The 124,271-nt window shown below is 39.2% G+C and overlaps 5 protein-coding genes across 12 annotated transcripts in view; 3 read left to right on the top strand and 2 right to left on the bottom strand.

Annotated features, from left to right (window-relative positions):
• LOC122999353 (potassium channel subfamily K member 2-like) overlaps positions 1-19,471 on the bottom strand; it is a 31,416-nt gene extending 11,945 nt beyond the window's left edge. The window contains exons 1-4 of the mRNA XM_044376200.1: positions 19,064-19,471; positions 17,289-17,602; positions 7,939-8,056; positions 2,643-2,803 (exon numbers count right to left, since the gene is read on the bottom strand). Coding sequence (XP_044232135.1) covers positions 2,643-2,803; positions 7,939-8,056; positions 17,289-17,602; position 19,064 — 594 coding nt within the window. The 5' untranslated portion in view covers positions 19,065-19,471. The remainder of the gene's footprint in view (positions 1-2,642; positions 2,804-7,938; positions 8,057-17,288; positions 17,603-19,063) is intronic.
• A 19,796-nt stretch (positions 19,472-39,267) lies between these two features.
• si:ch211-203k16.3 (techylectin-5B) lies at positions 39,268-68,742 on the top strand. 3 transcript variants are annotated; one of them, XM_044376570.1, is made up of 17 exons: positions 39,268-39,292; positions 39,513-39,569; positions 44,571-44,669; positions 47,715-47,900; positions 47,984-48,028; positions 58,873-59,132; positions 59,217-59,434; positions 59,607-60,947; positions 61,417-61,635; positions 62,150-62,390; positions 63,561-63,776; positions 64,961-65,080; positions 65,191-65,305; positions 65,418-65,555; positions 65,725-65,941; positions 66,060-66,255; positions 66,329-68,742. In XM_044376570.1, the coding sequence occupies exons 10-17, from the start codon at positions 62,241-62,243 to the stop codon at positions 66,473-66,475; spliced, it is 1,299 nt and encodes a 432-aa protein (XP_044232505.1). In that variant the 5' UTR covers positions 39,268-39,292; positions 39,513-39,569; positions 44,571-44,669; positions 47,715-47,900; positions 47,984-48,028; positions 58,873-59,132; positions 59,217-59,434; positions 59,607-60,947; positions 61,417-61,635; positions 62,150-62,240; the 3' UTR covers positions 66,476-68,742. The 3 variants fall into 3 exon arrangements, with proteins under 3 accessions (XP_044232505.1, XP_044232504.1, XP_044232503.1); XM_044376569.1 differs by having other exon boundaries at positions 58,873-59,434; positions 59,607-59,804; XM_044376568.1 differs by lacking the exon at positions 44,571-44,669 and having other exon boundaries at positions 39,280-39,292; positions 58,873-59,434.
• Positions 68,491-83,849, bottom strand: snx9b (sorting nexin 9b). 5 transcript variants are annotated; one of them, XM_044376563.1, is made up of 21 exons: positions 83,726-83,849; positions 83,517-83,621; positions 81,671-81,757; positions 80,354-80,428; positions 79,177-79,311; positions 78,412-78,489; positions 77,105-77,270; positions 75,844-75,879; positions 74,380-74,518; positions 73,886-73,970; positions 73,449-73,574; positions 73,118-73,235; positions 72,879-73,009; positions 72,547-72,650; positions 72,296-72,399; positions 72,031-72,108; positions 71,656-71,732; positions 70,394-70,483; positions 69,779-69,893; positions 69,595-69,686; positions 68,491-69,422 (listed from the first exon to the last, which is right to left on the bottom strand). In XM_044376563.1, the coding sequence occupies exons 2-21, from the start codon at positions 83,526-83,528 to the stop codon at positions 69,375-69,377; spliced, it is 1,896 nt and encodes a 631-aa protein (XP_044232498.1). In that variant the 5' UTR covers positions 83,529-83,621; positions 83,726-83,849; the 3' UTR covers positions 68,491-69,374. The 5 variants fall into 5 exon arrangements, with proteins under 5 accessions (XP_044232498.1, XP_044232497.1, XP_044232499.1 ...); XM_044376562.1 differs by having other exon boundaries at positions 83,517-83,849; XM_044376564.1 differs by lacking the exon at positions 75,844-75,879 and having other exon boundaries at positions 83,517-83,848.
• Positions 83,850-86,689: 2,840 nt separating this feature from the next.
• Positions 86,690-92,856, top strand: moxd1l (monooxygenase, DBH-like 1, like). The gene is made up of 13 exons (XM_044377500.1): positions 86,690-87,194; positions 87,380-87,526; positions 88,305-88,457; positions 88,651-88,734; positions 89,040-89,195; positions 89,347-89,449; positions 89,936-90,108; positions 90,230-90,318; positions 90,456-90,552; positions 90,946-91,005; positions 91,508-91,629; positions 91,746-91,809; positions 92,439-92,856. The coding sequence occupies exons 1-13, from the start codon at positions 86,925-86,927 to the stop codon at positions 92,595-92,597; spliced, it is 1,677 nt and encodes a 558-aa protein (XP_044233435.1). The 5' UTR covers positions 86,690-86,924; the 3' UTR covers positions 92,598-92,856.
• Positions 92,857-93,257: 401 nt separating this feature from the next.
• rps6kc1 (ribosomal protein S6 kinase polypeptide 1) lies at positions 93,258-116,336 on the top strand. Of its 2 annotated transcripts, XM_044376984.1 has the most exons (16): positions 93,259-93,444; positions 94,510-94,545; positions 95,468-95,588; positions 96,200-96,315; positions 96,399-96,492; positions 96,596-96,649; positions 96,763-97,170; positions 97,964-98,088; positions 98,527-98,625; positions 100,914-100,961; positions 101,581-101,713; positions 103,894-105,546; positions 106,655-106,744; positions 112,031-112,113; positions 113,869-113,964; positions 114,660-116,336. In XM_044376984.1, the coding sequence occupies exons 1-16, from the start codon at positions 93,343-93,345 to the stop codon at positions 114,759-114,761; spliced, it is 3,360 nt and encodes a 1,119-aa protein (XP_044232919.1). In that variant the 5' UTR covers positions 93,259-93,342; the 3' UTR covers positions 114,762-116,336. The 2 variants fall into 2 exon arrangements, with proteins under 2 accessions (XP_044232920.1, XP_044232919.1); XM_044376985.1 differs by lacking the exons at positions 112,031-112,113; positions 113,869-113,964; positions 114,660-116,336 and adding an exon at positions 107,208-108,806 and having other exon boundaries at positions 93,258-93,444.
• The last annotated feature ends 7,935 nt before the right edge of the window (positions 116,337-124,271 follow it).

Genomic DNA, 124,271 nt, shown 5'->3' with positions numbered 1-124,271 from the left:
GTTAAAACGTGATTTAACTCACAACTCTGTCCTCACACTGGAGCGGAGAGTAAGCTGTCAGTGTGCTCACATGGACTATTTCTTAGAGAGAATTTACCCTCTTCTGTAAACACCTGACCAATGCAAGTCAGGTTCACTCGACAGGTGCTGGTAGATGTCAAAAGCAACTCATCTCTTATTTTGAACCTGTTCACAGTCATAAAGAAAAAGGATATGTTACTGCTACCATGAGTGCTTTTTTGTTCATCATAAAGCCTAATAATTTTGTATTCTTACATCTTTGAATACCATGATGTGTTATTGAAACTCAGGTGCTGATTTTAATGGCTATGCTGCAGATTACACCAATTAACACTTTTCAACAGATCTCTGTGTTCTACTGACTCTACTCCTCAGGACTACAGCCTATTGAATGTGTATTTTTCTTAAACCTGTAACAGAAAATAAACAGATTTTCATTTTGCCACTAGCTAGGATCTTATGTTTAATATTAGTCACAATTTCTATTCATTTATTATTTTAACAACTCTTACTGTTTTTTAAAATTTTCAGATTTTAACTCACTTGTTTTTTTTAATACCTCCACTCAGACCTTTTTCTAAGCCTATTTTTTAATGTTTTGTGAAGCACATTGTATTATATCCATCTGAATGATAAACTCACTATTATCCCTCCAGATAGAGTCACCAATTAGCTGCACAATCCATTTGATAAATTATGCATTTCAAAAAAAGCAGAGGTGGTTCTGGTAAAGGGCCAAAAACAAACATCAGATACTAATTTTTACACTGTGAAAATAAAATCTACCAGTTTGGTGCATTTAACCTGCTGTGAGTGTGTAAACTCATTTACAGTCAATGGGCCTCATTCACTCATATGTGTGTAGAAAATGTTCGTGCGTAGACAAAATTACCGTCACACTGCAGACTACTACGACCCCATTTCTCTACATAAGGAAAGCTCTGTTGGAGCGGTGCAGCAGTGGAGAGAACTGTCACTCATTGCAAAGAGGACCATGATAGTAAAAATGTAGAAAAACTTTACTGTTAGTGAAATGCAAACAATAGTTTCAGAAGTAGAAGCCAGAAAAGGCGGATTTGGTAGGTAAACGTGTCATTGGCACAACCGAATGGAGCCCAATTGTAAATCCTGTATACAGCCTGCATACCTGTTGCACCACTACCACGTAGTACATCTGTAACAAAATAAAAAGTAGGTAAATGTGTAGATCTGTGAAACTGATCTAAATAAATCTCTACTGCTGCGCCAGGTGTGTGTCGTATTTTGACTCTGTCCACAACAGGCCGTGATGTACTAAAAGCAGAACGTCACTCCCTGTGCCACTACTGAACTGTCAGGCTGTGCGGAAACTGAACAGGCTGCTGGTTAACCAGCTGCATATATCACGGCCAGATTTGACGGGGAAATGAATCACTGTCACATTCCAATATGGAAATTCTGATATAAAAGCTACTGTCGTCTAAAAGTGGAAACAGGACCATTTTCATCCATTAATAATTTCATTACATTTATGATGATGATTTATGGATTACAATGTCTTAGCTATTCATTTTATAAATATTAAATAAATTGTGTATTATTATATTACATTACTATTATTATTATTATTATTCACACTTTTAAATTTTGCATATTCAGGCCCAATCATTTTTTAAATATTTGTGGTTCTAATATACTATTTACATTGAATAAATATTGACTGTATCATATTTTGAGACCTGGGATGTTTATGATGTGTGCGTATGCATGATCTAAGGCAGTTCTAAATTTGTTCCCAGAGTAAGAACAAATTCAGTTAAGAAAATATTGATGATCCTGGATTTGTGCTTAAAACGTTCCTATGCACGGTTCAAACACAGATGTGCATACTCGCTGTTTGTGAATGAGGCCCATTGTTCCTGTCAGATATCATCCTCATTGATTTGTGCATTGAGCTGCTGTTTGACTGCTTTGGTTTTTCAAGGCAGCCATTTGAGTTTCCAGGAGAAACTTAATGACTAACCATAAACCAGACCCATTTATATTCTCTGTGTCTAACATGATTAATGGTGCCTCCTTACTGCTCTTGCAAACTGTAGCAGTTGTGATGGGTAGCCTGTGCATTTATGAACAGAAGGCTGAACAAGCCTATGTGTGACTTGCACTGCGGTAAAGGTATACCTACCATCATTATTTCAGAGTGACGTTTCGATCTATGTGTGCTGCTAGCTTATTTCACTGCCATAAACAAATAAACTAACTAATAAAATAATATTCATTTGAAAACAGCTGTAATTTTCAGATCTGAGCTTTCAGTACTAAAACAAACTACATTTTAGATTGGTGTCAAGGAGTCTGTTGACATGGCAACTCAAAAACTGCATCCACTTCTTCCACACAGGCTGGAGAGGAGGCAAAAACACATCTTGTACTTGTGAATATAAATCTTCTACTGTAGTATTTAAGATTGTTTACATATTGTAGTGCTTTATAAGAACAGCTCTGCAATTTCATTTTTATAGCTGCTGGATAATTAAGTCGCCAAGTGTGACTATGTCATCTACAAAACAGCTCATTGCACAAAAGTGCAAATGATTCACAGACAATTCACAAACATCCTCGTGTGAATAAAACAAACTCACCACAATCATCTTCTCTACTTTGGCGATGCCCTTCCCAAAAATGGTCCCCAGCTGGTCCCCGACACCAGCCAATAAGAATCCAAACAGAGGAATCCCCAGCAGAGCATATATGATGCAGAAGATCCGCCCACCTTCTGTATGAGGAGAGATGTTCCCAAATCCTGACAGAGAGGAGACACAGACAATATCTATTAGTTCAGGAAGCCATAAATTAGTTGGGACATAATAAGGAAGTTACTTACTGTCAATGTATATTAACTTTTATTTGTTGTACATACTGTAGCTAATAAATGCACATCATATCTGCATTAAAGCTGGAAGAAGATGCAAAATGAGTTTAAACTGAACTTGATAGACAAGAAAACTTCTCACAAAGCTTGACTGTGCTATAAGCATCACTGCAGACAGGTGATGCTTTGAGATTTGAGGAGTTGCAGCTGTGAGAAATAGAAGTGAGAATAGGCACTGACTCACAAGTAGAGTTTATAATTCACACCCTCTGTCCTGAAGCAACTCTCACATAAATGAAAAATGAGAAAAATTAAATGAATGCTAGAAAAAAAACACAGTTAAAGTGTGTTGTACATCTCTGTATGTGCGTGCAAACACACAGAAACACGCACACAGATGTGAGTCTTTCACCGGTTCACCGCCTTTCATCTTCTCTACAAACCCATCATCACATGCAGCTAGAAAAGCAGATGGGGCTTGCACAGTAGGAGTCCGTATTTGTTGCTTTTAAGATAACTTAAACCCGAATCCATGCATTCAACAATATATGAGTTTCATTATTTGACATTTCATGAAAGGGGTCTGTGTAATGAACTACAGCCACTTTTCTTTATTAATGCAGTCATCTGTCTCAGGATAGGAGCTGCAGGGTGTCTTCTAATTACTTTCAAGCCTCACTTGGGAGTAGGTTGACACTTAATGTGAGAAAAATTGTCAATCAGGCTTCGTTAATTTCATGATTAGTTCAAAGGGGGACAGGATGCTAGATTGGTTTTTAACACCTCTGGGTGCCCCTGCAGAACATAAGAGAAACAGCAGCTCTCTAATTTGAAGCTGCACTCACTTCTTCTTTTTTTTTTTTTTTTTACTGAATTAAACAGATTCATTCTTGTTTATATTCTCAGCTCATATTCATATCATAATGTCAGACATGAAAAGCAAGTTAAGATCAGGATTACTCAGAGGGTATTAGTGTCATGTGCTGGGATAAAACAGTGGAAATTTTGTCACCTTGTTGTAATTAGTCACATTTGATAAATGGTCAATTCAGTTTAAAGAGACCTTGGATTCAAACTGCATATAAATAATACTGCAAAAAATATTTTTATAAACATATGTAAACTTGCTTAAACAGACCCACACTTGAGAGCTGTCATCACTCAAAAGAATATGTGGGTTTATATATAAGTATTAAAAAAATGTATTCTATTATGTATATATATGCTTTTTCTAAGAAGTTTCAAGTTTCAGCTTTAAAACACATTCTGTCCTTCACTTTTCCAAGACACTTAAGGTTAAACATCAGTCAAATACCAACAAGTCATTCAGTTAAGTTCCACACTTGACTGCAGCATTGCCTGCATGAATAATGCATTCGTTTTTCCACTTTATTTCCACTTTATAATGAGTCACTGCAATCACCTCACTGCAGTCACCTCATTCATGACATTACTGAATGGTACCACGCCAGGTTACACAATGATCACATGAAGTAACATGTCAGGCTTTGTGCTGCAGTATCTCTCTTGAAGGAATTAATCGTTACAGCTGACAATAAAAGTTTAATGACTTTCTTCTAAACTCATTGTGATGCTGGGAGAGAGAGCAAGTGAGCAACTTCATTAGGTTTTATTAAAGATAAAGCCTTGGTTTGTTTCTTTTCATTTATTTTTTTCAATTTTTTGGATCATTTAATAGCAGAACTGCAATGAAATCCAGTCATAATGGGTTTAGGTAGTGGTAATGGTAGGTGGTAGGGGACACATTATCTCATTTTTATTATTATGGTATTCACGTGTAGATAATAATTCTGCACTTTTACCCGAGTACATTTTTGAATGCTGGACTTTCCCTTCTAGCAGAATATTTTTAATATTATTACATAAATGATCTGAATGCCACCACTGAGAGAAAGTCAGATTTTCACAGTATATTCCCAACAAAACTAAACAGACACGTATACATTTTTGTTATAAAGGAAAAGGGCCCCTGTGCTCTGATGGAAACAGCGCCGAGTCCAAAGGTACCCAGGTTGTCAAAAAGAATAATAATAATTTTCTTTAAGACACATAGCATGATTCACTGGAGGTTTGCTTTGATCTATACGCTATAAGAAATGTGATTTTCAGCAGGAACATAACAGTTGGAGAGACTTGACTGAAGGGGAAATAATACATCTCATCTACTCCCATGAGAGGAAAGGAAAGAGGTGGGAGAGGCAACAAGGATAAGAGTTGTTTCACTACATTTTCTGGATACAGTACGAACAGTAGATGAAAACAAGTGCAGAAAAGATGCTTTGCCTCAAAACTGCAAATCTAATTAAATGATGAACAAATCAATCTGTGGATCCAAATTCCTGCTCCACCCCTAGCTGAATCAAGTAAAGCCAGGAGAATACAAATAAACTGTAATGTCTTTCATGCCTGCGGTATCGTTTTCTGTTCTGGACATTACTGTAATACTGTTAATAATAACCTTGATAGGTTGGCTACTGACACAATATGTTTCTCTGAAATTATTTCTTTGCATAGCAGCATGGTTACAGATGTATTGTACCAAATAGGCAAAATTATGATGATTTCTGACAGACAGAATAGCAATTATGTGCTGGTTACACTCACAAGCACCAAAGGTAATACGGTAAACACAAAACACCATCCGGGAGTGAATTTCTGCAAAACAATCAAAGCAATAAAAACTGATATGAGCTGAAAAAAGACCCCTTTTTTTCATTTCCGTGCACCTTCACCTTGCAATCTCTTTCTAGATGTTTGAATTTTCCAAAAAGCAAACAAGACAAATCTGTGTACTCAAAACAAAATTAAATCCATCGAGCTTTCCTTTTCTCTGCCTCAGCAATCAATCATGGCTCATTTGCAGAGATAAACACTTGTATATCTTCGAGTCAAACTTCAGTAAACTCTCCTTTTATAAAAAGCAATCTCGACTTTACTGCACTTTGCTGGAGTGAAAAACATCAACATACTATATCTCAGGTGAGTAAAGGGAAAACCTACAGCGCAGCTTTTATTCTCTCTCTACACACGGTCACCTTTAATCTGATACAAAAGTGCACATATTTTCCAACCAGAGGGCAAAGTAAAGTCATTTCAAAGATGTAACATTTTATGTTGTTAGGAGGAATGAGTTCTAACCAGATCCTAGAGATGTGAAATGGAGCCCAAAACAGACAAGCTGATATTTTAAGGTCTGCTTGGATGAGCCAGATAAGATCAATGTCTGTATGTGTGCTGTTGCTGTGGTAATAAGAGCTACAGGCACAAGCCTGGTGCAGTGCAGGAAATTTTAGAAAAGGGGCTGGAGCAGATTTTGGGTTAGTGCAATTTCATGACAAAATGTTTAACATCCTACACATTATGGCCATTAATCTAGAAAAGCTCACTTATTTTAAAAAAAAAAGCCAAATAAAGTTATTAAAACTTAAATTCTTATTACATTTTCTGCCGGAGAATGAGCTCTGACAGGATACTAGAGTGAAATGGAGTCCAGCAGCCCACTGAATAGATGCACTGATCTGTCAACGTCCACCAGATGAGCTGTCAGACTAGCTATGCGTGTGTGTGTGTGAGAGCTGCTCCTTTTTTTCTGATTAGTAAGCTCTTACAGCTGGAGGTGACAGAGAGAGAGAGTGATGGTGTAAAAAATGATGGAAGAGGAAGCACGTCAGAGTCTCAGGCTGTGTGAATGTGCTACAGCCTGAGACAGATGACAGCTCCTTGATGATACAGCAGTAACTAAGTGATCAGACAATAGCAAATGAGCATGAGCCCTTAAAAACCATACTCCTCTTATTTCTTATCAGACCTCTTTGCAGTTCCTGGTTTTTAAAGAAAAACACATCATAGTGCTACAAAATCTCTGAAGCAGAAAAACACCAGGGCAGATAAAATTATTCCAAGCAGTGCAGCAACATTAACTCTCTCTCTCTCTCTCTCTCTCTCTCTCTCTCTCTCTCTAAATATATATATGTATATGTATATATATGTGTGTGTGTGTGTATGTATATATGTATATATATATATGTGTGTGTGTGTGTGTGTGTGTGTGTGTGTGTGTGTGTGTATATATCATCTGAGATATTCCCCAACACATGCACTAACTGATATATCACAACATGCCATTATTATTTTGTTAGTTGCAGACTTGATTTCTGTTGTTGTGAATTAATAGGAGATTAAGTGTATTGGTGTATTGCAGAGGATAGTACCTGACCTAGGAGACACTGCAAAAGTTGTGAGGCACAAACTTATTTTAACATAGACACAGATTACACAACTCTTATGGACCAATGCAGATTCAAGAGTTCAAACAAATGCATATTAAACCACCTGTTTAAGCCCTATTAAGCAATGGTCTTGGCTTCCTGGTTTCCCTGAGCCAGTATGTCTTTGGTTCTGAGTTTTGATGGGTACTTTGACCCTGATATACAATACCAGTCAAAAGTTTGGACACACTTTCTCTTTCAAGTGAATGGGAAAATGTGTCCAAACTTTTGACTGGTACTGTACCTGCATGTAGGTCTGGTTATTTTGTAAGTCGTGGACCTAATTTCTGCTGTTGTGAATTGATAGCAAAAAGTTTTTGTTTTGTTGCTGATGAATATAATGCACTCTGTTCACTTGAAAAGTGGGAGCAAGTGTAAGTGCAAGTGCAAGCTTGCGGGCAAAACAAATTTTTGCAGCTATGATAACCAGTTGTACTAGTGCAATCCTGGTGCAATGAAGCACAATCTGGAAAAGGTGCTGATGGAGGATTTGGTTTATCAAGTGTAATTTTGCTGTGCCAGTGCAATTTCATGCCAAAATGGTCATCAAAATTGCATTGTGTCTCTGCTGGCTTTGTGCATGCAGAAACATGGTAAATGGATTGTGCTTATAAAGCATTTTTCTGCATTCAAGCAAAAATGTTTTGTTATTTTAAGTGTCTTGAAAATGTCTTCACATTTTGTATTTTGTAGTGTGACATCTTGATGTCAGAGGCCTCAACAAAAAGAAAGGAATGCTGACTGAATTGCTAAAGAATAAAAAACTACTCTTCTTACCGATGGTGGTGATGACAGTTCCAGCAAAGAAAAAGGAGGAACTGAAGTCCCAGAGGCTCGTCTGATTGGATGTATTTCCTGATGGGTTCACACCTGCTCGGACTGCTGAAACCACTTGCTAGAGCAGAAAGTGAAAAAAAAAAAGTTAATAATGCACTCTCTCAAATGGAGTCTGAGGAACATGGGAAAATTAGCAGTGTGCATCAACTTTCTTAGGGAATAGATGACAGCTGAGGTAAACATCCAACCAAAACCAATTAAGAGCTGTGAAAAACAATGAGCATCTGTCACCTCCGTGAAATAAGAAATACATGAGAACGGTTGGGATTTTAAATTCCTGTACTCTTCACAGAAGAGCAAAACCTCTCATGATTTTAATCATATGGGCTAAATGTTGTGTTGGGCAAGTTGGTTAAGAAATGTAATCAGTTACTCATTGCATATTGAAAAACTAATTAGGTTACATTGCTTTACTAATTATTCAACTCCAAAAGTAATTGGTCACATTACTCTTTATTACTTTCATAGCCGAGCCCCATCACAAGTGCCTTTAAACTATTTCAAAGCTTCCACACCGTCAACTAAAATACTGTGTAATTAATATGTGTAGAAATAGAAAACAAGACATAATTAGTTGCAATAACAGTTATAACAAAGCAGAGCACTGACCTATGAGGCTCTGTTTTTCATAGTATGAAAAACCAGAGATATGAATTTTTCCTGATAACAAAATACTCTCTTTTTGACCGACCCCTGTGTAAACAGCTGGGTCTGCATTGCACCGATTAGTCTTGCCCAAGTGACCAGTTGACTGAACAGAAAGTGCGACTGCGCGTGTGTGTCTGTTGGGGGAGAGGCATTAGGTGTGACACGAGTCTAACAGTCTCAGCCAAGTGTGTGACAAGCCTTTTAGACACCAGCCGGCTGCACAGGAAACAGAACAGCAACGTGTCTTTGTACTCATGGCTTTACTCTTATGACAGGAGACAAGAGGGGAGTGAAGCCAGCAGCTGGGGGGAAAATAAATCTCTGTGCAACACACACATAACATAACAGGCAGAAGGAGCTGTGAGGCTCAGAGCCACACATTGAAAGATGTAGATCTATGCTATGGATATAATGGGTGTGTACTTTAACATCTAATACATGCTTATTGACTAATGGACTGGTCTCCTGACTGAATTGACTGATCAATAAACCGTTTGATTTCTCTACATGCTGCAGTGGTGCACATGGGGCTCTTACAGAAGAAATACTAAACCCTGACATGCTGTTCATATTCTGACACTTCACAGTATTCCCTTATAGTCTCTATACCACATTTCTGAACCACAAATCTATTTTTATTCATATAAACGTCATCAGTCATCAATAAATGGGTGATTAAGCTTTCAGAGAGCAGAGAGGTTGTATTCTTTTTATGAAGAAAAAACTTTCACAATCACACTATATTATGGTCCTATGTTACCTAAAACAGGAGAACGTAACCATTATTGTGATTTCAATTAATGGGAAGAACATTTTTGAGTGGGGAATTTAGAATTTTTGAATAAATAAGGATCCAATTTCACCCAAAGCATCCTCTATGTACAAAAATGTACATCAGCTGCACCAAAAAATTTAAATATTTTTGTGTATTCTGTGTTTTTCATTGCTCTCAAACATAAAATTGGTCAAAATTGACCTGAACAGTTAAAAGGGTTAAAGAGTTTTAAGACTTTTTCAGACCACTGTCTGAAATCCCATTTTTTTAAAAAATGACAAAGCATTTAGGGTGGTAACGTTAAATCTGCCCCCGTTATCACTGTTTATGTGCTGTGCTAGAATGGGAAACTTGACAGGCATAGCAACCATAACTATGGTGCGCGGGGTTTAGCAAACAGTCATTTCCTCTATGAATGCTGGATTGACCTGACTGACCAGGTTTTTTTTAAAACTGACTCTGGCTAACACAGAACAGTTCACTGCAGTAAAACAAAAAGTTTCTTGGCCCAAGGGGCTTCTCAAGATACAGAATCATTACTGAGACAAATGAAAGAGAAAAGCTTTGAGACCTCAGGGGCACAGTCGGTACTGCTACACAGAGCTGATGCTAATAAATTGCACAGAAATACTTCACTGGGCTAAAGCTTTTATTCCCTTATGTGTATGTAAGGCTTCTTTTCCAATTGAGAGCAATAGAAATGATTAAAAAACTATATTACATTCTTGTGTTACACCTTTAATGAATATGAGGACTTGTATAAGCGGGGAAGCAGCTCTTTTTGAGGATCTCCATTATTTGTATTAAATATCAATAAACCTCCAGGAACAGAGCTGTAATGCTAAACTAATGATGTACTACCCACAGTCCTCCTGAACTAGCACTGTCAGCTTTTTCTGAGTCTGCACACGCACACAGTTTAAGGTCACTGCAATGTCAGGATGTTGTCTGCTACAATTCATCATCCTTAAAGAAACTGAGAAAGCTTTCATTAACCCACGCCTGTTGTGTTTGATAAGGCAGTAAAGACTGAGTGTATGAACGCTTTAATGGATGAGTGTTCGGAAATGTAGGGAACAGCCGTTAATATTACGACACAATGTTGACATGACATGATAGGTCAGAAGGTGGAGTGAAGGTCGGCTGATGGTGTTGAATGTTGTTGTAATATAGCTATAATTTTTACAAGGAATTGTGTGTCACTTATCCACTCAAGCTGACATACAGAATTCACATTGTATTATTTTGCACCTCACAGTTTGTCAATGTTCAGATCCACTGCAGTAAGTTGTGTGTACTTTGTGTAGTGAGGTTGAATGTAAGCGTGAGGAGGTTGGGGTGGTGGAAGGACGTGTCGCAAATCTTAACTTTCATGTACAAGACGGGAGTTTGCCTCTAGTCACAGTCCTTTCTATTAACTGTAACAATGATCTTTCCCTCATCATAACCAAGTATTTTACTTGCCTAACCCTCACCATTGTTTTGGTTTTATGGTTCACAAATTTATTGTTTTGGTTCAGTCCCACAGCTCTCATCAACCTTGTTTCTAGCAAAAACTGGCACGGCTATTTACTGAAGAAATCAATCATTTGACACAAAATAATGATTTAAAAATGATTTTATTGCTTCCGCTAAAAAAAATAGTCTGTTAGATTCTGTGGTTGGAACTGCGTCCATAGCAACGTAAACCCTGTAGCCTTCTCCAGATTAGCCTACTTAGCGTTATTATTCACGTTAAACTGAACATTTCCATTGATGGTGAAGCGAGGCAATGTGAATGGGACTTCTTTGGGAATATTGATGCTGACGTTTTTGTCATTCATCTCTACGGAAACACAAACAAAGTTAGCGACTAGCTGGTGAACAGAGAAGCATTTAGCAGAAGACAGATATTTTTTCAAGAGTTGGTTGGGACCAAAACAGAGCTAAAAGCAGAGAGAATATTGAACTTAAACTCACAAAGTGACTAGGCACATGACTCATGGATGTGAAAATGGTCAATTGTTTGCTAAAATGTTTGCTTTACAATAGCTTTATAATGTGACAGGTTACATTTTAACATTTTGTTTACAGTTGCACCTCTCCCAAGTGGCAAAAAAGGAGAATCAATGAATGCTGTTTTAGATCAAACTTTTGTGGCCAGTATATCCATTAGCTTAACAGTCTACCCACAATGAATCGAGCAGAAAGATAAAACTGATTAGATTATACACATGCAAAGAATACAAATGTACAAACATAATGTACAAAGGTGAACCCATGAATAGTTCAGTGCCTTATCTGTTGTTGTTTTTTACAACAGATAAAACACAAATTACAACAAAGGAGAGGGTTCAAAGATAAAATCCTGAAACCCATATATCCACTGTGCCTCTAAAAACATTATTTAGCAAACCACACAATCAGGCAGGTTTGGCTCAGTCAGCCCCTTTGTTTCACGGCCAAAGCGGCTATATTAATTCACTGTTTTGGCACTCTGTTGTATGCAAACTAACCATGGCCATGGGAAATGATAAGACAAGATAAAGTGGAGACCACACTGGCAGTGTCCGAGCTGAGCCAAACAGCTGAGACAGATTGAATGGTCTGAGCTTTTTGACGTCTCTCACTTTTTTAATTGCTCCCTTTGAGAGCACATCTCTCCCCGATCCTCTGCTGACTGGCTTTTGATCAGTGGGAGCCTATAAAGGTGTGTGTGTGTTTGTGTGCGTGTTTGTGTGTTTGTATACATAATTAATTACTGTAAAAGTGAATGGGGGGGGGGGGGGGGGGTACACCTGTGTTTGAGCTGTGTATCAATAAATCATTGTTGCCTAAAGGGCTGCCAAACTCACTGAGGTAACTATCTGATAGATGATTGGCAGAGCTGTCGTCTGTTGCGTGGTAAAAGACAGTGAGCAAGATTTTACTTCTGTATACAGAAACTGGCTCACAATAGGCGAATTGCACAGTTTTCTGGAGTTGGCTAATTAATTAAATCAGCACCTTTTACAGCTTTTCTCTGATGTCCATCACTAAAACACACAAAACTAAACTGTAAACTGTTCATGTCTGCATCCAAAGCATAATGAGCACAGATTGACTCAGTACAAAGGTCCGTGATGTACAGAGTCGAGTACTACTCCCTGAAAACAAACATTCAATTGGCTGATAAGACATTTTATAGGACAGGGGTGTAACTTAATCTCAATTAACTTTTTTCTTTAATAAGAAAGAAGCTTCTTGGCCATCCGACAAGCACTTCTATTGAAGTATACTGGCAGCTTTAGGCTAATACTAAATGGCGTATCATACTTTTGTTCATTAATTTTACATCAAGTGATGTCCTAATTTTGAAAAATAAAGAATAAATATAAGACTCAACTGTTGCTTACAATATTTCGAATGTCACCAACCTAATTGATCTCTATCAATGTTTGTTCCACTGTCAAAAGCAGCAGCAACAATCACAGTCTCTGCTTCAAAATGCCAATTTAGTGTTGCCAAGAGTAAAGACAAATGATAATCATAATGAAAATTAGGAGAACGATGGCCAACATTAACACATGTTGAACAACATGACATACTTGAAAAATCATTTGTTTTTCTTTTTTCTTTTTTTTTGTCAGAGGAAGGCAGCTTCAGTGTTGTTATCACAGTACACGTTGAAGTTAAAATTTGGATTCCTGCTGCTTCCTTTTGTTCAGGGACTCAAATTCATTAACTACACCCTTGAGACGTTATCTATCAGTATTTAATCTCAGGACAGAAGGTATCATCACCATCTTTGAACACTGACTCTACATCTCAAATAACCGTCATCTGTTATCAGACCCTCTTATATAAAATGATCTCATTTACATGGGTGGGCACTGCTCGTTAGACTGAACTCAATAATAAATCCTTGTCAGCTTGGGTTGATTTTATATAATCAAAGGCTTCATGTAAATTTCATTGAATACCAACATAGTGAAGAAAATGTCCTGGTAAAAGAGCTTTCAATAAAAAAAAAGTATCAAATCACAATTCATGAGTGTTTCAGTAAGTCAAAATGTTTTTGTAGTGTCTATCTTCATTTTCAAATCAAATACTGCGGTAAACCAAAGTCATTCATACTATATTTCACATTCAGCCCAACCAACAACTAAATATTGCACTTCTATCCTCCTTTGCTGTCTCAAGCCACTGTAACTGTAATATAAAGCCCACACGACTGACAAGTTGGTAAAAGATTTATAAATTATATCAGATACTTCACACATGGTTAGTATGATTTAAACATGGTTTGAAATATCCAATTAAACCTGCAATATTTACATTTTGTTCATAAAGGTGAACATGCATGAGCTACACTAACAAGTTCCAGTGCTGTGAAATGTGTCATACATACAGAACTGCAACCCAGAGACACAAGTGAGAAAAAAAGACTAAAAGTTTGTAACCTAAAATACAGCCCAAATGCTAATGTCAGTATGCTAATATAATCACAGTGGCAAAGCTAGTATGTTGATCTTTAGCAGGTACCGTCTTAGCTAGCACTAAACATGAAGTAGTGTAAAAGTAAGTTTGATGATGATGTGAGACAAAAAGTCCAGATTCATCCTCTGGAGACCATGAATGTCTGCAGACAATTTCATGACAGTCCATCCAGTCATTATCTGGACCAAACTGGTGACTGACATTGCCCTCCCTATAGCCATGCCGCTGGGATGGCTAAAAATAATTCATACGGCATCTCATCATGTCAGGAAAGTTTACTCATTACAACCAGAAGGCATGTATCATTAACCCTTACATAATGTTCATATTCTGACCCTCCATAGTATGGAGCTGGTCATTTTTGGCTTCAAACAAACAAAACTGCAAAAAACAGTACTTTTTCATTCCTTTTCTATTGTTCAGAAGTTGCATCTCCCTCTCTTTTGTCCCCTTGTGATAACTGACTGTAGGACTGCAGACTGTTCAGGGCAAAGTCCGGACTACTGTGCTGCTGCGGCTGCTGTGGCTGGTGTGTGGGGAAGGTGGCATCACCTTTGCATGAGAGAAGTCAGAAGGATCTTTCCTCCAGTTTCTCTGTTGTCCTCATCTTCTAATACTTTATCTTCAACTCACTGTCTCCTTTTTCATCTTGGATTAATGGATCCACCAAATCACTCCTTCCACTCCACTAAATCAGTGAAATAGGGGCTCAGGTACTTTTTATAGTCCTATGAAAGCTGCCCTCCACTACAGGGAGGACTATGTTGGGCAACCACTATGTTGGTTGCCTGGTAATAAATGGGTTTGATTTGTTACTGTGTATAGGCTTGTTTGCAGATGCAGATGCTCATCTGGGTGGGAACACTGGCAAGTGTAGCAATATGGTGGGAACATGGACAGTTCTCGTGACAGTGTCAAGGTCCACCTTGAGCTCTGTCCCCACTGTCCCAATGACAGAAATACACAGAGATGGCAATGATTTGACCCCCTCCAGTGACTTTAAAATCCCCTGGAACATCCTCTATGTACAAATATTTATACCGGCTGCACAAAAAGAAATAATTTTGAAATATTTCCATTTTTGTATATTCTGGGCCACTTTAGGAAAAGTCATATAATTTCAAGCTAAAGAATGCTTTCAAATGTCAAAATGGATCAAATTTGACCCAAACAGTAGTAAGGGTTAAAACAACATGGCTTGCTCATTTTTCTCATCATGATACAACATCTTTACTGTAAATGTGGTTAAAATGGTTCAACTGGAGAGAACTTTCTGTGAGACATGATAAAATCTCACCTCTATTCTCACTATTGAAAGTTTCATGTTATGCTATATTGCCAAACATCAATTTCATTGTGTGTTTTTAGGCCTAAAATTATTTTAAGGATGCAGTCACTCTGCTTATTTCATAGGTTCATTTAAACTAAACTACTGGCAGCACTAACTGTAGTCTTAAACTTGAGGTTTTTCTTGTTATCATGGGAACAATATTTTGTTATGACGAGATCTTTCTCATCTTGTTTATGTTAACTATATGACACTTCTTTCCATTATTATGAGAGGCTTTGTGGTAATAACAAGATACCTTGTTATAAAGACCGGCACTGCAATGATGCACATACAGTAGGGAAGCTACAAAAAAAGTCTTATATCACTGTTTATCAAAAAACGGGAACACAGAGATTGTTGATTTACAGGTAAAGTAAGATGTGGAAGTAGAAAAACAGATAAAGAAACTGCAAAATTGCAAACAAATTTCATTAATGCTGCTTCATTAATCAAATGGTTTCCAGCTGTTGAATATGAAGAATATGAAGATGCATATTTTTTATATATATTTAGAGTCAGTCACTAAGCCTTCTGACCATATAGATTACAAACAAGTGTTCGACTTACATGCTCTATAAAAAGAAAGCATTATATACATTTAATTTCCTACGTGTGTATTTAGTGAGCTGGGAGGAAGTTTGGAAGGATTTTGGTGCTATATGACAAAATCAGGGAAATGATTCAGGGGCCAAAATTAGCAGTGGTAGACAAATCGGTTTCCCCTGGGATCGAAAGACCTTTCAGTTCTGGCACATTAGAGGAGTAATCTTCATCCACAAGTCCAATTGCCAGCCTGATTCCCCAAGAGGAAATGCTTTTCATCAACCCTGTCAAGTTTGGTTGGTGGTTGTGAGATCCACTAATCCATAAGGGAAGAGGCATAAAGTCACAACAGACAGACACAATATTGATATACTGCAGTTTTAATGTGATATTTGTCTTCTTATGATCTAGTTTGTGCTTTAATTTATCGCTTAAATTCAGTGTGAGATTTCCAGGCTTAATCTGTGGTAACATCTTTCAATTTGTATTGCTGGATTACCAGATAAGCCGACCATGCACAGGCCAAGGGTCCAGAGGGGTCAGGGGGCCCCTAAACCAGAGCATCTGTCTGACAACTGTAAAATTTCTTGTTGAACTCTGATCTCATATTTATTTGTAATTCTTTTATACATTACAACTTAACAGTGCATATCTTGGCGACAGTAATTCTACATTTAAAGTCAAGAAATTTAAATATTTGACATCTGAGTAGCACCTCTTTAAAGCAGCTATAAATCATTACTTTTATAATAACAATGTGTAATGTCAGAGTGATGAACCTACAGAGAATTATCACTCTGATGCTCCACTCTGCTTTACAGAGCTTTATAGCGAGTTTCAGCTCATCTGACTGCAACTTTACTGTTTTGGTTCACTCTCACAAATCTCATAGTATCATTTTCAGCCACAGCAGGCAGCTGTTTTCAGAGAAAATGCTCTAAACACCTGCTGTACACTACCTGCCCAACAGCAAACAGCAAACAGACACAGTTAGCAACTTCAGGTTCAGGTGAAGTTTTCAACCAACAGCAGGACTTAACAGTTATGCAAAATGTGAAATGAAAGAGAAAATGCACAGAGGGGAGGTGGCGTGCTGCCATGTAGAAGGGGTGGGGGGGGCTTTTGTGTCTCTGTGCTCAGGGCCTCAATGTCTCATAATCCGTTTCCAGTAAAATCTAACACCCAATATGGAAATCTCTTTAAAAAAGCCTTCAGGGACTACAGACTAAATGTGTATAAACAAACTGGTTTTTCAGTTGCTTAACAGACTGAATTAAATACCCATGGGTTACAGCTTCTCTGTGTTTACTTACAGTTATTGTGTCCATAGCAAGAAACAATCCTCAAGGCCCAGTGTTAGACAATGTAAAGCAATACATGTAACCTCAGCATGGAATATTTAAATCACAGTCATAAAAAATCTGCACACACACACAAGCACACCATGTGGAATATTTGAATAAAATTTGTCAGTCATCAGGTCCTGTGGGAGAGAAATCATTTGAATATAATTATTAGTATGGTGCTTCCACCCACCTTGACCAGATCTTCAAGCTCAGAAGAGTTTACGCAGGCATGCATGGCCAAAAATTCCAGTTTTTCTGCAAGGATGGCCAGTTTCTGGGAACTCTCATGAGGCTGCTCCAGCGCTTTGAACACAGTCGCCCCGATGATAAGGTAAAGCACCACCAAGAAAAAGATGGCTGACACTGTTTTCCACCTCATGACAGTAGTCCGGGTGTCACACTCATCCTCTGGAGAATTCAGCACCACTGGTTTGGCCGAGAACGACAGGCGAGGTTTGGAGTTGTGGGCGGCAGACCTCGGGTCCAGAAGGTCAGGTGCGGCCACTGCAGGGATGGAACTGATTAATGTGGATCTGTCTATCTATCTATCTATCTATCTATCTATCTATCTATCTATCTATCTATCTATCTATCTATCTATCTATCTATAACCAAGTTGTGCAGTATGATATTTAAAGTGAAGAAACTTGCTGCTCAGCAGATCTGAGGGTTTTTTTTTTTACTATCAATTGCTATTATGATTCTTTATTGTCAATAAATTATTGTTATTAGTCTGATACAAATTGTTCCAGAACAGATTTATATCTGAACACTATTGAAAAATATTCTTCATACTAGCACTTATTATGTCCTCACCTTTAAAATGCAAATGAATTGCAGGTTTTCAGTCATTTACTTCAGAAATACTTGACACGGGGAACTTAATGTACCTGTTCTGTGTCATTACTGTGCAGCCAGCTTCTCTAATAATACTCTTTTATTTCTTCCAAAGAGAAAGCAGTAAAACAGCGCCACTGTACAACCTTTAATGATCTACTGCTGCAGATAGAACAGTTTTCATTCACAGAGCTTTCACAGCACTGTCTTATATGGTTGGTCTGCAACATTCTTCATGCCACCGCTAATTCTCCAACACCAACGTTTACAGTGAAATTGAAACTTAGATTTCCATGTCATGTGTATGTCCTCTTCTGATGTGGATTTGATAAGGATAATTGTTATCTTTTGACCCATTAAGGATCCAACTCAGTAAGGTTTTTTTTATACAAGTGTAACGACAATGGAGCAGGTTACAGATATTTCTCCTCTACAGCTCTGTAACTAAAATACTTTAATGTTTTTTTTGTTGCTTTTGGCTTCCACAGTACAAATAAAAACAACGACTTGAATGGAGGCTCATTAAAAATTAAACACTCGCTGTCACAATCCCGTTTTCCAAACAGCTTGCTACAGCAGCAATTGCATAACCACCCTATGAGGTTCAGATAGCCTGAACATATCTTTTACAGTAAACAACTTATGGAGAAGCTCTTTAAACAGTGAGCTGCACCCATGTGAAATAACCCCATGAAAACAGATCATTAATTCCTCGTAGGTTTTATTACTATAATGCTGGTAGTATTACATAAATGTGATGAGCGTTTTCTTCATTTCTGTCGGGTTAAATAGGTTGTCCGAATGAAAATAAAGCCCCGTATGCATGCAAAATATATATATATATATTATAATAAAAGCTACAATTAAAGTATAATAAAGAGATAAGTTCACATATAAATAATATCATGATACCAATAGGTAAAAAAGAGATGCCATACATTACTAAGCTATCACTAGAAACTCACAATTAAATAGCGCAGAAACATAATTCATATTTATGTTAATTTTTTCTTTACAGCATCACTCATAGGAGCACATTGACAGCAGGTTCATACAAGTCACTCAGAATATTTATAATATTTTTTATCAGTGCAATGTTGAATTTCAACTGGTTGTTTATGCACTTACTTCTCTATCATCTCTTCTCTCTTTGTGTCCTCATCGACGGATCTCTTCTCCAAGAAAGTACAAATCAGTCTTTCTTATAAGAGTCGCTTTTTGCCTCCGGTGCTCCCACCGAGGGATGTGGCAGCTCTCCACATGGTTTCAGCGAGTTACGCTGCCCTCTGCTTTACAATCTCCCGGAGAAAATACATCCAGGACATCGCGTTCCCACCAACAGATGCGCTAAGATCGAGCGTAAAAGGAACAAGAGGAACAAATCGCTTCCATGAAATCCATCCAGGTGTTTGGAGACATTGTGCCCTGCGTGGTGCCTTTATGGAGGGACGCAGAGATCTGTATTGGTCGGGTCAGGGGAGGTACTTCACCAGCCTGGATGCGCTGCGCTCCTTCTGCTCTGGTGTGGACAGTGTGCGCTCTCGCTGGGAAAGAGAGAGAATGAAGCTGCTTGATGTTCACACGTTTCACACATTGCGAAATTTCACATAAAAATGGATGGACTTAATATTTAAGGTGAAACTGTCTCAGTTGAAATGTGGGTTGTGCAAACAAGGACTGAAGCTCAGAATCAAGGTGTCTAATTTGTATAGTATGCTTATACATTATAAAAGACCACTTTTCTTCCTATAGAATCATCCAACAGCACATTTCAGCTGCACAATCACACCAGAAACCTGCAATCTATGTCAACTACTGCCTTCCTCTGAGCAGCCATGTAGAGGTGAAGTGCCTTGCTCAAGAGCACACAGACAGATGCTGAAAGGAGCAGAACACACATAAAAACCAAAAACTAAAATTGGCATATGTTTGTCATTTTTTCAACTTAAAGGAACCCTCTTCTACATCACCTGGGGTTGTCCACTACTGCCTAATACTTTTTGTTCCTTGTCTTTCTCAGGGGCCGCTTGAGAGAGAAAAGGGAGTGTTTTCCTCCAGTGATTTAAACTGGTGAAGTCCCAGTCACAGCCCACATCCAGGCAACAGTCGTCTTATCAGTTAGTACAAGCAGACTTCAGGAGCTGCATGACCTCAGGGACAGCCGTCAGGAGTGAGTGCGTTAATTAAATTCATGTGAATTAGTGAAGCAGTGTTTATGGTTTATGTCCCTGCTGTGTCTGATTATTCACATTGGCATGCAGGTGTGACCACGACCCGAACGAAGAAAACAAGGCTGACATGGATTTTTCTGTAATTTGATTGTTAGTTGAGGTTCATCTCCTTTTTCTGTGCTCATGAGAGTGTGTGTTTGTGAGTGTGTGTGTGTGTGTGATATTGATCGCATTTGCATGATTGAATTGAGAGACTTCCGCAGCTGTGCTGTTTGTCTTTGGTGCTCTGACACACACGCACACATGCGCACACACACACTGAAAGGCAGTGTCAATGAAGCTGTGAGGGAGTTGGCTAAAAAACTAATCATTCTTCATCTAAGTGCAAAATGAAAGATAATAGTAAGAATAACTTATTAGCCCCACTTCTGCTGATGTTTCAGTCTCACAGCAGCTGAGTTCGTTGAGGAGAGAATGCCTCCTATGCAAAAGAAAGAAGAAATGTTTCAGGAAAAACTGAAAAAAAGTGCAGTATGCAGTATGAAGGTAATGAAACCATAAATAGATTTCACACATGCACTGTGCTCCAGCACTCAGACAGCTTTCAATGGGTTGTGTCCAGATTTCAATAACCATTTGCTCCTTCTTTGTTCCCATTCTCTTCTTTTTCTGTCCTTCTCTTCATGTCTCCTTGAAATTGCTTTGAATCAGTGAAACACCCGATCTGCACTTACATGCTCAGAGAATATCTGAGTCTTACATATTAAGAAGAAATGTTTTCATTTTCCATCCTCCGAGTCCTCAATAGATGTGTACAGTACAGTAAAGGTTTGTTTGATGACTGGACAACCTGTTCCAGCTTAAAATATAATAATGTTTGGGGCTTTTGTTGCTTTCCATGTGATGCAATAGTTACATTAACAATGCTAAATTATTTCTGTGGTTACCTGTTTCAAAATTCTCTTTATTGTTTTTATAGACACCTTGTAAACACAATGGGGGTTTTTGTTGCATCTTCAGTGCTGATCTTTTACATCGGATTCATAATTTGGCTTCTGTTTCACATCCAATAATATTACAATGCATTCAATAAATCCAGTAGGTAGCCTTTAAATGTGCGATACAAATTTTAATTTCATCCAGAGAGCTAAAGACGTTTTATAAATGGTTTGAGTATGGATTTACTTATGTTCCTATGGTTACTGTTTTCGCTATAATTGCAGCAATGGGTGCTATAGCTACACATGTTTTAATGCAAGGCTTTTTTGCTGTCATAGTATAACCTGTATGTGAGATTATAATAACATATACATACATATTTCTTGTTAATTGAATGTCTCCAGCAGAAGTATCTAATAAAAAGGATGTAAGACAGGGAATCCCTCTGGAGGCAGTTATTTTGCAGCAATAACCAGTTTGCTGTAGATTACCCCTCAGAGGGCAGTGTGTTATGAGTGCAGTGGGCCACGGTGCCAATGGACAGATGGAGAGTGAGTGAAAAATGGAAATGCCTCTGAGCAGCAGATAATCATGCTCAACCAGGCACAGGCTTTGAGGTTGTACCACTCATTTTACACTGTGGTCAACAAGTGTTCACTGAAATTGAATTTTCTTCCTGCCTGTCCTCCACAAGGTCAGAGGTCAAGTCAAACCAGGCAAGAGCAGGATTCATGTTCATTTCAGCAGTGTGGATGCATTTAATGTGGCCTCTGTTGCTGAGATATACTTCAGAGAAAGGGCAGATTTATGCTGTCATGTTTTGCCAGAAGAACTACAACACTTCAGCCCTGCTGGTGCTATGAGACACTGACACTCGTAAATCTTTTGTCACAGTGGCTTTGCTTTAGGGCTGCGTCCTCAGTGAGCTCCTTTCATCTGTTTTTGTCACTCTTCGTAGTGGAGTTTTTTTTTTAACTGTCTGAATACAGAGTAGTGGAGAACAATCCAAAAAAACCCTCTCCATTTCTTGCTCTTCAGATTCTATCAAAGTCTTGATGGAGTTTTCATTCAGACAAAACAATTATATTTCACATCAAGGTCAAATGAGGAAAAATCCCATTTGAAAGCTTTTACCACTATTTGAGAATCTATTACTACCCGACTCACATACAGTATATAATGACTTTATCTCTAAATTGCCTGCCAGCTCATATTTGTTTGCTATCTGTTATTACAATCTGTGGTGAAATTACGCTGAAAGGAGCTGGGTGTAATTGCAATCATAACCATAGGTTAAATGACTTGAATTTCCATTGACTTTGAAAACGTCTTATCTGTGGATGCAATGTAGCTGTGCAAAATTAAATTAGAGTTACTTAACACGGCCACTCTAAAGAAATGAAGGATGAAGCAGCGGTCTGGCTGAGCCTGTCTCAGTACTCTGATGCAGTTACAGTGATGTTGTTGTTAGCTTTATGTGACATAAACTCGCTATCACACAGATCCATGTGGGTATTTTTGGACAGAAAACAGTCTGATGAATGCATTCGACTCCTTCTTATCTCATTAATAGTCTCCTCATGAAGTATAACATCATGATTCTGCATCTCTTGTCCTAATTTGCTGACTGTTTACCTCCAACAGGACAGCACCTGTAGAGGGAATCTATGGCTTCTGTTACATGACAGTAATCTTATTATCGATGACATTGCTGCATTAATGGACCCTATTACCATAGTAATCTCTCCCCATGTCACAACAAAATGCCAGACACAGGTGCAATAAGCCATTTCAGTGTTCACCTGTGACCTAGTTGACACAAGGGGCTTACAAAGTGGCTTCTCACAGATAGTTGATGTCAATTTGAATTTAAATTTCTGACCTTTGTGGAGTTGACTAAGAATACATTAATGTCAAAGATCCTTCAGTGTAAAGGTTTTGCATGATATTACTGTGGATAATTTGTGGTATACAACATTCAGTGGATATTTTTTCCCAAGTGGGTAGCAATACAAAGTACAAAATGCAGTATATACTGTATCTTATAAACAGATGGCTGGAAGTCAATTAAGGAATGCTATTATTCTCAGTCCAACCCCCTCATGTTTACAGATGCAGGCCATGCAGGAAACATTTGTGGTCAAAGTCTGATAGCAACAGCCTTGGAAAAGTAAGGAAATGGATGATCAGCAAGATCAGCGAATGCTGAGAGTTTAATGAGTTTACAACGACTACACATATATTTTATACTGTTTCCTGTAAGCCTGCATTGTAAAAACGATTTAAAGACTTGAACAAATAAATTACATCTCAACCCCAAATCCTGCTCAATCTACCTGTAATGTTTCTGCTGAGGTTGCAGTTTCCTCATCCTACAGAGAATTATCAGCTGTACTATCAGCAGCAAACCCCTTTAATGAATATATAATGACTGCCTTTAGATGACTCTATCATCTGTCATTTAATTGACACATACAGTGTGACAGTGTTGTACAGTTCTACACAGATATAGACTCTGAATGTGAAAATTAAAAAGATTCCTGTGGGGAAAGACTAACCTACTAAATTTAAAGTTAGTGAGTGAGGCCATAAATATAAAAAGTCTCTCTAAAACAGCTAATAATAAAGAGAATTATTCAACTTTTATTAGGCAAAGCTTTAATCAGAAAGAAAACCTTCATCCTTCAGGATCCCATGAATCTATCAGTCCAGTTAATTGCAGTCTTTTTCTGACTGTGATTTCTGTTTTTATATAGATCAGTGACTCTGATTGGGATGAGGGGTGAGAACAGATAATCCATAGTTTCATACACAGTTAGCACTCATGTGGAAACTCAGTTTGTCTGACTGATGTTGGTCTCAAGCTTCTCCCTTATTAAACTACGTTTAACACAGCATTGCACGTTCAGCGTCAGGTCTGGTTGTTTCAGTCTCTAGCTTCTGAGAGACAACAGAGCTCAAATTCTATAAAAATCTATAAATTATTCTGGTTTCACATAGTAATTCATCTCCTGCTTAGTCAACCACAAAAATCAATCATCATGAACAACTGAGCGAAATAAACATGAACTCGAGAGCGATGTGTTTGTACACACGAAACACCTGCGAATACGTACACAAGCATGCCTATCAAAGTAACACACAGAATACAAAGTCACACTGGTGCCTGCAGTGCTTTGAAGTATGAAAGCCTGGAGAGCAGTGGAAAAAGAAGTCTGCAAGCAGTTTGGGCTGCTACAATAATTACTCGACAGGCTTGAATAGCTATTCATCAGGCACTCAAGGGCACCCATTGCAGATTATAGGCTATCAAAAAAACTGAAGGAGTTGAAGCGAGTAAAGTTTACAGTAGTTCCCTCATTTCAGATTACTGAAAATTGCTGTTTGCATATCAACTCCGGACAAACGCTGACAATTTATTGCTCAGTCCTGCGCCGCTGAGACAGTTCAAGATTCAATGCTTTTACTCAGTTACAACTCTGTGACACCAGGTTATGTTGCACTTAATATGTGAGCTCAGTTAGACTTGTATGGACCTACTGGATGTAGCTGAGGTTAAATCAGTGTTTGTGTAAATCAGTTTTTGGTTCAATAACACGATGCTACAGACGTTAAAGGTAGAATAACAAAGATGAATGAACAATGTAAAGATTTTTTCAACGTCAAATTTAACACTGTGTATTTTTCCACAGTATAATATTTCAAATTAACTCCCACACACAGCACTCTTGTATAACTGGTGAAAATAGTCATTTCATTGTCATCTCTTTCAGCATTGTTCCTTACAATGGCGGTGAAGAGGCAAAACTAAACTTAAGGCAGAGAGCGAGGCAATGATTTCTTCACAACAATGAAACTACTTATGTTACATTTGTGTTTTGTGTCTGCCAAGGATGCTGTTTGTGTCTTTTCTTGAATCACTAAAAGTGAGACAGAGTAGAAGATTCTGGCTGAAAAAAACATAAGTGGGTTTAGATTGTATGGATGTCTTAGTTGTTGCTGTAAATAATTCTTACAGTAGATTTCTTTTGTCTGAAATGTGCTTGAAGGTTTTCCTTGGCAGTGACCCTCAGTTTTACTCTCCACTTCATTTGTTACAGCAGAATTCAGACTTTGATGTACAGTTAAAAAAAAGCACATTTTCTGTCACTGTGCTCTTCACCACCCACTGAGATGTCACTGTCACCTATCCCACAATGCTCTGTCACACCACTACACCTTGGCAACGGGGGGTTAATGAAGATTAATGGGGGCTGACAAGGGTATTGCTGACTGAGCTGACACATATACTCACACAAACACTTTATCACACAAGGTGGTAAAAGGAGATAACCGCCGGGTAGTGAGTCCACACAGAATTCAGTGATATGTATCTGTGAGAGTATAATTAAGTATAGCAGTAAAGCTAAAACGTTGATGTTATACTCATGGGGCCTCTGCAGTGAAACAGATAAGAAACTTCTTGCTGCCTTTCTGCTGAAAGAGGTAAGTGTTTATCACAAGAAAAGGCATAAAAGGGCCATGAATTAAAGAATCCACTTATTGTGTCTGTGCAACAAGTGTGAAGATCATCTCCGTTCATTTAATGTCAACACAGAAATACCTTTCAGATTGCAATTTTCTTTGGTGGTGTGATGTGTTTATGTTTCTAAGGCTGTCGTAAAATAACAGTCAGATGCCCAATTGAACATTGAAACAGGTTTTGCTTGCTGTAATCATTCCTCCTGTTCATACTGGCCATTAGAAGATCCCCTCCAAATGTATTTACAGTGTAAGTAATGGGAGATAAAATCCACAGTCTTTGTTTCAAGCAAAAATATAAGTTTACTTGAAGATAATATGAGGCTTCAGTAGTCAAATTAAATGGATATCTGCCACAGTTGGAGTCTTTTTAGTGAAAAATTCCCTGTCTTGATGGACAATGTTTTCCTGTTTAGCCTCAGTGGAAAGATCCTAACAAAAAGAGGGAATTTGGCACTAAAAGGACTTGATTTGACTAATTGGATGGCTAAAGCTTCATATTAGCTTCAAATAAACTTTTAAATACCTTTTTACACTGAAGGAGGGCTGTGGATTTTGTCCCCTATCACTTGCAGTCAAAGTGCTTTATCAAGGGATCTTCTAATGGCCAGCATGAACAGGAGGAATGATTATGGCAAGAAAAACACGTGTCGGTGTTCATTTGGGCACCTGGCTATTGTTTTAGGACAGACTTGAAAAATTGTAAACCTATCCTTTAAGAGGAGTCAGCTGGACACCGCAGTGGAAAATAGAAACATGAGAAGATCAGCCTGACACAGAGTTCCTTTCCAGATAATAAATAAAGCAGTCAGAATAAACTACATGTTCATCACAATGAAGGAATATTAGTGCAAAAGTTTGGCTTATTTATATGAAGGATTATGGACTTCTATGCCATGGAGGCGGAAGCTATATGAGGCTGTGGCTACATACTGTAGACAATATACAGAAATTGCACTTCAGCAAGAATACACAAACATTTCTGCAGATCTGTGCAGATTTGAATGTTATAGTTAACCGTATGCTGTAGAGGAAGACAGAGGAGTCAATGTACAGATCATTCAAATATCAGCAATCCGTTGTGTGGTCTTGCACACAAGGAAGCTAGTGAGTTCATTCAGTTCGTTTAGATCTATCATGGTCTTGACAAAAGGAATTTCTCCAGACTCAGCAGCACGACAACCTTCTTGTGTTGCTGGTTTTTTCATCATCCTCCTCTCTCAGCTTCTCTCTCTGACAGGATCATACAGTAGTAGATGTTCTGGTGTTCTTGACATTTTGCAACTAATCAATAGGAGATCGACAACCATGTGACCGTAACAATAATAATAATAAAAGGATAAACTAAAGGTGGCATGTATTAAATTGAATCTCAGTTAGCTGATGATAAAAAGCTGCAGGTGGTGTGGATGAAGCTATAAGAATAATGCTCTATTCATGGAGATAATAGACACCAAAGGCTCTTCTTTTCTTTTTCTTTTTTTTTTTTTTTTTTTTTTACCAATGACTCTGCTCTTTACACCCTTTTCTTCCTCCTGCAGGATCCAAGATTATTATGGGATCAGCACTGCTTCCTGTCATGAATAAAATAAGAAACTTTTCCCTTGGGGTTGTGTGTCTGACAGAAAAGTTTGCAGAGTGTGCAAGCACACGTGTGCACATGCAGACACGCAGTAACAGCAACAAATAACACAAGATGTGAGCTTTCTAAAGAACTGCAGTCTGTGCTGAAATTATAGGCACTATTCATAAAACGGACAGAATTACGTCTTTCTGTAATGATTCTAATTTCACTCTTGACATTAGATTGATTCATTAATTAAGGAGATGTCTTTGGAGCAGAAAAGTGATGGGTTTAATAATTGTTTGAATATCTACAGATTGTGTTCCTTCTCAGCCACAATCTGTCACTCTTGTTCTCTGCCTGTTTGTGGATAAATGCACAATCTCACACACACACACCCACACACACACAGTTGTGTTTCCATCACTTCAGAGGACATTACATTGACTTACATTCATTTCCTGGAGACTTATCCTAACCTTAACCATAACTACCACATGCCTAACCCCAACTTTAACATAACCCTAAACATACCTTAACTTTGATCAAGTCTACACCCTAAAATTAATGATTTACATTAAGGGGACTTGCTTTTTGTTCCCATAAGGGAGGCAGATCCCCACAACATGAGGAACACCTCGATCACACACACACACACACACACACACATATACACTCGGGAATCTTCTCTTTGTTTTTAGTGCACTTACCTGAGTGAGCACTTGCCTCTGTCTTCACAGGCGAATGACAAACAGCGGTCAGAGACAATGACAGACCAATCAATACACGTCTAAGAGCTGAAAAGGGGAATCCATACAAGTGAATCGGGCTTTCATATTTAATCTGTGTGTGGTGTTCAGGTCTCTGGGACCAGTTTCCAGTGCTTGCTGAAAGAAAAATGATGCTGAGACTCATTAGCCTTGGCTCATTTTTTTTCATGAAGAACATGTAAAACAACACATTTTCACTGAGTGCACACTGTGCCCCCCCCCCCCTACACGATTATATATATGTGGTGTTCGGGTCATAAAAGTGTGGAAATTATAGATGAAAATAAGTAAACATGGTAAAAATGAAAAAGTTTTGTTGTGTACCTTCTCTCTCTCTCTGTGTGTGTGTGAGTGAGTGAGTGAGTGAGGGAGAGAGAGAGAGGTGTAAAATTCCTGAACTAAGTGTTTTCATCACTCAGCCGGTAGCAAAAAAAGGAAGTGCTGTGATGTGTGTGGACCCAAGAAGGGCAGAAAGACACAATATACAAGAAGTATGCAAGAAATACATTTGCAACACACACACACAGTGAAACTCTGTCTCTCATGTGTTGTGTAGACTGGCATGAAAATGTGTTCAAAGGGGCTCACTTATCATTTCCATAAAATACTATATGTAATTTTTTTCCAAAAATGTGATTTACAAAAATCACATTTACAAAAATCACATTTTATCACAAAAAACATACAGCATACAATAGCATTTTTATTGATAAATGTGATGTGATTGTAAATGGCAAATATTAACCATATATGCTGTCTATATTGCTTGTAATTGAGATAAAGACAACATCTGTTAAGTATTCTTACATAAATGTTATAGCTGTATTGTTTTAAAAAACCCAATAATGTCACATCCTTCACTACAGACACGACCACTGATCAGCAACAGCAACATCACCAAACCATCAAAGATCTTTTTGATTTTCGTCAAAGAGGATGTTACTGCAAAGACAAATGTTCATTGAGAAATACTCGTGTTTTTAGATGTCAGGAAAACCTTTGAATACAAGTCTACTCAAGCATGTGTTGCATAACAAGCTTTTGCCCAAGGATATGATGTGGTGCACTTTGATAAGAAAGCACCCACAGAACTCCTCCCTCTTCTTCTATCACATCGACTTTGTGGTTATGCATTTCCCTTTGGAGCCGTCAACTCACAGCAGCCCAACAGCTCATTATCTGTTGGATAACACGCTCATCTTGGTGGCACATACTATACTTGGAAGGCAGCGTTTATATGCATGTGTGTGCCTTTGCCTCATCCAGATCATACAAGCCTGTGATTAGGTTTTGTTCTCCAGGAGAAACCCTAACAACACACTGCATCCTAAAAACCATATTTAATAAAATACCCAAACTGTAGACATACATGGATGACCATACTAAATATATCTGATGCTTACAGTACCTCACATTTAAATATGAAGAGTGCTTTACATTCTTGACTTGCACTGTAGCATAGACCAGACATTATTATTGCTGCTTTTTAAACATTAATTTCAACACTCATTGTGCTACACATCAACTTGATGAATCGTGTGGGTGTTTTAGATCTCACTGCTGCCTGCCATGTAGGTCACAGCAGATATAGCTTATTCTGTTGCTTGCAGACACATTAAATAGGGAAATGGATCAGCAGTGTTCACAGTTCATCTTCAGGTGATTTTGTTGTGTACGTTCTACTATCTCGCCATCCGCACCAGAAAACAGGCGCCATCTGGGTGGAAATAGGGAACAGATTGTTGCAAGCCAGATGTTAATTCATGGTCTTCTGTGTACCTGCAACAATTTGTATGTTACATCAATCACGGCTGCTACAGTGACACTTTCTCTCACTGGCTCAAGCAGCTGCTCATATTAAATATTACAGGAAAACTGAAAAGTCTGGTGATATTCTATATTTTCGTATGTCAACAAATCCCAACAATGAATTGATCTCACTAACGAGTACTGTCAGTTTATTCCTCTGTACCATAGACCTCCACTGTTGTCCAAAAACTATTAAAAACACATCTACCATTAAACTGGCTTACATGTCTCAAATATACTATTTACTCCCATCTGAGTGATGTTAAGTGCCCAGCTGTTTTAAGAAATTATTTACACTTATGCAAAAAGGAAAGCATATGTTTGTGACTTAGATTTACATCTTCAGTAGGAATCAATGGGCTTGGGAAACAACAGGCAGAGGAGGGAAGTCAGAAAGTACTGAGAGACAGATTTTAGTAGTTTTATTGGATTTGTTGACAAGAAAAATCTATACAGGTATCAAGTTTAGGGTAATTCACAAAACTTTATTCATGGACACATACTGGTAAACACTCTGGTTCACCCAAAAAATCCTCTTTCTTTAAAAAAAATAAAAAAAATAAACTTCATTTAACCAGGATAACCTCATCAAGATTAAGAATCTATCTCTCAAGGCCAAGATAGGCAGAAACAACGGTGAGTAAAACAATCAACATAAAGCAAATAGCGCAAAATATGTCTAAAAATACAATGTCAGAGTGAAATGCTGCAGTTATAAATCAGTTCATAATACAATCATTTAAAATATTACATCCTAAAGCCAACTTAGGACTTTTAAAACAGCCCAACAGACTGTTGATTTGTGTTACAGCCCAAAGCCACACACATCTGGAATATAGATATTACTGGGGCTTATATTCCACTTTTTGTTGTGTTTTGTATGAACAATTTGTTCTAATCATACATTCGCTGTTAAACTGGTGTTTAAAAATACATTAGTTGTACTGTTGTGGAAATTTTCTTTCAGAAAGAGGCACATGGAAACATAGAGAAAGCATTAAACATTGTTACTTATTGAAGCAGTTGTAGACACTGTACTATCCATCACATCATCAGTAACAATTATACAAATGTCCACACAAAAACAAAAATACAATCATCTTGTATTTTTGGAGAGAAAGCATGTTGTTCAGCTGGCCCTTTCCCTAAAGATTGTGAACCCAAACTAGACAGCTTTATACCTCTCCAGAAGCAAAGCTAAAAACAGTCTGGTCCCTAAATGGACACTTCCACAAACCGTTACACCTTCTTACAAACAAGTATGGTCTCTTAAACAGTAGGCTTAAGACAAAGATATCTCTAGCTAACCCCAGATGTCAGCAAGCAATCCTCAGATAGAAACAGGTTCAAGAGTTCGACTAGCCTAGGAGTAGGATTTCTTCACCAACATGTATCCCCAAAATGACAATGACATTACATCACATTCAGTTGATAACAAACATTGACTCCTTAGTTTGAAAACATTTGTAACATATATAAAAAAGATTTATCAAATGATAACCTACTATTCAATTTTCTTTCACAGTACTCACACAAAAGTAGCATCAGTATCCCTGTCTCTATTTTTCTCCTAAAAGCTCATCATTCTTTTCAAGTGGATCATTGTTTGTTACAATCCAGCAATTAATTGCAATCTGCTCTGCTCCTGTGGCTCTGTATCTCGCCGCTCGCATCGTCTCTCAGTAATTTCTCTGTGGTCACTAAACCTCAAATGTTGCGTGCAGATAGTCTGAAAAGAGCAATAGTGAAACTGAGGTCATTGTATTTAAGTGATTTAAGAGTGGGGTGGTTTCATGTTCAAGCTTAGTCAGACAAAAGAAAAAGAGATCAGCTTCAGCAATGGGATTGTTTTGGACATTAGGTGTGGTGTAGAGTGCTGCAGAATACTGCATTGGCAACATCATAGTGCATCCAACACCATGATGCTGTATTTTGCAGAAAAATCTAAGTTGTTGCTGTCTGGCAATGAAGTGAATGCACAAATAGAACTGTTAGAGGTAAAAAAAATCCCAGCTAGGGTGTGAAGCTAGAATTTCACAACAAACACTGAACAAAGAACACACATGACTTGTAGAATATGATTTTCTCATATGCTTTTCAATACGATGCCTCTTAAAGAGCACGAGAAGGGGAGATTAAATGTTCGAACTCTGACTGAGTGACCTGTATTTGCTCCCCGATGCTTGTGACAGTCATGATAGCAAAATGAAAGCAATATCAGCAGTTTGTGTTGCTGGGCAACTGAATAGAAAACCCCCATCTTGCGTTCATACAACACATACACACTCATAATAGTTACTTACTGTAGAGGACTCACCACAGTGCACCTGGTATGCACTTTTCAAAAGCTATCTCCTCCTTTTTGACTCACGGTAATACCCACAGTATCCACTTGAGAAAAGGACTGAATATTGGCCCCAAGCCTTTTTCAGTGTCATATGGTGAGGACACAATAACCCTTTCACATTTTGATAAGGTAGCTGAGAAAGAGGAGTTAGTAGTGCACAAAATTTTTAGATTCAATAGTCACTGAATGAAAATGGGTATGATGGGTTCAAGGTGCTGAGATCCAAACTTTACTCAACCTAAAGCATTTTTATTTTTTTTCCTGCGCCAAGAAGAATAACACAACATGTACTGAAAACATCGTCATCCTGAAGCTACAGTTTCTTTCTGACTTCTGTAGTTCAAAGAATGAAAAATACATGTTTTTCTGACGAGCACTGCATGCAGCGAGGATGAGCCGCTCGCTCCCACAATCTCTACTAACTGCTGAGAGAAACAAGTGCTGTGGGCTGTTTATGCTTTTCAAGTGTAACTGTCAACCCGAGGAGCAGCCTGCAACAAAATGGCTATCCAACAGATGTTTCAGGACCAGTATAACTTGGTAATTCTCACAAGTGTTTCCTCTTCATACCTCAAGTGTTGCGTGATGAGGTGTTGGACATGACATTTTCCCACAGCAAGAGTCAGATGTTGTTTACAGCTCTGCAACTAATGTAGCTAGTTGCCTAAGTCAATTTCCAGGAGCGAATGTGTTATGAACTGTAATTGTGAATGTTTTTGCAGACACCGAAGGCATCTCAAGCTCCATTAGCTGAGACAGGGTGTAATGTGAGATTGAAGAGCAACAAGGTGCAGCACTCTAAGTGAGCTACAAGGCTCCTGACTCGCTTGTAAATTAGACATTATTTTAATGAATCTATACACCTGCTGTTATCTATCAACGCTCACTGAATACAAATCAGAAAGTTATGTCAAATTCATTGTGCTTGTGTGAGTTTGTCATTATTTTCTAATTCATTTTTTATAGACCTTTTTTTTTTTTTTTAGATATACAGTAGTTACATGTGATGTTGCTATAACTATGTAACTATGCAAAAATGCAATATGTGATTTTATTGTGTCATCTGTTCACACAATCAGTACAATGTCAGTGATGTCAGTCGGTGTAGGTGCATTTAATTGTAGAAATTTGATGCATGCCAAGAATAACATTTTAACTTATAAAAAATGTTTGCTTTTTAAATAAATTAAATGAGGGAGGATGGATTCAGCTGTAGGTCACCTTTCACCTTGATTCTCTTTCTACACGCATCATCTCATGTAAAATTCAAACTCCGTACCATTTATAAGATGAAATCTTATATGGGGTTTGGTAATCCAGATCCCTGGCCTTATAGATTCCCTGGTGATGTGCACAAATTTTTGACTCAGAGACCTTGAATACCCCGGATTGTCCAATGCAAAAATGAATCAAATTAATCTATAATTCATACATGTATGCAACATCTCTCTCGTGATTATTTGTGGAGCATGAAAATACTGAAAAATGAAAACAGTGAGAGAAAAATCACATCTTTCTACTATTTCATTGGAGCAAATTGTCAGCCACTGATGCACCACAAAGAACAGGAGTGCTTTTGGTAGCAGGATACTGGTGTTCAGCAGTTTTTAAATTAGACAAACTGATATGTAAAATTCATGTTTAAAGTATGAAATGTATCAGCTGAAAAGAGGGTATTGAAAACTGGGATTAAACACACATCCTGTAGTACACGTGCACACACACTTCATATGAAACAACATGCTGAGGCAGCACTAAAAAATGCAACATCTCACAAAGCGTGTTTCACAATCTTCTCCCTGTACGCACACTGTTCTCGCTACAGCCAGTGTGAAAAAGAGGAAGTATTTCACAATGACAGTAAAAACAAAGATATGTTTTATCACGTTTAAAAAGCTGCCTTAACCTGCTATCCCTCATTAAAATGACGTTCAGGGCGCTTGTAATTCTTTTATCTTTTATTTGGCCGTCTGTCATGCTGGCAAACACATGAAAGCAGGTTTGAGTCTGCAGAGAGATGAGTGACTTGTGCTGATTGAGGCTCCTGTATTTGTTACCACGAATGACCCCTGAATTTGGAGAAATCAAATTACCCTTCTCATCTGGCTGAAATACAATCCTTGATTTAATTCAAGAATGCAATTTTCATTATCTTTGTCTCATGCCTGTAAGCAGCAGCACAGGTCTTGGGCTCTCAGACAAGGAGGGACACTCACAGTCTTATAAAATTTGGGGAAAGTGAAATGAGCATGAAGCGAAATTGAAACTGACTGACAGCACGAATTATGTGAATCCTTGCCTCCTCAGTGACCTTTGACCTTCTCTCCCATCCTGACTGCAGACTAGACATCCAATGCTGCTGCTGTTGCGAGAAATTAAACATTTTCCTGCTTGAATGTGAAAAAAATAAAGTGACAATACCACAAAGTGGATCTTTTTGGCAACTATATAATCGTCTGGGACACATGTAACCCCCAAGTAATTTCATATACATGATTTGTCTCCCTTAAAAGGTATTTTTCTCTACAGATATTTTGACTGGTCATAGTGGGAAATGCACAGCTGTTACTAATAACATTAACAATGGCTCTGTTCTACTCGAGTGTCCCAGGAAACTGTGACAGTGTGACAGTGAGCCAGCATGCATAATACCAGGACCCTGAAACTGAAGCAGCTAAATTCAGCCATCATAATTTTATTATCCCCATCTGTGCTTTTCCTGTGACGTTGTCAAAATGTTCTGTGGAAAAAGGCCTATTAACTTTATCAAGTGTTCATCATCATCATCCATTTTCCCCCACCAAGAACAAATAGAGAGAACCCATCATGCCCCAAATGAATTAACAGCCTTGATAGGAACCACTCATCAGCCTGGTAATTTAATCTGTTCAGTTGCACTTGCTGAAATGTATTACAAATACCTAGTTAACATTTTCTAACGTTAACTTGCAGCTAAGGTTAGCACTGTTAATGGCTGATGCTAAAGGGGATGTTTCATGCATATTTACAGGTTCATATTTTTATTCCGGGGCTCTACTGGAATATCTTTGCACAATGATACAGTTAAAAAAAAAAAGATTTAACTTATACTGGCTCGTTATGCAGCCCCTCAGTTCAGCTTCTGTCTGAAACAGGCTGTTTTAGCTCCTGATGAACTTGTTCTCAACTCAAAATGGTTTATGGGCGTGTGTGACAAGCTGACATCATCTCGTTTTGGAAGTTTGACCATGTTTAACATGGACCTCCAACATCATAATATACAGTAAATGACAGAAAATCACAAAAAGTGTAATATATCCCCTTTAATCTTAATAATCTGGCAGTCATGATCCTGTAAATGGTGTTTATGCTAACTAGTTAACAGAAAACCTAGCGTCAGTTGTGACCACAGCATTTCTGCATTTCTGCAATATCAGCAGAATGGGAAGAACAAGAAAACCTCCCGTTATTCCCACGTGGGACTGTTCATACATTATTCCAAGATGGTTAACCCACTGCTAGGAGGGTTACACCAGATAAATAGCCTTAATAAGCTATTTTGCTGTGCTTTGAGTGTTTTGTGCCATCTGGTTTTGAGTTGGTTTTATCCAATTAAATGAGTGAAGCAGGATGCAAAACCAGATCTCAAATCATAGTGGTTTTCTCTCCTTTTAAACAACACTTAAATACTTTCTAGCAGTAATCTATCTTTGACTTCATATATGATTTATACATGGAAGACAGCAGAAATTGTTGAATAAAAAAATACCTTGAGGAACTTTAATTGCATAGCAACCCACTGCTGGATAACAGAGCAAAAAATTGCGTTTTGTGGTTTGTGGAGGGAATGCTGAATGCATTTCAGGTCAGGTTGTTAAATTAGATTGGTTACATATAGAGTATAGCAGCAGTGTATTATATCCAATTAAAAACACACTGCTCACTAAAGTTGCAGTGGCTAGAGCAGTTCCCAGTAGATGTCTCCCCCCAAAGCTGAAATGAATATTACGAATGTGCTGGTCTGTGCAGTTAACAGAAATCGAGCTATTAAAAGCTTCATTAAGATCAAGTGATCTTAACCTCTCCCTCTTCCTCTCTATTGTTTATCATGTAAATTATCTGCAGGTCTGTCTCTCCACCTCTCTTCCCACCTATTTAAAAGTAACAGATAGTGTATTGTGGAAAACTCTGCAAGAATAAACCATTTTAGTTTATCTATGGAAATTACTTTCCAAATTGTTGTAGTACACCTGATTTATTCAGAATGTGTAAAATATTGTTAGCTATCATTTTATTTAGTTGAGAATAATGTCGCCATTACTTTTGGAGACTCTTTATTGCGTCTGTAAAATGGGTCACTGTGATTTTTTATTAAGCCACACGCAGATGTGTTTCCATATAAATGAATTATTTAGGGACTGAAGCCTTTACCTACAGATGGGTGAGAGTTTTAATGAAAAACCTGCATAAATGAGTGGAGAAACATAAGTAATCCACATGCTTCCACAGAGGGCACGAGAGGTCACTGAATGATTTGATGAGTATGAACATGATGTGAATTATATGCAGTGCACCAAATCTTAGCCCAGTGGAAGGGAATATCATTTTTTCTTTTTTCTTCACACATATTCTTCTTCTTGTATCTCAGTAAAAACAGTGAGATAAAGTGCATGAGGAGGAAAGTGTGTCATTGGGCTGATTAGAGTTAACTCATCATTTCACGCACATTAAGAAGCTTAAGTTACATATTAAGTGTATGTAATTGTACTAAGTGTAACAAGTGTATTACACTTCTCACCTTATATGCTCCAATTCTGAGAAAATAATAGTACATGTTCCTCAACAAGCTCTCTTGACAAGGTGCCAGTTTTTCCCCAGTCTGGAATTGGACCACAGCAGAAGATATTCAACCTGATGAATAAGAAGTGAAAATAATTACCACTGGGTAGACTGAGCAAGCGTGACTAGACGTAAAGGTTCTCTATACAGACTGAGCTCTGACTTTAGGATTAAATGAAAACAATTTGGAGTTAATGTCATCGAGTAAGACAGAATTAATATCAGACTTTAAACTCATGGATTCGAGAGAACTTGATGACTCAACTCTCTTTGAAATGACAGATTAGCATAATTTGGCAGTGGATGTGCTGAGTAAAAAATAAGTGATCCTAGCTGAGCATTCATAAGAGCATCTGTGACAAAGTTTTTTTTTCCTATTGAAGCTGCTCTAATCCATATTTTTATGTTAGCAATCGCTCAGATTGATATGTGTAATGTGAAACTGTTGTCTCTCAGAGACAAACCCACAGAGAATTATCAACTGACTCAACTCCACAGAGCTTTATAACATCCGTCATTCATTGTTTTGGTTTTACGACCCACAGCATTACAGCTTTGGTTTCACTCTCACCGCTCTCATCTGCACTGTTTGTGATAAACCCACTGCACCCTACCTGACCAGCACCAAACAGTAGACAGAAAAGATTTGCAACTAGCTGGTGAACATACAGTAGTTGAGATATTCCTTGGTGGAAACCAAAAAAGGTAAAAGAAGAATAAACGTTGGACTCACATTTGTCACGTGGACACAAACACGACTCTAAATGAATGCTAATGTTGCTCCATGCGTGCTGGATGTGCAACTGTTTGCTAGTTCAGTATAAAAACCTTTACTGGTGATGCTATGTTAATGTTGTGTTTACAGCTGGCTCTGCTGCCCCCTAATAGCTAAAAAAATCTATTCATGTAGGTTTAAATCTTGAGTTTACTGCAAAGCACTATATAAGTAACCTATGTGATTTATAGTAGTGGTAGTATTGAATTTGCATTCTTTAAGTGGACCTGAACCACTACGCCACACAAAGTCTTTAAAGTATTCTCCCTTTATTTCATTTTAACATCACTTCTTAACCTTTTCATGAATATTAATATTATTCATTAATTACCTGACCTTTGTTGTACAGGATAAAGCTTTTATCTGATAACCAGAGCGAGGATGATCTCATGTTTTATATTAACTTTAAAAGAATGCAATTTACATTAGCCGATGTATGAGCGATGAGTCAGAGATTCCCAGCTTTTAAGTGGGGTAATTAGTTTCTGATTGCTAGAAACGGGGATACCCAGTGAACACTCTTTAATATTCTTTACAGTCAGAGGCAGCAGAATACTTTAATTACATATTGCCAGGCTGCAGAATGGCCCAACACGCTTGTTATTATACAAATGCAAACGATAAAGAAAGCATACCACAAACAATGTGGGCAGAGAGAGCTATAAGTTAAAAGTACAGAGTGGGTGGATGGAGTTATGCTTTGACCTGCAGTCTGAGTGATTATGGAAATTCATTACTCACTGTCAGTCATAAAAGCAGAAGGCAACAGAAGCTGGTTTCTGTCCCTCATCTGCAGCCTGATGCAAATATCCATTGTTAGTCTCTCAGTTTTTTTGTTATCCCTCTATTTATTTTTCAACTTTTCATCTGAGCAAGAAGAGAGTCTTTCCCCTCCATAGATGACCATGCAGTGTTGTTGCCATGGTTACCAGGTCATGTCAGGCAAAATGTAATTTGTGGCTCAATATTGCATTTACAAACTCATGGCATATGCTGCTGACTGAAATATTTGCCAGCCTGTCTGTTAGTTTATTGTCAGCCTGTGCGGTAATTAACCACTGTCTTGTTGTTTGGTGATAGTTGTTTTATTGTCTGTTTGCACTGTATTTTATTGCTGGCCATAGCTTTTTATTTAGAGCAAATCAAATTTGGATCTTAATTATAATATGAAAGATTGAACAGAACTAAACTCAATTGGCCTGGTCTGTTGGCTGATCATATGATGTTACTTTTGCAGCCTGCAGCAAAGATTAATCAAAATGGAGAAACCCAAACAGAGATCCCATTCAAGTTATTTCTGAAAGTACTGCATCATACATACGTAAGTACAGTTGTATAAAATGCCCATTGTTTGCTCTGTATGTCAGGAAGCACTACAGAAATCTTAAGTAATATGGAGTGTTTTAGGAACATTTCAGGACATTTATATGCAGAAAGGTAACACTTTTTTACTTAACACACTTTTTTACTTCAAGGACCAGCGTGTAGGATTTAGTGGCATCTAGTGGTGAGGTTGCAGATTGCAACAAAAAACACGAAAGGCCCTCTCTGGAGCCAGTGTTCGGTTTGTCCGTTCTGGGCTACTGTAGAAACATGGCGGTGCAACATGGCGGGCTATGTAGATATAAAGGGCTCATTCTAAGGTAACAAAAACACAATGATTCTTATTTTCAGGTGATTATACACTAATTAAAACATACTTATGATTGTTATATTCCATTTCTGCCAAGTCCGTTCTGCTAGATGCCACTAAATTCTACACACTAATAACATAACATCTTTATGCCCTTTAAAAATGTATTAATTTAAATAATGTAGAGACTGCTCATGATAAATAAGTACTGTTTGTGCATGTCAATTCAGATAATATTATTGGAGGACTGAGAGCAATGGACACAACATACAACTTTGGACAAACTGGTATGTATTGCTGGTGCATTGATGCATGATGTTACTTGCTTATCTTGCTTATATATGTTAATTTGGGAAGCTATGTGTAGTACAGACAAATTACTTTTCTTGACAAATAACAGAAAACAGCAACAGAAAGACAGAACGATTAATGAAGGAGCAGAAGAAGAGCATAAATGGAAAATATCTACAGTTTGCAGTGAATGTCCACAGTAATGTGTTGAGTTATGGTTTCTGCAGTGACAAACACGTTTGCTGGAATTATATACAAAATCTGTACCTTTTGTAAAGTTTTTTGTGTTGTGTTGCCTTTTGCTTTTAAATTGCTGTCAAGTTTTAAGTCAGTATATATCCACATTTTTGATGTGTTCAGGACCACTCAAGGCCAAATTGGCCAATAAGCCTAAAATATATAGTTCAGCTACTTCTTCTAAAACAGTGTCCAATTAAAGTTTCTCCTAAAGTTATCTGAACTTCTGTGAACTTGTGAAGATATACTGATCTCTTTTCCAGATATTTAAAATGGCCAGATATAAACTTGACACTGAGGTGTTGGGTAACAAGTTAGAATATAATATTGACTCACTGTTTTCTCACTGCATTGGTATCTGACTTGTGTCAACAAGACAAGCATCTACAGTTGCATACACATATGCAACCTTTCATACACACTGCGTCCCTGCTTTTCAAAGGGAAAAGATGGCAAAACGCAGTAACTGCTCCTTAACAGTTACACACAGTTTGACAGTTACACTTAAGAAGAAGTGAATGCATTGTAAGTCCCAGGTATATTTTCAGTAATTATGACAATATCATTACTTTTCAAGGCTTTTAGGTGGGGGTGTCTGGGTTTTGTAGTTAAAAACACAGATTCAGGTTCAACCCCATAGTGTTTCTTTCTTGGCCACTACGACAAAGAACACAAATGGAAAGCCAGATCATGTACTTGTTGCTGCACTAGCAACTCGCACGTGCAGGTTAGGACATAAGTGATGCAATGTTGGCAGAACAGTACAAACTGGAAAACCTCTCATTATTTCGTCTTGGGAGTGTTCATGAATTATTCCAAGATGGTTACCTCCGCTGACAGCCTTGTAGTAATTTTAATAGCCTAAATTAGCTACTTTTGAAGTGTTAAGTTTGGTTCATTACAGCAAGTGGAACCATACTGACAGCTGAACTGATTTTGGTCTGAACAATATGACATGAACACAGCATTGGTGGATATTGTGTGAACGCACATAAGTGCTATGTGCTTTGTGTAGTAGTATGCTTTATATTAAACACTTTAAAACCTGTTAGATGAACGCCCAAATGCACACTGGTCAATCTGAATCCCTTTTAAGCCACAAAATCTGACATCTGGGAGATACAAGGTTTTTACCTTTCCACAGTGTTGTGTTAATTACCAGGATTTTCAGTGGTTTCCTCAGATAATTCACTGCAACTGAAACAGCTGCTCAAATTCAGTGTGGAAAACATTGAAGTGTGATTAAGCACATTCAGTGTGTGATTCAGCATTTTCATTCACAATACAAACAATTACTTGACACTGGATTACATAAAACTCCTCAAGTATGAGTCATCGGCATGGGCCGGCTGAAGAACATAACAAAAAGTGGACAAAGCAACCAAGTGCAGTTAATTGATTTCACTCAAGAAGCCAAATAGCAACACAAAACAAAATCAGTGAGTTCAGTGTGACATCAGAAGGAGAGCAGAGCACATAGAGCACATGATGACAGACCAGGTAGTCCTCTTTAAGACTTCAATTAAAACCTTTAAATACAATGAAGGACTTAATTTCATGTTTAAAATGCAGTATTGGACAGACAATTACACCTATTCTCAGGGTTTACCATTGCAGCTGTCTGTGAACAAGTCAGCACTTCCACGCCCTTCATCTCACCTCTCTTGCTCCACCATCAGCATCTCTTTATGTGCTTTGCTGTGATGGAGGCAGCCTTATCTTCTCTCTATAATCAGAAGAAGCACTAGCAGGAGGAAGAACAGTCAGTATGGGTAATGCAACTGATGGAAAACTACGGTCCCGTTTTACGTCATCAGCAGGGAGAGAGGAGGGACATACAGAGGAGAGGAGAGACTCCACATTCATAAAATATTCATTCAGCATTTCATTCTGCTGGAGAGTAGCCACCTGCTGTGAATGTGGATTTTACCCTATATGCTACCGTAATACTTTACAACACAGTATGCACAATTGAGGAATGAGTGAGGAATGAATCAGTAACAACCTGAAAATTAATTGTTAACAAGTAGTTCCTCACTTAACCCTGAATTGAGCACTATATCGTAGATAATGGTGCATTACTAGACAGAGAGATACTTTATAATGAACCATTGGGTAATGGTTTGTTCATAAGTATCTGTGAATTGATAGACTGACCACTTTCTTCATGATTTGTTCCTAATTAACTCTGAAGCAGACACTGAGCAGCACAGAACTAGTAATGGCTCATTCATTACTGATTAATTAAACATAAGTTACTCTATTTGTGCTCCTCAAGTAAAGTGGTAATCCCTCATTTCTTCATGAGTCCATTACATCATTACTTACTCTTTTCGTGCTCAAGTACAGTAAAATAAAGCATCATCCTACAAAAAATAACCAGGAGCTACTGAGTTCTTACTGGGGAATTTATATTTAGTCGCGTGATAACAAACCAGAGACAGCAGGATTGTCAACAAGTTTTTAATCATCATAAGACCACGTACAGTTTAGCCAGCAGGGAAGATACAAAGCATCTGCTGATGTCTATGGGTTGAACACTTCGGGCAGTCATTGACTGCAAAGGATCCACAACATCTTAAATACAATGTTTATCACACAGTTCCTTCTATATTAATGCAAACCTACTCAAAAAAGCTAAAAGAGAGACTTGGCACTTTAATGTTATATCAATTTCAAACTGAATGTACTGAAGCACAGAGCCTAAAGAACCAAAAAATGTGTACCATGTCACATACTATACAGTTACACCAGATGTTAATCAGCTATCTTGTAAGGACATGATGTATTCATGTGATAACATCACATGCATTTCTTATTTATAGTTGGTTAAGAACATTCAAAAAAGCTTACATTCATATCAGTGATACCATTGGGAGCTGCAGGCTGGTGTCCTCACTGAGCTTGGCTTTGGTTTTGGTTCATTTAGGTTAACAAATAGACAGACACTGAAATAAACCAAATACTTCAGGGATGAGGGTTATCATTCATTTTCCATCATGGTCTCAATCTGCAGCACTCCACTCTCATGCATTTCTAGTTAACTTGAGTGCTTGTGGATGACACTGAAAAGCAAAAGCATTTCACAGCAACAGGTCACTTATGTGCTGTGAGTCACCAGTTACAACCTTAAGGAGCCTGAGGTCTAACATAACCTTTACAATTATTAAATCAACATTATTATGTCTTTGTTATCCAGGTCAAACTGTATAAAGTGTGTGTAAACTGTGTTTCTAAGTCACTTGTAGCAGATGTTGTGGGTTTTTGTGTGCGTGGTGTTGCTCTTTTCTTGTCATTAGATCTTTGAGGATCCCCATGTTACAGCTGGCCAGAGGGCATATAGACACAAGGGCATCGGCTGGGGACAAAAACAGCAATCATTTCATTCAGTTAGTTGCCTTCATCAAATTTTGGATGTTAAAAATAGCCAGAGTTAAAAAATAGTCAATTTCTAAGAATCAGAAACCAAAGTGTGGTTGTACTCATACTGTAGCTGTATTGCTTTTCCATTTGCTTCTTTGAGCTGCCTTCTACTATTGTGTTGTGTTATATCTCGTCCTCTCTTGCTTTTGATTTACACCTCATCCAGTGGACTTCCAAGAAAGAACAAAACAACTTACTGGGGGTATTTTTTTGTAGCAGAGGCAACTACTGAACAAAATAAGATATGTCAGCCTCAAAAGTCATATATTTTTAATGTTTTATGGCATGAGAGAACAAAATGCAATGCTGCACAGACACAACATTATGAACATCTGGAATACAAGTGAAAAAACATCTGGAGGACTGCTCCTATCTCGTAAAACTCAAGCTTTCTGATTCCCTGAGCACATTAGGATGAAAGGGTTTTTAGTGAATACATGTACAAAAATTAGCTTTCATGAGGAAAAATGGATTAAAGTTTAATTGTTCCAGAAGTCCACACTACTCCCTGTTCTTAATAAATTTCCATCTTCATTTGCTATGTAGAACTTATTTTCAAAACGCAATCTACTAGACACAATGAAATTCTCTCATTTGTATGCTTAACAAGTCACAGGGAAAATGTCTTAATCTTCTGTAATAGATTATAACAATAATTAACAAGGATCAGACACTTAATATAGTCATTGTCTCCATTGAAATCAATTTATCTTATCAGGAATGTGGGGGGGGGTTCTGTTGTTTCTTTTCTCCTCACAGAGAATTTCAAATGGACTTTTCAAAGTAGCCACAAAAATATTGACTTCATGGCTAACGATAACACTCCATCAACCTTGAGGACCAATTTATTATTTAAGGGTATTATTATTTAATTGTATTTGATTCTCCCGTTACATGCTGAATGGATTGGCTTTGACTGGTATCTCTCTCTTATAAATAGATTATTTCCATTCAGTATTCATCAACGGATTATGTCTGCACAGAATTTCACCCATGTTTTTCTGCAATCAGCGCTCTCAATCACTCTGAGGGCCTGAAACATGATCTCTACACTATAATAAGGCATGTTTTAGCAAAAGTGTTTTTGATACTGTAAGGGTGAGTGTAATCATAGATATGATGACATAAAGTCAGCGTAATGCACAATTGGACAAGCCTGCTTTTCTCAGTTTCATGGTCCCACTCATGCTTTGGTACATCTCTATCTTGTGCAGCACACACACAAAGATACACACACGCACACACACACACACACACACACACACACTCCTCTTGATCTGTCAGTTCAGGGGAGGCATTTCTGTACGTGTGAAATGTGTTTCTGTCCTGTCAAGCAGAGGTCGAGCCTGGTGAGTACTCAGGAGATAAAAACAGCACACTGGAGAGATGAGTGGAAGGAAGGTTGAAGCAGGATGGAGCCCTGCTGGGTTTGTGAGGTATCTGTCTGCATGACGTATAACACAACAGATGAACTTTAACCCTGAGATGTCTGGCTGACACACAACTGTAAGGTTTTGCATTGAAATGTGCACTTTAAAGGCAGTTTTTCTCATTTTGAAACTCAAATGTTCAAAGCTGCTCTTCAATATGTTTTATGTACAGTATATATGTGTGAGTAGGTGCTCATGGTAACAAACCCCAAAAGGAATTAAAACCTGTATCTAAAGTTCCCCTCAGCTTAATGGAATGTAGCATCTTTAAGCTAATTGTTTTGGTGCCTGGAACTTTACTGATTGGATTCACTCTCATCACTCTCATCAGTGTCATTTTCTGTAGCAACATGCACCTTTTATCAGCAAAAAAAAAGCTCTGATAAACTCACTGTCTGCTACCTGTCTAGCACCAAACAACAGAAAGACTAAGTCAGCAACTAGCTGGTGAACATAGTGGAGCATTTAGCTGCTAAAGAGCCAAATATCTTCCTCAGGAGTTGGTGGAGACCAAACCAGAGTTAAAAGTGAATATTGGATTTACATTCATCACACAAACATGACTCCAAATAAATACTAATTTTGCTTTGTATCTGCTGGAGGTGGAAATAAGAATCTGTTTGCTAGCAAGTTTGCCCATAAGGTGATAATATGTCAATGTTGTGTTTACAGCTGGTTTCCACTGCAGCCAAAGTGGCCAAATGAATTTGCAGGATGGCTGACACAATTCTTAAGAATGTGACCCACAAAACAGGTTGATGATGGAAGTTATCATGAATAATCACAGGAATATGGCAGGAAACAGGAACTATATTGTATTATATCATTTTGACCAATGTACATGTCCATTCTGATTAAGCTACCTGTTTGAAACTAATTAGAAGACACGAGTTATCCACACTGCAGTGTGGAAGAGTAGGTTAAGTCCACCCTTAGGCAAAGTAAAGTGACAGAGGAAGTGATATGTTTGATGACTCGCAAATGAGATCAGGTGATTTTTCTGAAGTGAGCTGTAATCAGTGCCTGCTGCAGAGGAAGGAAAAGCCCTCAGGTTTATCTAATAAATCGTTCAAAGAGGCACTGGAGGATAATATAATGTTGAAAAGAATTCCCTGTTACATTTAATTTATCTCTATTATCTGTAAAATTGAAATGACATCTCTACATAGGTGAAGACAGATGTTGCGTTTAAGGTCGGTTAGAAAAATGGCAGATTAGGATTTATAGCTCTAGCTCTACACACAAAAACATGGTGGTCCTTAAGTAGTTCTTCAGTGGTTCTTTGATGTGGTTGAGGTGCTATATGGCACTACTGACGTACAAAGAACCTTTTAAGCCCAGTATGGTTCTTCAGCGGTTCTTCAGTGGTTCTTTGGGGTGGTTGAGGTGCTATATAGCTCCACTGCTGTCCAAAGAACCTGTTAAGCCCTTGTATGGTTCTTTAGAGGTTCTTTAGAGGTTCTTCAGCTTAGTTTAGTTTAGTTGGAGAAAGAATAAAAAAATACATTAAAATACAGAGTATTTCCTGAGGATAACACATTATAGCAGTGGTTATCAACCTTTTTGCCCCCAAGGCCCCTCATGCCTAAGGAAATATTCCAGGGCCACCAAAGGAGACCCCCCTCCCCTTACTATTTGGTGGTGGGATTTGGTGGGATGCAACAAGACAGCTTGGATGCTGAGAACTGTCAGTTGCAGTTTAAATTCTGTGGGAGGAGGAATACAATTGGAGGATGAGATAAAGGTAAGACTGTAGGCCATGAATGAATGTAAGCTGATAGGAGGCTGGACAGTAGGAGGTGTTTAGAAAGTCAGTTGAATACTCAAGCTCTTCTCCCCAAAATTATGTCACAAACTTCAATAAAAAGGCTATCATTATATTCATATATTAACTGTACATTCCCATTTTGGAAGTTTTGAAAAATATTCTCAAAAGAGATGATGTTTTTCATTATGTTGTGGAGGACACAGTTTTTGACGAAGAAACACTTCAAGACTTCACAGATGGATTAATTTTTAACAGCATGCCTTATTTAATGGCTCTGAGACACAGTTGAGGCTATATACTGATGAATTTGAAATTGTAAATTGTTTGGGATCCAAAAAGCAAAAAGCAAGTGTCAACTTTGTTCTCGGAAATATTCCTCTGAAGTATCGTTCCAGTCTTCAAAATATACATGTGGCTGTACTTGTCAGAAACCGATGGCTTCAGAAGTATGGTTATGAGTCAATTTTACATCCTCTTCTTCATGACCTTTGTGAACTTCAGTGCCGTGGTGTATCAGTTGACTTTGAAGACCAGTCCCATGTTCTCAAAGGCTCTGTGATTTCCATTTGTGCTGATAATTTATCAGTCCATTCTTTGGCCGGCTTCAATACTTTTTATACGTTTTAGTCGGGGACGGATCTGCCGTTACTGTCTGTGCCACCACAGTGACATTGGTAACAAAACTGACGAAAGTGAGTGTATTTTCCGGACTCCTGACACACACCATATACATTTACAAGTGCCAGATGGTAGATCTTTGTATGGTGTTACTGGACGCTGCCCTTTTGATAAACTGCGTCATTTTGAGGTTACTTGCCAAAGCTTAGCCATGAAAGACTGGTAACACTGCAACAGTTTAATGACCAGCTACAACAGTTCCCCTTTGGACAAAACAATGTCACTCACAGGCCTGTTTTGCTGAAGCCATCTGCTCTCCAGCAAGGTGTCATCCCAGGAAAAGCAGTTGAAAAACTGACCCAAACACTTACTGGGGTCTCTATTTGCCATTTAGATCTATATGTTACACAGTTCTTGCACCTGTGGTCAAAACAAGTTGGCTGAGTCCACTGTCTGCTCTCATCACAGAATTTCTGAAGAGTTTTCAGAAGTTTTTCCCTGACAATTTCACTCCGAAGATTCACTTTCTGGTTCACTATCCTCGATTAATCAAACAGCATGGTCCACTGAGAGCACAATTTTATTTTTATGCCATTCTGAGGTCAGTTTTGATGGTCATCTCTCTATTGACTTTCTCTTTTCTTCTTCCCATTTTTCCTCTCTAGAGAACCCCCTCCAATAAGCAGCGATCACTCCAGCCAAGCACAGTCCAGTCCAGATACCTCTTTGATGATTCCAGCAGTGCTGATGACCATAGAAAGAAAAAATCCTGATCTGAAGAGTGCAAGCAAAACAAAACTACGAACCCTTTTGATCCAGACTCTTTTTGACCACCTCGGTAATAAAACAATGTAAGTTGCTACTACTTACGCCTTGCTGGCTTGATTAATTGTCGTGGCACTGCACCCAATCAATTTATAATGATTCTTCCTAGAAGTATCCACGTCACATGACCAAGATGGATCATATATAACAAAAAGTGAGTGGTTTTCAGCAATCTTATACAATTTCCTGAGATGCGTGTTTTGTCCGTCATTGAATAGAACAGCCGCATCTCAGGCAGTAAGTGCATCACATTACGTTATCATCAACTTACTTGTTAAAAACTTAATTGTAGCTATGTGTGCGTTCAGTTTTTCTTGTTGTGGAACACAGTTGGCCAAAATCTCTAGTTATAAAAGATTAAGTGCTATGAACAGGTTTTCGAAGACAGTATTGGCTATGACTAGACAGCAAATGCTAGACTAAACTGCACTCCAACCTACTATGGTTTGCCAGTGTTCTTCTCTGATCCCACGTCTCAAGCCTCAAATACATAAAACATTAGCCTCTACAGACTTGGTGTTTCTTGCATAAAGAAAACACTGTACTTCCTCAATCAGTTCTTTATTAAGCCATGCATTGCAGCTCTTGCATAGCAAACACCCAGAGACTTTCTACTAATGCTGTGTATTCTTCTACAGTTGAATGAAGTTACTGGAGGGTGTACAAAACAACAATAGGGGCAACTCAATGCAAGACTATTATGAATAATACTAGTTAGAATATTTTCTAACACAATACTCACAGGTAATGTAGTACAGCCTTGTTAGACGGTTGATTACATGCATTAGACAGACACAATCTTTTTTTTTTTGAAAATGTGCATTTAATATAACAATGGCACACCAACAATAAATAATAATAAATAAATAAATACATTAATTCATGGTCAATAGATATAAAAAACACGTAGTCATCATAAAATTAAGTGACGCTGCACTAACAATAATGAACATTAACAGTTTATCTACAACTTCCTACAACAATTTCTCTATCCACAACAATGTATCAAAAATGTATCAACAATCATCAACAATTTATTAATAGTGTTTCGCTTTGTGTGTTTGTGTGTGTAGATAACTGCATATGAGTGACTGAGTGTGTGTGTATTGTGTTTCCTAGTGTTTCAGGTTGTCATAAAAGCTGTGGAGGTCTTTTGGTATGACCTCCTTGAGGTCTTTGAGGTGTTTGTATTTCATCTCCTTGATCTTCTGGCTCTCTGTGTAGAGTGGTGTGACTGCAAGTGTGTCTAAGGTGCTGTGTCAGAGCTGGTGCTTTGGAAATGGAGTCCAGTTGTTGGATATTGAAGTCCATCATCCCATTGAGGTTGTACCTAATAACATACAAAAAGAAAAAGTGACAGAGTTTGAACACCACCGTTTGCACAACATCATCAGTTTATATACAGTACAATGTATAATATCACATAACAGATTGAACAGCAAGTAAATGTGCAACATCATGACTTTTGACCTGGACTGGTGAGTGAGACGTGGTTTTAGTTTGATAGATACCTGATGGCTCGGACATCACAGACAGGGGGTCACCGGGTTTGATCCCTGGGCGGATAGACTTGCAGAGCCTCAGTTTGGTGAAGTCTTGGAGGTGTTTATGGTCCACATATCTGACTTGATACAGGCTGGGCTTGGACCACACGCTCTCCATCAGGGCAGCGTATTCAGCTGGGACATAGATTTCCTGGTTTCTGAGACACTTCTCAATGACACTGTGCACTGAGTCACACTTCATCTGTGTGTGCCCTTTCTCCAGGAACTTCTGGGTGACTACCTTCTTCATCTCTGTGGAAAACGTCAAAAGAGCTTACTAAGCACAGAATCGCAGTTTTGGTACCCATAACCATCACTCCACAAAATGTACTCCTCATGCTCCTTATGCTCAGAGAGGAAATTGGTGACACAGGATGCAAACTCACTGGCAGACAGAGCTCCCTCACCTTCATGCCAGACATAGCAAGTGGTGTTGTGTGTAGACATGTCATAAATTGTGAAATTGTGGACAACGAGTTTTGTCTTGTAGTACAGAGCTGACACTTTCATTCTCGGGCAGACGAGAAGGGCTTGCAGATCCATACAGATAACACGTTATATTAGCATCATGTTGAAGCAAAAAGTTTGTTATCTAGCAAACTAGACAACACATCTGTCATCTGTACTATACAACGTTGATGTTACATAACGTTACATCTACTGATGACAATCTTAAGTAGCAATTGATCAATGAACGATAGGCTGTAACATTAATCATATAATATTAGCTTGCTATGTAGACTCAGCAAGCTAGTGGCTAACTTACTTCATTTATCATTGCCGTTTCAACAGTGGACAGAGTTTTACCTGAGTTTTCTAATAAGTGTTAAGAGCTAAATTTGATTAACAGGTACACTGCATAGTTTTAACTGAGTTTAAAACAACCTAGGGCTAACCAGTTCTTTATTAAGCCGTGCATTGCAGCTCTTGCATAGCAAACACCCAGAGACTTTCTACTAATGCTGCGTATTCTTCTACAGTTGAATGAAGTTACTGGAGGGTGTACAAAACAGCAATAGGGCTAACTCAATGCAAGACTATGCAAGTGTAGATAACTGCATGTGAGTGACTGAGTGTGTGTGTATTGTGTTTCCTTGTGTTTCAGGTTGTCATAAAAGCTGTGGAGGTCTTTTGGTATGACACCCAATCTTACTAATTTTACTAATTTCTTGATTATCACCCTACACATTTTCATTTTATCAAGTTTTCGCAAAAATCGGATGCCCTTTTCATTTTACCCATTTTTCGAGTAGCACTCCCCCCTTACTTACTTTACCCATTTTTTGATTAACACCCAACCTTACTAATTTTACTTACATCTCAATTAACACCAACCCCATATCGATGGCCGAAGAGCAAAATCTCCTATCTGAAAAATGCACTTTTTTGAGAAAACTAAAAAAACTTTTTTTCTTCATTAAGGATACTCAGTACATAATTTATTATTTGTTAACAATACCGACTAGGTCCTAGTGTCTTGCAAAGTGCAAATAGGAGGTTTTTTCCTCACTTTTACTGGATCATCTTGCAGATAGGGGCTTTTGCACTCGGTGCAAGTTCAAAGAGGTTCTACAAAATGATGCTCTAAATTAAGTTAATAATTAAAATTAAATTAAAAATAAATTTAAGTTTGTTTTCAGGTAAAAAGATGGGCCAGTGTAGTAAATGTAATAGTTACTACATTGTAGTATACTAGGGTCAGAATTCAGCTCGGTCTGGTGCTGATGCAGATAGGAGGGTTTGTGCCTCAACATGTTCCCACCAAACCTGATAGGGGGTTTTCGCCAGGTGACTTTTCTGTCACAACGAAGGGCGGGATTATCTTGCAGACAGACTGAATATGAGCAGCCTTCCTTGTTCTCATCATCCGAAGTGAAATCCACCAATCAGAAACTTCTGCAGATAGGAAGTTTTGCGCTTTGGCCAAAGATATGGTACCTCTAATGGTTCTTTGTAGCACCATTTGACAAAGGTGCTATATAGCACCAAAAAAGGTTTCCATATGATTACGAGACATAGAACCACTTTTGGGTACTATTTAGCACCATTTTTGTTGAAGCAATATAGTGCTATATGGCACCGCTAATGATTCTATGTAGCACCATTTGGCAAAAGTGCTTTATAGCACCTTTAAAGATAGGAGCTATATCGCACCAAAAACGGTTCCCCTATGATTACGAGCGAAAGAACCACTTTTAGTGCTATTCAGCACCATTTTTTTTAGTGTGTATGTGACCCACTTCAGTTTAAGGAGATGATCTCTGAAGCTGTTATCATCAAAGACAGTAACCAAGCTGTGTTATCCTGAACTACCTCTTCTGGCTGTGTCTGCCTTTTACTTTAGTAATCTGTAAATCCTGCACCTGTAGTGCATTCAGATTATAAAGTTGACATGATAAATGAGGTACATAGTGATGAATAGAACAGATTTATTCCAGTGTCTCCTCAAATTTATTGCAGCTGATAAGCTTTAAGCTAGACCTTGAAATCTATGGCTGTTAGTGTGTGTGTGTGTGTGTGTGTGTGTGTGTGTGTGTGTGTGTGTGTGTGTGTGTGTGTGTGTGTGTGTACAGAAAGAGAGAGACCAAAAGAGACTGAAATCTGATGGATATGGTTGCATTATGATGAGTAACTGCTTGGTGTAATGGCATATGCTACATATACTCTAGATAAATATCCATCCAGAGAATAAGTGATGCATACTGGTTGATATTGATTGATTGACTGATTGATATTCAGAGACTCTCATTGCATTCAGAGCAGCACAAACCGATGACAGGACTTGTGATTTGTGTTGAAGGGGAGCTGTGGCTAAATTATCTTATTGGAAATCAGTAGGTTAAGTGTGCAGGTCACAGCACTGATGGGTCATTGAAGCAATTCATAACATTCATCTTGTTTTCTGTATTTGTAAATAGATATGATGCATTTTTAAATTAACGGCATTCAAGTGCTGATGCTAAAAGCAAATCTGCCCTGTAAAATGTATGTCCTGTATATTCAGTACTTTTGAATTACTATGGTGTATAATTGACAAAGGCACCTTCTCTCTACATTGCTCTTAACCAAAGCTCTGAACCCTGACTGCATTATTCACATCCGTCAGTGTAGAGTAAACCAGCAGTTTATTTCTGTAATGAAACTGTCCAGAAGAGGTGTGAATCATACTGTATGACTTATTTATATTTTTATGCAGAATTCCCTTGGGTTTGACTGTTAATTTATCATTTTAGACATCAGGTATCATAGTTTGATGAGCTCTTGAATTAGTGCACCTGCAAATTGAACTTTCCATCTAGAGGACATGTGGTGCATGCAAAATTACATGAATTTTTGGTCATTTTACAGGTTTGTATTTCCTAATTATTTGCTAAGACATTTCTTGGAAAGAATTATGTATTTTGTACTAATTATAAGGAAAATAGAGACAATATCCAATCAAAATGCTTCCAATCAATTTATTCCTATTAACTGCTAACGTAACCAAAGAGTCCTTTAGTCAGTGTAAAGCAGGTCAGCTTAGAAAGTAAAAATGTGAAATATCTTTACAGTTCAACACATGGAGAATAAAGCTTCTAAAAGTAAGTGGATGATTACTTATGTGTGCCAATTACATAGTTCTTTCCAAGAACTTAATTGGGAATTATTGTGAAATTATATACCCATAAAGTTAGTTTTTTTTTAGCTTTATGCGCCACTGAACTTTTTAAACTGGTCAATTCTTCTTTTGTGAAAGCAACATAGACCATGAATTGGAACTATGTAAAGACTGACTGCAACTAAATGAATTTTGTGGAGATACTTACACGTGCAGATTAATGAAAAATTAAAAGAAAAAACAAGATAAGAATCCTTAATAAGATGTTAGGCCACAAAGAATGAACAGCAGGTTCAATGCTGTAGCAAGTCTCAGAAACTCAAGGCATGAAATGCATTCTGTCAGTTTCCAGATTCATCCACCTTGATGATCGCGGTGGAAAAGAATGTTTAACACTTTGCTCCACATCTCCCATGTTTGGTGAGATAGAGATCTGATGACTGCAAGAGCCATAGGATATGATTCACATCATTTTCATACTCCATTCACAACCATTCACCTCATGACCCCTCATTCCAATTACTGACAGCATATACACGTTTCTTCACTGTGCCGTTCTGTTTCCATAAAGTTAATATTCCGTTCACTGCAGTTATTGAAGTTCTACATGTTTTACATAGTGAGAAGTGTTTGTGTAACTCCTCTTTTCACTCAGAACATACAAAGCAAGCTGTGTCAGATCAAAGGAGTAACATGCTGTGTGTGATTTTAGACAGTTCACGGGGTTTGTGTGATTACACTATGTAACACAATATTTCTCTCTGAGTAGTAAGTGTTATTTCCTAATTGCTTATGCCTAAAAAAGTATAGTAAATGGCTATTATTCCCTTCAAACTTTGCTTTTGTGACCTCGACAATGATATTTTGAAAATTACCTATGTATTTCCAATGGGAACGGGCGAATTTGCACATTTTCATTCACATAAAGTCAGAAAAACAACATATAAATCAAATTTATGCTAAAGTTATATAGAAGTGACCACAAAAGATTTAGAAGTTAGTAGTTTTTCGGATTTACAATTATACTGTAAATCACCTTCACGAATCAGCCCCTAAATATAGTCTCCCATCATCATATCCGGTGATTCATATGTTGTTTTGTTTGAATTTATGTGAATGAAAATCCAGGTCCAGGTCCAGGTCACAAAACTTTAGCATAAATTTGATTTATATGTTGTTTTTTTGAAGGAAATAATAGCCATTTTCCATACTTTATTAGGCATAAGCAACTGGGAATTAACACTTACTACCCAGGAACAAAAAACAAGTAAAAATTTATTACACAGTGTTATTCTCTCTCTCTTTCTATCTCAACTACACCAGGAACCAGATATATTCTCTTCTGAGTCTCACTAACTACAAAATCCTCATCCCTGTGGAGCGACAGCTGCTTTACCCTTAGCAACAGTTATTTCACCCCGAGTGATGGACATTTGGCCCTTAGTTACACATGATTGATCTCTAAGTACAATGTGGGCCGGTTAGCCTTTCAACAAAAGGTCTTGTATTGTTAGTCAGAGGAAGAGAGCTGGATAAATCAATTCAAACTCTATTTTTTGTATGTGAACTCTTCCACTGTGCTCCACACACACACGTCATGTTCCCAACAGAAGAAGTGAAATACCTCCTACCCTGAGCCCCTCTCCTGTCACTTCCTTCTTTAACCATCACCACCTTTCCTCCATCCTGTCAAACTGCCACATCACTCAGCCTCAGCTTTCAGCTGTCAACATGCTGAGAAAAACTACTTCTCATGACAAATGTTTACCTGATTTTTTTTGTATCATGAATAATTCATCAAGAGGATTCATTTAAAATGCAAAGTATCAAAGTAAACAGTGTTTCATTGTGTTGTTGGTGACATGTAGTCATCTGAAAAGGTTATCAGAAGTGGTAAATAAGATAAAAATTATTAATTTACCTTTGGAGCAGCAGGCTTAAAATTTGAGTAAAACGTCTGTAAATAACAGGACTAAAACAAGACAGAGGCCAGACTGACTAAATCGTACCCTTCACATATGTCCTTAAAGCATGACTATGTAACTTTTGAAAGAAGAAACAACACAATCTTCCTCTTACAAATGTGAAGTTGAATTCATAAGCAGTAAAAGGCACCCTTATTCATTTCAATACTCTCAGGAGTTTTGCTGGTACAGTTTTCTTGGTTTGGTATGACCAAGCCCCCAGGAACAGCACTAGGCTTTGAAGCCAATTTCACATAGTGGCCAAACTGTGTCACTACAATGTCACGTGACACTATTGGGCTGAAAAAGACTTTTTCCCATAGACTTACATCATGAAAGAGACATCTGTAAATCAGGGGATACATTTTTTTGAGCGTCACAACCCAAGCAAAATGATTCATCTCACTATCAGAATTTGATCCATTTGGTCTGATCACATTTCTAAAGTCTAGAAGAGCCACACGATTTATCCCCATTCAAGTTAACCGGAGGGCTAAACCAGAAGTTAGTGGTCTTGGCTGGCAGAAGTCTCTACTGAGCATGTTCCATGGATGCATTGGGCCCATAGAGAATACGCAGTATGTTTTCATCTGGGTAATTTCTTTACAGCAGGAAATGGCTTTTTTGGTTTCATGTGCCACTCAGCAACTTTCATATGAATAAACTGGGCCCTGCATCCGACGCTGTATCCATGGGTATGACCAGTAGTTTATGCTGGCTAATGTGAGATAATGATAGCATTATGTAGATGCTAGGTAAGTAAAATTAATGATTAAGTTTGCTGACTTCATGGCTCTTGTCTACATGTGCTCCTATTGTATTTTAGCATGTTACAGATAAACATGATGATGTATTTAAAGCAACAGAATCCAGATAATCTGTTGAATTGAAGGCAAATTACCGTAAATGTGGTATTATCCTATAATTGCCAGTTGTGGCCACAGTGGCTGCTTTCCAGCAAAAGTTATGTAGTTTTACTTTAAAGGATAAGTTCACAATGTTTCAAGTTTTTCTTAAAACAATAGTACTCTGTATGTACATATGAACATTGAAACAGGTTTTGCTTGCTGTAATAAGTCCTTCTGTTCATACTGGCCATTTAAAGATCCCCTGCTATGGACGTGATGGGGGACAAAATCCACAGTCTTCTTTGTGTGCAAAAATATACCTAAACCTTTATCTAAAGATAATGTGAGGCTTCAGCAGTCTGAGTTGTGAAGATGTTCCAAAAATGTTTGTGTTTCGCTAGACAGTGTTTACTTTTTGAACTGTGGTGGAGAGATTGAAACAAAAATAGTGAATTTCATGCTAAAATGTCCACTTGATTTGACTAACTCAGTCTACTAAGGCCACATATTGGCTTCAGATAAACTTTGGAATGTATTTTTACACAGAACAAGGACTGTGGATTTTGTCCCCCATCACTTACAATGGAGGTGCATTAGGAAGGGATCTCTTTTTGGCTGGCATCAGAATGATTATGTCAAGCAAAACTGTTTCTGTGTTGATATGGGCACCTGAGCAGTTATTGATCCTGCAGCAAATGTCTGTTGGTCTTTTTGTTTCTGCGTCTGAATTTGTTGCTGGAGAGAAAGTACACCATCAAAAGTAAAAGCAGTCTATGAAACACTACATCCTGAAAATCAGTGAGTATACCTAAATAATGAATTAAGTGCTTTATGCTTTATGGTGAAAAGCTGTAATATGAAGTCAAATTGGTCATTATGTCTTATTCAGAAAATGACTGAAAGCCCATATTGTCCAATTAATTATTTCCACGACACTTGTGGTCCTCCATACACTAGCATTATACTTTGTATATGTAGTTTTCTATTGATGCTCAGTGAGAATTTAATTAATGATGTATACTGCTGAAACAAGGAAGAAAGAATATACCTTTACTCATCAACCTGATAATGAATGACAAGTTAAATATTACTGAAATAACGTCATCTTTATATGCAAAATATACCTGAACTGGCTAAATTTTAGTTTATTTTCAGGTTTGAAGACCTTTCTGAATTAATTCTGCTCTTTATGTACAGCCCCCAACTATTTTCCAGCAGAAAATTCTTTCCCTTCTCTTATAATTCTGCTTGCTTATTTGTAGTTCATATAGTTACTCTGAGGCACCTCAGCAGGGAAGCTTACCATCACTAAAGTCAAGGCTATTAGGTAATTAAGTTGTTACATGGTGCCACCATGTGGCCTTACACACATGGTTACTCTTTTCCTGCCTACAGCAGAAATACCGGCCGGCACAACAACAGGGGCCAATTAAGATTTTTTTTTTTACATTTCTGAGAGATTCTATGTAAATCTCAGTTAATATGTACTAACTTTACAATGTAATTGCAAAGTTAAACGCTGCACTGTTTCTGTGTGGTGCAATGAACCCTAAACCTATTTGACAGTTTTTTTCTGCAGGGCCTCTTTAAAACGTTTGTCACTGTGACATTTGGGAACCCCAACCATCCCATTGTAAAGTGTGCCAAATGTCAGAGTATGAGTGTCAAATTTCTTACATTCTGACATATGACACACTTTTGAATGAGGCGTTTGGAGTTCCCAAATGTCAAACATTTTTTCAAGTGTCACTATGGGACTTGCCAGCCTATGTACTTCCTAATAGACACCTGCAAAAAAAGTATGCGGTTTGGCATGGAGAAATATCAGTTATTGCTGGTCAGAATCAACCCGCTGGGAAAAGAAGATGCAAGCTGCAAAGACGGCCTCAGCAAGGAAAAGGCCTGCTGATTGCAGACAGGTCTTCTTTACCCAGCCGTCTACACTCTCAAGGCCCCTCCAGGAGGAGCTGATGATGAGGCAGCTCCCACTGTATATAGTTCACCTTGTTCATCACAAGGCTTTGTAAATAGTTCCATTTCATGTATGTCTTTTATTTGTTAACTTTTCTTATGTATTGTCATGAATTTCAAATAGATGAATTATTATCATGTATTGTATGTAAATGTTGTTTGTTTTCTGTTGTTTGCATATATTCTATGTATTTAGTGTATATAGTTAGTTAGTTTTTATAGTTTTGACTTGACATAGGAGTTCACTGGAGTCTCAAATGTCAGGATATAAGGGTAAACTTCTTAAATTCTGACATTAGGCACACTTTTGAATGGGGTGTTCGGGGGAACCAAATGTCAAACACCAAATAATGAAATTTCAATAGGCTGAAATAGGCTAAAATACAAGACTGAACTGGTTCCAGCATCCCAAATGTATGCAGAACCAGCCCCAGCCTATTAAAATGCATATATTTTATAATATGGAAATCCCGACCACCCCATTCAAAAGTGTGCCAAACACACACACTCAGACACACAAAGCACCCATTTATAAATAGTTTATATATTTAGTGTCCAGTGTGTAGGATTTAGTGGCATCTACTGGTGAGGTTGCAGACTGCAACCAACTGGATGATTTTTTCCTCTTTCTTATGCACACTTTTTTTACTCACCTATCTCCCTGTTTGAATGTTCAGAAAGTTTAAATACATGACATACAATGCTTGATGTGTGAAATATGTGGTATTTCTCGAGTTTAATCGGTGTTTGGCATCAAATAACATCTTACAGTCACCTGGGTTTAATTGCATGTCCCCACTCTCTCTCTCTCTCTCTGTCTCTCTGCTTCCATGCTCCACCCTGCTTCCCAATTAAAGAGTATTTAATGCTTTATTACTGTATAAAGTTTTTTCCTCTTTCTCATGTGCAGTGTCTCATTTCTCTCCTCTCTGCCTCCTCACTGCAGCGTGCGTGTCCAGTTAGGGGAAATAAATTACATTTAATGCCTTAATGCTGAAATATTAAATCAAAGTATTAAATCTAGAGTTGTTTTTGAATCAACTAAAAATGTTTCTCTTTGATTTTTCCTTCAGGAATGACTCTTCCAAAGAAGTCAAGCTGCTGCCCTGTGTGTTGCAAGATGTATTCTGCTATGTCAAATCACATTCACAGGTTGCACAGGGTGGCGAACGTCCAGGAGAGGAAGCTCCTCCTGAACCTTGCCACAAAGCGGGTCAACATCAAGGATGCAGCCTGTCCAGTCTTGGGCTGCTCGTACAAGAGCACGACACTGGACAGGCACATGATCAAAAGCCACCCTGAGCTGAGCAAGCCAGAGAAGGAGAACTATATGGTAAGGTTAGGAAGGAGAGAACTATTTCTCTCCTGGCTGCTCTGAGGCTGACTAATCTGTCTGCCTCAATGGTCACCACAATAGCCCTGGAGGGGGATGCAGTGCACATGGGTGGGACCAAGCTGGAGGAAGAGCCCATGTGTACTGACCCTGAGTGCCGGAGGCAGCTGGAAAGCCAGGTTTGGGCCAATAAAAAATTGATGCCAAAAAACAAGAGGCTGGAGAAGGAGCTTGCCATCCTGCAGGGAAGATATAAGCAACTGGCCAAAAGAAACTGCCGCCTGATAAGGGCAGCTGGAATGGTGAGCTGGCTAGCCCTAGGCCTGAGTCTTTTATTATAACACAAGCACAGAGAAAAGGACTGAGAGAATCCTGAGTTGTTTTATTGAAATGAATTTGAGACGGAGCAAGGAATATATTGACAGCATGGGTCAAAATAATTATTCTTTCTCTATTTTTGTGTTTTTTTGCCAGTCTACACTGCATGCAAGGGCAGAGGACACTGGGGCTGGAGAGGAGGTGGGTCTGAGCATGGATGGTGCAGGTAGCTGAGATTGAAGTGGCAGCAGAGGTGGAGGGTGGGAGTGAGGAGGCAGGGTCAAGCATGCCGGCTTTGCCCAAAAAAGAAAAAAAAAACATGCACCGCCTTGTGTTCTTCCACGCCACTTTCAGGTACTTGTTCAGGTTTTTTGAAGGGACCTTGTCTTTGGTGAAGAGTATAAACTTGTTTTGTTCCTTCTCTTTGACTGCATGCTAAATTGCCATCCATATCTGGAGCCAAGAGAACTCCAAGGTGTCCAGAAACAGTTCAGCCTCACCAAAAGACTTGTTTGTCTTGCGGTCACTTATCTACTATGACACAGAGAGGTAGAGAAGGGAGAGATCACAGGAAGATTTGAATAATATACAATGTTTGATTAGATCCCCCCAACCAACAACTACATTGTACCAAAGCAGACATATGTGCTAATCATATAAGCAAAATAAAATCTTAAGTGGAAATTTAATAGAACTTTGTCCATTTGAATGGTATGTGAAGTCGCTGTCCAAATGGGAGCCCAGACCACTCCACCCAAAAGTGTGCCAATTGTCAGAATATAAGGGTCAAATTCTTATATTCTGACACTTAGAATACATGAAAACCGTGAGTCTCCCAGATTTTTTGGGGCCCTGCTAGGGCGGGAAGGACTTTGTCATTTTGGGATCGTTTTTTCCCTTGAAGCTGAATGGCCAGGGTTGCCAAACGTCAGAGGGTCCCTGTTTCTAAGAAGAGGGTGTGTAACACAAAAAATGGATAAAATGAGTAAATATTCATTTTACCAAATTTGCGGGTAATACGACCACCTTATTCATTTTACCCATTTTTCGAGTATTACCCCCTCCCCTTATTCTTCAAATGAGGAATGTTAGAGAAAGAAAACTATCACATTTGTAACATTTCTTAATTAATAAATCGTTTAAATCTGAAAAAAAGAATCATTCTCTGTTGATTGATGTATGTAGCGATGCAGTTTAGTGAAGATCCTTTTTTTCTATTTTGTGTTTTAAAGACAATAAATAGTATAGTATACAGTGTAATTGCAAATAGCAGATTTGAGAAATGTTTGCAATTTATAACAGTGTATTGGATAGTATGGGGCTGTGATTGGCAATTTGATTTCTTCATAACAAGGAGACTGTGTATGTTGAAGAGTCAAAGTGGAGGGCATAAAGATGGAAAGAGCAGCTTTACCACTGTAATAGGATCAGCACCCCTCATGCTCCCACTCACTTCAGTCTTCATTACCACTAGCTTTGAGCTGGATTATTGTGCCTGTAGGTGATGCTTATTTAATGTATGTGCTGATGTATGTAGGCGTTTTGCTGACACATGTAATATATGTGCTGCATGTTCTCCAGTAATGCACTGACCACATTCCCCCTTTTCTCTGTTCTAGTTTTATAATCTGACTCTCTTAAATGAAACCGTGCCCTCTCTATTCATATATCAGAATCACTTTATTTATCCCAATATTAGTAAAATTCTCTATATCCATCAGGTACAGTTAATATATATTAACTGTCAGAAATAGTAGTTAGTAGTAGTAGTAGTAGTTAGTATATATTGTCATTTTACTAATAAAAACAGTTATGACACAGCCATTATTCAATTTTAGCCTAATATCAAGAAAGAAAGAAATATTTCTATAGAATAGAAATAACATTTACATGTTCTCTAATGTCTCACTTTTTCCCACAAATTTATTATCACTTCCCTATTTGCCTGCCTCCCTCCATCCCTCAGTCGTGAATCCTCTTAGAGGTGGATTATGGGACTAAGATGTCTACACCAAGAGAAAGAGAGAGAGAGTGACGGAAGGAGAGAGACAGAAGATGAGCATGAGGCACACAGAGTGAGAAAGAAAGCGATACAGGTAGAGCTACAGGGAAGGAGAAGAAAATGGAGAGAACCCCTCGGCCCGAAATGGGCCAGGAATGGGGTCAAAGATTGTCTGTGACTGGGGTAAGTACACCACATTTTCCACATGTGCTACAGGTGCATAGTAAAGTTTTGTGTCTTTGTTGGAACTTGATAATGCTATTTGCTGCAAAGAGCAAAACCACATTTTGTTTAAATTTATCTGTGCATGTATGTTATTGAATAAGAGAAATAAACTGTTCGGGAACTTGGAGACTATCACCTACTGTACTTCCTAATTAAGCTTAGTTGAAGTCTGAACCTCAGTTTGGCTGCATGAGCAGCATGACGTGTCTGAGCTTGTTTGTGTGTGTGTGTTTATTCAGTTACCTGAGGACAAACTACAGTAATGTGATGTGACTGAGGGATCGCCTTCCTCTTAATTAATCTCGCTTTTTTAAGTTCATGTCCTATTAGTTGTACTGAGACAAAAGCAAAGAGATGCGTGTCTGTGTGTGTGTGCTTGAGAGATAGACAGAATGAAACAGGACTTTATTGTTAGACAGCACTCTATTTTATGAACATAATAGAGACATTTTCTTTGTTTTCCTGCTTGAAGGGAGAGCCAGCAGAGCCTCTCATGGTGAAGCACCTGAGTCCCACCCCCGCTCTCACTGACAAGGCAGGGACAGACTAACACAGTGGCAGCAATGTCTCTCCTGTCCTTAACCAACCCTCCCGGCTGGAGCGTGTGCTCTGCTCTCTGTATCCTCATTGTGTTGCTCCCAGAGGCCAAAGTAGACACCACTACCAATCAGCGCAATGGTGGGGGTTCCCAGTGTGGGGAGTACAGTAACCAGGTAATTACTGTAAACATTCTGGCTATACAACAAAGTGATGCTCTCTGCCTTCTGCCTTTCAACTTTCTCATTTTACTCGAGAGATGTGTCAGCTCTCTGAAAGAGCATCATAATAAAGTTTCATTCTCAAGTCCATTTATGGCACTGAAACATTTATATCACTTCAAGTGAATTTAGAAAATAATATGAACTTCCTCAAGTGTGCAGAGACATTACACAAGAGGGGAAAGAATATAATTATGTTTAGGACTGCAACTAATTAATGCATAACTTACATATTTAATTAATCAAGGCATACAGTCTAGAAAATGTTAAGAATGAGGACAAATGACCATCAACCGATGTCTTTAAACTCTGTAGCTGTATTAGTATAACCAGCTGCTTAAAAACCAGAAGCATTCACATAATTATTGTGCAGTTGATAGTTGTGGGTGATATGAATACAGTCCTCCATCATGTAACATAATATATCCTCTATCATATAGTTTGTAACTTTATACCACAATAACAATATATAACTGATTGGATAAACTTCCTGGAAAATCAATTGTGAAACAGTTTATGGGTGAAAAACAAGACAGGGGTGTATTTGTTTTTGGCCGAAAAATCACTATATTTCATCACAGTGATGAAAAAATGCAATATTGCAATACTGATTTGCAGCTTTGCCCACAATGTCATAAATCAGGAGAAATTAAAGTGATAGCTATAGCTACAGCATAGCTATAAACTGAACAGTATGGCAAAATCCTATATTGTCTCATGATCGCCAAACCCTATTTGTAAAGGAAGAAAATCAAGCTACTGTTTGTATTTAATAAGCCCTAAGTGGAAAAAAGATTTGGTATTTTTACTTTCAGTTTAAATGATGATGATCTAAAATGAGTGATAATCAGAATTTAGGTGACTGGTCACTAATTTAGGTGAAAAATTAAGTTTTTCCTTACACCAGCAGAAACTTTTCTGTTTCTGCTGGTGTAAGGAAGGGTGGGCAGTTTTAAATGTATCTATTGCAAAACTTGATCTGGCAGATGCTGCAGTGAAGAAAATAGCTGGAAAGTTGAATTTATTCATTTGCAAGAAAAAAATTCCCAGTCCCCACTGGGCTATTTGAAAGCTGTGGTTATATTTTGTCGGTCTGCTCTTAATCAAATCTTATCCATCAAACAGGTGATGGATGATGGGATGTGTCGACTGGTGGCAACGCTGCCTCAGCTGGACGAGCAGAGATGCCCTGATATGTTTCGCTGCACAGATGAAGTGTCCTACTGGCTGCAGGAGAACGAGGAAAGAAAACAGCAGATTGCAGCTTTGAAGGAGACCATCTCTGAGCTGCAGGAGGAGCTGAGGAACCACCGGCATCGCATCAAAGTCCTCGAGCTGCAGGTGACACTTCCATACCGACTTAGCAGACCTGGGTCAACTATCAGCAACAATCCTTTCAACTGCTTTGAGCGCTTGCTTTACACCTGTCCACCTGGATACTAACTGGATGTTGTGACAATGTGAAAAGATCCTTTTTCTTAGGAAAGACATGCAACAAAACTTTTTAGCTCATTTGGAAAGTAAAGTTATTATGTTCCTCTATGTATACTGGGTGTGGTGTTGAATATGCCCTTTAAAATGCAGAAGTTTGGTTAAATATTAACAACCTTTTGGTTGAGAGGCAGTTCAGACTAGACATAAATAATTTACAAAATAAGCCTGAATGTGATTTGTTTTATATGTACTTATTTGTCTGAGAGAAAGGAGTTCTGTATACCTTGTCTTGCTGTTAAAGGTGGAAGTGTGCACTTTGTTGGAAAAATACTCTCCTATAGTGTGTTTTAGTACAGGGAACACATTGCATTTGTGGTGTTCTGCACTGTAACGTGGTGCTTGGTCATGAACTCGGCTTCCCTCCCAGCATGTCCTTGACCTTAGTCACTAACAGGATTAGCCTCCTACTCTTCCACGTGTTGCCTCATGCGTCTCAGCCAATGAGCCTATACAAACAGAGAGTCTCAGCTGTCAGCGGCCACAGGTGGATGGATGGTGGCCAAGGCTAATGTGTTGTGTGTGTGATGTACATGAGAGCACGGCAGAGGAGCGGGCTTCAGGGTTTGTGGTAATGGGAGTTAGTGTTATCCTCCCTGTCCTGGCTAGGAATAGACCACATACTGATGTGTTTGGCTTTAAGTTTTAAGAGAGGGCTCGGCCTTTTTGCCCTGGCAACACTGGCAGACGTTGCATGTTTGAGCTTTAACGTGTGCACAGAAAGAAGCTAGAAAAGTTGAGTGGTCAATTAGGCTTAGAGATTTTTTCTAAGGTAAAGTTGACAAAGAAAAAATCAAGACCTTTTGCACGATTCTTTTTGCCTATTTTCTTAAATAATGTAAGAAGAAATTGAGAGGAAATTTACAAACTTATTCAAGATACAACCTAGTTTAAATACAGGACAGAAAATGATATCAACCTTGAAAAAAAAAAGGATTTTCAATTGATTGATTTTTTGGTATACATCTCAGTTACGGCCTACACAGTGTCTTATGGGTGTTTCCATGTCTGTGTTTTAATGTGCATGGTGTCAGAGTGAGGAGAGGACCCATTTGAACATCTCCTTGGAACATCGTTTTCATGAGTTGGAGGTGCACTACACTGAAGCCACGACCCTGCTGCACCTACAGGGCACTTTGATCCTAGACCTCCAGGTATGCTGCATTGTCCCATCACAATTGAATCTGTTTCACTTTGTTTCCGGGACATGCTCTTAAACAAAACTGGATGGTTCTTGATATGTTGACTGTTTGACTATCTTTAGAACCAAGTCCATAATCTGACGCTTTTGGTGGACAAAGTAAAAAGAAGTCCTGGGTGCTTGATCAACATTGTCCGTCCCAATCCTCTAATGAGTGCTCAAGAGGCCCTCCACCCAGGTACACACTCTCAAAAATGCAATCGCAAGTGTCATGATTGTCCAGCAGAGGGTGCCAACCCCCCTTGTTGATTTCCTCCCACCCAGTCCTGTCTCACTTTTTCCTCCCTCAGAGATTCAACATATGAGGAACTGTCCCATAGACTGTGCGTCCATCTACTACAATGGAGTGAGGAGATCAGGCCTCTACACAGTGGTGCCTTCGCTCGCAGGCATGCCTGTGGAGGTCTATTGTGATATGGACACAGATGGTGAGTCACATATACTATACATATATAGGAACTTTGACACATTGCACAAGGATTCAAGCATTCACAAGTTTCAAGCACCTGCTCTGTAGCTGACCTGAGCAGAGGGAAACAAATACATCAGACGTTGTATATGCTTTCCTTCCAGTGTGATGCCTTCTTTTTGCCTCAGGTGGTGGCTGGACTGTGATCCAGCGGCGAGTTGACGGCTCAGTGAGCTTTGACCGCACCTGGAGGGACTACAGGGATGGCTTTGGTGACCTGCATTCAGAGTTCTGGCTGGGCAATGACCACATACATGAGCTGACCACCCAGGGAGACTACAACCTCCGCATCGACCTGGAGGACTGGAGCAACAAGCACAAATTTGCCCTCTACCAGAGCTTCAGGTTGGTGCCATGTACAAGTGACAAACACACAACACCAACTTGAATATTAGAACAAAACACACACAACCATCTGTATCTCTTGCATCATTTCTCACTGTTTCTCTGTGCGTGTGTGCAGTTTGGAAGATGAGGAGCATCAGTACCGTCTCCATGTGTCAGGCTTCAGTGGCACAGTTCAGGACTCTTTTAGCTGGTACCATGACAAGCTGGGTTTCAGTACGCCTGACAGTGGCAACATCTGTGCCGAGATCTCACACGGCGGGTGGTGGTACAACCAGTGTTTCTACGCCAACCTTAACGGTGTCTACTATAGGGTAAGGGTGCACATATTACCCATCACTTTATACTATTCAAGACATGAGTCTTTACTACTTCTTTATCCTGCAGGGAGGCCATTACACCCCTAAAGGCCGGGGGCCGCTGGGTCCTGACGGGATTGTTTGGTACTCCTGGAGAGATTCTGACTATTACTCCTTACGCAAAGTCACCATGATGATCCGCCCACGCACCTTCCGAACTCGTTTGTCCCCCTGAACCATTGTCACCATGACAATGGTTAGGACACAGGAACTATATCATGAGCATCTCACTGGGACACCATAGTGATAGTGACGTCCAGTGATCTTTTTGTTGTCAGGAGGAAGTGAATGTATAGCTGTCAACAACAGCTTTTTTTGTAGTGAGTACACCTACAGTACAACGTAACCTCTGGAAATGGCACCTCTCCTGCTATTTTTGAACTGTGCATGTGAAAATGTGGCTGATATGCTCAATATTCCAACTATTTTCTGCGTATTTTTGGAAACACAAACTTACTGCAGAACTGCAGAGTTCCAATTGGGACATGGACATTTTTCACTCATTTGTGAGACATTAGCTCTGGACATTTTTCATGTCTGTGTCATGGGAAGTGAGTTCTTCCTTATTTTGTACTTCTATTTTGTACCTTTAGTTTGATACTTTGACACTTCACACACTATTAGCAACTTAGCCAAAAATAAAAGGTCACATTTGTGTGATATGTTGACAGAGTGAAGGGGCTTGTGGTTTCTACCAGCCACTGAGAGGTGAGACTGCTTAATGAATGCTCTGCATATGATGTATACTTACTGCATGTACTATTTAATATTACTCCATTACCCTATTTTCATCATTTTGAATTTCAGCCCACTCTAAATTGAATTCCTTGTGTAAATTCATATTAAAATATAAAGTGTATTAATGCTGTTACTGAAGTAAGTCATGATACAAGAACACTGAACTGTATTCGATATGACCCCAAAGTGTTGTGTGAGGACTGTGTATACATACATATGTGCTGTACAATAAACACTATATATACCATGTATCACATAGGACACCATTTCATACAGAGAGAATGCACAAACTTCAACAAAAGGATATTTGTTGCAAAGTTATTTACATTCTTCACACAGGGGCTCATACAAACCTTTAACTGGCAGATGTTGACCAGAGGTGAAGTCAATAGGCCAAATGATACAGAAAACAGACCACAGCATTGCAATTGGTTGACTTTTAACTCTTACACAACCGGAAAATAAAATTACCATTGTTTTACAAGATTTTTATAGATGGTATGAGTTGTTTTTATTGCAAAAGAAAATTTAAACAGTGCAATCCACATCATGATTTGATTGAAAGTAGCGCAACTAACCCTGAACACAACAGTACAAAAACTGAAAGACATTATAGTGTTTGGTCTGTCTAGTGTTTAAGTTCTCTCCGCCTAACTACTTTATGTGGGCTACACATCCAGCTGCACCTGATGCAAGCGAGAGCTGAATGTGGGGTAAAAGGGCTCTTTCACTTCCTCCACTACAAGACTGCACAAACACACTCTTTGACCCTTCGCACAGGCTGCCGACTCATTCTCATTCCTATCCATCTCTACGCAAGAATCTGCTTAAGCGAATAAGGGCTTTACTGTGAGTGAATCAGAGAGTGCGTAGTGTGCTGTACAGTCTGAACCACACAGAGAACAAGACAAGGTTTCTTTCAAACACACACGCATGGAAACAAATAAACTCTCGATGAGTACAAATCATTGTTTAATAAATCAAAACAGAATTTTTGCTCCTCTTTCTGAGTTACACTGTATTGCAAATACTTCTATACATAAAATAGTATCTCAATGACAAGAAGCACCTGATAGGTTCAATAGAATATATATATATGTATGTATATATATATATATATATGTATCAAGTGATAAGAAAACAAAGGGTGAACAAGATTAGAGATTGATTGAAAAATGAGCGGTGAAAAGCAAAAGCAAAACTGCATACATGACATAATCCATGGCTCTTTCCCAAACACTTCTTATATAGTACAGATTCTTAAAGTTGACACCTTCATATAAAAACACCATAATCTGGTCAAAAAATGGACAAACATTCTTCAGGAGTACTGGGAGAGAGAAATTATGTTTGGAACAGACTAAACTCGATATTAAGTCGCTGACTTTTGGCTTTAACATACAATGTGTAAAATAATAAGCCCTTCTCTCCTGAAATGTAAACTGAAATGTCATGGTATGCAGGCCTGGGGGCAACTACGTTGAGCTTTTTTTTTTTTTTTCCTCAAAGGGGCAAGGCACGTGGGAAAGATAGGACAGGGGTGGGGCTTCCTGTTAGCTTTTGAGGAAGTGCAGGATGAAGGGCTAGGCACAGCCAGCAGTTGACATACAGAGGACACACACTATGCCTTTGAAAACTCATCTAAGACTTGCTTTCTTAAAAGGGATGCTCCACTGCCATTACTGACAATGTTAGGACTCTCTTGATGGTAGAAAAAATTAAAATACACTCAATATTGGCCAAGACAGTAAAGCTCTGATTCGCTGTCCATGCTGCTCAGAAATCAAACCCCCATCTGTCTTTAATGACAGAGGGGCAAATGGCTTTGTGTAGATGTGTATATCCTTTGGAATGATGTTTGAAGAATTGTAGAGTATTGCTTCAAAATAGGTAGATATAATGTGGCTACAGGCATGTTCGTGCTCATAGCTGTACAAAAATGTGTATCACATTAGAGATATCTGGGCTTTGACTCATGCAATGAGGCAATTTTGTGGATACAAACTGTTTACTTCCTGTGACACAAGCTGAGGACCTCAGACAGAGGAAGGGTTGTCTGTAAATAATGTGTTTTATTCTGCCATCACTGTTTTTTCAGCTGTCGCACATGTTCATTGGAGTTCATAAACCTCCGAGAGCAGCGGACAAAAGTAAAACTACAAGCTGGGACTGCTGGCATGAGCAGAAAGGAAGAGATGAGGTAAGAGCGAGAGAAAGAGAGAAGTGAAATTTAAATTAAAGGGAGGGAAAAGAATGCAGTATAAGCGAGAATAATTTGGATGTTGAGCTGGTTAAACTCTTCTTGTCTTGTAGTGCGAGACCGCCGGCCGTTGCTTTCACATTGTAGTGAACTGACTGTGTGCTTGTCTCAGCTTTGCAGCAATCTGTGGGTTCAGAAGAAGAAAAACTAACATAAATACAAGAGCAGAAAGTGCCATGTGATGGTTTAATATGTAAGCACTATGTAGTTTCTCCACAGGTAATAAGGCAACAAAAGGGACAGACTGTTACAGACTCCAATTTACTCTGATAGATGGTCGATAAAAATGCCTTTACCGTCTCGTAAAACTTGACTTGCTCCTCCAGGTACAACTGCATGACCCTGTTATAGTCATAGATCCGGTTGCTATGGAAGTGGTTCATCTCAGCTGAGGCAGAAGAAAAGGGGTAAACACTTAAATCAGACAAGATGATCATGATAAACTCCACCACTTTAACGTGCCCGGGCAAGTCGTGGTACCTTGCAATGCATAAGACATGGTGCTGACTCGTTTAGCCATCGTGACTTTGTCCTGAGGGGTAATTTTACTGGTGGCCACCAACTTGTCAGCCTCCTTCACCTTGTCTATGGCTGCCTGCAAGTATTTTAAATAAGCAAACAACAACACAGGAGTCTTTAGTTATATTCTGTGGAGACAGACAATCATTTCTCACATCTGCATCCAGATGTGATGAAGGAATTTAAATGAAAACCTGATATCTTAGTAAAAAAAACTACTATTACAACTAGATTTTTGCAGAATTAGTTGCCCCTTGAAAAACCCATAGGGCTACTCCAGCAATTTAGTATTACACTTCTATAAAGTTGAGGGACTCACAAGAGACAGATGTAAAGAAAAGAAAGGTCAAAATCAAACCAACAGTGGTAGAGATATTCTCATTTTAAGTCCCTAGTGATAGTAAAGCTCTAAAAACACTGGATCCCACATTGCCCAAAATGCAACTGACATCATCAAGACTTCAGAAAGTCATCAAACCCTGGCCAAACAGTACTCCTAATGATAGGTAAATAATATTGAACATTGGTATTGATAGCGCTTTCCCCCCTTTTCTCTTGGAATGAGAGCTGCTGTACCTTATGGACTCCAATGGTGTCCGGGAAGCATCCAAGCAGACCCTTATATTCATTGTTGGTCTCCATGAGGAAGTGGAGGTCTTTCCTGGGCTGGAAAGCAACACAGATAGGAAGATAAATGTAAGAAATGTAAAACAACCTGAAACTGGGACAGTAAGGATGTTGAAATTAGTCTAGTGATGACGTTAATCTAAAACAGAAATAACACATGGATCTGAAACTGATAAGACAGAACACAGGAAAAAAATATGTCACAGGAGTCACTGAAACACTAAAATAGGAAAACTCAGTGTAGTTAAAATAATAGATATTCTCAGTAAGAGACCATGGATTCAGCTGAACATCCTGTAGACAGACACTGGACAGGGAATCACTATAGGAATAATAGAAAAGGAAAAGATATTTGTCTGATTTATTAATTTATCCTGCAGTAAATCCGGCTATTTATATATTCACCTACATTCTTCCCTTATTGTTGAATTTATAAAGGGAAAGCTGCATGCAGCCTACATGGTTCAATGCAACAGATACACTGCCTTGTTTTAGACTTTTGGCTTCTGAGATGAATCCATGTCGAGTCAATTGCTTTCTCCAGCACTAAACTGTATTGCAGGAAATGCTAAACTAAAGCCAACAATTCTACAAAAAGTGTCTGGAGCAGCAAAGGCTTACCAGATGATTCCTCCCTCTGGATGCAGCTGGGACATTTAAAAAAAGGCCCGAATTTGATTTTTATTACACACCACCACACTGATAAAACTACACAGAACGGTCAAAAAAGATACATTCAAGTCATAGGTTAGAACAGGATTTATGAAATACTGGAAACCAGGTTTGCCCTTGGTCTCTTCCTTTCCAGATATAGTCTTCACCAGCAGGACGCTGGGTTAAAAGGGTCATAAAATAAGCCACGGCTAGGATGTAAACACTGCAAGCAGGAAATGTTCATAGACACATGAGATATTGTGAATTGAGAGTGAACACAAATGGTTGATAAAGGAGCCTAAAATAAACTTTAAGACCTTTGAGACACCAGAGACCTTAAAGTCCTGCTCTAATGTCTTGTTACTGCAGGAAAACAAGAACACCCCTGACAGGATCTGTGTTTAAATTCAAGACAGTAAAGGCTGTTTGGGTAAAAATAAAACAATTTCTTAGGGTCTAAATCAATTTTCACCGGACTGGATTGTGACTGCAATACCAACAGGAAGAAGTAGTTCTGTAATTTTTGCAATAGCAGTAATATTCCATTATGTACGTACCTGCTCTGCCACCATCTGAGCAATCTCCTCATATGTCTTCCCCGCTGCTGTCATTGCATCAGTCAAGGTTGACTCACCTACAGCAGAAATATGTTTAGAATACGTCATCACTGTGTTTCTTAAGAGCGTCTGTGAGCCGGTTTGTTTCCAAACAGATTTCCACATGATGACTGCACAGGAAATTACATCCACAGCACTTCAGCTGCCACTATTACGATCATTACACATGTTGATTACGGTAATCTTTCATAAGTGTGACAACAGACAGCAATGTTAGTGAAAGAGCCTGTGAGAAGACACAAATAGCTTACATCTGGGAAAACACCTAAGGCGCTAAAACAACATCTGATGTCATATTTGTATTCATTGTTGTACCTTGGTATCCGCTGCTGGTGAACACAGAGGAGAGGTTTTGGAAGGCTTTGCCGATTCTCTGGTACTCTTTTGGCAGAGCTGGTGAGGGAAAGAGATAAACCATGAAAACACACACCCACACAGTGTGAATACATTTTATTAGGTTGACAAAATATTCAACATAATGATTCATTCTTAAATATAAACAGTAATTTACAGCACAAAGTGAAGGTGTGGCCTGTGTGGGGTAAAGCATTTATTTAACTTGAGTGTAGTGTCTACGTACGGCCTGTGCATCTCTTCCAGTGCTCATTGCCCACTGTGAGGATTTCTTTCACCCCGTCATCCATGGCTTTTGTAAACCTGCTGAACTGCTCACATTTCTGTTCACTGTGGACGAGGGACACATTTCACATGCAATGAATTACATGAGCATATGCAGGTAAACATACAGTAATGTACAAAGTTAACATTGGTGCTTTTTGAGCTATGCTTTGCTTTTTGCAGAGGTTTAAAGCAAATTTTGATATAACTCACACTTCTACAGGATCCAGGTCCTGAGCTTCAGGCTCTATCGTGGTGAAGATCATCACTCCTACTGTCTCGTCTTTCTCTGCTTTTCTCTTCCCCATCTTCCAGTCCTACACCAGTCAATTATCAGCATCTTAGTTCTGCAGTCTTGAATAAATGGTCTATAGTACAGTATATGCAGCTGCTTGAAATCTAATCAATTAAATCTCATTATAAAGATTTTCCATGAAATAGTTTAAATATTCAAGCAAGGCACTTTCAATTCTTAAGTAATACAATCTCTAAGCACACATAATTTAAGATCTTGAGGGAGAACAAGTGGAGGAGGCATAGCATACCTTCTCATCCTTGTAGGTGAGGAAAAGCTGGAATACTTCACTGCCGGAAATCACCGGGTGCCTGCACATCCTGCTCATCCAGCCCTGCAACCTCTCCATACGCATCTTAATAAACTCTTCCTCAAACCGTCCTAGAATGAGAGGGATATAAAGAAAATATGTTGTCTTCAACATGTTCATATTTTCCAAACTGTAAAGTAGTGTCACATTTGTTAGTGGTTAGAGAGTGAGACACTTACCTGTTACCTGCTTGTCTGGTAAAGAGGGGATGGGGATGGCTGACCCAAATTTGTCCAAGAGCCTCTCATACAGCCAATCAAAGTGTTTGTATCTGTGATTGACTGGTCGGTTTGTGGTCTGCAAACCAGCGACAATGAATTTTGTTATGACTTATGGATACTATACCTTTGTAATCTGGGATCAAACACCATATCATTGTCTTACCCAATCATGTAATACTTGTTTGATGGGGTATAACAAAACAGTACAAAATGGAATCGTTCATTTTTTCTCAACAGATTCATGCAGATTCACATTCATAGTCTAATAAATGCTTATTTGGATACTTACGCTGGCAGTGATTTGGTACTCGATGTAGCTCTTGAGACCATACATCTTTGAGCCTTTTTTGGGATCAGCCACCACACAGTCTAGCTGGGTTTCTGGGTATGACCACACTGGACCAACTTCTCCTAACTGAGAAGAAAAGAAAAAGGTTTAGAAACCTACTGTGGCTTTTATGACCTACAAACATGAACTACAGGTGGCAAAAAAGAGGAAATCATGTCAATGCTGTAAAGCTTTGGAACACACGCTGAACGTATAACATCTTTTTCAACCACAAAATGAAAGACAATTTCAATATTCTTTTAGTTTGTTGTGTTATGATACAGCATATTGTACTTATTAAATCAGGTAGATTACATTCTACCACTTCTGATATAACAAGTTAAGACATATGATGATATATTGTATGTATATTGTTTAAATATTTAGAGATAACTTACATAAATCGTTAGCTTGTCTTTGCCCTTAGAAATCTGCTTGCATAGAAGGTAGAGCTCTGGCCCAGACTTGGAGAACCCAGGAAACCTGCTCAAAGAGAAAAAGAAGTTTAAAAAGTGATATTTAGATGTTCTCTATTCTTAATCAGACTCTTTAATTCATCCAACCATAGTCCACCACTTTTTTTGATATTGCTAGAGGCAGCTTTCTGTGGGCCTAAACAGGTTTGTGCTTGCAGACATCATTATGTTAACCACAATTACAAAATTACTACCATCATTAATAATAGATATTTCTATAATGTGATCATTTTTAGTGTTTCTGGTTTTGACAGCAAAAACTGTATGTTATGGTTGATTCCAGGAGAAATGCTTGTAAAAGTATGGCTTGGTCCAAGCAGAATTCAGAAGAATTCATTTCTGCTGCTGAATTTTTCATAAATACACTATAATCTATACTTCAAACCTGTATGTATTACTGCTTTATGAATTCTTACTTGTTGAGGGAGATTTTCATTGAAGATGCATGAGCTCCGCCTCTCTGCATGGCGCCACTTTCTCCAGATTCTGATTCATTGTAACCTCCAGTAGACTTCATGTCATCCCACTCATCATCCCACTCATCATCCTCTGCTCCTGAGGTCAGATGAAAGCATGCATGGTTGGTTTTTTTTTTTAAATCACAAACAGAAAGCACATGTTCTGTGCCCAGCAACCTACACTACATCGTGTCATGGTCTTTCCTACCACAAGAAGCAAACAACAAGAGGTGTGAGAAAAACCACCTCTGATGTGTGAAACTTAACTGAGCAGCTTCTAGCTATTATCACCTTTTATTGACTGCTGCGTTATAATATCTAAAGATACAATGGAGGAATATTTAAATGTGATTCAAAGATGTCTACATAGGTTGCCTCTGTGGTTATATTTTGGTTGGATCGGAAAGAGTTATAAATGCACTTGCATTAACTTGAGGGCATGCAGCACTCACCCATAAAATATCAAAAAATACTACTAAATGCTACTAAAAAAAAAGAAAAAGAGCCAAGATCTGTATAGCATGATTATCCCTGCAGCGTTGCACTTTCCACATGAGGTCTGACAAATGAGCACATAGATACAGTATGTAGTCTGTAAATGAACTAAGAGCATAATTCAAACTCTGTGGCGTGAAGCAGATCTTAATGTCTGAATTTGGCCCCAGGCAATCAGAGCAAATATTTCCACACTGACACGACAGGCAAGTTAGCAAATCATTATCGCATTGCTGTGTCACATCTGCTCTACAAAGCCAAAAGCCAATAACTAAATATTCAGTCAAAATTGAGTTAAGACCAGAGTCTGACTTTCTGACGTTTCTTTTACAACAAAACAATAAAAGATGTCATATAAATCTATCATTTCAGAGAAAAAATAATCAATTTTAATGACCCAAATCTTAGTAATAAAGTTTGTTATACCATATAAATGAGACAGTATTCAATTTCAACCAAGATGGAGAAACAACAGCAGCTGAACTAGTCCAGCTAAAAGATTACTAGCCTAGCTTAGCAGTACTGTAACCATGTAACCTCTTTTTCTCAACTTCATCCCTTCTTTAGTCACTGCTCTGTGTCTTTGTAGGGCAGACATGCTGTGAGACAAAACACATCATAAAACTCAGCATTAAACACACCCAATAAGTCTGAGAGATGTCAACCTTTTCACGCTGGTTTTGACTTGAGACAAATACAATAACATTTATATCTCTTAAATTCCAGAGAACAGTCACAACTTGCACTTTCTCACATCACAATATAGTTAAGATAGTGTTAATATCATGGTACAAATTGAATGCCTCACACACATGCTTTTAAGAATGTAGATCATGCCCTTAAAATATTTGCTGGAAACTCTCAATGTATTGCAAGTCCACACACAAAAATGAGGAAAAAGCTTCCACTAGGCGATGCACGGGATACCTGTGTAATCGATAAGGTAAGGGTATGGGTAGATGTCTTTGGCAAGAGAGAAACAAAGGAAAAGTTTATTAAATCTTCTCACTATTAAGTATTCCCTCTGTTCTCTTTTTACAATAACAACTGAAGAATTTAAGAAAACAGGTCAAGTAATTTGTCCTTCTGAGTCATGCGTGAGGCTAACTTTTCCAGTCTGGCAAAAACAGAATCATGACTTGATTGTCCTGTGGCGAATCTCTGCAGAGAGAGCTGCCAGACAGAGACGACTGAGCAGAACCACATCTGGCAGTTAAAGTAACCAAATCTCTTAAAACCTGTGTGAAGTAGTGTTTGCAAATAATAATTGTTAAATCAAACTTCTTGGAATTCCGGATTAGAGGAGTTTACTGTATATTATCAAGACATTTCAGTAAGTAAGTATCAGGTTAAATTGAAGGTCAGGAAACAGTTTTCTTTCCTGAGTATAAAGAATATTCATCATCATTTTATAGTACGATGCCAATGCAATCTGGTACTCTGAAGACATAGGTTTTGAAGATTATTTGCAAAGACTACTTGACCCATGTTTTACTCTAAAGTGATATACTGCTTGCTGGTAAACACAAACAATCACAAATCAATCAAGATTAAAAAACAAGGTAAAAGCATAAAACAGATCAACATGACATCTAAAACAGAAACTTTTTCCAAATGCCTGGAGAAATGGATTGTTGGAAAAAAAAAAGCACTAAAACATTTATACAAGATGTGTACTAAAACACAGGATGTTGTGGGATGTAGGAACCTCTCCTACGATGATCCAAAACCAGCATCCCAAGAGATAGCTGAGTGAGATGTTAAAGAAATGATGTACTAATCCACAATTGTTGATCGTGAAAATGACATCAGGATATGCTGTCATGAATATACAACATTTACTCACCATATCTGTGTTGCAGTGTCTCAGCATATAAGACGGCTTTCTTTATTTGATTATTTGTTGGATTTGGCTGTAAGTCTTGGGATCCCAGAACCACATCATCCAATACAGTCAGGAAACTGAACCCATACTTGTTCACAACTATTCTCAAACTGCTAATAGGATGACTTCAAAATCGACCAAAATATCAGCGAACCAAAAGCCAACAGGAAGCTACCGAGGTGTTGGCGCAGAATACCAGGCAGTGTCACCCAAAAGTGAGTGACTTTATGAATGACACAAAATTATAGGCAGTAATTTTAATGTACTGACACATATTATTCAAAACACAACATCTCTTCTTACCTGGGCCCTGGTAAGCCTGAGGGTGACCCTGTGATACGGAGCCCCAGGGGTCAGCGGCAGCAGTCTTCCCAGTCTGGGTGCCCTCTGGATTGGATGCCCAATTGTTAGAGGAGCCCCCCGAGGGGTCTGCGTTCCACACCGACCAGGGATCATTACCATTACTAGCCTGTAAAGAAAGACAGGGAGAAAGTGAGAAAAGAAAAATGGAGTGAAATGTCAGATCAAAGATGGAGTTGGAGAAAGAGTGAGAGAGCAGTGTGGACGGAGTTTGGAGTCTGTGAAAAGAGAATCCGACAGCAGTCTGAAAAAAACAAACAAACATGCTTTTTCAAACACATGATGCAAATCTGACCGCAAACAGGATATCGTTTCAGTCAGATAAATACGTTTGATAATGACTGCTCTGTGCTATAAAATAAAAGCCTCTGAACACATGCAATAACTACAAATGAACTCATAATATTGCACATTTGAACAAGTGCACATGCTTATAATAATACATACTCGCAAACAACCAATTTCCAGTGCACGCATACATTTTTTATAGTGCTTGCAGGCCGAAAAAGCCACTGCATCCAAAGCTTGCAAGGCATTCATAGACCACTATAAAAGCATGTGGGCCTAGACATGCAACAGAGTGCACATGTGCCTTTCCTAGGTTGCTAATTAGCTGACATTCTGAGCACAGAACTAGTGCAGGGTCAGTAAACACACCGCATGATAAACATACAGAAAAACACATAAACCAGAGTTTCACGGAAAATTGCTGCAGAGACATTAACAAATGAGCACAGCAGCTCAATGAGGAGCAACCATCCGGCGGTGTTTTCTAGATGTAGCAGCACCTTTACTGTAAGACAACAGTCATGGTAGCATTTTTAAGGATTATTTACATTCATTAGATAATTATCTTAATCATAATCATCTTGAGTAAATGCATGTGATGAGGTCTAATGATTTGTCAGTGTGATCAGTCAAATATACGTGAGATACAAGGATCATTGACTCTGATCTTTAAAAGTCTTTAAAGTTTCACAGTGGAACTGATTTATACAATCGAGGTTAAAGGTGTGGGAGTTGATTGTTGACATGATGGTGTTTATGTGTGCCCGTGTACTGTCGTGCGAGGTGAATGGAGAGGGTGAGATCATGCTTTTTGCAGGCATTGGGAGTAGGAGGGGGAATTTGCCAAAAGCAGACCAATCAAGAGAGGAGGGGACTTGGGGTAATAAATGACTGGGGGTGGGGTGGGGTGGGGGGGGTCTCAGTTTCACAGCCCCAGCCCACCACCCCCAAGTGGCTGTTACCTCATCAGGGGACGAAAGGTAGGGGGAAACTGGGGTGTCAGGGGTGTCCGGCTGGGGACTCAAGCCCCCAGCATCCACCTTGAGGGGAAGAGAAGGTGACATCATCACAAAGCACCAGCAGTGAAGGTTTACACTCAGCAGGGGATGGGTTCAAATGATGCTGGAAATAAACGTGCTTGTATGTGTGTGTGTGTGTGTGTGTGTTTGAGAGTGAGTGAGCATGAGGGTTAATGTCTGACACATTTCCTGCCTTGACTCAACCTCTTACTGTGCACAAATTTCTACTGATCCAGCAGTACGCTCATTTTTGTGGAACTTCCTGTCTGCAAACGACAAAAGATTTCAGAGAGCTCATTTCCTCCCAATTCTATTTTACTAGAGAAACCTGCGCTATTCATAAATGACACGACCACGGTGAAATATCTCTCACAGCAGCTGCTCTCACTTCCACATCTATCTCTGGGGTTCACACATGCTGCAAGAATGTCAGTAAAACTCTTCGCTCACTTCTGCTTTTTGTTGTTTCTTAAAAATCACACCATAAGACATACTTTTGAAAATGGGAGTGTGGGATTGTGGCAGGTAGCACTTTGCACGGCACTGTTGTTGTTGTGTGTACGCTTACTTCCAGACCTCTGGTTTAGAGAAGTCAGGGCTTTATGTTCATTTCATACTCTGACAACAGGACAAGAAAAAACAGCAGCATTTGATATAATACCAGTATGAATTTATTGACTCCATGCCTTTAAAAGGTGAGTCCATTACCTGGTTTTGTGCAGGCGCTGATGCGGGAGCGTAGGCATCAAAGAAGGACAGGTCCGCAGATGCAACATTTCCTACACTTGGAGTAGGTGCTGTGGTGCTTGCTGCTCCTGGGAATGATGGCGTCGGCTTACCGAACTATAAATGGAGGGATGAGGAACAGAGGGAGACACAGAAAAAAAGCCCCATTACAGGAACACATCCAGATATTCCAGTGTGATCTAATGACTTTTAAAGGTACATTCTTCTGTGGTAATGTGATCGTGTCTCCTTGGCATTCCCTGGCTTTGCAAACTGGGTTTTTCACTTTCTCAGTTTATCCAAAAATGTGACAGCGCTGGCTTGTGACCTCAAAGCATGAATGCATAAATTTTAATCCATTTTACCACTTGTCAATATGAAAACACCACACCCAACCTTGCTGGTTGTTTTTGTGGTTCAACATCCTTATTGTTTTTGCAGCTCCTCTTTTTTACCAACAGAGTGCACTAATACAGAAAGTGGTTGCTTGAGAAGCTGTGTCCTGATGTTTTTCATTATATAAAAAACAAAAGATGTTATATAAGCTGCAAGTGCAATTGGTCATCACAAAGTTTTTATGATTTGGATACAGAACCAAAACAGTCTGGGGGCAGCTGGAGAGGTAACTAAGGGTCAGACAAACACATATCCACATGACGCTGATGGCGGATTTAAGAAGACAAATAATAATAACAAACACCTTCTTCTTCACGCATACACTACATTGTTAGATGTCGCAATGAGTGTTGTTTAGGGTGAGGCTTAACTTTTAATCAGACTTCTCTGACTTTTATTCTAACCAAACTCCCTCTCTGACTCTTCCTGAGTGTCTTCAGAGTGAATCATATCCCCATGATAAAGTCTGAGTTACTGGATCAAAATGAACACACACACACAAAAACACTCTAATCAGCAAAACTCTGAAGGAGGCACATCCTGTTGAGATTTTAGTTCCAGGGAAGGGACAGCACCACAGTATTAAGTAGACGAAGAGGTTGAAATGTTAACTGTTTAAAACTCTGAGGGTACATATTGGGCATAGTGACCTCAAAGCATGATAGCAGATGGCTTTGTTGCTTGATTCACTGTAAGTAATTCCATTTGAAATACAGTAAGGGGTGTGAAACGTGCATTGTCAAATCATCACCACCTCTCTTACCTCTATGTAGTCTTCTGGCACCAATCCAACCTCCCCTCTGGAGTTCTGTGCTTCGATCCAGCCACCTCCAATATGCTGAAATAAAAAGGACAACATGTCAGTATAACTGAGTGAGGTTGAAGGAGGAACTCTGAGTGTTTACATGTTCTGCAATATCTGACAACTCTAAAAGCTCTGTTTACATAAAGTGTCAGTAATTAGAATTCTCCTCTTTTTTTTCCACAATATTTCTGAATGCAGCCTGAAATTTAAAAACAAGAAAACAGGCTGTGTAATAAGAGAGCAAAAAGGTCTTCCCTGCCGTGTACATGTCTTTTTTTACTTAAAGTTTGTTGATTATCTATGGAAACCAACTACTAAAGATTAATTTCAGTTTCAGTCACCCTTTGGATTGAATTATTTGATTTTGTTGCGATGACACAATTCTATGAGTAATCATGTTTTCTTTGGTCATACTGCTTTGCTGCAACAGCAATACTCCCCATGTATGAAGTGTCTGACATGCACATGCACTCTTGCAGAAACGCTGTTTGGTGTGTATACGTGACCATGAAATCAGGTGTCAACAAAATCTAGCTGTGTTAACCACGTTTCTCTTAATGCCTCATGCCAATTAAGGACAGCAGGTTTCCCACGTACATGTTGTTTAAGAATAGAGCAGAAAGCTGACAAAAACCAGGTTACCTTAAGTATCTGTAAACACACTGGATGACCCCAGGACAAATTCCTGCACAGTCAGTTTATTTAGTAGGAAAAAAGATTTTGTTCTGATACAGTAAGTCCCGACTGGCTTGAGACAGACTTTGATTCGAAAACTATGTAGGTCAGCACATAGTTAGTGACCTTTGAACTGTTGGCGACTGGCTGTGATGAGATCATGTTTGCTCCCTCTGTTTTTTTCCCTTCCTTCATCTGTATATGTTTGTGACACTTGGTTTACAGACAGTCTGAGATTATGTGAGTAGAGCCTTTATAGGACTGCAGGTTTAAAAGAGACAGATGAAGAGTACATTTAAAGGAGAGGCTATAATAGATGAAGCTGTAGTTAAAATTATAGTTAACCATCTTTAAAACTTGAGGCAGCTCAAAGTAACCTAACTTAACTATTAAAAAAAATTATGAAACTGTGAAAGTTCCCAGATGACATCCACCAAATTACACATTTTTCAGGATGAACACAAACAGACATCTACAACAAAATCAGACATAACAATGCCATCCAAACAAACTGAATAAATGGCCAGCATACACCAAAAGAAATCAAATAAAAGTCAAACTTGAAAAACAGCTAATAGAGGAGCATTATTATGTCTGTACCTGATTGGTGATTGTGATTGTCTCGCCTTCTTTCACCGTCAACTCGTTGTTTCCAGGCTCAGCAGTGAAGTCATATAAAACCTGTGCCTGTACACAATCATGGAGAAAAAAAACACACACACAATGACACACAATGATGGACACATGCAACCCTATCAACACCACCTTCAGTAGTCTTGACACTCGTGGGGTGAAATAAGGGAAGGGTGAAACAGGCCAAACTAGTTATTCTGGACTTGTTATGCTGACTCTTAACTAGGCACAAGTATCAACAAAAAACAAGGCCAGAACCAAGATGTTAGCTGGTTCAGTTTCATACAAGAGCCTGCAGTTCTTCTCACACTGACCCACATCTACTAATCTGTCCCTCTCACTGGGGTCCCAGAGGAGCACACACACACACATGCTGTACACAGTGAGAGATAATAAACTGAAAACTGTTCTAAATATGACTGCACCTGTCACAGTTCACTTCACGTCTGATTTTAGGCCTAGCAACGTATTTATTTGCATGAATTTGACTATTTATATTTACTTAGATTGGCAGTTCTTATCCAAGCTAAAAAAGGTCAGCGTGTCACCCATTATCAGGACAGTATCAAATTCACAGTGCTCGACTAGCTTACTTGTTCATTAACCAGTGAGATGGAATGCGAGGCTATTTGCTCTTCTCCTGAACAGAGGTCTATTTTAGTGTTCCACCTCCCAGGAGTCAAGGAAGCTAGATGATGTTTTTAAAACAGGAACTACATAAGACCTCAACTCAGATATGATTTGTGTCTAATGAAAGCACTTTGTTCCGCTTTACAATCTGATTGATCGGGTGATAAAAAGAAGTTGTGACATGCTGTCTCCACAGATGCACAGATATTATTGAAAATTAAAGCCCTGTTCCACCTATTATTGTTGATTTACTTGCATGTTTGGCCTTTATTGTGCAGAATGATGCACGTGCAGCGTTTGACACTAGAAAGTTATTGTCACATTCATCTGCTGAAGGCAGACAGTTTCTCTGTGTTCACCTTAAATCTGAGTCCCGCTTGTCTCCAGCAGTTGAACTTTTGAAATGAACAATATGGCCATATTCAAATATTCTGGATTTTTCAATGAGAAAAGGAGTAGATTGAACTTTTTTGAGGCAAAACCTTACCGGACACAATTTATGATTCCAATAAAGGTGATTCGTACATCTTTAAACATGTTTAAACATTGCTGTTTAACTTTAATCTGGAAACACAAATACACTATCATAATCAAAATAAGCCTCAGGCCCACCCAACTATTTCCAGTCATTACAACAGAAATACACATAGGCTGACAATACTAACAGTACTTTATTATTGTATTAATACTAAAACTAACTGCAATACTGATCACCATACAATGAAGTCTATGAAGAAGATTTAAAGTAATTATTTTCACTTATATTCATACTGTACTGAATGAACAAAGCAATACACACACTAAAGACTACGTTTCCCAGCATTCCGCGGAGGCACAAGTGATCCGCACTGCGAAGGTAGTAAAATGTCACAAGACACTTTCTTAATGAGACACATTTTCCATGTACAGTAAACATATTCGTTTCACTTTTACAGCATACACAAGCGTTGTACGCGTCCATTACACGCTTCCAAACCGGACTATTAAAATGTTTTGACCCCCAAATAATGTGAAACTTACTGAGTCCAGAACTCACTGTAAACCTAAAGCGAGAAACTACAACTCGTCTCTCCAAGTCCATGGTCCGCAAGTTTCGCAGAAAAAAAGAACTGAGAGGGAAAACTGGAGAAGACATTACACTCGGGTTGACGTTAATGCACCGTAGAAAAGTTGTCAGACCTACCTTTACTGCCATTGTCGAAGCATTGATCAATCATTACAAACACAGGCCCTGCGGTTTTCAGGATTTCCAATCCTCAGCTGGACATTTCCTCCCGCTGCTTTCCGACTAAAAGCGAAGAAAACACGGTAATTCCTCCCGGTAGAGAGCCGCCGCACCACAGACTTTAACACATTACTAAACACAGTTTGCCCTTTAAGAAATTCAAAAACCTGAATAACAGAGACGACAGAAACAGAGCGACTCAGTGCGACTGCAAGTTTGAACCGCGTAGAGCTGCTGACAGCACGGAGGGAGTGACCTGCACCACCGACAGAGACCGGAAAGCTAGTCTGGATCCGATACGGCCCTCCAATACATGACTGCTCATATGAAATAAGATAAAATACTACAGTTAGAAATCACCTAACTTGCAGAAAAATACATTGAACAAGTAAAAAAACGTGGAAATGCGTAAAACTAGAAATAATTATACCAAATGACAAATATAAACTCACTGAAACAACAACAATAACAGGTTAATAGTATACATATAATAAAATATATATAAATTCATAAACCACCGAAATACTTTTTGAAGCTATGAAACATACTTTGCAGAAATGAAAGGAAAAGACAAGTGAGCTAAATTGCCTAGTTGGCTAAACATGGTTAGTAAAACAATATTTTTACTTTTTTTAAAAAAATTCTAGATCTTTCTTATTTGTTTGCTAATTTGTTTTGAACCTATAAGTTAAAAGGCTATTTAAAAAAGAAATATATACAGATAGATATATAGGCCTATATATTCTCAGAGGTTCAGACTACATTAGCCTTAGCTGATTTTTAATTTGAGTTTTTTCTAATTTGAGTCGAAACAGTGGTCAAAGTTTGGCTGTTTTATTCTAATCTCAAAGTAACTGCTGTGGTGTGTTCACTGTCAACGTTGTTGACAACTCACAGCTGGCTCAACGGCTCTAAGGGAGTGACCCTGAGCTCATTTCTTATACTGAAGTTGGCCTCTGCTGGACTACATTTGCTATTACATGACATTACAAGCTATGGGTCTATCCTTAAAGATCTAGTGGTCAGGATCGCATTCTTACTGGTCTTTCCAATCATCAAATCTAAACAAAAAGACATTTTTTTTTTTTTAAATAACCATAATAATAGTGTTGTCTGTTTATTCTGTCCAACTCACACCTTTCCTATTTCTCTCTGCTGTATACCACAAAACTAGAAAGCAAAGTTTTCAGAAGAGAAATTAACTGTGCACCCTTTTTGCTGAAAATTGCAGGTGTTAAATACTGGTTAACAGATTAAAATGTTAATTGCTTGCATCTGAGATGTTGAATGAGTTGAATGAATGTTAAAATTAAGCAATTAAACCAGTCAAAGTGTCAGTAGAGGTAGATGCACTGAAAGGGTTTGAAGTGTCTTTTGAAGTGTAATAGTTGAAAGCAGTTGAAATTTTACAAGCCAACTTTAAGTCCTGCGGGCAGTCAAATTGTCAGTGTGTATGTAAGCACTGAAAGTAGATGAACTGTCATTTAAAAAAGTGAGGGATGACAGCAGTTGAGATGTCCGTTGAACTGTAAAGTTGATGCTGAGGTTGAGGCACCAGAGATAGTTTCAAAGAGTCTGTATGAGAAGTATGAATGGAGACAACAGTTTAGATGTCAGTATTTGAGCTGTTGGTTTAAAGTAAAAGTTAGTTGAAGTATCAGTTGAGGTGTAGAAAATGGATGTAAATGGATGTAATTAAACATTTCTGTAAGTTGAAGCCTCTTTATGCACAGTAAATAATAATAAAAAGATTAAATTCAAGAATATGAGTGATTGGAGTGCTGAAGGCGAGCACTCCAATTAACAGAAAACCTATCAAAGGTGAAATCATAAGAATAATCTTAGTCTTGACAGGGAATACTAAAAACAAACATGACATGTAAAGTAAGCTCCTCCACTAAAATTGACAGAAATTCAACTGTGTGAGGATCTGAATACAACAATCACACTATTCACATTCCTATAAAATGAAAGATTTTGGCTGGAATCAAGTGTTTGATATATGAGGAGGTGACAAGGGGAGAGATTTTGGCCAGAGTGAATATATTGACTACTTTGACTCTGGCCAAAATGAAAGGTACAGTGCACCTTTCATTCCTGCTCCCTCCTCGTCACCTCCTCATATATCAAACACCTGAGTCCAGCAGTGGTCTCATTTGTCTGTCAATGGAAAACAGAACCTGTTGAACAGGTTGATATCAATGGGGAGGGAGCTGACAGGGGATACAGTTCACTGGACGTAGGTGAAGTGTGCAGCCCTCCTGATCACAGCTTGTTACAGAAAGAGAGTATTTATAGTATGACAAGGCTTTTTACAGCACTGAGTAGGAAGCTGAAGATTTTGACACCTCTGTCATCAAAGACAATGATTTTTGAGGAAATTCTTGAATTTGAAATTAACATTAAATTCATCACAAAAAACAGAGTGTGACAGCGAAACTGATATGCAGTATTTGTCAGTGGTGGAAGAAGAAAAGTACCTATGCAGCAATATAGAAATACTTACAAGTTTTGTTTACATTACAAGTAAAGCTGCATGAAATATCCTACATGAGTACTTAAGTATTGGCAGTAAATTTTACTTAAAGTATTGCAGTAAAAGTAGTGGTTTGGTCCCTCTGACTTATATATTTATTATATATGACATCATTACATTATTAATACTGAAGCATCAGTGTTAGAGCAGCATGTTACTGTTGTAGCTGCTGGAGGCGGAGCTAGTTTGAACTACTTTATAGACAGTTAGCCAGTTTAGTCCAGTGGTTCCCAACCTAGGGGTCAGGCCCCTCCAAAGGCTCACCGGATAAATCTGAGGGGTTGTGAGACAATTAATTGGAGAGGGAAGAAGAAAAAACAAAGTTCTGATAAACAAATCTGTTTTCAGTTTTATGATTTTTCTCTAATCTTTGATTTTTGGTGAAATATTGGATCATTTGAACATTTATTAAAATTAAACCATGTGAGAAGTTTAGAGGGAAAAATCACTATTTGGTGGAACTGTTAACAACTCATAGACATCTGAAATGTGACCCCGACTACACACTGCTTTTTGTAAGACATCAAAAGACAAAAAGGTTGGAAACCACTGGTTTCATCTTTACAATGTGTTATATTATCCACTGTGTAAAATCTAAAAATGGAAATACTTGAGTAAAGAGCCTAAAAATTGTAGTTGTTGTAAATGTACATAGTTTCCACCACAGGTATTTGTTCCTCTTCCAGGACAAATGGTAAATGACTGAGCATTTCTTGCCTGTATCAGTTGAGTTCATCTAGCAGTGCAGGTGTGTCGGAGGGTGGGAGGGTGTTTGGCAACTCTGCAGACAGTCGGCTCAGTTAGAAGAACTCCAACTTCACAGAGACATCATGCTCTCTCTGCTTCCGTTCCTCTACCTGTCTCTGGTCTGGACAAATGAAGTAGGGGCATCAGATCCTGGCCTGCCCTTCATGGAGTACCTGGACAATGACCATCTGGTCTGCCTGAAGTGGGGCTTTGATAAACTGCAAGGAAACATTACATTCAAACTGGTGGTCAACACAACTGGCTGGGTGGGCTTTGGCTTGAGTCCAAATGGAGGCATGAAGGGGTCAGATATCGTCATGGGGGGACTTGGACCCAGCGGACCCTACTTCACAGTAAGCCATTACCAGATGTTAAGTGTAGGAATTTGTTTTATGTGTTCTTCCATGCTTGATTCTTTCCCCAATGTTATGGACACATTTTAAAGTCTAATTTTTCTGTGTTAAACAGCAAACATAACAGAATGTTTAGGCAGTACTGGGCTCTCTACTCTCTCAAAGTGTTGTCTTTTATCCATTAGGATCGTTATGCCACAGGGGACTCCATGCCTGTAGTGGACAAGGAGCAGAGCTACACTCTCCTGTCTCTAACTGAGAGTGACGGACAAACCATCATGACCTTTTGGAGGTCCATTCAGTCATGTGATGACCAAGACTTCCACATCACTGTAAGACATCCAGTTATTCTTTCTCCCTACCTCCCTTCCTATTATATTTGTGTGGAATGAGATGCAAGGTTGATAAGCATGCAAAGTACGTACCACACAAACACCATTTTAAGTAAAAAAAATATTGTTAAAGAGCAGTATGAGTTATAGTTACTCCAAAAATGATTTATTTGGTTTAAGAGCTTCCTCAGGTCAAATTTCATTGCAAAATTATTACTCCAAATAACTGATGCTTGATGTGAAAGAGTGGAAATCTCCATCCTCCTCCATGGAGCTTTAACCTGCATCACAAGTTTACTCTCTTTGTGTACCTTTCTTCACTGTTGGGACTCATTATTTGTAATACTATAGTCTTTTGTATTGTTGATCTAATTCTCTTACATCTTAAATTTCATGTTTGTGTCCATGTATACTCTGTTGTGGGAATGCTTTGGTTACACTCACCTCAAGGTTCCTTTACAGTGTTTTCAAATATGGAGACAATGGAGATTTTGCTTTTCATTGAACACGTGAAATGCTATACAGTTTTAGGTTATAAAACCTGGATGTACATGTTAATGTTTGTGGTTACACACAGTGAACTGCAATGTCAGAGCATTAAACTGTCACTGTCTATTGTCTTGAATATAAAAAAGTTTCATAAGGTAAATAAAAACTTAATTTCTCCATTTTGGGGACAGAGGAACATGCTATCCCCCTTAGTGAATGCATTCTCTTTCATGTTATCGCTTTTGTATTGTATGATATCTGCTGAATACGATTGCCATCTTTTTTACAGGCTAAACCCATTAAGCTGATATATGCCTATGGAACAACAGATGAGATTGCTTACCACAGGGCCCGCAGAGGAACCAAGGAGGTCAACCTGCTGAATTACAAGTCCAAGACAACCTTACCCAGCCTCAACTACATCACTGCCACAGTGGAAAATGTAAGATTTTTCCTTTATTGACACATGACTAATTAATTCCCTCATTGTCTAACAGGAGAGGTGGAAAACAGTACAATTTACAATCAGTTTGAATGAACGTGTAGAAATATTACAAAACTATTCTGATACAAGTAGTCGTCCAAACAAAGACATAGACATGTGTTTCATTCACATTTATATTTATTTTTTGCAGGTCACTATCCCTCCCTTTCATACCTATTACCACTGCAAGGTCATGAAGTTTCCATACTTAAACAAAAAACATCATATATATCAGGTAATGTGATTCCATACATGAGATTTTTGACCTCACTCAAATGTTTTTGGTTGATTTGAGATTTCAAATGCCAGTCTGGACAGAATAATAGTTACAGTTAAGAAAAAAAAAAAAACTTTAATATGTTATCAGTAAGTGACACACAAGGTATAGCAGACATAACCTAATATAAAACTAGTCCATTAAGTGAAAAGGTAAATATAGAAATGAACTGGAAGCGCCATGATTTTCCATATTCAATTTCCCTTTCTACCTTTATTCATCATTCTTTAAACCTTCTGAACCAAACTGTACTTTTACCTCAGATTGAACCAGTGATTGACAACCCTGACATTGTTCATCACATGCTGCTCTACAGCTGCCCCTACTATGTGACACAACCCTCTGACAACCCATGTTTCATGGGCGACTTAGGGGACTACTGCTACGGGGTGGTGGCTGCCTGGGGAGTGGGAGGAGGAGTAAGTGAGAATGAAGCATCCGTTCTCTAGTTCTGGTCCATCTCTGAATACTTAGATTAATTTTGTTATGTGTCTGCAATGTATATCCATGTCAGTCATGTCATTGTTGTGTTTGTGTGAGTAAATCTCCAATTTATCCCTGAAACCTCAGGCATTTGAGTTCCCAGAACATGCTGGTATTCCTACTGGAGGTGAGGGCAGTGATAAGTTCTATAGGCTGGAAATCCATTACAATAACCCAACCGAGGAAACAGGTACATACTCCTTTTTCTACTGTCTAATATATAACTTTAACTTTAACTCTGTTTCTTGAATTGTGATATTACAATATATGTCAAATTTTGGTTACAGATGAGACATTTATTCATTCTGTGAAGGATTTAAGGTATTTTTTTGCTCTGTGCACTAAATGCCACTGACACAGTTCATGTATTCAAGCAATTTAATATTGCATTTTCATAAAGTTAGGGGACAGAGGCAGAGATTTTTAGTCACTAGTATAGGTCAAGTGTAAGTAGGTCAAGCCAATAGTGTCTTCTTCATTAAAAACAAAACAAAACAAAAAAACTTGTGCTCTGGCTGCTGTCTACATAATTACAGAATATGCATTGTGTACACTAACACATACTATATTACATACAGTATAGTGCTGGTGTATCTTAATTTCTTTATTCTGTTGAATCTTTATTACATGACTGTGGTACAACATACAACACTCTTTCTCGTCTCTCTCCGTACAGGCAGGACAGACAGCTCAGGATTGAGACTACATTATACAGACCAACTCCGGCAGCATGATGTGGGCATCCTTACCACAGGGTTGGAGCCATTTGGAGATATTAAGTACAACATCCCTCCCGGAGCCACTAAATTCCACAGCTATGGTGTGTGTAATACCACTCTCTTCTCTCAGGTATGTAGTGGCTCAATGTGGATTTCAAAAGGCAGGGGTGGTTTTTCAGAGACAAGATAGAAGGAAGATTGTTTCGTTGTTTACAACTATGTTCCTGATAGTCACTGCTTTCCAACCCTAGCTCATGAATCCTGTGCCTGACCTCCAAGTGTTTGCTGTGTTGTTGCACACTCACTTGGCTGGGAGGAAGGTCAGACTTGGCCATTTCAGGTAAGAAGTCAGTCAATATCTAAACTGAAAAATTACAAACCAGAATGACATATACGTTTGAAATAAAACTTAGAAACGGCCTCTTTATGTAAAAACTCAGTAACAAATTGTTGGTAATTACTTCTTGGTCTATGTAGAAATGGAAAGCAGATAGATTTCTTAGCCTTGGACGAGAACTACAACTTTGAGATACAAGAGACTATCAGTTTGGGGAACATCAAGACCATCAAGCCGGTGAGCCTCCATAAACCTATTTTACAACAAGCATTTTGACTTGATATCGTAAAGAATGCACAGATGCAACAAATTACATTAATTATGGTTCTGTTGTATGAACAATCTATAAGAACTTCCTTAGTTGGCTTTGGAGTGGTATGTGCACAAGCGCTTGACTTAGGTACTTTTCAAGGAGGAGTAGAGGAATAAAAATACCAGATCACCTATCCTGGTATAACATGCTGCTACACTGAGCTGCAATATCCACACCTTGCTGGTGCAAAGGCTATTGCATTTGTGCCCATATATTGATATGTTAAAAGGTATTTTTTAGTAAGTTATTAGTTGTTTAAACCATTGAAAACTATACAGTATTAACAGTGTTTACACATTACTTGTCTTACACTACAGGGGGATGATATTGTCGTTGAGTGCACCTACAATACTACAGGTCGTGCAGGATACACAAAGGTGGGTAGAGTAAATACTGTATGACCTAATGTGACACACTGTGTGCTTTAAATGAAGTCAGTGCTGTCCAAATAAAATCACAGAACCAACACGAAGACTTTTGTGTTCACTTTGAGGTTACAAATTAGCAGATTATGATGATTTTATGATGAAATATGTACAAATCAAATTGTGGTTATTGAAATAACATTTAAAACTTTTATATCTCCAAAGCTGGGAATCGCACACATTAACATTGAACACCTGCATCATTTAGTGCAATTGGATTAAATAATGCTGTAATGAATATTGAATACAAAATAATACAGCATAATTTGAAGACTAATTAAGAGCATTAAATTAATATACCACACACATAATACTACAATATTAAAGCACATGCCTCTCATAAACCTCTGCTGTCTTACACTTTGTGTTGAATTCATTCCCACATATAAAAAGAACAAACAAAATCAATCTCAAGTCTGTAATGACTGCCCCGTTTAATTCTTTCTTCCTTCAGATGGGGTTAGCAACTACCGATGAGATGTGCCTGGCCTTCCTGCTCTTCTACCCTGCAATCAGTGTCACTGGATGTGCTAGCCACCCAGATGTGACAAATCTGTCAATGGACAACAGTTACCAGTAAGACCTGATGCAGTCCTTCACTCTTTCACTGTGTGACTCTGGCTCCAGTGCTGACTTACAATCACTTTGCAGATTACATTCATGATATGTTTCTCGATATACTCTTTTTTAAGAATTGCTGAGTATGAGAGTTTGCTGAAGACCCTGCCACAAATTCAGGGGGTCTTTGATGATAACGTGAGTATCAGTCAGAATTGTATTATTGTGTCTTTGCTTTGTTAAATCCACTCTAATAAAGAAAGAAATGTTTTTCATCATGTTTAATACAACTAAGCAGTTTCTCTTAATATTTTATCACTCATAATTGGTCAAATATTTGTAAACTGGCTCCAACTTGAATTGATTCATTAGTAATAGTTAATAATTACAAATCCATCACCATTACTGGTATTTTTAGATTAACAAATTTGATTAATTTTTACACATATAACTCAGATCTTTTTGTGGCTTTAAAATGTTAAATTTGTCTATTGCTGGTGATTTTTTATAAGTTTTTTTTCTCATTCTCTTTCTTTCATTCTGTTCCCTCTAAGTTTATCTGAACCATTTTGTTGATTATTTATATAGCCTATGCTTTCAATAATACATCAAATTTATTTGTATAAGTAGTCTTTCAGCTGAAGACTTTTGCTGCTTTGAATGTGTCCACTACATTTAATTCTTTGTCCCATATAGAGCATAGAAAGTGAAGGTCTTTATTATCTTCCTATATGTGGTATTTAAGTCACTGACAACAAAGCATTTGTAGGTGCAGTATCATAAAAGAGATATTTTAATATATTTTTTTAAACTTGTCTTTTTCACAGATCACATTCTCAAGTTACCCAAATGGCACTGTCAGGGAGATGATGAAAACACCGACTGTCACTTGTCAGAATACCAACGTGTCAAGCGGAGGCACTTTCTGGATTTTGAACCCAGCAGCAGGAATCATATTTTTACTTGTCTGGATTGCACTAATGTGAAGTGACTGAAGAAGCAACAGATCCAATCCATCGTAATCTTTTAAATCTTTTAAACAACCCTATTTCTATTAAGAATAATCATGTTTACAAGACAGCGTGTGGATCGTTTCCTATGTTTTGTCTGTCTGCTCTGTTTATATCTTCTTCACCATTTTTTTTTATTAATTATCATTGATTTGATTTGATTTGACTGATTTGCTTTGCTGTCTTAATGTAAGCACAAAATTCTTTGCCATGTACACCTGGAGACAATTCATACCAAAAAGTAGTTTAATTTCACTATGTACGACGATGATAATTATAAAGGAACTCATAATTACATATTACTCATTAAGGCTATGATTAACGCTTTGACCAAATGTATGCATTAGAAAGATTATATAGCACTAATACATTTGCATTTATTGCGTGTGTGTACTTGCACTGTAATTGTGTTCACTAGCCTATATGCACTGTATGAACTGTATGCACTGTCATACACCCACATGTTTTAATGTGTAAATTAGTTATATAATAGAGACTATTAATCACTCGTTCAATAAAGGAAATCTCCCAAATAATATATAAAATTTTATTGCCGTGTAACAGTCTAGAAAAATGTGCATTATGCACTTCTACCTGTAGTTTCACAGGCTTTCCTCGGGGTGGAGCTCTCACTTAATTTGCCTGTTTGTCATTTGGCTGTCAGGGAATGAATGTGTACAGCTAGCCGGCTGGTAGCTTTGGCAATGTTGTTATTATCAGAATGATATCGCAGCGGGACAGCGGAGAACTTGCTCGGTTTTATACTGTCACAGACCCCAAGAAGCACCAGAAAGGCTATACTGTGTACAAAGTCACCGCAAGGGTAAGGAGAGAGAGAGAGAGGATGGGGACTCTTGACAGCTAGGCTAAATGCTAGCTGTTGTTAGCCGTCTAGCTTGAGCTAAGCTAACAGTGGTAACCTCTTAGTGATTAGCTGACAGTGGTAACAGCTTTTATGAACACCACAGATGTAACTCACAGACACATTCAGATTTGCTTATGTTTTAAAATATGGGTTTCTACACCTTGTGGGTTGTCTATAGCTGCTAACGTTACATTAGCAATATTAGCCAGAATGACTGAATCCGACCTAAACGGTGTTAACTGCTTGATAGCTAACTAGTTTACGGTAGACGAGCATTAAAGCAGGGGTATTTTTGTTCAAAACACATAACAATAATAAGATAGCTGGTTCATATTGTCATTATTTTTAAAGGCAAGGTTAAATGCATTGAAATAAGTGATTGTCGTTGTGTGGTATCCTTAATAGAAAGTCAGTCCCACTGTTAAAGCTGGGCAGGAGAGATGTGAAAGTCTCAGCATTATTAACCTAACCTAACCCATGGCTGCTCTATATCCGTCCCCTAGTTTTGGGTGCTGCTGTATAAATTATTTTAAGATCCTAGGGAAAAAAATTCAACTCCAGTTTTGGGCATCCGGGCTGTAATTTGTAAGCACAGCCCACCCATGCCCGTGCACAGCCTGCAGCAACTCACAGGTCATGTGCTGGTAATTGGAGAAGTTGTTTCCTGATGATACAATGGAGAGACATGTCCCTTAATTTATCTGCACTTGCATCATTGGCTTTGGCTGTGTGTGCTATGATTTTACTGATATATGGCTGAGTTTCTTTGTCTCTGCTTGCCTGCCACTCTGCTTGTTATGAATGCTGGTGATGTCTCCCTCTTACACTCAAGACTACCATCACTGGCTTTATAATGCACTCCATTGTCACACTCAGAGCTGTGTCCCTGCTCATGCTTTCAGCAGCCCTACAAGAAAGTCTTTGCAGCAAAACCAGCAGCACTCACAGCTTGGTACTGTACTTTTTAGCTAGGAGCCACCGAAATGGAAGTTTGTAAAGTTCTCTTCTCCCCCTTTCACACAGATAATCTCCAGGAAGAACCCAGAGGATGTCCAAGAGGTAAGACACGAAGCCATTATTTTTATATGTGAGACTTTCAAAGACCAGTATAATGTCACGTTTCACTGTTTGCAGTTTTATTTATTTATTATATAATTTATAAGAATATATATAGTTAATATCATTTAGTATTTATTCAAGTAATTTCATCATATATTAGTTGAACTTGAGTTAGGTGCTTAGTAGTAACATGTTAGACATGTGTGGCTCAGTTCCTCGCAGATTAGAATTTATAATGCAAAGTTTAATTTAAGCGAAGATTTCAGCCTACATCAGGAGAATTATTGCAATGCTCATTTGCATGTATCTATAATTAAATGCAGTGTTTCTATTCAATGGTAGTGCACTTCCAAGCTCACTGTCTATACATCTATACACCCCAGATGCTTTAAAGTATTCCCCTTCCTTATGGTGTGACTAAAAAGACACATATATGGTACATACTATCTTTATTTAACACACACACAGAGGAATGCAGTCTAGCTTGGAACCAGCGCTAATGCAGCAGGCATGATGTCAATTACCGCATGTGAGTCTGAGAAAGACAAGAGAGGAACATACCTCCACTGCTGAACAGGGCTCCTGTTTGCGAGTGGTGCTCAGCCCAGTTTGCCTCACACCAGCCGCCCAGCCAAAACTTAAGCACACCGGACTTGAATTTCAACTTTAGGCATTTAACCTTTGCTTTACCCTACAGCGTTAAGACCTTTTTCTTTTACCAGGTTTGTGATTTTATATTTTAAGTTTTACTGTACAAAAAGGTTCATGTGAAATTGTTTAAATGCTGGAGCATAGGAACATAGCTGATTCATGTTATTCTTACAACATAGAGTGGTTTAAATTATGTTTTTAAATGTTTTCAGTCTTGTTTAACATGATATAAAGATTGTCTTGTATATCTCTCCTGTCCCTCTTTTTGTAGATAACAGTGTGGAAAAGATACAGTGATTTCCGGAAACTTCATCAAAACCTCTGGCAGCTGCACAGGAATGTATGTAGCCAGTCGGAGCTGTTTCCTCCCTTTGCCAAGGCCAAAGTCTTCGGTAAGAAATTTAATTTTATCAAGTCATATGTAAGAGCACATTGCAGTACAACAGGAAGATAATTTTAATCTGTGTCTTGTGTGCTGCACTTGTATACAGCTGATTTTATTGTATAATATTAAGTAATATTGGGATTTTGGTTTTGGATCTTGGAAACTACAGATTTGTTCACCTGCATTTTTCTATGTGTTCTTTCACAACATGACACAGATGTGCTCTGTTTGGTGGCATTTAATGATTTTGGTGACTTTTCTCAAACATTTCCACTGGTTTATGTAAATGTTTGAAGACCAAAAGACTTTTTTTAATATGTATGACTTGGATGTAAGCACGCAGAGCTTTCTTCTCTTATTAGATCTTAAAATCCTCTTAGTATGGTGATTTCCTCCAAAGTGGTGAAAGTGAAACTGTGATAGTTACAGACTTTGATATAGGACAATAAATCCTAGAGAAGAATAGGGAAGTAGTGATTACTCTGCCCCCTTGAGGCAGCTTAGTGTTAGTGCTCAGCCAGCATGCACTACTCTTAATTTGATATGATCATTTGTTTAAGGGTTATATTACTGCATGTGTGCTCATGTGTATCTTTGTATCCATGTATGCATGTGTAGGTCGTTTTGATGACTCAGTGATTGAGGAAAGGCGACAGTGCTCTGAGGATCTGCTACAGTTCTCTGCTAATATCCCTGCTCTCTACAGTAGTCAGCACATCCAAGATTTCTTCAAGGTAGCCGAACACACAAACGCATAAACACAAACATAAACTGTAGACAGACTATGACTGGAAAGTTTTTTTAAATTGTTTCCCAGGGAGGCGAGGTCCACGACGGCTCAGAGCTCATTGGACCTGCCGAGCCCTTTTCTGACTTCCTGGCAGACAGTTTGTCTGACTGCAGCTCTGATGGTAGAGTTACATACAATAACTCCTCCTCAAAATGAATATTCCTCTTAATTTACTATCACTTTTAATTCAGACGTGCTCAGATATGTGTGGACATGTTTTTCAGTTCAAAGAGACATCAGCGGTGCAGAGGATTTGACCATCACATCAGAGTATGGAGGTAGAGGAGTTTGAATCCATTATATTTCCCAAATTTTTGTTCATATATAGAGCCGCTATGACGTGTGCATGTAAGTATCTGTCTATTAACTCTGACATCCTCTACCTTCCCAGGCCCGTCCAGTGACAGCGACCTGACCTCCCTGGCTGTGGACACAGACTCTTTGGCTGAGCTGGATGATGGCATGGCCTCAGGCCGCACCTCCCCAAACCAGCCACAGGGGGGAGCCACCAACATTAGCAGCAGCTGCAGCCCTCGCTTGCCCTCCCTGCACGAACGCCGCACCCCGTCTCCTGCCCCAGCTCCTGCCTCCTCAGCCCCTAACCCAGAGGTCAGCTGGCCTGGCCGAACACCACTCTTCTCTGGCAGTCTGAGGAAAGCCAAGGAAGTGAAGTCAGATTACTTAGACAAAGCCAGCGAGCTGATCTGTTTGGCTGTAGAGAAGGAGAAGGTGCAGGACTACCAGGCAGCTTTTTCTTGCTACCGCAGTGGAGTGGACCTGCTACTGCAAGGAGTGCAAGGTCAGTTTGGTCAAGTGGTGTTCATTAGGGTGTTCACAAGGGTGTCATTTAAGACAAAGAATAAAAAAAAAAAAACATACTTTTTTTTCTTTTTTTTTAGCTGACCCATGTTTTGTAAAGCCTTTACTCTGGTTACCCAAAGTTCAAAGAAAGAAGGGACAGATATTCACGTGCAGATGTATTATTGTTAAAAGCAATACAGGAGGTTTTTTTATCCATATCTTCATATGGAATTTTAATTACTTTACCATAAATGTGCAGCAGTGCCACAACTTTTGTGTAAGAAGATGACAGTTTCTGTCACTGGAGACCAGAGGTTGATGAAAAAGTCTCTAGAGCAGCACTTAAATTCATGGGCAGCAGCTATTTTACTGAGTAAACTAATAAAGTGGAACCTCCCTGCCTGGTGAACACCCACTTCTTTCAAACTTCATGTCTCCATTTTATTATGTAGGGTTTCTATTAAAAAGTTAAGTAGTCTCCAAGCCCAGATTCAAACATGATGAAGCTCCCCCCAGAGCCAATGATGACATCATACAACTGTTTTCACAGAGTAATACTCTCCATAACTAGGAAACACTAGGAAACTAGGAAATCTTCCAACCTTGACCTCGAAAAGTGTGGAGAGGAAAACCTAAAAGACACCACTTTTTGGGGAGGTTTCATGAGCTTGTTACAAAAATAACCTACCATTTTGTCAGTTAATATAAATCTAGTACAGAAATGTTCAACCCAGCCCTATAAAAACTGCTTCATAAACAAAAACTGTTGATCTCACTCACCCCTTTTTCAGGTGAGCCCAGTCCCACACGGCGAGAGGCAGTGAAGAAGAAGACTGCAGAGTATCTGATGCGTGCAGAGCAGATATCCAGTCAGTATCTGAGAAGCAACATGGGTCAAGGGTCAACGCAGACAGTGGTGAGTGGGAGGGAAATATCACTGACCAGTGTGCATCTGTGAGATTATGCCAATGTGTTTTATATGCATGCATTCACTAGTGTCCTTAAGTCTCTTGAAGCAGTGTATCAGAGAGTGGTTGGGTTTATGACAGGGGACAACATCAGTGTCCCCTGTATCAGGAGACAACATCAGGAGATTGCTTGACCTTACTGAAGATACAGAGGATATCTTTGCCTTTTGCTCCTGTGCACAACTTTGTTATCTAACCTACCATCTTACATTTGTTGTCTCTAACAGTTTGGATTAAATCTACTTCTTGCTCTTAACAAACTTGCTCTCAAGAATACTGTACTTGAAATAAATTAGTCTTTGCAAGAGAGGGTCAAGGTACCTAATCAATATGACATAACTGCATACCATAAAGTTTTTTTTTTGTTATTGTTGTTTTTTCTCAAGGCGATGGGGGCACAGTGCTGCCCTTCCACTAGCAGAGGAGGCCAGCAGAATCCATCTGAGGAGCTGAGAACTTACAGAGTGTTGGGGGTCATAGATAAGGTCAGTTTGATATTGACAAGTCTTTGAACTTTTAGCCAAACTTTGTGATTTGACTTGTTCCAGCTATAATCACAATCAACAATTTGTCCCCCAAGACAGCGAGTAAGGGACATGAACAAATAAATGGATCACAATGTTAAGATCAGTGATCAGTGTTGTATGTGTCTTTGTAATGACATCCTTGTTGCTCAGTGTGCTGCACTGCAATGATAATGTGGAAGGAATGAAAAACTTGATCAGAATCATCTTCTTTCATATTACTGGTAATATGGAAGGAGATAATTCTTACGGTGAAAACAAAACAATAATTGTGGCCTAACAGAATTAGGCCCAATTACACTTGGGTCCTGTGATTGCAAAGATTTATTTATTTATTCATTGCCCCTCCTGAATATATGTGGATGGTATCCATCTTGAAATTTCTCCTCCTTGTGTCCTTCTTCGACCATCTCTTTTATCTGAAGCAATAAAACGTAATAGATTTACTGGATGGTATAGTAAGGGCTGAGCGTGTGTATGTTTAGCGCCAGTTATGACTACCACAAGGTCAGTTCAGGTTGCTGGTCCTCTCAACCAGCTGCCGGCGAAGCAACTTCACCACTCAGCCATGAAATGACTTGGCAAGCAGCTCAGAGAGCGGCACACAACATTGAATCAATGATGCTCATCCTGCACACACACACAAAACCCTAAGGAAAATGTTGACACAATACCAACATGTGTTGCTCTGCAGAGGTGCATGGAAAATCCACAATATGTCAGAAACAAAGTGGACAGACAACAAAAAAAAACAACAAAAAAACACCATAAGTGGAAACTAAGCTATCCAGAAATGGCCCAGCTTCCCTCTCCTCTTTCTCCTGCTCCTCCTCCTCCTTTCACTTTTAATGGGGACAGAGGGGACAGATGGAGAGAGCTCCTCACCCTACTACCCCCCCCCCCACGCGCGCCCCTCCTCTCCACCTCCCCCCTTCCCTGATGTTTGTGTCTTAATTATATTAGCGCCCTGGCTAGCACAGCCACTCTGTTTACTCACAGCTCCATTCATATCCATTTAGCCTGCACCTGTTTGGTCCCAGCCAGGGTCACATGCAGAGAACGCACCCACAAAACATACGCATGCACCACACTATACACAAACACACATACACACACACACACACTGGGTCACACACATACGCTCAAGCTCTCCCCTGAGACGGTGATGGAGCACAAGAGCAATGGAGATGTCAGAGAGAAAAGGAGGGCTAAAGGAGGGAGGAAATGAAAATGTTAGGAAGAAGAGAAGAGAGAGGGAGAAAGTAAAGGGAAGTGACGTGAGAGATGGAGCTCCTTTTTTTTTTGTCGGAATATTGGTACAGATGGAAGGAAAGTCTGGATTTAGAGATGGCACTGGCAGCCATTACTGTGACATATTTTTCAAGTAAAACATCTGCTCCCAAATTGAAAATTTTTTTCCATGCAGAAAAGAAAGGTGTGCGTCTGAAAATATGAACATAAATTTGAATGACTAGCCCTTTGTCTTGCAGATTGCTTCTATGTCCTTTTTAAATGCATTTCTAAAGATATGTGCTTTTGATCTCTATTTTTTTTTTTTGCTATGGTTCTTTTTTTTTGCTACTTTTGATATCATAGGCTATTTGGCTAGGGCTGCAACTAAGTATTATTTTCATCATCAATTAATTGTCATTTATTCTTTGAAATAATTTGATTTAATCAAAATGAAAATGGTGATATACCAATTTTATTGCCAAATATATTACCAAAGATATTTCATTTACAGTGACGTGACTGGAAAAGCAACTATTGTCACATTGTAGAAAATTGATATAGGTGTATCTCAGTGTGGTAGTTTGTGAAAAATTAAATAAAATGAAAATGAAGGGGAAAAAATTAAGTTTAGACTGCATTATTGCAGTATTACCAATTTTAAAAGTTTGCTATCTTTGCTTAATAAATGACTTTAAGAATTAAATGATTATTAAAATTTTTGTTGATTAAGTTTCTATCCTTCAACTGATCATTTCAGCTCTACTTTTGGCTGATATAGTATATGGACATCTATAAATTCCATTTGTGTTTTGTGGATGGGACTTTGGCTAACACAGCAGTGTTAATGCCAGTTTTTCCAGTATCATTTAGGGACCTACATTTATCTTGCAGTGACCCTTGAGGGGGCCCTGACCCAGTAACTGAAAAACACTGCTCTGGAGGACATAACCACTATATCATCTTAGACTGTGTATGTCTCATCATGCCTGGCAATTAATGGCACTCTTCCATCACAGGTTCTTTTGGTCATGGACAAGAGAACACAAGAGACGTTCATCCTCAAAGTAAGTGTAATATGTGTGTGTGTGTGTGTGTGTGTGTGGGTATGTGTGTGTAAATCCCGCATCCTCATCGTCCTAACTGTAAGTGTTAGTGTGAAATGTGCCAGAAGCCCCTGTGTGTGACCGGTGTAATTGATTCTAATGGGCCTGTCCCTGTCAGCTCCTCTGCTCTCAGGTGTGAGACGTGTGCCAGACGCCAACGCACAGCACAGGCACAGATGACTACACACAACGTGTGCACACACATACAAGCATATCTACACACGCTCGCTGCCAATGTGAACTTTACGTGCAGCACTGATAGATTTGTGTGGCTCTTTTAAAGTCACGCGCTGTATGTGGCTTGATGAATCCAGTGACTTTGGGTTTGCCATGGGGCATAGCTGGCAACTCGTTAATGGGAGGTTTCTCCTTTGCCACACTCCCTTCCTCTCTTTCTTTTTTTTTTTTTTTTTTTTAATACACCTTATTCTTCGTATAACCTAAATGCTCACCTTCCTCTTCCTCCTCCCATCTATGCCCTCCTCATTTGGGTTAATTCTCCTTTTCTCCTCTTGTCCTTAAATGCACTGTGTCTCACTTTAATTACTCACTGCCTCTCCTCTTCTCTTAATCCCTGCAGGGTCTGAGGAAGAGCAGTGACTGTGGAAGGGCTAAGAGGACCATCATGCCTCACTCTGTGCCCCACATGGTGCAGCTGAAGAAGTTCATTGTCTCTGAAGACACTGTGTTCCTTTTGCTGCAGTATGCTGAAGGTAAGACACACATCTCATGCTTCCCTCCTTTGTCTTTTTTACCTCCAACCGTCCTTTCCCCTCCTTCACCTGATCCCTCTTTCTCTCTTCTCCCATCCCTTTCTCTGCCCTTGTTCTAGACAGATGTTTGATAGAGATGGGTGTGTGTCACAGGTCATTATTCTGAATACCAGGTGGCGCCATGCTTTATTAGCTATGCCAACACCTGGGCCTCCTTAAATCCCACTCACACTAGGTTGTGTGTGTAGCTCGTGTGTGGGTGAATGCGTACAATGAAATGCAGCCATATTTTTTGATGCCCTGTAACCTATTCAATCTGGTGTACTCCATTACCACCATGCGCTAATATTAGTGGACAATATTGAATATCATACGGGGCTGTACGACATGATCTAATAAAGCTAATCAAATGCAAGAAAAGACACAGATTCACCACAGTTGCATCCCAGCTCTGTGATTCAGAAAACTGAGGGTCTATCTTCATGCTTCTATAGGATGCTGTTCTTAAACATAGTAGCTGATGGGTTGAATGAGAATAGACAGGCAGACACAGAGAGGCAGTGACCTGAGTGACATTGGACAAAACAACATGTGGATGGTTTTACTTTCTAAACCATCGAGCTGCCCCGCTATCATTATCATCACTGTGAACTCCCTATCCATTCTCATCACACACAACAGATGCTGGCTTCCAATTTGCTTTCACAGCTCTGTGTGTGTGTGTGTGTGTGTGTGTGTGTGTGTGTGTGTGTGTGTGTGTGTGTGTGTGTGTGTGTGTGTGTGTGTGTGTGTGTGTGTGTGTGTGTGTGTGTGTGTGTACGTACGTGCATGCTTGCGTGTCTGTGTGCACGCACATGTAAGAGAGAGACAAGTTAAAATGTTAACTTTACATTGGGAACCTAAAACACAAACACACACACCCAACCCCATATACCCAAATTAGTTGCAATTGTTTTTGTTTACCTTGGTTACTCATTCATAAGTGGAAACTAATGAGCATTTTCTCCAAATAGTCCCTGTAACTAAGAAGCCCCAGAAACCAAAGTCAGGAACTAAAAGTCTCTATTGCGCATTGCCTTTTGCATTGCCATATTTTGCATTTTCCTGAAGAACCGTGAAAATTAGGTAAACAGATATTAGGTAGACTGTTAGCTGTCTTTTTTTTATGCGCAGTGTTTTTCATGTGCATTTGTAATTCACTGCTGTGCAACTCTGATACTTGAAGAGACCTACAGACATTGGCAAGGAGACTGAACCCACCAGAATAACGTCTGGTTATTTTTCTGCTCGAGGCTTGATTACCAACTGGGCAAAAAGCAACTATGCAGCAATCTCCAGACTCTGAGGGGCCCGAGTTGTCTATGTGGCAGTACTTTGTGGTACTTTGATTAATTACAAATGAGTTTGGAAAAATTAACCACTAAAACTTGAAATGGTAAGGGCCATGAGATGGCTCCTTCACTTTTCTCCAATCTTGAGGTCCTGTCTTATAGAGGGGCCCTGTGTCAAAATCTAGATTTAACAATTTTAATATTTCAGTTGGTATTATACTAACATGTTACATATTTTTTAACATCTAGGCTATACAAATTTGTTTTATATTAAATTAATCAAAAACTAACTGACATACAGTAAACAGGTTGTATTCTAGCCTAGAAATACTGGTTGGTTTATGGGGCAAAATGGGTTGGGGGGGATGTGTATGTGGGGGCTCAGTGGGGACCCACAGCTAGCATGTAACCGTATTGAAACTACTTTAAGAGTGGTCTAGACGTCTACGCGTTATATAACTTTGTTTAAACATCAATAAACCATCCCTAACCCAATGTTGCTACTGCTTGCACCCAGTGATCGCGTACTGTGTGAATGAATGCTTTTCTTTGACCAGTGCTGCTACCCCCAGAGCAGTGACTTTTTTGGAGACAGAGAGTAGGACCCGAGACCCAAATATACACCATGGTTTAGTTGAAACACAGGTTGCTATGTTTCTAAAATTGTTCCTGGAAAAGATCATGTGTGTAAAAAAAAAAAAAAAAAAAAAAAAAAAAAGTAATTACCCAGACTAGCTTGGTTTTCTTTCTTATTTCGCATTCCTTCTCCTTCCTTTCCTTCTCTGTTTATCCATGTTATTGGAGACACCCTTCTTTATTTTTTCTAATGCCCTGTTCCTTCATCCTCAGGTGGAAAGCTGTGGTCTCACATTGGAAAGTATCTGCGCAATTCCAGCCCAGAGGAGAGCTTTGACATTCCTTTCATCCAAAAGAGCCACACAGCAGCTGTACACTCTCCACAACATGCTGTACCACAGCTGGGTGTAGATTCAGCCAGTTCTGGCTCAGGGCCTCTTACTGATTCTGATCCTGTCTCAGGGCTGCAGAATGAAGGGAAGGACCTCATCACGTCCCCTCATAAAAGCGTTCTCCCTCCCAAAATTATCAAACAAATTGGAGCCCAATCAGACTCTGGAGCCACCTCTGAGGAAGAGTGCACCAACAGTTATTTAACACTGTGCAATGAGTACGAACAAGAGAAAGTAGAACCAGATACACTAGAGGAGGAGGAAGAGAAGAGTGAACAAGAAATGTTGTCACTGGAAGTGCCGATTACTTCCTCACGTAGCCGCTCACTACTCAGCAACGACAGCCTCTCTTCACCTATCAGCTCTCAGGAACTTGGCTTTTTCACCGAATCGTCAGACAAAAGCGGACCCAACCATGACAATGAGCAATACCATGGCACGGAACAGGACCACGGCGACGTCTTTAGTCCATTGTCCTCGCCTGCTGTGCCTCTGTCTTTGGATCAGTCCAAGCACACACCAATGGAGTTTTTTCGTATTGACAGCAAAGACAGTGCAAGCGAGGTGACCTGCCTCGACTTGGGAGAGCAGCGCACCTCACATAAACAGGTCCCCATCTTTTCTACATCTGACCTGGGCTCAGATGTCACTGAGGATCTTCCAGAGCTGGCTCAGGAGGTCAAGAGCCACAGCTCGGAGCTTTGGGGGTTAGACTGTAGTGATAAAGGTTCCAATGAGTCAGTGCCAGTCATTTCATTTAAAGAGGCAGTAGTGGAAGATGAGGGTCAACCACCAGACCTTTTGGTCAACCTGCCTGCAATGAGCGGGACTGTAGACTCTTTACAGGAGGAATTAGAGACTTCAGGGGTGAGTGTGGGCCTGGAGGCCACAGCCTCTCCTCAAAAGTTCATCCAGCCTGATGTTTTACAGCTTCACAGCCAGCCTGAGGAAGAAGAGGAGCAGCCACTAGAGCAGGAGCTTTCATCTTTGTGCACAGCCTCTGCAACTTGTGACACTAATGTTGCATCTTCCTCTCCCTTGACCTCACTATGGGGTGACTACAGCTTGGCTTATGGACAAAAGGCCTCAGAGGAAATGGGGGTTGATCCTTCATGCCAAAATAACGATCTCTTGCTTGATGCCCCCATTCCAGTTACTGACTCGGTTACTGAGAAACTAGAGCCCAGCATAGGCATAAACACAGATGTGGTTCCAAACTCTAGTGGGAACAGTGAAGGCTCAATCCCAGCGACAAACGGCACTGAGGCCTGTGCAGTGGTTCAGAGTTTATTAGATCTTGATGGTGAATCATCAAGAATTATTAGTAATACAGGTGGCAGTGCATTTGATAAAGAAGTATCGCGGCTGTTTGCAGAGCTGGACGAGCTGTCGTTGGCTGCATCCCAAGCACGTATCCCGGAGGCGTTTGTACGGTGCTGGGCTGTAGAGATGGTGACAGCCCTGGATTCACTGCACCAAGAGGGCATCATCTGTCGAGACCTAAACCCCAACAACATCCTGCTCGACCACCAAGGTTAGACATCCATTTTCACCAAAGCCTCTTTTCTCATGTTTTCTCAGTGTTATAGATAAGGATTTCTGTAAAAGTTGATTGGACTGAGAAAATGCAAACCTCTGCTAACAGCTACTGAGCTTCTTTAAAGCTGGACGATGATTATTGGCTTGAGATCTAAATATTAAACAGTTGCACTTTACTTAGCAAGAAACCAGGAAACTTGAGGTTAATCTTCTCATTGCTAGTGAAAAAAAATTGAACTTTCAACTCCTGAAAAAAACACAAGAATGATGAATTTAGTTGCACTGAACGGAGGCAGAAACGATCAATAACGTACCGATTGTTAGGTTGTCTTTTGCAATTTTAACTGGAGGTATTTCAGACATAAATAGTTCAAAAAAGACTTAATGAAAACCCTATAGTTGCTTGTTGACATCTACTCATATTTCTCCTACAGTAAGCATAAAATCACTTTCCTCTGAACCTGCTGTAACATGTTTATGTCATATTTGTTGACCAAATATCTTTTTCAAGATATGAAGTTAACATCCCTGCTTATTCCAGTCTTAAAGCCGGTTCCGGTCTTAGAGCAGGACTGTTTCCGTCAAACCATGATCTAATCTGTTTACCAAAATGAAGGCTCTTCCTGAAGAGAAAATGTTGTTTTACCAGGAGGTCACAGATTCCCCCTCAACTTCTTCTTTTGTGGTCCTACAATCATCTCTCTGCACCTCGTTATCAACAAGCGTCTAATTAGCTGAGTGGCTGTTTTCGTCTCCCTGGTGGTAATTATTGTTCTAAAGGGCCCATCAGCGGAGTAGTGTGGTGCATCAGTCTGGCTAGCCCAGGCTAATGGCCACGGCTACCTAATGACACCATTAGTTCTAATGATAGCGTTAACGGGTAGCCGCTAAACAGGAGTAATCGCTGAGGCTGTGTGCTTGAAAAGCTCGCGGAGGGATGCAGAAAGGAACGGAGGAAGGAAGTGCTCTAAAGGTGAGCAAACAGTTTGAAAAGTAGAAAGTCAGAGTGACACTCGACTGTGTGAGTGATTAGAGGCTGAACGTTAGAAGAGTGTCTCACACTTCAACTCCGAGCTGAACACTTTCTATTTCTTTCTCCTCAGGTCATGTTCAGCTTACTTACTTCTGTAGCTGGAGTGACGTGGAGGAGTCCTGTGACAAAGAGGCCTTTGCCAACATGTACTGTGCACCAGGTGAGACATACATACCTTTCCTCTATCTACTCCTGCTTCACTTCCTCATTTTGTGTGTGTTTGTCAGTTAGTAGGTTTGTGTGGGATTAATTCACTTTCACATACACTTTCCCACGGTCACAAACCCCTCATTCATAGCCAGACATGAATAAACTATCCAAGTGAACATACGCTACTCTTGAGAATAGAAACACATGAACACTGTGATTGATTTTTACTCATAGAATGACAAAAGTCTGTATGCACAGGTGCTCTTTCCTTTCTGTTCTTCAGTTCTGTTGCTGTTTTTAGATTAAAGGAACCATATATAAAGGACACACACAGTATACACCATGGTAGTGTTACTTTACATTTTGATTAACACATGGATTGGTTAATATCTGCAGGGTAAACTGGGAGTAACTGTTTTTTTCAGTGTCTTGCAGTCAGTTTTGTGAAGCTGGATCTTGTTGTTGTTCTCTAGTTGTCCTGTAGAGTGTGCTGCTGCGCAACAGTGAGCCAGTGGTATGGTAACCCTGTGTGTTGCCCCCAGCAGGCTTGTGGCAGCTCTGGCATGCTGTTTAAAAGCTGCCTAAAACAAACTGCTGCTAGACTACAACACCATGTCCCTACTTAGCACTTCTGTGTGTGGAGGGTGTGTGTGTGTGCACACATAAACACACACACACACACATTTGACATCTATGGGTGGATACCTTTTCCAATATGCTCCTGCTTTAAGTGTATGGCTTCACACTCGGGCTGTTGGGTAGCTAATGTGTGATGTGTTTAATTACGTCTTTCTTAACTATGCAGGATTAAAAGAAAAACATTAGCTGAAAACACTAGACGCACTCTGAGACGTATACAATGACCCTCACACGCATTCACCCTCCCACGCACTTGTATTAAGCTATTCATCCTCTCTCTCTCTCAAGCCAGGAAGGTCACTTCAGATTTAAATCCTCCTTGTGTCTAGAATGTACAGTATGCCACTGTTGTAATAAATCTGAAAGCAAAAAAATGCTCTATTTAATATCCAAAGTGTGCATTTTTATTCCCTTAGCAACAGTGTGTTTAAAAGCCTACTAATGGAAATAAAAGCACATAGACATATGTTCCAGTGGCCAGCAGTAGATGACCTAAAGATACAGGAGTAAAGCTCAGCACAAGAACCTGTATGCATAATGCAGCTTAAAATCTAAGTGCTACACCGAGACATATTTCCATTTAAGTCATTGTGTAATTAATGTTCCTGTTATTATCAATATTAGCAAAGAGTGATTTTTACACAAGTGAAAATGTGGGGGTGGTAGGTTTGGCAGGTACCTCGGTAAAAATATTGGAATAGGTGATCAAATATATTAATGAATAGCTGGATTTTGACAAAATATACAATTAACTTTTAGTTTATTATCCATACATTTTATGTTTTAGTCATTAGTTGCAAATCAACTGAAGTAACTTGCAACTAATGACTATTTTCATCATCAGACAATCTATAAATTTATTTTTCATGAGTCAATTCAAATGTATGTGTTCAGATTACCTTTTTTTTCTTCTTACCAAAGGCATTCAAATTACTGTGAAATGATGTGAGGGTAAAAAAAAGAAAATTGGTCAAATCATAATGTTTAAGAAGCCATGAGCATTTTTTCAACATTTGGTGTTTTCACTTGATACTAGACTTCAACATTTAATCAATGGTCAAAATTGTCTTTAAGTAATTAATTATACATTGGTTAATTCACAATTTATTTATAATGACTATAAATTTTGATGCCGTTTTAGTACGATGACTAACATGGGAAAAATCCAAGTTGGACACAGTGTCTGGGGGATGGGGAGTATGGTTGGAAAAAAGAAACTTTGGTGTAATCAAATGAATGCGAATGCACCAACATCCTGCTCTTGACACATTAAATGTCATGTCATCGGTACTGTTTGAATCATATTTAGTTTGTGTCCACATTCAGCTCACTCAAATCTTAATATGAACAGAACTGATTTGAGAATATTTTTACAACCAAAGATGCTCAGTAAAAAATATGAATGTCAGCTCTTCAGTGAACTGAAGTGGAATGAAAGTGACCTCAACCCAGGTGTGAAAGGTCTTGTTAGTTAAACGAGTGTTGATCTCATGTGGATCAATGAATGAAATACATATCACTAGCCAGCAGGGGGTGTGTTATGCTGCTGTTGAGCATAAAGACCACTTCCACATCTATTGATTGTCCTACTCAAACACATGCAACTTTCTCTCTTTTTCTCATTCGTCTTTTACGGTCCATCTTTTCATTGTTATTGTTAAATTTGGGTATAAGCATATTGCAAAGGAACGGCTGTTTTCTATTTTGCTTGCTTATATTTGTTCTATACCTGCAGACCCCTACAGTTGGTACATGCGTATATCTGATGTATGTGCCTGTTAACACACACAAACAGAGGTTAGTGAATGTGTGTCTCTTCTGCCCTTTTTATGTATTGCTGTTTATCCAGACAGGGTCAGCTCTAGCGATAGCTTCATTCCCGATGACAGATTTATGACTGTTTGCCAGAAAGCTAGCGGGGGGCCTGCTGTGACCGTATGTGCATGTGTGTGTGTGTGTATATATATGTGTGTGTGTGAGAAGGAGGGAAACATGTTTTCAAAGCGACCACATTCACACCCAAAAAACACGGGAGTGGACTCGGAAAAATACAGTGGCAGGGTATTAATCTGTTTATTCTGCACTTCTGCTTATTTACTTTCTCGCCATTTCGTCATCACTGATAAACATCAGATGGCAAATGTTTTGTTTCCTAGTAAGAAAAAAAAAGAAGCTGCTGAGTGACAAGGTGGCGAAACCTAATTTGAGCTGAAACGGTAATTGTTTATTGTTCTGTTGAGAGGGAAGCAAGGCCAAAACCGATTGTCTTCAACATCTAAGAAAAGGGAAATTCAGTATTCTTCCCCTCTGAGTAACAAGTCAGTTACTGAGGACTCTCATGACATGCGCTTTTGTTTTCAGTTTTTTATTTTTCCCGTGTACCTGCTCGGCCACAGCGTGATCAAATGGAAGATAAAGTTTACTTCCCCTTTTGTCACTGAGCTGTCATCTCAGTATTTTGAAAAGCTTTTCAAGTAAGACATTGTACCCTGAAAGCACTTCTGCTTTATTATTTGAATATTTTCACTTTTTCCTCATAGTGAAGACGGGTAGAAGTATTTGTTTATTTAGTTATGTCAGCAGTTGGCAACACTACTGAGCCACACCAGCTCATAAGACACACATTCACAGTCTTGGAACATCATATTGTATACCGATCCCTCCTTACTTCCTACCTGCGTATGCTTTACTTCCTCTTTCAACAATGACTGTCGGTTAAGTTTTTAGGGAAGTCTGTCTAAGAGGAGAAGAGAGAAAGTTCCTTATGGCCCCCAGGAGAGAGGAGATGGAGTGTGATTAAGATACAGAGCAGGAGGGAACTGCATTGTTTAGGGGAAAGGGAAGAAGAAGAGGCCATGAGGTGAACACGCTGTATTGTTGTACCTCTTCAGTATATTCTTTGTTTTCTTAGATTTCTCATGATACCTTTTTGAAAGTGTTCAAGAACTGAAAATGCCAGGTTGAAATTTAATAGTAATTGTGTGTTCTCAAAGATTATACAGTGCAGTGTAATAGTGGGGTTTGAATGACCCATGGCCTGTGGATGTGGTTAATTCCCCTTCCCATCCTCTTTCTCTCTATCTCCCTTTCTCCCTGCCTCGCTCTGACAGAGCGGTAAGTGTAGCCAGCTCCACTGTACTCTCCCTGCAGCTCCTTAGACATTAATCCATTGTGATGACATCGACCTTGCTCTGAGACGTGTGCGTGTATGTGTGTGTGCGTCCAGTATCTCCCCTCCGGCTCATAACTACGCAGGTATCACTAGTCCGTTCAATGACGATCTTCTCTCCTTGGCTGTCAAAACAGTAGTCCTGGGGAGCCCTGAAGACTGGCTGCTCAGTTGGCTGTGTGTGTGTGTGTGTTTGTACGTTTATATATATATATGTGTGTGTGTGTATACAAAACGTGCAAGTAGTATCATAGCCCGCTCTAACCTTGGCTGCAAGAGAGCCACACAGTCCCCCGGAGTTCCCGGCAGCCTCCAGGAGATGAGGGGTCTTTGTCTCTTATGCTCCCCCAGCTGAGGAGCCTGGTCTCTGGGCACACACTGCCATGACCCTGGGTCCCGGCCCTCTGGGTGACCGGGCCCCCTCCCTCTGGAGAGAGCAGAGCAGAGGGAAGCTGAGCGGCACAAGAGGCCATCTGGTACCCAGTGGAGCTAGCACACACACACACACACACACACACAGTTTTGACTTTAGCAGATGAGTATCTCTCTTGGTTTCTGTTTCTTACACACACACACACACACACACACACACACAGTAGAGTCCCAACAGTCGAGCTGTCTGTCTCACCGCTTGTGTGTCTGACTGTCTTAGATTGCTGCCATGGAGTAGGCTTAAACTGGAGAGTTGTAAGTGGAAAAGTTCACATTGAGAGACTTTGGTAGTATATACATGTGCATGTAAGCATTTGTGTGCATGCTCCAGTAGAGACTAAGCAGAAGTCCAACAAGAGAATTTCTTTAGAAGAGGAAGAAACAGTAAATGATGTCATTTGTAATTGTGTAATTATTGAGAGCCTTTATATATTGTAGACTCTAAAGAAATAACAACAAAGGCAGACAAGTCAGTGTTGTAGGTTATTTCAAGGAGCTTAAAATAAGTGCAACACTGAAGAAAACTGAACAAAAATGTTATATAATTTACTCTCTTGTGTTTCTGCTTTATATTTCTTGGTGTGTGTGTGTGTGTATTGTATGGGTGTGTGTGTGTATTTGCGTTTGAGGTCAGGTCATGCAGATGGTGTGAAGTTGCAGCACAGACGGTTTCCTCAATTTAACTGCTTTTTTATTATGCAAATCACCCTTTTATGAGACTCACACTTGTTTGTGTGTGTGTGTGTGTGACTGTGTCCACGTTTTTGTGCTCAGTTTTGAATCACTTCAATGAAATATGAAGTAATCCGAAGATGTCATTGTGAAACAGTGTTGAAGGTTTAAAAGCAAGATGCCTTAAAGGATGTAATCATGTGAGGGGTTTGACACATTTAGTTAGTGAGATCAGTGCATGTTTTTAAATATATATTTGATTCTTTTCTTATTTTACATCAAAAACAAATTGTTGCCTGTGATCTCCCTCAACACAAGCTATTTCTCTGCACATTAATATATTGATTAATCTTGTGTCTTCCTCTCATTTTGCACTTTTTTCAGAGGTGGGAGGCATCAGCGAGGAGACGGCTGCGTGTGATTGGTGGAGTTTGGGCGCCATCCTGTTTGAGCTTCTGACAGGCATGGTGAGTCAAAAAGTATTAAAAAAAAATGTGTCTTTGTTGCAAAGGTGTTGTGGGATGTCTGTAGGTGTCTTGGCTTTCAACTCTCTCACACTCTTTATGGTCTTGCCAGGTTGTGTGTGATTCTGCGCGCGTGTCTGTATGTGTTTGAGTCGGCAGAGTTGGTTGTTTCGGTGTGTTGTGTACAACGTGTGTGTATGTGAGGTGCGTCTTGGCTGCCGTCTCGTACTCTGGTTCTCGGGGAGTGCCAGGGGTGTCGGTGTGACTTTCTCCCCCAGCCTGAGCTCCATCTGCTGGGCCAGGGGGTCAGCTCTCCCCGGGCCTCTTTGCTGGCTCCTGGAGCAGCGCTGTGCTCGGAGCACGCCGACCTCAGATCGGCGTGGAAGGTGAAGACCGGGGCAGCTCTCAAGGTGCCGCAACTCGGCTAGTCCAGGATAAGGGCTATCTGAGGGACCATCTTTCAAGACAGGCTTGGCAGGGGGGGGAGCATTTTGTTTGGAAGACAACAAATACATATTCAGCTGCTTTACGTGTCAAAGGTTTGGACACACGTTCCCATTCAGGTGAATGAGAAAGTGTGTTCAAACTTTTGACTGCTACTATACATGCTAATTACAACTTCCCGCTGTCAAGAAGAACAAATACACACACAGTAGCACGCACGGACACCCAGGGCAGGTGCGGTGTCCCTTCAATTTTTCATTGTCTATTAAATTTGAATAAATTCTAACTGATTGCCAGTGGGCATATTTTCATATCAGCCATCAGTAGTACCCATCAATGGCCCAAACATGAGTCGAGGTGTGAGGTTGGTGTTATTATGTTGAACAATACACACCCACTTACCTGGGGAAAAAAAAACTCACACAGATGTCTCCTTTGATGATTATGTCTGGGTAGGGCCCTGGCAAGGATACACACATACACACACACACACACACACACACACACACAGGCACACACAGTGTCTCTTGATCCTTGCAGGATAAGATCTTGCCTGGAGCAGTCTTGACTGCGGCTAGGAACCCAGCCAGAACTCCTGCAGCACGTATCAGGAGAGAGAGAGCGAGAGGAAACCGACCTAACCGATGGAAAAAAACACAGTTTACGCCTTTCACTTGCCGCACACGTCCTGTTCTAGCATTTTCAGATCGTCGATGTAGATGCACTGTCGTAACATACAGTGATTACTGTCATTATTGTCAATTATTTTAACAATAGTGCTATATTCTGTGGTTAGAAAAGCACTTACAGGTCTTGTGCTCCCTTTCTCTCACTTCTGAGATGATTTTAACCTTTTTTTATTTTTTTGTGAGTGCAACAATTCCTCGTTAACTGAAATGTCAGTTTGATCCGGTCAGATTTGACTTTGAAAAACAAATAAAAATGACTTAATGTTTACTGCTGCTGAACTGTCGACCCTTCCAGTAAACTTGTTCTGTAATAATGAACAAAAAAACAATATGTTTTTTCCATGTCATTCATTCTGCGACACTCGCTCTTGTCTGACACACACAGCAGTTCCAAGAAAGAGCAACACCAGTGAAATCATGTCTTTGTTATAGTTGCTGTGATCAGTGTTGTTTCAGGTGCTCGGACTCTTTGGTCTCCTCCTATTTGTCCAGTGCCGCTGCTCTCACATTGACCTAGGCTCTGCGGGTGTCAGTATATCTGTCCCCTCAGCTCTCAGACTGTCAGGTTTTCTGTGTTTGGATTGATGGTTATCTCTTCTTTCCACCCCTCCTTCCCTCTCCACAGTCTCTGCTCCAGTGCCATCCAGCAGGAATCGGTCGTCACACTGCTCTCAACATCCCCGAGTCTGTTTCAGAGGAGGCCAGATCACTGTTGGAGCAGGTGAGAGTCTAGTGTACTAGATGATGTTTTCAGCCTTTGCATGTAATTAATTTAATTCAGTGGCCCACCCAAATAGATTCACCCCACCCAAAAAAGTTTGTGGTATTTCTGTATTTATTCAGTCCCTTAAAAAAGTTGCATGCAGTTAAAGTGGAGATTGAAGAAAAAATGTTAATATGTTGTATAAACACACACATGTATTATACACTATTTATGGTTGAAATCCTTAATGACAGAGCTTGCACCATGCTAATATCTTCAAGCCAATTGCAAAGCCTCAAAACTGGTAATCTTTAGATGTGTATTAATGTGGTTAGCCTGGACTTATCTGCTTCTAATGTGGCACAAATCTGCCACGATTTAAATGTGTTTATGTTGTGACGGATTGGACATATCAATACTATAGTAACCCTAATAACTTAAAATAGTATTTGAACCGCTTGATGACAGAGTTTCAATCCACATACAATGCTCATGCTAGTGTTATATTATGTAGATTTATTTATTCTGTAACAAAAAAAAGTAACACAGAGGAAGTTTTGTCATGCTGTAAAGTTTCTTAGTTCCCCTGCCTCTGTACTCTCTGTTTACTTTGTCTCACTGCCTGAGAAATGCTTTTACGTCAATGTGATTTTTTTTATTTCTTTGTCACCTGTTTAATTAAACAAATCCTTTTCTCATGTTATTCTATGCAGTTGCTCCAGTACAACCCAATGGAGAGACTGGGGACAGGAGTAGCAGGCGCAGATGATATCAAATCCCACCCCTTTTTTGCCAGAGTGGACTGGCCCAAGTAGACGCTGCGCAGTGTGGGACTGTGGAAACCAGAGCTACATGCTGGGAAACTGGCTGTGAACTCCTGTCAGACAGAACACAAACAGATCTAAAGTAAATCCACTTCTGTGCCCAGATTTATGCATATCTGCACAGATCTCCCATTTTGTGTGTGGTCATTGGATTTTTTTTTTTTTTTAATTAAGTTTGCCAACCAGCAGTATTACTTTCCTTGTAAATTGCTCCTTTATTTATCTCATAGAGGATTTACCGTGTCAATTTCTTGGTGCAGGGAACACTTATCATGTGTGGTGCAATAATTTATACAGTAACTGCTTGTATGAGTGATGATCCACTAAAACATTGTTGCTTTACACTCCTCATACAGTAGCTAAAAGCCAAAATGACACGACTGAAATTAATAGGTGGCATTTTTGTGTGTTTTCTCCACATTTATGAAGTATTGTATTCTACCCATTCACACTGATACAGGCTTAAGTCACCTTTGCTTAAGACCCAATGTGCAATACGCTCATTTTGTTGCCACCTGAAACACTATCATTCCTCACAGGTTGGCTGATGACTCCGCCAACAGTGCCCATTGAGATTAATGGAAGTGAGACAGGTTGAGCTTTTTATTCGATGCTAGGGTTGTGTTGCTCTGATCTAGACACAGATATGATTTCTCATTTGTAACAGCGTTGTTAATTACAGTAACAGAGATGGACACTATGCAAGGTGAACGAACAAAATATTGCGAGGCAGTAGATGGGTATTGTTGTGGAGTGAAGTATTTAGTTATATTAAGATTATGGCTTGGAATAGAGCCAGTTTAACATATAGCATTAGCATTATCTCTGGGCTCAAAAGTACATCTTTGAAACCAGCCCTTTTTATGAATTGTAGTTATTTTTCTTATGAATATCAGAGGAAACTCTGCACTGAACAACACTGCATTTTGTGCTTGCAAGAATATGATTTATGTAATATATTTAATATGATGAAAAGAAAAAAATCTATAAAATAATAAATAACGTCTTGTCTTGTAAATACCCCTTTAAAGGATGTTGTGCTGAGTGGATGGTACACCCAGGTATCAGAGCCTTGATTACGTCCAACTTGTCAATCACTTACTGCCTCATCAATCAAATCCTTTTTATTTGATTGTGTATGTTTTATATTTGAGCAACACATTCGCTAACTTGCCACACAGATGATATAAATGCTGATTGCTGATTTTATATCTATACTGACTGAATTGTATGGTGAGCATTTTCATGGTTACATTACTTGCCATTTATCACCTCTACATATATATCAAACGCATCTTAATCCATTTCTCTAACAATACACAGATAATCACTCCACTGTTGTACTCCACTGCATTGCGCTATGATACATGTTGACTGACAGAATCTGTAAATTACAAGGTCCATATTCCACCTATTAACCCTTTTTATCAGACACAAACATCACAGTGAGGGTTTTTTTTTTTTCCTGTTTCTATTGAAAGTTCACTCTTCTCTGTGTGTCAGTGCACTCTGGAAAACAATAAATACACCCGGATGAGCAGTGATGTTTCATTTTGTGGATTACATGCAAGGAGCTGAGAGTGTGTCATGTTTTGTTCTAAGGCTACAGCCCCTCTGTTATCAGCAGGACTGATGATACTCCTAGAAAGCTGCTGTCACTCCCGCTGAGTGTCACCCTGACCGTAATATGAGCCGGCGCAAAGGCACGCAAACGCATACACATAGCAGAGTAAATCCTCAGCACCCTCTGATACAAATGGGTCCCTTTGGGATTCAGTTATGGTGCTACCAGCTTTCAATGCATTTAAGAATAATGATTCAGTAGTGTGTCAGTTCCAGCTTTCAACCAACTAAAAATTACATCTACTCTTAAGTTTTCCATTACGCAGCAGTGTACATCAGGTACACCCTCAACGTGTGTGTTTACTGGACATTGTCCATAATGATCAGGCAAAGCAATGCAGAGAGACAGTTGACTTTCCTTATTTGCATCTTTGTGATAACAAAATCAACTAAGATTAGAAGTGTGTTTTTGACTTAACTTAAAATGGTGGCCAACTTAATTAGCTCACATTGACTTGCTGATTGATTTCCATGACTTGTCTTGAGCCAAGGACTTCAGGGAGAAAAGAGATGTTGTTGACTCATCAAAAGAGTTTAAACAAAAAATGTGAGTTGAACTTGGGGAGTGATGGTAATTCGAGAGGGAGAAGCAACCAAATTTCCCATGTGGATAAATAACTTCATATAACAACAAACGCTAGTGCCATGTCAGCAACAACTTTTACATGGATTAACATGAAACTTAATTTAATAGCACCACCATTAGGCCAGAATTTTAATTTGTCCAATACCTGCAAAACTGATGACATATCCATCAGCCTGAGCTGTTTTTTGTGTTTAGTAGTCTTGTTTGTAAATAGTCTATTTGAATATACTATAGAGCTGCAACAATTAGTTGATTTATTGATCAACAGAAAATGTATCTCTAACTATTTTGATAAGGGATTAATTGTTTTTAGTCATTTATCAAAAAAAAAGTACAACTTATCTGATACCAGCTTCTAAAATGTGAATATTCTCTGGTTTCTTTAGTCTTCAATGATCTTTGGGTTGTGGACTGTTGGTTGGGACATTTGAGGATATCAATTTGGGAAACAGTAATCAACCTTTTTCACCATCCGCTGATATTTTATATACCAAATGACTAATCGATTAATAGTCAATAAATTGATAATGAAAATAATCATCAGTTGCAGTTGTAATATCCAATACAATCTGTTTTTGTTTCGAAATATTCTCACATCTTGAAGAAAATTCCCACTCTAGGTCGAATGAACTGCACATGAACTCTTTCCCGCTATGTTTCTGTTACCTGAAATGACACATACTCGTCTACACACACACACACACGCAGGTCAGGGGAGTTGTTAGCAGTGCCAGGGTGTATTCCCTTGTGTCATCCTCATTGCCACAGGGTCAAGAGTCTGGGCTGATTAGTGCTTGTCATAAGACCTGTCTCTCATTACACACACACTCAGGGCGGGAGGTTCACTTCAGCTCAGAGAAGAAACCTGTCAATCTTACTCAGCGTGGATGTGAGATGTGCCTTCAGTGTGTTCACAATAGCCGCAGAATCACCTCAAGCATATTTTACTGTATGCTGTAGAGGAAGAATGTCTTCTTGTCTGATACAAACTTGAACAGCTTTTAATGCACACCTAGAATCTGATTTCCAGTGTATAATGTGGTTCAGCACATGATTTGATGTCCTGCCCTTGTAGTATCTCAAACTCCCAAAATTGACCTCTATTTGCAGTGCTGGATAGTAGCAAAGTACTCAATCAAATACTGTACTTAAATACAAATTTGAGGTACTTTAACTTTACTTGAGTATTTCCATTTTTTGCTACTTTATAATTCTACTCCACTTTCAGAGGGAAATTTGGTACTTTTTACTTTTTTCTGGTGTGCCCGAATACAAATACATTATTCTGCAAATAGTGTTTTATTGGGGAAGGTTTGTTTTTTTTTTTTTACGAATATTTGTTTTATACAAATATTTTAAAAATTATTTGTTTTCGGGAAGAAAAAAAAACAAATTAAGTTAAATATCAGCATGCAGGTCCGTGACATCGCTATCTCAGTCTCTCTCCTCTGCTCCATGGTTACGTGTCTCAGCAGGTCTCAACGAGGGGAGTCACATCCACCTGCTACGTGATGCACATTTCCTATTTTGGACATCACTCCCGGAGTTGGGGGTGTTCCCCAGAGATAAAGCTGAGCCACTGACACACGTGGAGTGCTCCCAAGGGACTCTCTATAACCTGTTGTTCCCTTTCTCCTTTCCACAAAGTTACATTGTAAAAAATAGGCAATAAATGAAAAGTACAAAGCAATAATTGCCTTTGAAGTTCTCCCCTACACATTACACAGTGTGCTGTCTTGGTGTTATGGGTGTATAAATAGGTAGAGGTCTATCTGCAATGAGGCATAAAGTTTTAGTTCAGTAGTCAACACACACTCGTCTATGAGCTGGGCGACTCCAGTTCGAGACCCGGTGTGGGAACCTCCTTCATAAGGTAGTTTATTCATGAACACTTATTGTAACACTTTAATTTTCTAAAATTAAAAGCATAATAAAAACAAAAACAGGATTTTAAGCCTCCACTTTTATCAAATACAAATACAAATAATTTTGCTGCCTCAACAAATACAAATACAAGCACTGGGCCCTCTGCACATCCCTACTTTTTACTCAATTACATTTATAAACTATAGTTACTAGTTATTTAACAGGTTAAGATTTCACTTTTGATAAAAATATATGATAAGCTTATGAACAGCAACACATTGTGTAAGATTAAACCAGTGGATCCAAACCTTTATGAGCACCCCAAATAGCTGTGTCTACTAGGGGCCTCTTGTCACATTTTATACATCACTTAGATGTTTGCAGGTGGTTTCATTTACTGTACATAGCAAAGTCCAAGGAGGTCAAATTCCCTAATATTTCACAATATAGCAAAGTTTATAGAAAAATCTAAAATAAAAATGACATCAACTTTGTGTAGCAGTTTTTTCTTCTTTCTGTCCCCATTAATTATCTCACAACCCTCCAGATTTATTCTGTGACCCACTGGAGGGGATCCAACCCCCAGGTTTGGAACCACTGGACTAAACTACCTAACTAAATATATAATGTAGTCAAAACTAGTTCGATTATGACCAGCTACAACAGTAAAATGCTGCTTATGTATTGATGCATCAGTATTAACCATCTAATAATGTGATTTTAATGATTTACCACTAAAGAGGGTCTTTTTCTGCACAACAAGTAGTTTGATATTTTACAGGTTGCTGAAAATAAATAATATTTTAAATGAAGGACTAACTTGTAATGGAGTGTCTTTACATAGTTGTAGTACTTTGACCTGACCACTTCTTCCTACACAGGGATTTGGCTCCTTAAACACAAAGAACTAAGGTGCATGTGTTTTATGTGTGCGTGTGTGTCTTTGTGTGTGTACAAAGCCACCGGGAAGGATCCGTCTGGTCAGAGGCAAGATTAAGAGGACACGCCAAGGACTGCCATGATGCAATACAGGCCTCTCTCGTTCTGAGCCCTGAAAGCGTCACCCAGGCCTGCAGGCTGAATTGACCCCTGAACCCCTCCTGCAACTTCCTGGACCTCCCTCTCTGTCTCTCTTTCTCTCTCTGTGGTCTTTTCCCACCTCGCTCTCTCTTCAAATGTTCCTCCCTTCAGCCCTTGCACCCACCGCTTTCACACACAGGCACCGGCGAGCGGGCAGCAGCCAAATGGCCTGCCCTCTGCTTCATATTGCTGGTGGTCAGGTTTTGTTTTTGTCTTTGACGGTTTGACTTTCGTTCACAAAGCCCAGGAGGACTCCTATAGCCCAGGGAGGGACACACACACACACACACACACACATATACACACACACTTGTGCCAAGCTGAAGAGTTCCGCTCGGAGACCTCGGGCGTCTTCTCCAGCTTCTGTCAGAGCCATGATGTCATTATGAAGAGACACAATGCCTCTTCATTATCCCCCACATGCACACAAGCACACACACACACACACGCTACATGTCAACAATGTTATAAGCAGTGCATGGTGAGGTACAGGTGAACAGCACTGGTTCAGACACCTTTAAAATGAATACTGTATTACAGTTCAAGTGGCATTTTCTTTATATCCTGAGTAGTTGTTCTTTAGGGCTGATTTTAAGGATTTCATTAGTTTAACTTTAGGAAAAATAATAATCATTCCATATGCCAATTTTAATCAATTTGGTTTCATTGTCCAGGCCTCCAAATCTGCAAGACAATTAAAAACAGCTGTAGCTTAAATTTATATTTTCCTTATATTTAGATTTTTAAATGAGAGATTAAAATATTTCATTTGCCCCGAAACTTTCAGCCCATTGCATCTACTTTAGATAGAATGTGATTTTGTAGTGTAACCAGCAGCTGGTATTCAGTGTCCTCTTTGGGAAGGGATCATAACCAAACAATATCAATAAACAGAAGAGGAGAAGAACCACAGACAAAACCTACTGCTGTCCAGTTTTACAAAATCCTTATTCAGTCAAAATTGTGAGTACATATGTGTCTTTTCTGTGTTAAATTCTGTCTTAAATCTATTGATATTTGTGTGAGATAGATCAAATTATGATAATCTTAATATGGAGAATGAGAGTATTTATCAAACATTTAATACCAATATTGCTGAGTTTAAAAATTTAATATACATCATATCTTAGCAAAAATCACCAGTTACAGATAAAAATAGAGGTCTGATTAAATCTCCTTTTGCTATTACTTTAATTAACTGTTGTAATACTACATGTCAAAGTGGGGCGGTCACTCGTGCCCTGGGCTGTCTTAGTGCCTTGATCTGAACAGATAGTACAAAGCAGCTCTGTCCCTCACCTCGGCTCCTCTGCAAGACTGAATAAACTGTGTGCTCTGTAGACGTGACAAGGTAACCATGCAAGATATTTCAGTATCTGTTTCAGTTAATGTGTGGAGACACAACCCCGAAATTAGCCACAAATTGGCCTTAAGGGTGTAGTGATCTTACTAACAGGTCATTGACCTACAGTACTGTGTGCTGGTGCACTGCTGGTCCTTCATTCGCTGTATGGTTTAATACTGTGATGCTCTGCTTTTACCGCCTCAAGACAATACAACAGGATCACAGAGAGGTCGCCAGAAAAATTGTAAGCCACCCTAAAAATGTTGTGCTTAACATGTATGACCTTTGACCCTGAGTGTAGTACATTTTCAGTCCCCTCTATTGCATTTTGAGGTAGTCTGTGTTTTTGTCAGAAACAAAGTAGAAACTCCAGTAGTATTTTAAAAATATCCTCCTCATGTCTCATTTTTATTTATAACTTATGGATTGCCAAACCTACAGAGGTGTTTCAGTGTGAAGCCTTTATCAGAGAATACAGTCAAGCTCACGTTATGCAATCAGGAGTAAAACAATTACACCTGAACACCTGAGGGAAAGAGAAGCTCCACAAGCCAAACAGCTGATTAAGATAAAAAATTAAGATAAAATATCAAAGTTAATGGAATGTATCAGTGTAAATCAATTAAGATTAAAAATTCTAATGAAATAACACAAGTAAAAACTGAAAATGATTATGAGATAAACCACATATCAACATCCAGACACTGAACCACCTGTCACACACACTAAAATATTATTTTCTCTCTTTTATCCCACAGGCAATATGACAGTACAACTGGAATTTTGGAAGGAGGACATACACTGTCATTTTAATCTGAATGAAGAAGAAGGTAGGACACTGTCTGCTTCAATTTAATGTTTAGCCATAGCATGCTCTATATTCTTATTTTTAATCATGGCTTTATGTTCTGAGTAATTTTTTGTGTGTTTTCCAAGATAGTTTTTTTTGAGCATTTGTTATTATTCTACATGGTTGATTTGACTGATATTTGCACAACTGCTTTGTGCATTGTGAAGGGGGGTTAATTCAAGACAAGAGAACAGTCTCTGGGGATATAGTGAGAGTAAGTACAGCCTAAATGCCTGCTAACCCTGGGAGGTGTCTCAACTCCCTTCAAGTCAAATTATCCAAGGTGCCTTGCCACATAAAGCGTCCTCCGTATACCTCGACTCGAAGTGCCAGTTATTTTTCCTGCTCTGAGCGTTGTTCTACCTCACCTTCCCCGCCACATTGGATTTAGGGGTCTCTTTATATAACTCGCATGTCTGCGTGTGAGTCATGATATGAGAGGCTCAGATGGTAAAGGAGTCCCAACCGGTGCCCAAAAGACGTGTCACTAGTAATACCTCCCCCCCAGACCTGAGGTGTCTCCTTTCGTTGTGCTGTGGGCCTCTGTGATCTGTGTGGAAGGGCGGCGCACCAAGGCCCAGGCATGCCGTTAGCAGCTCACTAACATAGCATTAGCTCCACGGTCATCTCAGTGGGCCTGTGCTGTCTCAACTGTTTCCTCACGCTCGACTACACACACCTTCTGTGGCTCCACACCGCTTGTTAGCCGCAGACCTCCTCTGTCATAAGACCGCCCTCCCCTCTCCCCTTCCCCCTGACTGTGTCTCCTCGTAGGCCTTTATTCTCCCTCTCTCTTTTTCCCCCTCTTTCTCTCTCTGTCTCTCCATCAGGCAGTGGATGAAGAGGCCGAGGCTCCTGTTAGCGCAACACACACACACAAGTGCAAACAGCTCAGGGGCAAAGGCATTTAACTATAATACTAAGAAAAGAAAGAGCAGGAAAAATAAGAGACAGTGCCATCAGATCACTTTCTCCGCTCCTTGTGTTTGGGGTTGTGAGGTTGCCCCAGGCAACCTGCAGGGGACTGTGATGCCTGTTAAGGAGACATTCCTGGGAATGCAGCTTTAACGCTGCGCTGGGAGCAAGAATCTAGCTGCTAATCTGTCTGTTCCTCCGAGGCGCAAGTCTTCTTGGCGATGAGATGCATTCTGTTACCACACACACACACACACACACACACACACACACACACACACACACAAAGTTACAGTCCCAGCCAGACGACATCTCACTCACCCTCAGGGGAGAGACGGAGAGAGCAAAAGGGGAGGTTCAGAGGGAGGTGGTAGGGAGGCTGGGGAAAAGTGGCAGCAGATTAGGGAGGTAGATGACATCTCACACATCCTGACAGGAAATGAGGGGAGGACGAAGGGGTGTCAGGGAGGTAGAGAGGAGAAGGGTGGGGGCCAGATGAGATTAGGGAATGGGGAGAAAGAGGGAATCAGGTGGGAAGGTAACTTTGATGTGCCAGAGGATGTGAAGAAGGTGTGGGACCAAAGTAATGGATGACAGGTGAGAAAGATGTCGAGAGGAGAGGAGAGGAGAGTTTGGGTAGCGACGAGCAGAGGCCACAGAGTTAGCTGGACTTCATAGTTGGTGATGGTTTCTAAGGTAGCGGGGGAAAAAGTGCAACGTCTAAGGGTGAGGGGTGAAGGGGGTGAGGGGTGAGGTTAGCAGGGCATAGAGCAGGGTTCTTGAGGGAGTGCGGAGGATCCTTGGAGTCCTGGCACCTTATGGCATGGCCTGCAGTCAAACAGATGCTGCAGGCCTTGCCAGCCTTGAGCAGGGGCACAGATGACACCATTTAGAAGCAAAGGAGGGACGTGCCTTGTCTTACCGAGCAGTGCAGGAGCATGTGTGTGTGTGGACCTGTCTCTCAAAGAAAAGAGAACGTGAGTTGTTTGTTTATGTTATGCTAATGCCCATCAATTGTCTTCAGTTGATTGTACATTCTGTAGATTTAGGCCTCGGTGGTGTACCACATACTCATGTTCTTAACTGTATGTTTATTGCAACAAAAGTGGCCCACATTTGCCTTAATGATTGAACCCAAAATCATCTCATTCATTTGATGTATTTTGTCTATTTTTAGAAGATGAGGCAACAGCTAGAAAACAGTACAACCTTGTACAACTTAAAGGGGCAATCCGC

Source organism: Thunnus albacares, chromosome 16 (genome assembly GCF_914725855.1).
Source record: "Thunnus albacares chromosome 16, fThuAlb1.1, whole genome shotgun sequence".
In the NCBI taxonomy this organism is placed as follows: Eukaryota; Metazoa; Chordata; class Actinopteri; order Scombriformes; family Scombridae; genus Thunnus; species Thunnus albacares.
The sequence above is the reverse complement of the archived record's forward strand: the minus strand, read 5'-3'. Positions and strand labels throughout refer to the sequence as shown.

Coding starts and splice junctions, on each gene's coding strand:
- si:ch211-203k16.3 (XM_044376570.1), top strand. CDS start 62,241: ATGTCTCTCCTGTCCTTAACCAACCCTCCCGGCTGGAGCGTGTGCTCT. Junction 63,777..64,960: donor TCAAAGTCCTCGAGCTGCAG/GTGACACTTCCA, acceptor GCATGGTGTCAG/AGTGAGGAGAGGACCCATTT. Junction 66,256..66,328: donor TTAACGGTGTCTACTATAGG/GTAAGGGTGCAC, acceptor TTTATCCTGCAG/GGAGGCCATTACACCCCTAA.
- snx9b (XM_044376562.1), bottom strand. Junction 71,733..72,030: donor CACCAGCAGCGGATACCAAG/GTACAACAATGA, acceptor TTTCTGCTGTAG/GTGAGTCAACCTTGACTGAT. Junction 70,484..71,655: donor CTCAGATGGTGGCAGAGCAG/GTACGTACATAA, acceptor GTTGCTTTCCAG/CCCAGGAAAGACCTCCACTT.
- moxd1l (XM_044377500.1), top strand. CDS start 86,925: ATGCTCTCTCTGCTTCCGTTCCTCTACCTGTCTCTGGTCTGGACAAAT. Junction 88,735..89,039: donor AAAAACATCATATATATCAG/GTAATGTGATTC, acceptor CTTTTACCTCAG/ATTGAACCAGTGATTGACAA. Junction 90,319..90,455: donor GTCAGACTTGGCCATTTCAG/GTAAGAAGTCAG, acceptor TGGTCTATGTAG/AAATGGAAAGCAGATAGATT.
- rps6kc1 (XM_044376984.1), top strand. CDS start 93,343: ATGATATCGCAGCGGGACAGCGGAGAACTTGCTCGGTTTTATACTGTC. Junction 96,316..96,398: donor ACATCCAAGATTTCTTCAAG/GTAGCCGAACAC, acceptor ATTGTTTCCCAG/GGAGGCGAGGTCCACGACGG. Junction 101,714..103,893: donor TTTGCTGCAGTATGCTGAAG/GTAAGACACACA, acceptor CTTCATCCTCAG/GTGGAAAGCTGTGGTCTCAC.